The sequence below is a fragment of the Paroedura picta genome, chromosome 2, assembly GCF_049243985.1.
Source record: "Paroedura picta isolate Pp20150507F chromosome 2, Ppicta_v3.0, whole genome shotgun sequence".
NCBI classification, from domain to species: domain Eukaryota; kingdom Metazoa; phylum Chordata; class Lepidosauria; order Squamata; family Gekkonidae; genus Paroedura; species Paroedura picta.
Window position 1 is genome coordinate 127,556,159 of NC_135370.1, and position 117,292 is coordinate 127,673,450.

A 117,292-nucleotide genomic window follows, 5' to 3' on the forward strand; every position below is an offset into this window, starting at 1 on the left:
GCACAAGTGCAGTGTACTTCTACACCACAAAATAGGAAGTTTTAAAGACGATTTCAAGCACATTTGGAGAATCATGCTTATGGATCAACATTTGCGGCCAGATTGATAAGGGAAGCATTTCCTATGCCAACAATAACTCCACGATGCAACTGCCTGTAGAAAGTGTACAAGACATATTTAAACACCTTCAGAGTGTTTATATTTTTATTGAGCATGAGTTTCCGAACTGTTATTGTGCCACGTGAACAGGATTGTCCTTACCTGCATTTGCTGTTTAAAGTTTTTTCTTATAAGTCCCATTGCTTCCAATGGCATGGATAAAGTGCACCATACGGGCCAAACACTATAAGGAATTTCATAAAATAAACTCTTCTTAAATACAGACGCAGAGTATAAGAGACCACAGATCCCAGCATGCAGTGTTGCAGCCTGATCCAAAGTGAATACCATCCACATTATGAGGTGTGTAAAGACAAAGGGAAGGGCTATTTTATAATTTTAGGGAGAGGGAAGAGAAGTGGCCCTTGACTGCCTGGGCATTACAGCACCCATTGGTATAAAATATGCCAATTTTGCTCTTACATGTTGCACACTTTTGTTGTGGCTATTGTTCAGGCAAGGAGACAATATTTTCGGTGTCGGGATGGTGAAAAAAGATTTTTAAATATGTATAACAAAGACATGTCAAAAAAGGTCTATGAAGTAGCTGCCAGAGTTTGTGTACTCCTCAGAAATAATAAATAAGGATTTCTTTTCTTAAATAACAAAATTTTAACCATGGGCACCAGAGATATAACCCTACTTATCCTGAAATGTCATTTTTTAACCAGGCTGGCCTGCAATTCTGCTTCAAAGGCCATCTTGTCAAAAGTGCGCATGTTCATCTCTTCCCGTACCTTTTCCCGGACATGGAACGATGCTCGAGCAACCGACCTGGCATTCTCCAATACATTCTTTTTCTCCTTAAAGATCTGTTCACTCCGTTCTAGTTTCTTTTCAATCGACAGAAGTATCTCCTTGCGCCGGATATCTTCACACTGCTCCACCTTCTTCTTGTTGACTTTCTGTATCTTCTCCTTTTCCAACCGGCTTTGGACCACTTTGCGGGCTTTCTGCTGGACAACCTCTTCAGCTACCTGAGCTGCGTGCTGGAGCTTCCGCTCTGTAGCTTTGGCCAAGGCCTTCAAGTGTTCTTTCTGCTCCTTCTCCCGCCTCTCTGCTGCCAGTTTGGCCCTCTGGATCTGAAGCTCTTCCCGCCTTGCCTTCTCCCTTATCTCTTGATTCCTCTTCTCAAGGAGCTGCTCATAGTTCCCTTGAGCCCTGTTCAGGCTCCCTTCCAAAGAAGCCCTTAGCATAGCCTTCTCTTCGGCCTCTTGCTTGGCCAGCTCCTTGAAGATAGCTTCGTGTTTCCGCTTCTCCGCCTGGTTGAGCAGTTTCTTTTCCTTCTGTATCAGCTGTTCCTTCTTGAGCTTCTTCTGGGCAGCCATGGACAGCTTCTCCTCCAGCATCTGGACCTCTCGTTCCAGGGCCTCTTTCTTGCTCTCTTCCTGAGTCTTCAGGTTGCGCTCTTGGTGATGTTTCTTTTGCTTGTCCTCTAGGGCAGACTTCTCCAGCTTCTCTCTCTTCAGTTTCTCCTGCTTGTCCACCTGCTGCTGCCACTTCTCTTCCTCTAACAAGGTCTGCTTTTGCTTCAACAGGGCAGTCCCTTCTTGTTCCAGGCTCAGCTTGCAGCGACGTTTCTCCAGCCTGGACTCCCACATCTTCTTGCACTGCATCAAGGCCCTCTGCTTCTCCTTCTCCTCCTGCTCCCTCCGCTGCTCTGCCTGCCTCCTCTGGATGTCCCACTGGAGGTGGGCACTGTACCGCTGCTCACTCAAGATGCTCTCTTCCTGGCGCTTGGCGATCATCAGGGCCGCGATCTTCCGATCCCTCTCGGACAGCTCCTTGAGGCCTTTCTTCTTCACCTCCTTGACTATCTTTTCCACTTTCTTGGTGGTCTGTGGAGAATGGCTCAGGTCACCCAAGCTGAAACTTCTGCCCACCAGGGAGTTCATGGTGGTAGCCACTGACCTAGTCCTGGGGACTCCTGCCTTGGGCCATTTCTCCTTCAGGCTGTCCCCACTGTAGGAGGAGGAGGAGGCCCCAGAGTCGGAGGAGGTCTTGGCGGAGAAGCCCTCTCGCCTCTTTTGCAAGGAGTCCAGCGAGTGGCTCTTCTTGGTCCTCCTGCCGGGGGGAGGGGGCTGGCCGCTTTTGAAGGCCATCCTGGAGGCGGGGGAGGGCGATAGGCTGGCGCCCAGGAGCGGCGTGAAGAGCCGGCGCTTCTCCTCGCGGATAATCCTTTCCCTTTCCTCCCGGCACTGCTGCAGCTTCCTCTGCCGGTCCATCTCGTAGACTTCGTAGAGGCCGGCGGCCACCCGCATGGAGCGGCCCGGGGCCTCCTTCACCAGCTCGCTGAGGGCGCGGGGCAGCAGCTCCACCGGCTTGACGGCGCTCCGGGCGCAGGCCTCCAGCGAGCGGGGGCTGGTGAGCACATAGCGGCTGCCCTCGGCCTCCGGGCACTCGAAGTTGTACAGGTCCAGGTGCAGCATCGGCGACTCTTCGCGGGCCGCGCCCGCCTCCCCTGGCCCGCCCGGAGGCCCCGGCGCCGGCAGGGGAGTGGGCGGCTGGCACACGGCGGCGCCTGCCGAGGAGGTGGCCGCGCCCGCCGGCGCCCCGCCTGCACCTGCCGCGCCCGCCGCCTCCGCGCATCTCTCCTCGCCGGCCTCCGCCACCGGATCCACCATGCCTGGCTGCCCGCAGAATCTGCAATTGAAGAACATCCCCGACAGCACGCAGGGATCAGCCCCGCGGAGAAGACGGCAGTCGCCCACCCCCCGCCCCCCGGCGCTTCTCGCCCCGGACCCGGGAAAGGTAGGTGGGGCGGGCGTGCAGACAGCCCTCCCCAGCTCCCTGGGCGGCTGCCCGGTCCCACTCCGCGGGCGACGCCGCACGTAACCTCCCCTCCGCCTCGGCGACTTTGGTTGGTCGGGTCGATGTTCAAGCCCTCCCCCTCCCCCCAAAATCTAAGCCCAGAAGGGTGGGACGACGGAGATAGCCCCTCCCCTCCCCCGGTTGTCTAGCAACGCCGAAGTTCCCGCGCGGGAAGGTAAGGGCGGGGAGCTGCGGGGGTCTGTCTGGGGGTCTCCCCCCAGAGCGCGGGCGAGGCGGAGGCCACCCTCCCATCCATTGCTCTCCCGGCTGCCGCTGGGATGCGGACCCCGCCGCTCGCCCGCCGGACTCTGCCGAGGGCCGTCCCTGCCTGCGCCCCCGACCCTCTTCCGTACTGAACCGGTTGGGGCCCCGCTGCTAGCGCCTGGCCTCCTGCCCGCCCGCCCGCCACACGCTCAGCCGGCCCCGCTACCGGGCAGGGCGGGGGAGGGGGCGCCACTCACCGCTTTTGCTCTGGCGCCTGGGCTGGCTTGGGCTCCGGGCGGCGGCCGTCCCGCTCACCCCACGGGCGTCCAGCTCCGGGCTCTCCGGGGCAGGCTCAGGTGACCCGGCGGCGGCGGCGTCCTGGCCATGGCTCCAGGCGCATCCTGCGCAGGCCCTTCGCCTACGGGCCGGAGGCCCTCATCGGGAGGTGGCGGCGGCGGCTCGAGCATTGCGGAGCGCCCCGGCTGCAGCGGGAGAGCCGCTGCCCATCTCTGCACCCAGCAGCAGCAGCAGCAGCGACCTCAGCCTCGTCTCTCGCCTCCTTTCGGAGCTCCTCCCGCTACTCTGATGAGCGGCTGGCTTTCCGGGGGGGGGTGTGGGGGGGAGTTGGCGGCCACCCGGGATCCTCCACCGCTGCCCAGACCCGACGGGCGCAGGGGGGGAAGGAGCGCAGGGCAGAGGAAGGCAGGCGGGGCCTCTAGACTACAGAAAGCAAAGCATTGGTCCCTGGCAGCGCTAGACTGTAACTGGGAGCGAGCCCCTCTTTTTTTTTTTTTTGCAGTGGGTTCCCCTCCCCTCTTCTGAATATGCCTGTCACCCTCAGCCCATGCACGGTGTAGAAATTTCAATGGCATTACAATCAACCGGATGCACTGCTTAATAATACTTGGCATTTAACTGACATGTGAAATATTCAACGTCTGTACCCTATCAGAGTAATGTTTACAACAACCTAGCAAGGTTGATCAGTGTTGTTATCTCTGTATTTCAGACCCTACTGACATCAATGGCATCAGACCACTCAGCATAGATTGCATTGTGTGTTGCCTGGTGGGGTGTGATTTTCAACAGGGAAATCCCACTGATCAGGATTAGCAAGTAAATAAGGCCTCACAACATTCTGTTGCTTTCACAAAAATCCCCATTCCCCACCACCAAGGAATGGGTTTTTTCCTCATGCTGTCCCAGAGAACTGCAGTGTATCCTGATTTATCCTCCTTTATTGTCCTCTTATGGTGGACAACAGGCTTTTCACATTTACATGATTCATATCATGTAATGTTGTATGTCATAGAATATGATATTAACAATATTTCATGTGATCACATGACTCTCAAAAGAATGTATTTATTGAACGTGTGTCTTTCTAAAATGCTAAACATGGGATCGAATCACAAACACAATTGTAAACTGTTTATAATAAGATAGTAAAAAAAACCAATGATCTAAAACCAACTAAATACACAGAAAATCTGAGGTGCTGGCGGAGACCCCAAAGACAACCAGCAAAAATACTGTTCAAATAAAAGTGGAAGGTCAGCTGCTTGGCACACAGAAAATCCCAGGTTCACTCCCCATCTTCTCCAGTTAAAGGATCTGGCAGTAGGAGATGTGAAAACAGAGATGGTTTAACATAGGAGCACACATGGCATGTGCCACAGACCGTACAGTTCCAGGGGCCTCGTGGTGCTCCCCAGCTAGAGGGCCTTCATATCTGCAGGCCACAGGAATGAAAAAAAGAAGCAGTGGGTTGCTTCCAAAGTTCCAACTGTCCTTGGGAAGGATGCCCCGCTACTACAGCACAAATAACAGCACCAGTTGTGCTCTGCCAAGCCTCCATGGATCCAGAAAATGGCTCCGGTGCTATGGGGCCCACAAAATACTAATCACAAAACATGAGATTTGAATGGAAATATTAGAAGTTTTCAACTCAGATCCAGGATATACCATTCATTTGTACGTGTAGTATTGTGCAGTGTCTATGGATTTCAGTGGGGCTTATGCATGATAGCTTTCAAGGGAATTGTGGCCCCTGTCTTTAATGAGGTCAGCATGGCTTCTTTTGGTTGGTATGCATGTGTGTGCCTGACAGATGTTTCATTTTCATTCCATAGATATCTGGGAATACTGCCAGCCCTGGAGATTGCCGGAGGAAAATCTTCTGAACTCTAATGTTTGGTATAAGCCCCTGCGCCAGATGCTGAAGAGTTAATCCATATAAATGCACAAGTCACTGGGCTGTAGTTTAAATGCAATGTCCTTAAAATTAGCATGCACTGAGTTTTGTACTGATGTTAATTGGATATTTCCTCATGCCTGCAGTTTAAATTGCTACATGTGGCATAGTGGGTGGAATAACACCACCAAAACGTATCATCCATAACCCAGAGCTTATAGGTTCTGCAGCTCGCTGAGAGCAATGTCTGTATTTACCATCAGCCAGAAGAGCCACATGACCATGGCACGCCCTGCCACCTCACCAAACACATGCATACAATCCTGTAAGCTGTAACTATTAATATTAAATGTATAACGACAATGCTTGAAATCCCCAGATTATTTCTCTGAGCATCCTGGTTTGTCTCTTCCCACCACTGCTGAACCCTTGTGTGTCTGGAGTGAGCAGAAGGGATCTCTCACCACAAGAAACAACAGCTTGGGTTGGGAAACACCTGGAGACTTTGGGGGTGGAGCCGGGAGGGGTGGGATTTAGGGCAGGGAGGGACCTCAGTGGAGTATAGTGCTATGGAGTCCACCCTCCAAAGCTGCCATTTTCTCCAGGGGAACTGGAGATAAGCTGTCAAATCAGGGGATCCCCAGGTCCCTCCTGGAGGCTGCCATCCTTAGCTCAGGTAAGAGAGTGAGATTGCCAAGACAACCAGAAGAGGAGAAGAGGAGCATGTTTTATATACTATACTTCACTTTTCACTGCCTGAAGGAGTCCCTAAAACAGTGTAGAAGAGTTTGTGTTATACCCTGCTTTTTACTACCCAAAGAGGTTTACAATCACCTTCCCTTCCTCTGCCCACAAGAGATGCCCTGTGAGGTAGGTGAGGCTGAGAGAGCCCTGATATCACTGCTTGGTCAAGAACAGCTTTATCAGGGCTGTGATGAGCCCAAGGTCACCCAGCTGGCTGCATGTGGGAGAGCGGGAATCAAACCCAGATTAGAGTCTGCCACTGTTTAATTACTGCATCTAGCTGGCTCACAAGCAGCCTGCACAGAAAAAGAAGTAACATCAGCCCCCTCCACTTTCAGCAGCTTTCTTTCAGGGAGCTACTGAGGTGCTGGGTTAAGAGTGCAGGTGCAGTGGAGATGGTTGGGGGTTATTGGAGAGGACAGGCCTTTTACTTCAATTGCTCTCTTGAGCCCTACACCTCACAATTTACCTGCCCTCCAGTCCTAGCAACAGCAGCTGTTTCAAAGTTACACTGGCCATACAGTGACTTTGCTTACTTTCAAGAAACATGGGGCATGTGCCACATTGGCGAACAGCATCCAGAAGAGCCACAGGTGGCATGCAAAAGATCCACCTATGGCTCATGAGCCACCCTGAATATCCCTACTATAACCCAAAGAAAAACTGATACCTACCACATACATTTTAAATTGTGTGTGTTAATAACAAGGCAGAGGCAATTAACAGGAAAAGCCTCAAAAATTTCTGAAGTGGAAGCCTTTATTGAGTCAGCATGGTGTAGTGTTAAAGAGTCATGGCCTCTAATCTGGAGAAGTGGGTTTGATTTCCTACTCCTCTTTCACATGCAGCCAGCTGGGTGGCATCAGGGTTTTGGCCATTGTGTGACTTGCAGTGTTGGACTGGATGGGCCATTGGTCTGATCCAATATGGCTTCTCTTAAATGTTCTAAAAGCCTGAGTAAAATATGTGTTTTAGCTTGAGTTGCTTCTCCATTGACCAACAGCACCTCAGCCCTGTCTGGAGCATCACTATTCTGGCCCCCAACCATTCTGTTACCTTCTCCAGGCACCTCATTAGGACTTTCTCAGACCCATCTGGCTTAGCTGTTAAGGAGAAATAGAGCTGGGCGGCATCTGCTATTTGGTGCCATCTCAGTGGCTTCATATAGATGTCAAATACCAAAGGGCAGGGGTAGTCAACCTGTGGTCCTCTAGATGACCATGGACTATAATTCCCATGAGCCCCTGCCAGCATTTGCTGGAAAGGGATCATAGGAATTGTAGTCCATGAACATCTGGAGGACCACAGGTTGACTACCCCTGCCATAGGGGATAAGATAGCAATCTGTAGGGCCCAATTGCCTAGATGACAAAGGGCTGAGTCCCACAGCACCACCTTCTGGAATTAGTTGGTCAAGTAGCATCAGAACCTACTGCTAGCCCCATCAGCCTCTCTGGAAGGAAATCATAATCAACAGTGTCAAAAGCTGCTGAGACTTCCACAGGGATACTCTCTTCTTTTGCTCTCCTGGTCAGGGCAATCAAGGCCATTTCCATCTCAAAACCAAACCTGAATTCAATTGAAATGAGTTTAGACAATGTCTTCTCCAAGACTGCCTGAAAAGCCTATTAGATATGGTCAAGATTCGGGGGGGGGGGGGAATTATTGCAAGAGAATTTGCTGAAGTTATCTTTATATATACACATAATAACCAGAGAGATAGGCACTCAACTGGAATAACCACCTTAAGGTTTCCCCACTCAAAAAGGAGGGGAAGACTTGAAAGTTTCTCTCTGCTGGCTGTAAAATGTCTCAGCTGAGCTTTCATTTTCCCTTCCTGCTCCATTTATAGAGCTTGGGTGGCATGAGCCAAAGGACTCTTGGCCTTTAGCCTGTGGCCTTGGAATAACCAGCTGCATGGCCATCTCAAAACACAGCTGAATATTTTGTTTGATTACTTATATTGCATCTGTGTCCTCATCAGGAAGAAAAGCGGGTTATGAACAAACAAATATCCTTGATCTGACTGGTTAAGGATGATCAGAGCCCTTCATATCCTGAACTGAGGAACCAACATTATTTTTCATTTAGATGTAGCAAATGCTAGAAACTCCAGTTCCACTCTAAGCTGACTTTTCAGTTCAGAGAGGAAGGAAATTAGATGCAGTGCATGGAGATGACAGGTGTTAAATGAATTTAGCAAGTCTAGCAAGATTCTACTATTATCACCTGTTATTTCTGTTGTGAAAACTCACAATACTTAACTTGGATGCATTTGACCTTTGCACAGAAATACTATAAAAGAGTAGCCCTGTATAGATGATCTACTGACTGACCATGCAGGAGGGAGAATAGGCACATTACCCGTTCTGGGTAATGGCTAAGTTGTCCGCACTGTGTAAACACATGGAAGAGGATGTGTCGGCTCAGACACACCATCCCTGTAATCAGCAAGGCTGCTTGCTAAATGATCATAGAATCATAGAGTTGGAAGGGGCCATACAGGCCATCTAGTCCAACCCCCTGCTCAACGCAGGATTAGCCCTAAGCATCCTAAAGCATCCAAGAAAAGTGTGTATCCAACCTTTGCTTGAAGACTGCCAGTGATGCTGATCACCAAAAGCATAGGCACTTCCTTCATGTGTCCACACTGTGCAGGATACTCAGGGATTGTGTGGGGGCAGGGCCCATATCTTTGTGTCCATTCTTGCTCCCCATGGGGTCAGTCAAGGCCTTGTCAGTCAGGACATTACATTGCCTTTTGGCTCCACTGTGGATATTTTTTGTTTGTGTTGCAGTATGTGCATCTTCCAACACACTTCAGGTGCTTCAAATAGCTTATAGTTCACAAAAGCTTATGCCATAATACATTTTTAGTCTTTAAAATGATGCAAAACATTTATTTATATATTTACACCATACTCTCCTCCCTAATGGGGGTCCAAATTGTTCTCATCCATTTTAGCTTCACAACAACCCTGTGAGGTAGATTAGGCTGAGTGTGTGTGAATGGCCTGAGCTTACCCAGTGAGTTTTCGTGGTAGTGTGAGGGTGTCTGAGATCCCAGTGTAATGATCTTATAATAGGGCTATCCTAAATACACAGAAATAAATCCAACTGAATTCAGTGGACTTACTCCCTAGTAAGTGTAATTAGGGTTAAGTTTTGATAGTCATAGCAGTTGTTTCCTAAATGCAGAGGAATCCTAAGAACTGGTCTGAAAACTGCCCTGTCCCTTTAACAGAGGCCTAAGAGAATGTTAGAGCCTCTTGTGGCGCAGAGTGGTAAGGCAGCCGTCTGAAAGCTTTGCCCATAAGGCTGGGAGTTCAATCCCAGCAGCCGGCTCAAGGTTGACTCAGCCTTCCATCCTTCCGAGGTCGGTAAAATGAGTACCCAGCTTGCTGCTGGGGGGTAAACGGTCATGACTGGGGAAGGCACTGGCAAACCACCCCGTATTGAGTCTGCCAAGAAAACGCTAGAGGGCGTCACCCCAAGGGTCAGACATGACTCGGTGCTTGCACAGGGGATACCTTTACCTTTAAGAGAATGTTATTTCACAGTATTGTCATTTACCTCCATGTCATGAAAAGCTCCAACTGCCATGAAGTCCTATGAAGTTCAGTGGAACTTATTTTCAGTAAATATAGTTAGAATTACAGCCTTAGAATCAAACTAACCATTGTCTGCCACATATTTCCTCTGATAAAATGCACCTTACATTGTGCATATAACGGACATATATTTTCAGTCACATCTGCGCTTTTCCTCATGACTGCCCCGATATTTATCACCATGAGATGATGGATTTATCACCATGGTATGGGGCTGTGGCTCAGTGGTAGAACATCTGCTTTGCATGCAGAACGTTGTAAATTCAGGCCCTGGCATCTCCATTCAAATGATCAAATAACAGATGAAGTTTGTGGAGAATTGTTGCTGGTTAGAATAGACCAGCGGGCTGATACTATTTAAGGTGCTTCATGTGTTTCTGATGCTATCCTAGCTGGTTAAAGGGGGGGGGGGGGAAAGGACTGCAGCCAGTAATGGGTCACCAGAACAGAACAGAGAGCTTCCCCACACATTGGGCATTATTGTGTGAAGACTGCTGTATGGCAAAGTGCGAGAAATAATCGTGACTCACTAGTACTGCACACCTCTCAAGCTGTCTCGAATGTTTCTGGGTGCTTTTGGAGCACCTTATACTCCTCACTTGCAGCCAGAAACACCAGAAGAGAGAACAAGGTGCTTTGGCCTGCCTACCACTGTCACCAACCAATCCCCTCCCGGCATGGCTGATTGCCATATAAACTTCTGGCAACTGCCATTAAAAAAAAAATAGACTTATTCATTTAAATGCCTATCCACATGTTCATAGAGGCACAAACAACCACAGCCCACATGCATGTCTGCCTATTTGTTGCTCCAGGCAGTTCTACATTTTAAAAAAGAACTTCCTGTCCCGGGAAGAGGGAAGAGGGAGGTGGGTGCAAGAGCAGGACATTGGAGGCAGATGTAGCACTTCTTCGCCTCCATACATTTCTTGTGCTGGTGGCCTGCTGTTTGTCCACTGGGGATAGCACTTTTTAGGTTGGTGAATCCACTTTTTGAGATCTACCAACTCATGCTTAAAAATGGCAGATGTAGTGAGCAGTTTGCTGGCCAGACACGGGAGGTTGGCAACATCATGCAGAGCGGCTGGAATATAGCGTCTTCAGATAGTAAGCATGACGCTAAACTTATGGTGTGTGGAAAAGCCCAGAAAATATGCCAGGTGAGAGTTCATTGACATTATTGTACCAAATCCCTGCATGTGTTGAGGGAATCAGAACATTTGTCTGCTGCTGGGATGGCAAAATGCTTTTGACAACTGGAAACCTCAGCTGGTTCAGAATATGGCAGCAACTAGATTAGTAACAGAAGAATGTTGATTTGATCCTGTTTTTTCTAGCTTTAGAACTGCTCTGTCAACTTTGAGCACAATTTAAAGTGCCAGTTTTGACCTTGAAAGCTCTAAATGACTCATCATGACCAGTGTGCCTGAAGTACTGTCTCCTCTCGAATTACCCTGGCTATTGTTTGAGATCAGCAAGCATGACAAACCCTTCTCTGGATTCTCCCCAGGTGAGTGAGGACTGGACAAAGGCCTTTTTAGTACTGGCATTCTCTTTGAGGAATGCCCTTCAGAAACAGTTGTGAGATGCCTCATGATTTCCATTTTGTTACTTTCCCCCATAGGCTTTAATGGAGTGATCTAAGTCTCTGCAGGAGCACCTGACCTTTAATTGCTTGCTGTATTGTTTATTCTGGTTTTGTAATTGTTTCAACGTGTTATATTTTTCTTTACAATTGTAAAAATAATTTTATTGGAGGCTACTTTGGGGATGCATTAAAATGGGAAAGCAGCCTATGAGTTTTTAAATAACAAAGACTTTGTTGACCACTTAGTAGCGAAGGAAAAGATACTGTAGAACTCCCCTACCACACACACACACACACACACATTTAGCTACCATGAATGCTGAAAAAGAAGAAAGTGGGGAGAGGGGAATAATTGCTTCCCCCCAAAAAAAAATATGTCTGAGCACTTTAGATGTTTTGCCTGTTTTCGTATTTCTCATCCATGTTTGCATATGTTCTGACTAGTTATAAATGAACAATGTATGCTGCACAACTATTATTTGTCTGGAAGCTAATGGTCCAGGTCATTTAGCAGCAAGTCTGGGTTAGGGAGCAAGAAGTCTTAGAGATCTGGAGAACAAAACAGAAGGAGGACAAATGGAAAAGTAACATCCAGACTGTTCAAGGATTGTGAAATGCAGAGAAAGTTTTAAAGAGAATGGGATATAGGAGTTGAAACCACAGATATTTAAAGGAACAGGACATTCTCTCTGCCCATGTCCAGTTGACATCTTTGCTCATGGGCTAACGGAACAGCTCTACTTCACAGACCCTCTGAGGCCCCTGCTTAGGATGAGATGTTCCTCATGTTCTCAGGAAATGCATAATGCAGCATGGGTGCAGCTACAGAGAAAACACAAAGTCTGAGCAGGGATGTGGTTTCCCCACTTAGATCAGTAAGAGCTAAATCCCTGGTCTGATGCCTGGAGTTACTTTGTGAGCACATTTTATCAGCTGATACCTGATGTCAAGTCCGGGCACAGGTTTTACCTGTGAGCCCCAATGGAAATGTTTGAGAAAATGTGTACAGGCAAGGCTCCAAGACGACCTTCCATTGTACTAATAATCAGTTAAAACACTTCTTGTCACTAGAGGGCACCAACTAACCAGATAACTTCATACTTACTTGCATTAATAAAAAGTATTGACTAATTCCCAACAATTGGCATCAGATTTAAAAGAATGATAAACCTACACAAAATATGTTCTTCCAGATACAACTTGGCCTACACTGGTCTCTCTCTAAGCATGGCTTTCTCAACCAGGCTTTTGCGAAACGCTGGAAGGGTTTCATGAATAGATGGGAGTTGATTTTTAATATATTTTTAAAATTTATTAAGCATTTGTCAGGTGATATGACCATATATGGTCATGCTGACCTGCCCTCCTCTTCCCAAAATGACCTGGAAGGGGTGGGTCTGCAGCTGGCTATGTACACAGCTATGCTTCCCAACTATACTCTGCATGATCGAGCCACTTCTGGGGTTTCTCAAAGCCTGAAGAATGTTTTTGGGGTTTCTTAACTGTAAAAAGCTGAGAAAGGCTGCTCTAAGCTAAGTTTTCAAGAATCAGCTGAGAGGCAAGTACCAAATCTGGATTTTGTCACCACACAGAATTATTCCTCCAATTCTATATGAAGTGGCCCTCTTTGCTCATGAGCCAGAAGAAGGATGTTTGCTTTGACAAGAGCCCCTGCAAGCCTGACTAGAAGGGTATTCAATCAGCAATGTGCGTTGCCCTATGCTTGTGGACTTAGGTTACCCACCCACCCACCCCTTCCTTTCGGGGGGGGGGGTTGCCTTCTAAAATGTTTGTTAGCCATTGTTTCAGATTTACTAGAAGCAAAAGGAGGTTGCTTTTTTTCCTCACTCTGTCCTGTGCCTAAGTCTCAGAACCATCTGTTCGCTCTCCACTACTTGTAACTTGCCAACCTCAGGGAAAACAGATCAGAGTGGTAAATCAAGCATATTCATAAGTACAGGGATGGCAGAGCCTGCTTAGCATGGAGTGTCCAGGATCCCTGTGAGACTGAATGTGGTTAGTGTCCAGGAGGTATGCCTTGCCTGCATCTTCTTTCCCTGGGCATAGTGGTGGGTCACTAGGAAGCACAATATGGACTCCTGGCATTTGGGTCCCGCTGGCCAAGCAACTACACTCTAACAGATTCTAACATCTCAAAAGAAGTGGCCCCTGGCCTCTGTCCCCTTCAGGGCACAATGTGCCAGTGCTTTGTTTGAGCGATGCTATAGTTTTGTCAATAAAGTTGTGCAGCCTCATTACAGCACAGTCACGTGTTGTGTGTGCCTTCTTGGGTGCAAGGACAAATTGCGGGGACAATCCTTATTGCCCTCAAAGTGAGTTGAACTGTGGGCTGATAGTGTGACACAGTGACTGACCCAAATCTTGATGCCACTGCAAATCTCACTCTGAATCTTAAAGCTATCAAAACAAGGCATTCTCAGAACACATTCCTTCAGCAAATATGCCCCCGAACCAGTTCATGTGACCATTTGGCTCATGATGACTGCACATTTGGGATCCTTTCTCATAGGCAAAGGAGCAGGGGCAACTGATGCCGTGGACAACACTAATTTTTTGCCTGTACCAGCATGAAAACCTAGGTTTGTAGTGGCACATAAAAAGTTAATCCTTCTGCATGTATGACTGAAAGGAAAAGTAGCACAAGACTCCACTTATATATGCATATAACTGTAAGCAGTGTAAAGTGAGACTTTCCCCATGCCTCTTTAAAACTTGGCAAGTAATGTAGACTTCTGTGTGTACATTTATGGGAATGAGCTATTGCAGTCTGTAGTCTCTGAATTGCTGGCATATGCAAGATCTGTAGTATCCAAGATTCAAAAACATATGAAGAATATTTGACTAGGATATTGGAGGAAATATGTATTTCACATAGTTCTGGAATTTTTCAAATAATCTTCTCCCGTGTCCTGATTGGCTCCTTTGAAGACTTCTGGCTCCTTTAAGCATACTTCCTCCCTGCTTGCTTTACACAGTTAGTTAAGACAGAACAACAGTTAGACAGTTAAGACTCTCCTCTCTTTCTATACAATTATTTCTCTTCCAAATGAAACTATTTTATTTTTAAAGCAGTTTGGTGCTCTGCTCACTGTATATTTAAACTCTGATAAAATGGATTACATTATAAACCATCATTTATGTACCAGAGCTTTTCATCCTGTCCTCAAGCTCTTAATATTATGCATTATTTATAGTCACATACAATTTCATTTATACCCCACTATTGATCCCAATAGAGATTCAAAGCAGTTTGTTGACCTAGAATCATGGAATCATAGAACCATAGAATTGGAAGGGGCCCTACAGGCCATCTAGTCCAACCCCCTGCTCAATGCAGGATCATCCTAAAGCATCCAGGATAAGTATCTGCTAAACACCTCTGACTGTGAAAGTTCTCCCTCCTGATAAGATGTAGGTATATACTTCAGGCTGAAAAGATGTGCCTAGCACTGATTGATATATATGGAAACATATTTGTTGCTGCCGAGTTCAAAAAAAATTATGCATCAAAAAAGTGAGGACTTCTCTTCAATTTGTGCCATGCACAGAGCAAGGAGTACTCTGATCCTTCTCGATAGCTAGCTATTCTCTGAATATCTGCAATTTTATTATTTGTAGACGACAAAAAGGAGAAGTCCTCCTAGCATCTACCTAGATCAAAGCTTCCCAGCCAGGGACTTCCTAGGACTCCATTTTCCAAATCTAGTGCTCCTACCAAAACAGACTTTCTTTTTGACATTTATTTTTCGATTTGTATCCCAGCCCTTCCAGCATGCCGGCTCAGGGCTGCTTCCAACATTATCACATAAAAAATACAATACATAAAAACATATACCACATTATAATCATGCCAACTGGGTAGGCAAAACCCTTCAGAGCAGGGTGTCTGTACAGAGGGAGCCCAGCTGGTGTTTAACCTTGTGAGGATACCATCTGTAGGTGCATTGTTCTTTTTGCAGCTAGGGGGCAGGCAAAAATTTTGCATGCTGTGACAATTTGCAACGCAGTTGTTAAAGGTGTAGGAAAGTGACCACCTAAGAAAGCAAGCTCAGGAAAATAATGTGTTCAAGAGCCTATGCTCCTGAGAATTTTAGGACCTTTTCCTAAAAGTGCCAGTCTGAGATTTAAGCAAGTCAAATGTCTATGTGAATTTCTATCTGCCAAGATAAAAATAGATGGTCTGTTGACACAGTGGGCGTGCTGTGGTTTAGGAGCCCTTTTGCACAGACTACACCCATGAAGATTGCTTCCTGGATCAGGTTAAGCAGTACAGCAGAAATATGCACCAGTGTTTTCATCTGGCTCTACTAAACAGAACACTGACTTCCCTTGATTCAGATTTTCAGCTTTTCTTCTTGTTGGGGGTTTCAGTTTATTTTACCAGTGGCTGCATGCCCGAGAAGAAAATGTAAGAGAGGTGAGTTATGTGCAAGCAAAATTTTAAAAGTCCCAGAACTTCTCTGAACTGAGGATTCGAGTTTTGCCCTAAGGAAAGGCCCTGGGCATTAAAAAGATTGATTTGAATTGGTCACACCTCTAATTGAAAAGTCATTGTGTAACTCAGTGGTTCTCAACCTTGGGGTCCTGACACCAAGTGGGATCGCCCTTCTTCGAGGTCGCCAGGTTAGTGGCTGCAGCAGCAGGTGGTGGTGGCGGTAGCAGGTGGTGGCGGGCAGCGGCAGCTGTAGCAGGCAGCGGCAGGCAACGGGCAGCAGGGGCTGGTGGCCCCAGGTGGCAGTGGCCAGCAGCAGCAGAGCCATGGCAATGGCCGCCTCCACGCTGCCTCCAGATTGTTCTGCGGCTGCGCGGCCATCCCACACGCCTGCACACACATGCCCCCACGGACCTGCACACGCCACCCCCACGTGTGCACAAGCCGCCCCTGCCGCAGTTGGGGTTGTGGCCATAAGGAGGTTGAGAACTGCTGATGTGACTTCACCAGGAGACAGAAAAAATTTCCCTTGGTAAAATTTTCAAGGACCACGGATCCCAAATTGTGTCTTGACTTTCTTAAAGGTCCCCAATGCTGAATTGGGAAATTTCTGGAGACTAGGGGGCAGTGTCTAGGGCAGGCTTTCTCAGCCAGGGTTTCATGAATTTCTGGGCTCCCCAAATGGGTGGGAGTCAATTAAATTTATATATATATATATATTGAAAATGGTTAAAACAGTTATCAAGTATAACTATATATGGCCATGTTGACCTGCTCCGACCCCTCCCAAAATGGCAATGATGGACCTGGAGGGGGTGGGAAGGGGAGGGGCTGCAGGTCAGTATGTACTCAGCTGTGCTTCCCAACCATATTCTGCCCCATTGCCCCGTTTCTCAGTCTGAAGTACATTTCAGGGGTTTCTCAATGGTAAAAAATTGAGAAAGGGTGATCTAGGGAGTGTGTGTGATCAGGGCTGCCATCAGCGAACCTTGAGACCCTCTGCTGTTGACCCCTATTCATGCTCCTCCCCTGCCACCTCTGTACTCATGCTGCCTCCCGTCTACAGTCATTAAGGAAGGGCCTCTGAGTGCTGCACAGTGGTGGCACTCCTAGAGGCAATGGCAGCAGCGCTCTCAGCTGCCTACAGTGGTCAGTGTTGCCAGTATGGGTCTGCAGGGGGGAAGGGCAACTGAGCACAGGTGACAGATGGGCTTGCAAATGGGAGAAGGGCACATGGATGGGGGGGGGGTCGCACAGACGTATGGGTGGAAAAGAAGGTATGAGGAAGCCCTGGGCACTGGCTGTCCAGGGCCTCCCGAAATCTGGAACCAGCCCTGGGGGTTTCAGAGTCCACACTCCAAAGTTGCTATTTCCTCCAAGATAATTAATCCCTATAGCAGTGGTCCCCAACCTTTTTATCACCGGGGACCACTCAACGCTGGGGACCACTCACCGGGGACCACTCAACGCCTTTTACTGAGGCCCGGTGGGTGGGGGGGGTAGTTTACTCCTCTACTCTCAACCACTGCCCTAGCACTCTCTGATCACTATGGTAATGTTTAAACATCCCTTCAAAATAAGATACAGACACGCCACAACAATGAACATAAGGAACATTTTATTTTCATGGAAATTTTAACTCATGACAATGACAAATCAATGGGAACCCTGAGCTTGTTTTTCTGCAACGAGATAGTCCCATTTGGGAGTGATGGGAGACAATGGCACCCGAAGTGTGTTGTAAAGGACCGGGGGGGGGGGGAGAAGGCGTCCTTCTGGGCCCACCTCCAATTAGTCGAAGGACCACATGTGGTCTGCGGCCCACAGGTTGGGAATCGCTACCCTATAGTTTAGAGATCATCGGTAATTCCAGGATTGCTTTAGGAGCCACCTGAAAGGTACCAACTCTTCTTGTACATTCTAATGTGTGGTTGTAAACTGGCTCATATATCGACAGCCAAGGTCACACCTAGATTTTGTTTCCTCAGGATCTAGACAGAATATAGGGTTTCCCCATTTCCAGATTGGGAAATTCCTGGATATTTGTGAATGGTGCCTGGGGAGGGCTAGGGGAAGAGAAGGGACCGCAGTGAGATAGAATGCAAAGAAACACCGCCCCCCTCCCCAGCTGCTATTTGTAGTCAAAAGATCATTAATCATCATCATATTTATTTTTATAGCCCGCCTTTCCTGGTTGGCTCTGGGTGGGTAACAACATAATAAAGGTAAAGGTAAAGGTATCCCCTGTGCAAGTACTGGATCATGTCTGACCCTTGGGGTGACACCCTCTAGCGTTTTCATGGCAGACTCAATATGGAGTGGTTTGCCAGTGCCTTCCCCAGTCATTACCATTTACCCCTCAGCAAGCTGGGTACTCATTTCACTGACCTCGGAAGGATGGAAGGCTGAGTCAACCTTGAGCCAGCTGCTGGGATTGAACTCCCAGCCTCATGGGCAAAGCTTTCAGACTGCATGTCTGCTGCCTTACGACTCTGAGCCACAAGAGGCTCTCAACAACATAATAAACACACAATAATAAAATCGTTTAAAAACTGCCTTTTTAAAACCTCTCTGGGAGTGGTTATGTTAAGAGAGTCAGAGTGGGATTTTGGGGGGTCAGGGAGACCAGCGTTTACTTGATGTTAGAGAAACTGGCCTCAGCAACAGGCCTGACTTGCTGGGCTTCTGGAACTGTGTGTAATTCTTGGTGACTGCCAGACCACTCTTGGCCGTTGGCAACCAAAAAGAATTTGGTAGAGGAACTAAATCTATCCAGTAGGTATAGTTAGGAGGGGTGGAGGGAGCCAGTGTGTGGCATTTAGCAGCCAAAGAAGAGGCTGGTTCCTGAGGCACTTGATAAGACTTTTCTGAGTTTTTATCCCTTTTACAATGGCCTTATCTTTCAAGCTGCAGGCTATAGCCTGGTGGCTGTGTTGTCCCATTTGTTAGAACCAAATTCTTTTGAAAGACTCCTGCACAGTCCTTGGTGGATTTGAGAAGTGGGACTGAACTCATCACAACGTCTTGGGAGGAAGAACCAGTTGTTTAATTGAACTCCCAGGGACTATCTGCTGCTGTTCCCTGTCCACTGCTACATGAATCTGTTAGCTGCATCAGCTTTCTTCCATGCTTCTGTATGGTAGAAAGAGGCAGTGAAAGAAAGTTTTGTTTAATTTGCCTTACAAGTTCTGTTCCTGAATGAGCCACACAGAAAGAAGTCAAACCATCATAAGATTTAACATTAGCGGAACAAGTGAAACCCCACAAACTACCTGCCTTTAAGAGGCATGTTACATAGGTTTGCATGGTGGTGTTTGAATGTTGCCAAGTGCTGCTGCCAATTGCTCAGAAGAGAACTGGTCTGGCCAGGTTGCTTTGCTTTAGGAGTAACCGCTGGAAAAGACAAGAACAGGGCTGCAACAGGTAGCTCTACTTATTTCTAGTATTTGTCTTCTGGTCTTTAAAAATCAGCAAAAACCTCAGAAAAATACTGGAGCCAGCTTTGTGTAATGTCTAAGAGTGGCCCAGTATAATCTGGAGAATCTAGTTTGATCCCCTACTTCTCCTCCATGTGAAGCCTGCTGGGTGACTTTGGAATGGTCACATTTCTCTCAGAGCTCTCAGCTTCACCTACCTCACAGGGTGTCCATCTGTTGTGGGGAAAGGAAGGGTAGGCAATTGTAAGATGCTTTGAGACACCTATGGTTAGTAAAAAGTGGGGTACAAAAAAACCCAGCTCTTTGTATCTGCCTGACATGATGCTGGATGCTACATTACCCACTGGCTCAACTCCTGGGCCAAAGAGAGCCTTACGGGGGGGGGGCTTAGTTCTGAAGAGAGATGTGCAAGGGTTTAGGTTTGCATGGGAACCCTCCCTTTCATAAGAGACTAGGACCTTTTCTGCACGAGGAATCTGCCCATGGACAGCCCCTGGTTGCTGGCGGGTTTTAGAGTCCCTTCCACATGATGTCGCCTACATCCCTAGGCTGTCCAGGGGCTTGCTCTATTTGCTTAAGACTTTAGGGACAGTTCTCTGTTCATATTTTTTAAAAATTATATAATCGGACTTTCCATGTATCTTAAAAATGGCATGGTAAAGGTGGGAGTGTTACTAAATGGGGTTAAGGGGCAAGTTTCAAATAGCATCTGCATTTTTTCCAAGGTCATAGTTCCTTTCTGTTCATCAGAAAATCTGTCCAGCATCTATGTAGCTTGAAGACAAACCACACATTTTTTAAATGTTGCTGAAGTTGCACCTTTAACATAGGCTTTCTGGGATGTTATTTGCCTCCATACCATGGTCGCCTGATGGTCTATGCACATTATACACCTATTAAAAGGATAGGATATTTTTTTTTATCAGTTCTCATTCTCCCAGTCATTCTTGGATCTGCAGACTGGCAGCAGCCCCCCCACCCCCTGCCCATGCAGCTTATAGAGTATTTTTAAAGCTGTGAATTTGGGCTCAGTAGGTCTGAGTTGAAAGCTTCCTTTCCGCTTAACATCCCAGTCCCAGACGACTACTGCCATTACTTGGCAACGTGCAAGAGCAGGCTTAGGATTTGTGTGACTACTACAGGAGGTCCTTTTAATACCCAAATATTTCCCTACAGACTTAAGAGTCTCCATCAGCAGTAGAAGTTTTCTACTGTTTTTCACCTTATTTGGACTCCAAGCCAACCCTTAGGTTTTACAATGACATAAAATTGTTTTTATTATGCAAGAAATCTGAAATCAGAGAAAATCCCACATGGCTATCCCAATGTCTCTAGATTATCCTTTACCAACATGTCTTTGTGCGTATTTTCTATCTCAGGCTTTCTCAACCAGGGTTTCTTGACAGCCCTGGGGTTTCTTGACAGCCCTGGTAGGATTTCATGAATGGGTGTGGCCAGTGATGGGCTTGGAGAGTGTAGGAATGAGAGGGGCTAGGGTAGGTGTGTACGCAGCTATGCTTCCCAATTGTATTCTGTATGATTACACCACTTCTGGGGTTTCTCGAAGCCTGAAGAATGTATCAGGGTGTTTTCAATGGTAAAAATGTTGAGAATAGCTGGACTAGGTGATAATACAGCTGTTTCCTGCTTCTGGGTGAGAGTTGTTTATACAGGGAGTGTTATAAAAGGTAATGTTTTGTTCACAATAACAGTCATATTCTGGGATCTGATACACATGAGCTCTGTGTACATTCCACTGCAGTCTTGATTATCTTGTTATCATTTTTCCTCTTCTGTCAGCCTGGGAGACAGACAAAAAACCCCAACCCCTTCTGCCACTAACCCAAGCTAAATATATAAGGTTCTTTCCACAAATAGCCATTTTTAAATAACAAGCAATAATTCACCGGCTTTTGCATTATTTATACGTGCCTGATGTTCTTTACTCATTTAACAGCAAGGCACTCACAGAAGTTCTTCTATCCAGAATGGGCATCTGTCTCTGGAGAAAGGAGAGGGCAAAAGGAACATCATGCTTGGCAGGAGTTGTTGTGGCTGCCTCATGGAGATATTGGAAGCAGCAGCTGGAAATGAATGGGGGGGGGGGGGGAGACTAGCCTCAGAAAGAAGTGGGGGCCCAAGGAAAAAAAACAGAAAAATTGGGGGTGGGGTGTTTCCCCATAGCTATTTTCAGTTTTTCTAATACAAAATTTTGGGAAGCACTGGGGGTTGGGGGAATTAGAAATGTTCTCTTCTAGAGTGAGAAAAACTGTCTTACGAGGCAATTAACTCATTCCAAAAATTCTGCATGAATATGTCTGAGGACTTCATCAATTCTTCCAATGGAAAAAATAGAAAATTTGGGGGAGCAACGTGGGAAAAACAGCTACTATAGGCAGCTCACAGTGTCATAAAGTTTAGTTTAATATCCAAAAATGCTGACAGTCCTACTTATTGTGCCCCTGTGAAAAAGTTTCTGCCACATTGTTTTCTTTGTCCTCAGTCCACCTTGGTTTTACCTCCCCAGCTGAATAGTGTTCTGTCATTTATGTTAGTCAAAACCAATCTTTTGAGAAGGAAGACACCTTTTACCTTTAAAATTTTAATTCCCTACATTAATTATAGTATTATGATTATCAGTTGATTGAAAGAATACATCAAGACCAAATGATCAAAATGACAATGCTTAACGTACACATGGATTTGCAGACCTCTTGCAATAAACCTCCAGCCCTCATGGGGTGTCTGGCCTCCAGATTGGGAACCACTGAATTGTACTATTTAGGAGAGACAAAAAGCCCACCCAACACCTACTAGACCATGTGCAATTATTTTCAGGACCACAGTGATCAACTTGGTGTAGTGGTTAAGCGCAATGGTATCTAAGCTTTTGATAAGGTTCCCCATGATGTTCTGATGGATAAATTGAAGGAATGCAATCTGGATTTTCAGATAGTTAGGTGGATAGGAAATTGGTTACAGAACCGCACTCAAAGAGTTGTTGTCAATGGTGTTTCATCAGACTGGAGGGAGGTGAGTAGTGGGGTATCTCAGGGCTCGGTGCTTGGCCCGGTACTTTTTAACATATTTATTAATGATCTAGATGAGGGGGTGGAGGGACTACTCATCAAGTTTGCAGATGACACCAAATTGGAAGGACTGGCAAATACTCCAGTAGATAGAGACAGAGTTCAGCGAGATCTAAACACAATGGAAAAATGGGCAAAAGAGAACAAGATGCAATTTAATAAAGATAAGTGTAAAGTTCTGCATCTGGGTCAGAAAAATGAAAAGCATGCCTACTGGATGGGGGATATACTTCTAGGTAACACTGTGTGTGAACGAGACCTTGGGGTACTTGTGGATTGTAAACTAAACATAAGCAGGCAGTGTGATGCAGCGGTAAAAAAGGCGAATGCCATTTTGGGCTGTATCAACAGGGGCATCAACCCAAAATCACAAGATGTCATAGTCCCATTGTATACGGCACTGGTCAGATCACACCTGGAGTACTGTGTACAGTTCCGGAGGCCTCACTTCAAGAAGGACGTAGATAAAATTGAAAGGGTACAAAGGAGAGCGACGAAGATGATCTGGGGCCAAGGGACCAAACCCTATGAAGATAGGTTGAGGGACTTGGGAATGTTCAGCCTGGAGAAAAGGAGGTTGAGAGGGGACATGATAGCCCTCTTTGAAAGGTTGTCATTTGGAGGAGGGCAGGATGCTGTTCCCATTGGCTGCAGAGGAGAGGACACGCAGTAATGGGTTTAAACTTCAAGTACAATGATATAGGCTTGATATCAGGAAAAAAATTTTCAGTCAGAGTAGTTCAGCAGTGGAATAGGCTGCCTAAGGAGGTGGTGAGCTCCCCCTCACTGGCAGTCTTCAAGCAAAGGTTGGATACACACTTTTCTTGGATGCTTTGGGCAGATCCTGCGTAGAGCAGGGGGTTGGACTAGATGGCCTGAATGGCCCCTTCCAACTCTATGATTCTATGATTCTATGATTCTAATTAGAGAACCTGGTTTGATTTTCCAGTCCTCCACATGCAGCCAGCTGGGTGACTTTGGGCCAGTTCTCTCAGAGCTCATAGCCCCACCTACCTTACAAGGTGTCTGTTGTGAGAAGGGGATAGGTGATTGAGACTCCTTTGGCTACTAAAAAGTGGGATACAAAACCCCCAGCTCTTCTTCAATCCTTTTTTGTTGAATGCTGATTTGGTATCAGGAGTAGACACCTTTGAGCCTCAGAAGGGCCCTCTCCTGTCTGATCCCATATGTAGCACAGGTACAACTGCTGCTAGCAGCAATGGTGCCAATTAGGCCATTACCTGCCATTACCTGCCCACTCACAGGACATTTAGAGCTGGGGGGGGGGATGGAATGGAATCCATCAGCAGAATTCTTGTTGAACCCTCCTGAAACTCTGAAACTGGCCCTGACTGAATGTATATAAGAAAAAACTTCTCAATCTTGCCTCCACCTCAAATCCCGAGAGGTGCTATAGTGTCTTATGTTGGCCTGCCAGGTAAATAGGCTGCTCCCTCACACCAATGCTGAGATCAATCTCCAATTGCCTAGTCCTATGAAGAAGAAGACTTGGTTCTTATTTGCTGTTTTTCTCTACCTGAAGGAGTCTCAAAGTGGCTTACAGTCGCCTTCCCTTTCCCCTCCCCACAACAGACATCCTGTGAAGTAGGGGAGGCTGAGAGAGCCCTGATATTACTGCTCAGTCAGAGCAGATTTACCAGTACTGTGGTGAGCCCAAGGTCACCCAGCTGGCTGCATGTGGGGGAACACAGATTCAAACCCAGCTCGCCATATTAGAAGTCCGTATTCCTAACCACTACACCAAGCTGGCTCTATGAACTGCTACTGCTGCAAATCAGATCATATTCTTTTTTGAATAAAACCAAGATGAGAACCGGGGAACTTGGTGGATGACAATGTTAGTAGATTAATCACAAAGGTCTGATGTGCATGAGATCATTGTACAGCATACCATACATTTTAAACCCACAATGCAAGAGGAAGAGTTGTTCATGGCTTTTGAGGGTATATTTGGCAAGTGATGTTATATGTGTACTTTGTACCGTCTAGGATTTGTTTCTCCTTGCTGTAATTTCCATCTTTCCAACACTATTTTTGTGCTGTTATTCTTGGCAAAATGGTTATGCAGTTGAGGGAAGAAATCAAATTATGAAGGATTTGGCCACGGGGGGGGGGGGGACCAGGAATTTCACACTTTGCACATTCAGCTAAGCTTTTCCAATGAAGAGTTCTCTCGACTTTCCCACTAACCAAATGACATTGAAGTGATTCAGATGTATTGTCATAGGCTACAGGACACATAAGGATTTCTTGCAACTGTTTTTGGTTAAGTGTTTTTGTTGTTCTTAATTGTTGAAGGAAGTTTAAACATGTTCTTCACTGGATTTGTTGACCAAAAAGGATTTTTAAGAAATAAGGAATGCACTAAAATCATAAACTTGCTTGAGAGTTTGATTAAGTTTTTCTCTTCACCACATACTGCTTCTTAACTTATTGTCAGTTAAGTTAACTTATTGTCAGTGTCAAGCAGATTACTAAAATATAGAAAAAAATAAATCTTATTTGAACATTTGCATAAAATTTCACAGCTAAAATAGTGATAGGTCTGCTATTATCTAATAGAAGAGACAATATCTCCATATGATCTATATTTTGAAGCGAAGGAATAATTAAAAGATTTCTAGGCTCAGAAAGAAGACTGCATTAAAAGGTCAGGGAATCGATACTACCTGTACCACAACATACTCTATCAGCAAATGGCATCTTAAGATATCTGCCTTATAAACCTCCAGATGGTAGGGCATTAAGACATGCCAACATAAAGGCATGCCTATAGTGAGGAACAATCAAATATGAGCAGTAATCAGGGAGCTCTCCAGGTGGAAGAATACAAACAAACAGAATAGAACAAACATGTTGTGCCCAACAGACTGTACAGTTATAATTGTACTTAAATAGATGTTCCTTGATCATTTTTATGGCTTCCTGTCTGAGAACTGACTAAAGGGAATCTAAGGGAAAAGTGAGGAAATGTAGTCATTGCTTACAAAGTTTATCCCACTGGGAAACATAAGAGTCCTTGCAGGTTAAGTCAAGGACCGTTTATGCACTGGAGGTTTCATGCCGGGCTGCAGGCTGGAGTTTTAGTTATAGCAGGTTGCCCCATTTCTTCCTGCATCCACATGGGGGACCATTTGGCCTGGTGTGCCTCATCCGTCCCCGATTTGTGCTCCTGCATAGGAGCTAGGGCAGTGAAGTTCCCAGTGCATAAACAGTCAAGGTGGCTCTCTTGAAGCAGGCCTGAGCTTTATGAGATGGTTGTCCCAATATAACTCAAAGTCTACCCCCACTACTCAATTTGGATTTCAGACATGAACCATAACAATTTAAGAAGAATTTAAGTGAAGGACTGCCCTAATTTGTCAGTTCAGATATCAGCCTGATAAAAACTTTGTGTGACCACCTTGGTATTAAACAGTTTGATGGTGGCTGGGGTATACTGAGCCCCAGATGAATAAAAGAAACAATATTTGATGCTGCTTGTAGTCAGTCTTTTAACGTGAGCAGCTTGCACTAATCAAGACCCCTAAGCATTTAACCATGAGTTTTCCACTTGTGGTGTACATGACATTTCCCCCTCAAAAACAACAATCTTGGGTTTTTGATAGTTAACTATCAAGCATTCTTCCAGACAACAAGGGACAAAATTTACCAATGCAGAATGGAGCAAGGGAATTTATGATACTCCTCCATTCCACACTGGTTACACCTCATTTGGAATATTGTGTCCAGTTCTGGGTACAGCAGTTCAAGAAGAATATTGGCAAGTTAGAACGTGATCAGAGAAGGGCCGCTAGGATGGTTGGAATCCATACAGTGGCCAATATATCCTTCCATCATGAGCTATGATGTCACAGGGAGGGGCGGTATATAAAGTAAATGAATGAATAAATATAATTAATAAATATTAGCTCTGAAAAGTTCCAGGGGAATTAAATTGACACTGAGGGCCTTCCCATTTTTCCCATTTGCGCCTTCTGATTGGCCCCTCATTCAGACCGGTCCCACCCACACTCCCCTTAGCCAATTATGAAGGAGGAACAACGATGTTATGACTGAAATCTGGCAACGTACCCAAAACACTCATAGGAAATGCTCTGAAACGACTAAATTCTGAAACATGCAAATCAAGGCAATGGTTCATCTAGTCCAACACTCTTGTGTCACACAGTGACCGAAGCCAAAGTGCCACCAGGAGGTCCATCAGTGGGGCAATCAAGATGGGTAGCCATGTGAGTCTGACTGTGGCAATAGACAAAAGCAAGAGTCCAGTAGCACCTTAAGAGCCAGTTTGGTGTAGTGGTTAGGAGTGCGGACTTCTAATCTGGCATGCCAGGTTCGATTCTGCGCTCCCCCACATGCAACCAGCTGGGTGACCTTGGGCTCGCCACGGCACTGATAAAACTGTTCTGACTGAGCAGTAATATAAGAGCTCTCTCAGCCTCACCCACCCCACAGGGTGTCTGTTGTGGGGAGAGGAATGGAAAGGCGACTGTAAGCCGCTTTGAGCCTCCTTTGGGTAGGGAAAAGCGGCATATAAGAACCAACTCTTCTTCTTCTTAAAGTTAAAGGTATCCCCTGTGCAAGCACCAGGTCATGTCTGACCCTTGGGGTGACACCCTCTAGCATTTTCATGGCAGACTCAATATGGGGTGGTTTGCCAGTGCCTTCCCCAGTCATTACTGTTTACCCCCCGGCCATCTGGGTACTCATTTTACCGACCTCGGAAGGATGGAAGGCTGAGTCAACCTTGAGACGGCTGCTGGGATTGAACTCCCAGCCTCATGGGCAGAAAGCTTCAGACAGCATTTCTGCTGCCTTACCACCCTGCGCCACAAGAGGCTCTAGTAGCAACTTAAAGAGTAACAAAATCTATAGCAGGGTGTGAGCTTTTGTGAGTCATTACTAAGTCAGCTATAGTTTGGGACTCACATGAGTGAACACAAAACATTTGCTTAAATTGAAATATTAGAATTATACACATTTTAGGTGATAATTTTTTATTTATTTCATTTATTTCTTATATTTGTATGCCACTAGTCTTGGTACAACCACCAGGCGATGGCTGAAAAACTCCTAAGATTACAACTGATCTCCAGGTGAGAATTCCATTCACCTGGAGAAAATGGCCTTTTTGGAAGGTGGACATGATACCCCATTGAAGTCCCTCCCTTCCCCAAGCCCCGCCCTCAAATGCTCTGGTATTGCTCAACCTGGACCTAGCAACCCCGGTGATGATGCTACCAGACCATTTAAACGTGACCCAATTTAGGGCCTCAGCCTGTAACTCACTCCTAGGAAAGAGGCAATTCTGAGAGTGTGAATGCAGAAAGTTGCCATATGCTGTATCCCACCATTGTTTCCTCAAGGTCCGTATTGTGCACTCTGACCGGTCGTTGCTCTCCAGGGTCGCAGAGCGAGGCCTTTCAACGCACCTACTTACCGCCTGCTCCCTTTAGCTGGTGGCGCCAGGGATTGCCCCCGGACCTCTTGTATAGCCCAGGTAATGCTCTTCCACTTTGGGCGTGGGTGCCCCATCCCTGCAGAAGAGCCTCCCTTCACCCCAGAGTGTGCCTCGGATGGTTCCAAAGGCAGAGCAAGGTAGTTGTGCGCGTGCTTGGGTCTAAAGCGCCCGTTCCGTACAGGATTGTGGGCGAACAGCTCAGGCCCACGCGGCGCCTGCCCCACAGCGGGGTTATTTCTGCCGCGGCTCCCTCAGCAGACAAGGGCGGATGGGGGGGGGGGGTGCGGCCCACGCCCACGTGCAGGCAAGGCACTGGCCTAGTGCAGGCCGGCCGGCCGGCTGTTCGACCGCCGCGGCTCCTCCCGCCCCCTCGCCGGCTTCCCCCGCCCTGCGACTGCCGCAGCTCCGCGTTGGCTGTCCCTTTAAACGCTCTCCTGGAGCCGCCCCCTTGCCCCTCCTCCTCGCCAGGCCCGGCGCGTGAGGCGAGCGGGCGCTCGGGCGCAGGCGGAGCAACCTCAGAGCGGCTGTTGCTTCTGGGGGAGGCGGCGGAGTTGGAGGAAGCAGAAGAGCAGCAGCGGGAGGACGGGGCGGGGGCTGCCCGGCGCGCTTCCTCCTCCGGCCGCCGCGACTTCTGCGCCTTGGGCTTTGTGCGGCCGCGGATGTTGCCTTCGCCGAAGCCTGCGACAAGAGCAGTCGGCTCCCCTCCCCCGCCGCTCTCAGCGCCAGACAGCCAAGGGCACGCGGGCCTTGCAGCAGCCCAGCCGCGCAGTGCCTTGGAGTGAGCGGCGGAAGAGAGGGGAGCCGCCCGCCTTGCCCTGCCCTGGACCCCGTCGGGAGGTTGCCGGGTAAGGAGGGGGCGAGCGGGGCGGGGGCGGCGGCTGGCGCGGGGAGGGCTGCAGGCGGGTGCACTTCTCTCTCTCCCCCCCCCCGCCCCCGGTTAGCTCTTTGTTAGCGGAGAGGAGCCGAGAGGAAGGGGACTGCGGGCGGGGTGAGGGACCCCGGCGGGCCTGTCATTGTTGCCCGCCTCTTCCCTCCCTGAGCACGGACACCTGCTCCGGGTGTGCCTGGCCTGAGCGCGGCTCCTTAGACTAGAGAAGGTCTCAAAGGGAAGAGCGGCTGGGGGAGAAGGGGCGGGGTGGGTGAGCCGTGTCTGTGGTTTGGGGGAGGGGTTATCGGGATGGGACTCCACTCCGAGAAGCCGGAGGAAATCCCCTTCGCTTGGGAAATTGGCAAACTTGTCCGGGCAAAGCTGCTGCCTAAACCAGACTCGAGCACTTCCTGGAGGATGGGCTAGTCGGAGCCCAGCGTCTCCGATGCGGGCTTATGTGGGACAGGACGGGGCTGTGGCTGCACCTGTGACCGCGGCTGAAGAGAACAGGGCTGCTCGACTGGGCAACTTGGCCCAACGCGGCCCTTGTTTACGCCCCGTGAAGTCCTCCCGCAGGGCAATTGAGTGGGTGACGGAAAGACTCGGGTAAGTTCTGGTGATGTGCGGTTCCTTTGTGTCTCTGACTGTAGAGCCTGCTTCGGTAACGTGTTAGAAACAATGGAGTTCCTTGGAACTGCAACTGCTTTCTTTTTCTAAGGGATATCTGCGCTTAATCTGTTGTAGCAAAACAAAATAGAAACCTAGTGGGGCTTCAGAGTCTAACCGTATTTATTCTGGTATGTTTTGTTCCTTTCAAAAAAGCTTCTTGAAATTCTTAGTCACTAAAACATGATGTTCTTTGTAAACTGGGGCCAAAAAATATGGCTTCAGCAATGAAGTACTAAATTTAGTCTGTATGCGTATCTTGGTTTTAAAGTGGCCTGTAAAGAATAGGAGAGAGGGGATGACTGAAAACAGTAAAAAGTTTATTAACTGGTTCAGAGGGTGGGAGTGCATTACTGCCATGTAACAGTCTCCTGTAGTGTAAAACTTTAGGTAAGGATTGTGGTGTACTAATCCTGTTTGATCCCACTTGCCTGTGTACTATAATCAAGTTAATTTATAAAGTAGAAAGTCACCACAGCCTCCCATTGAGGGAACTCTTCTCTTCTGCATTGACAATTTCTCTTTGAGAATTTATATGCAAGAATAATAGAGAATCTTTGACACTATTTCTTTGACTGTTTTGTTTGGTAAACAGGAGCATGCCTTTCCTTATGATGCTGTCTTGCATATTAATAAGATGATGCTGTAGTTGCATACAAGGTATGATAATCTTTCCTGTTCAACTTCTTGATTCACTAAAACTTGATTGATGCGGGCTTCATTAATGTAAATTGCTAAAACGTAAAGGTATCCCCTGTGTAAGCACCGGGTCATGTCTGACCCTTGGGGTGACGCCCTCTAGCGTTTTCATGGCAGACTCAATACGGGGTGATTTGCCAGTGCCTTCCCCAATCATTACCGTTTACCCCCCAGCAAGCTGGGTACTCATTTTACCAACCTCAGAAGGATGGAAAGCTGAGTCAACCTTGAGCCGGCTGCTGGGATCGAACTCCCAGCCTCACGGACAGAGCTTTCAGACTGCATTTCTGCTGCCTTACCCCTCTGCGCCACAAGAGGCTCTGTAAATTGCTACTATATGCTAATTTCAAAATTCATAATCTCAGGTTCTCAATCCTGGTGTATGGATGTCGACTTTAAGCATCTCTTGTCATTATGATACATCTACCACTGTCTCCCTCTGTTTGTGTGTGTGTGTGTGTGTGTGTAGATCCACCAATATTCAAATAGAGAATGTCGCTTTAGCTATGACTCTTCAGGCTTTTTGGTAAATAAAATTTGTGGTTTTGAGCAGTGATATGCTGGTCTATATAAGGCTTGCAAGAAGAACCTTAAGTAGTATATTAAAGCTTCAGTCTTCAAAGTGCTGAGAGAACACCTTCATCTCTGAGAAAGAGGGATTAGAGATTTTAATAAGATCCAAATTAATAAGGTCCAAAGTTAAAAATAAATGTTAAGAGCTATAAATATTATGCAGGCAGGATCCAATGTTAGTATGCATGTACCTGTGAAATAGAAGTGACATGAGCTGCATACTTCTCAAAATGTCTTAACCTTGAAGTCCATAGAAACATGAATATATTTGCAGATTAGGAATGATGCAAGCCAGGATAAGGCTAAGAAAAATATGCATAGTCTATAGCTGTAGTTTGCTGTTTCCTCCATTTCTGTGCTAATGTAAAAAACTTTCAGTTAAACTCTATGTAAAATTCAAGAGATGTTAGCACTTTTAAAAGTTAAAAATTATTCTTTCCTTCATGAATGGAACAGTATTTTGTAAATTGATGGCAACATTGAGGCCTGGAGGAATTTTTGAGCTCTATGGTAGCTATTAGTCTTTTACAGTCTCAGCTTTCACATATACATTTCTGCCTCTCCTGATTGCTGACTAGTTACAAGTAAGGTCAGTTGTGTCTCATGAAAGGCCCAATGGTGAGAAAAAGGTGTATGTGTGCGTGGGAACAGCTCGCTGATACATGTATGAACATGCACATTAACATGAATAGCATTTTTGTTTAGATTACTTATATGCTGCCTTTCCAGGCAGCTCAACAGATAAAGTATAGTTATGAAACTAGTCCCTGACAACAAACGAAAGCCTAGAGTTGGCTTCCAACTCCATGATTTCTGTGATTCTATAAGTGAGTCTCTATAGGATTACAATGTAGCATAGTAAATCAGTTAAACTGTTCTTGATTGAGAAAACTAATGTACTTGATTATGCCTGATTACCTTCTATAATGACCGTATAAGACTTGTGCTACTTAATCAGGACTAGAGATGGAAACAAACCTGGATAATGGAAGTTTGTTGGATTTGTGGGTGGATTTCCACCATGGCAACAGCACAGAGCAGTGGATCCATGCTTCTCATGTTGAAATATGAGGCAAAGATCAATATGTGGAGATGTGTTTTGGGTGACACAACACAAAAGTTCTGAGGATCCATGAGGATACCATGGATCAAATCTTAGGACCATGGCACCACAGAGATGTGCATTTGAAGATTTCTAAATTATCTTATGGGGAGTTTTGGGTGACTGGATACAAAACCCCCGAGGATCTGTGAGGAATTACCACACAATTAGTGAATTACCACACAATCTGTGATTTTTGTGGTGTATACTGTGGCTATCAATCGAAGAATTCTTATGAGTTTGGGGTGGATGCCGTGGATGCAGGATTTTTGCGGTGCTGCCTATAGTCTAAGACATGGTCTACAGAATTAAAGTGGTTTTATTTCATTTCAGTGTAAAAATCATATGCATTCAATGAGGATCAATTTGAAGCCATTTTTTACCCACACCCTTCCAAAAGCACTTTGTACAAAAAGAATCATAGAATCATAGAGTTGGAAGGGGGCATACAGGCCATCTAGTCCAACCCCCTGCTCAACGTAGGATCAAAAGAAAATTAGGAGAAAATGTTTCCAGGAAATCCTCTTTCCCCCCCACCCCCAAAGACAAAAACTAAAAGATATGTGCCTGCACTCAGCGAGGCTCCGATTGACAGGCAATCTGTGTGTATGTGTGTGGATGGTGAACGCCAACCAGAAATGAGCAGCTGAAGACCCACCGGTAACACTGAAGGGGCACCTTCTCTCTAAGCTCCCAACCTGTCCCACAAAATTCTCTCCCTCCAAATAGCTACGTGTGTCTCCTTTTCACCCTCTTCCACGGAGAGAGCTCTCATGGGTAAGGCATTCTCATTGAAACCAAAGGGAGCACTACTCTTGGCTTACAAGGATGTCAATCAAACTAAGTGGGCAACCATTTGGAGTTGCCACAAAAACCAAAAGACAGCCCTCCCAAGCTTTGTCTTTGCCGGAAGAGAGGTTTTCACGTGTTTTACATGCTCAACGTGCGTGTGCCGCGGGAGGAAACTCTGCCCCTAAAAAAGCCTGCGAATGCACACAAGGGTCTTCCGCCAACACATTGCTCCATTTCTCCATTAGGTAAAAATCATTCTCACTAGAGGATGTTTATGTATCTGGGAACTTAACAGTCTAGTTATAGGAACTCAAATGTAGGAACTCAAGAGCATCTGATGAAGCTGACGGGCAGTAGGCTCAAAATAAAATACTCTTTTACACAGCAAGATAAATGTAGCATTTGCTGCCAGGGTCTGTAGTGATGGCAGCAGGAATAATCAGTTTTAAAAGGGGATTAGATCAATTCATGGCTACTAGCCAAAGAAAACTTCCACAGTGAGAGACACTAGTCCTCTGATTCCCAGTCAGGAGGCAACATCAGGGAAAGCCCTTGGTCTCTACGTGCTGTGGTTGGCTGTGCAGAGGAACTGGGTGGTCACTGCATGAGACAGGATGTGGGGCCAGATGGACCACTGGTCTGATCCAGCAGGGCTTTCTTATGCTCGTATCTATCTCAAGGAGTTGTGAGGATGAGCACAGACTTGGCAGAATCCTTAGCTCTGTTCATTTGCAATATTACTGTTAATAAGATGTAACTTGAAATACCTGCCCAATCTTTAATATTTTTCTTTTACTCTTTTCTGCTCTGTTAAGTAGTAAAAATTGTACTATATTGTATTATAAAAGTCAGGCATAAACTTTAATAGCAATCAGGGACTTCAGTTTTGAGGCAATTACATAAAGAGATGTAGGCTGTGGGTCCCAGCCTCAATATATGTGCAGCGTTCTGTAATTTTCACATCACTTAAAACTTGTCCTCTCCTTCCTGCATTAAATTGACATGAATGCATTGCAGTTGCTACAGTTGCCATCTTGAAAGTTATGTAATATGTTAAAAATGTCTTATCCTTATCCATTGTTCCTCTTAATATTTGTGAATTAGCCTGGGGGGTGGAACGTGTCTGGGGTGTCCGAGTTGGAATAGGGCCAATCAGCTGGCCGCACCCTGATTGACCCTGCCCCTACAGCTCCCGCCCTCCTTCCCTGGACACTAGCCACTTTGCTCTCAGATGCCTGAGAGAGAAAGAGACACAGAGAGCCCTGCCAAATCGCAATGATCCCTGATTACCTGCTATGGCTCCTGTTTCAAGGGGAAGAGAGAGAGTTTACCTCCTATGGCTCCTGCTGAGAGAGAGAGCTGCCCCTGTTGGTCTTAGTGACCATTGCATTCCTGGTTGCAATGGGCTTTCTTGCTAAAACATTTGGGCAAAACTAACTTTCTAAAGACATAGTCACTGGCAATCTGAGTAAGCTTTTTTTTAATTGGAATACCCAAAGGGGATTGTGGCACACTTGATATACCAAAGTTATTACTGCTGTGCTGCCCAGTTTTTAGTTAGGTTCTAGTACTTAGGAATTTGGATTTTCTTTGAACTTAGACTACATCTTTGGCTGATGCCAGTATTAACTATAATGCTTTGTGGCTAATGGGGGTCTGAACTCTGGTCTCCCCAATCTTAGACCAACCCTATAACAACTACATAACTCCCATATTGGATACTTAATATGAATCTTCAAATGCATCTCAGAATCCACAGAACATCCCCAGTGAACACTGGCTTCTCAGATACTCTGACTTGAAATTATTTGCTTGGTTGAGGTAGTTGAGCATTTGTTTGTTTGTGGTGGGGTCCAAGACAACAAAATTACCTCCCTTCCTGTATTTGGTTAATCAGCTTTATTTCTCTTCCCCCCCCCCCCACTCATGTGCAGGGATGCACAAGGTCAAGAAAGTGGATATTCCCATCAATTCCATTTCTTTTTGTCTAATGCTGCAAGTCTCAGGATACCAAAATCAGATTAACATGCAGCATTTAAGCCACAGACCCCTTTGCCCCCTGCCACTCAATACCATGGCCAAAGACAGAAGTATCCCAGTATCTTACATTTCTTCTTCTCTAAAGCTGCAAAGCTCTGGATACTAAAACTACCTTAACTTCTAGTACACTGTATGTTTCAGTGATCAACAGGTTGAGGTTGGGAGCTTTAGGCAGAACATCCAAATATCCCAAGACAAAAATCAGACAAGGCAGTGGAGGGGCAGCCTCCGTGTGAATGGAGAGGATGAGACTGCATATTTTAGACCTAAGCAGCCTAATTATGCTGCCTGGCAGTTGGGGGGGGAGGGGGGTACAGGGGACCGTCCCTCTGGGAAATCCTGGGGGGGGGCTTGAGTTCCACTGCCCCCCCCCAGAGTTGATGCCCCAGGGGAGGGGCAGGTACCCTAGATTTCTGCTGTCCTAAGAATAGCTACTGAAAGTTTAGATTGATTCAGATGGGTTGGTCTTAAAGATGCCACTGGACTCAAACTTTGTTATACTGGAAATTTAGTTCTTCAGAAAGTGAAGTTGTATTGACAATCAGTAACTTTGTTGGTTACAGCATGTAGGAGTGAAAACAGAAAACTGTTAGCATACTTATTCTGTGGTAAAGTTTACAAACAGGATTTTAAAAAATATCGAACAGCAATGAAAAGCCTGGGATCAGTAATCCTAAACATAGCAAACTTAGCAAAAGGTAGGACATTCCATAATTGACAGTAATATTACCTTGCGTAAACTGATCATTGCAAAACTGAAAAGGTGAGGAGAGGAGAAGGTTATAAAAGGAGATGCAGATATTGAGCTCTTTGTTGCAGCAGAAGGAATCAGCTTGCCTTATGCTCTTGAAAAACTGCCCTTGAGAAATAAGCATTCTTGCTTGAAACCCACCCACCTGCCAATAAATCCTCTTCAAGTGCCTGATGTGGAATGTAGCAGTATTCCTGGCAACTACTTTCTTCTACATCTTTTATAATATAATACGGAAAGATCATTCTTTGCCAATAGTATACAAGGGAATTTTTATAAATATCTGAGAATGAGAATACATATTGCTAGCCTTGTTTCTTGTCGGATTAATGGATTGAACACAATTATCACACTAGGAATCTTAATTAGATAGTGCAAATCTTTAAAAAGTATTTAAGCTAGCAAGTGTTTCTTAAAAAGCCTCAACATGGCCTGGACCTCAAGTTCTGAATTATATTCTCTAAAATAAATTGATATAAAATACTGGGAAGTGTACCAGGGGCCCAGGAGCTGAAATGTGATTACAAACCACTTGAAACAAAAGCTGTGTCATGTGATACAATAAAACATTAAGGTCTTGAGGGAGTTTGTTTTTACTAAATAATAGTCACTTTATCACTCTGTGATGCAAAATGGGAAGGTGGCACCTGTTGAGGTGACATGTAATTTCCCTCACATTGGATGGGCTGTATTTTGTTCTTTAGGAGGTACATATGTTTTTATTATTTTTATAACTGAGATAATGTCTATTAATTACTAATGGACAGTTTTATTTCTCCAATGTGTTTGTGAACTAAAACTGGACTCAAAAGGACTGATTGGCTGTTTTAGCAAAGAATTATCATGTGACGTAATTTGGATACTATGACAGTTTAATAATTTGCCACTAATTTTATATCTGTATTCTCATGATCCTTGTTCCATGCACATGCCTTGAATAAATCTTTGTTGGTCTTAAAGGTGCTATTGGGATTCAATTTTTGATATGTTTCCCCAGTTAGTGTAAACCGCTGTGAGACTAGTTGAGAACTGCGGTTCTCATTCCTAATACTTTATTTTATTTATCATTTATGTGTGATTACCATTTATTGAATCATCAGAGATGTCACTAGCAATAAGTAGCCCAATTCCCTGTGCTATGCAGGACACTCACAGCCCTATCACTCATCCACTGTAACCTGCCACCCCCTTAAGCCTTCATAGAATCTGCCTTTGAGGCTTTAACAATTGGCAGAATTCATCTGTTTCATTTGAAACTTGTCAAAGGAGCTGAGATTGGCAGTTTAGATTCACAACAGCTCTGATTTACAGCTTGTAAATTTCATGACTGGATGGGAATTCTGAACATGAGTTCCTGTTATCCAGCTCTGTACTGTAGGTAATGCATTACAGTGTTTCTTGAATAAAATTCCTAATGAAACCCTAAAGGAATACTACTTAATACTGAAAGTTGTACTGGAGCTGATTGGAGATAGCAGTGAATAATTATAGACAGAACACAAGCTAAACATAAATATCTCAAATTCTGGTGCCTCTTGTCTAGCATATCACAGCAAGTAACCTTTCAAGAATCTGTGTAAACAACAAATTAAAACAAATGTAACTGTCCTTCATGACTATAATGGTCTGCAGTTAGGCAGTTAGAATCATCTGTTTTTAATTTTTTTTAAACTTTATTTATATCCCACCATTCACTGAATGGTGACCCAGAATAGTTTACTTCATTCTCATCTCCATTTCATCCTTACACTAACCTTGTGAGGTAGGTTAGGCTGAAAGTAATGTAACTGGCTCAAGGTTACCCAGCAAGCTTCCATGACACGAGTGAGGAATGAACCTGGATTTCCTAGATCTGAGTCCCAACACTTTAACCACTACAGCACACTGGTTATTTAGTGTTAAGTAATTATGTCATATTCAAGATACACCTTTAAAAAGTGGAAGTAATAGAATAGATTAATAAATTCCTTTGCTATATATAGCTTAAGCCAATACCGCTAGAAAAAGCAGAGAGGACAGAAGGTTGCACTGTGTATACAGCAGTCCCCAAATACAGTCCTGTGAGTGACCACTTCAGTGTGGCTTCTATGACAAGAAAGTTGAGATATTGTGGTGTGAAAATTCTGACATTTATCCCAGAGAGGATATCCTCCACATTATGCAACATCCTTAGGTACTCCTTTATCTTTGCTTTCTGGGGAAAAAATCCTAAAATACAGGCTTCCATGTGCTAACTTAATGGCCCTTTTTAATACAGAGAAACACTAGCTTGTCTTAATCACTTTTCAACCTAGAGAAGGGCATGTTTTCTTCTGTTCTGGTTCTGAGAAATGTCACTGGCAGGAAACATTTCGATTGCTGCCCCTTGACTTTAACCCTATGACAAAGCAACAGGACCAGGAAGTTAAATCAGACCCTGGTAAGTAAAGTTCACAATAATAAAAGAGTGATCCAAATGAATAAGCCAAAAAAGGGGTGGCAAAGGAAGCAGGGAAAGGTGGCCAGGAGAAGGGAAGGAGGAAATAGTGTGGTGAAGGGCTCCCACAAATCATTGCAGGTTTCCCACTTTGTAAATAGGCTTGACTGATGTCGCATAACTGGGCACAGCACATCCAGAATCAACACTGGGTACAGCACTGCAGCTGGCACTATGCAGTTTGACTACAGTCTTTTGGAGAAAGGCTGCCAGGGGGAAGGATTGAGGGAAAGCTGAATACAAGGCAGGCAAATAAAGCAAGGTCAGCAGGAGAGTGGAAAGTAGAGAAGAAATCAAGAAAAGGGGAGAGGTTTTAGGGACTTTTAGAGAAGGCAAAGAGGAAACAGCAGGGAAATTAAATGCTTTTTCAAGTCCTTACTGAATCCGTTTTCATAATACAAATCACTGAGGACGGAGGTCGCAAATTATAATGTGGAAAAAAGTTCTCTTTTTTTGGTTTTCTAGTTGGGCACCTTAAAAGTATTGCTCTTTAGTGCCTAGCTAAGCATTAATCATAAAACATGTCCTGACACTGGAAAAAGCAAAAGCAGCTGTGTAAGAAGTAAGTTTATAGTGTAGAAAAATGTAACCTCTTTTTCTGCATGCTGTTTCTCTGTTCCATATCTCAACAATCTTATTCTCCAGTTTCAGATACATGTTAGATATGAGCAGCTAGAGGAAGTTTCTAAAGGGGAGTTTGAGGTTTTCCTTCACTGTTGCTAATTCTGATAATTGCACTTTTTACAATTTACACTTCTATATAACAGTGGTCCCCAACCTGCGGGCCGCGGCCCGGTGCCAGGCCACGAAGGCCATGGCGCTGGGCCGTGGCTCCCTCTCCCCACCCCTCGCCCCGCAGTAAAAAACTTCCCAGGCCATAAGCTTGCGGCCCGGGAAGCTTCTTACTGCGGGAGGGCGGGGAGAGGGAATCAGGGCCGCGCTGCGCACTGTGCATGTGCGGCCGAAATCGTGCATGTGTGGCACTTTTGCGCATGCGCGAAAGTGCCGCACATGCGCGATTTTGGCTGCGCATATGCGATGTGCTGGCGCGCCCCATGCTTGCGCAATGCGCGGGCGGGGCAGTTGCCCTGCCGGTCCCTAGCCTCAGAAAGGTTGGGGACCACTGCTATGTAAGTTGTATATGCATGTAGTGTATTCTGGAACACGAAAGGCAACTGCCCCTTTTCTTCTTTTTTACTATGTGTATACTGAGGAGAGCATTGTTAATTGGGTTCCCATCTTTGTACACATAATTGAGTTTGGGAAGACAAGTTTGCCATTTTCACATTATGAGGAATACTGTGGTATACATTCCTACCCCTCTCATAATGTTTAGTGTGATCCTTGCATGTAGGTTAATAATAGATACCATTGCCAATGTCAGATTGGCAGTTTCAGTGTCATAAATGTTTTTCAGATAATTATCCCTGGGAGTTGTATAAGAGTGCCTGTTTTTATGATTTTTTTAATGGGGTAGAAAATACAAAAACCACAATAATCCAGAACAAAAATTAAGTTATGCATTCACCTGATTGACTATGCAGGTCAGATTTGAAGTTAAAATTCTTTTCTCCCTCTCTCATGGTAGTGATATTGTAATCACTAAAGTGATATGGGATGATTAAATGATACTACAAAAAGTAACAGTGAAACTGATGTGGTTTCTACAGTGAGTTCTAGGGAAAAGCTGAATTCTGTTAAAACTGATAAGTGGACAACCACACCCGAGGCGCACACTGTTCTTCAGCTATGTTAAAATTGGCATGTCTATAGCTTTTAGTGCCTGTATTTATTTCCTTAAATATTGGGGAAAATATCATTGCAACAAAATAAAGGTTTGAGAATAACACTGAAATCAGTCTTGATTTTTCTCCTGATCAGGCAGGCATTCACATGAGGTCCTAAATCAGGAAATGCTCTGAAAGATACCAGAAAACTTTCTAGGACAGTTTTCTGGAGATTTCACATCCCTGGTGCTCTGAGAATATTATGAATGTAAGGTATATGCCTCCATTGGAAGCAGAGATAGTACTGTCATTCATTGGTATAGTCTGGTAAAGTGACCAATGGTAAAGAAGTAAACAGATGACAATTTCACACAGTGGGAAGGCAAAGAATATCAGAACAATTTTGTCTGTAGTTCATTGTTGCTAATGTACCTATTGCCTGTCACTAGGTTCTAAGAAGTTGGCTTCAAGTGATTTGAAAGTGGAAGAGCAGGTGATTGTTGGAATTTACATATGGTCATCAACATATACCTAGACTTATTTAGATCTTAGTCTTAGAACAAAATCTTCATCTTTTTATCCTTTAGCTAGCGATTGTGGAACAGGTTGTCCTCTCAGCCAATACGCTGCTGTAGAGCTGCTGGATTTTTTGCCTTGTTTATGTGTTTCCACTCTTGGCGATTGGTGGCAGTGGCAGTAGTTTTGGCTATGTGGACAGTCAGTCTCTGGTTTCTAAGGTCTTCCTCAATCTGCTTAATCCATGTTTTCTTTGGTGCCAGTCATTGGATCTTCCATTCAGTTGGTCATTCCGGCCAGAGGAGTACATGAGACAGTCTGCTGGTGTTCATTCTGCAAACATGGCCAAACCATTGCAGTCTGCGCTTTTGGATTTGTTCTTTAATTTGCGGCTGGTTGACACATTTTGTCCAAATTGTCTTGTTTCGATTATGATCACATAGACACCCAGAATCTGCTGCAGGCATTGCATTTGGAAGGTTTTGAGTATGTCCATGTTTCTGATCCATATAGGAGGATTGGCAGGATTAGTGTCTGGAAGAGATGAACTTTGGTCTTGAGAGAGATGTTTGTCTTCTTCCAGAGGCATCATTTGAGTGTGGCAAATGCTTGGCCAATCCTACTGTGGGCTTCAGTGGTAGATTAAACTTCCTTTTTCTTGGACCATTGATTGGGACAAAATAATTATGTACACTGGAATTTGCTTTTGGGTTCCTGAAACAACACAAGAGGATAAAAAAATTTAATGAACCACAACAGTAGAAGGCTGATGGCATGAAATTTAGCATAACTCTCAATGTTTAAGAATATAATACATTTTGAGAGCAAAGAAAGTGATACCTGAGCCATAGATTTGTGTTGAGATTATTCAGATTTTTGTATTTGCATTTTCTTCTTCATTATAGAACAAACTGTTAAAGCTTTTATATTATATTATTATTATTATATGATTCTATTTAACATTTCTAGGTGAATCTATGTCTTTAAAGGGTTTCCTGTGGGGGTTCTGACAGCAAAGCTATTTTATGGTGTGAATTCAGGAGCAGTACTAAAAAGAGCCTGCTAACTCACTTTATTTTCATTTCAGCTGACACCTGACTAGCTCTTGTTTATTAGCCTGTTACTAATAATGGGGAGGAGCAGGACATTTCCATTGATTAAATGGTAGGCTACATGCTGCAGCCCATCCCTTCAAGTCATCAACTCCAGGCAATCATTAAATATCAGGAAATGACCTGTCTTGGCATAGCCATTGTTCCAAAAACATGCTAGGTGTAGGGATAAATTATCTCTTCAGTTGTCAACTGATATATGCAGGTTGCTGGTGCTACTGAATTAATGCCCTAGAATCCAGGCATTCTCCTTGGTACTTCTATATCTATGAGGTATGCTAAAATAGGTAATGGGAAGCCTGAAGGCTGCAGGAGAAAACTTTCTTTTAAAAAGGCAAGGAGGAAGGAGAACTCTGTACATGTCATTTTGTGATGTGTAACTTGGGTGAATTTGTCTGTGCTTATTTACCAATAGAACATACTTTAAAGCAGTGGTCCCCAACCCCCGGTCGGGGGACTGGTACCGGTCCGTGGATCAATCAGTACCGGGCCGCAGCTCCTCCTTGTCCTCCTCTTTGGCTGCTGCCTTGGGGGCTGCTCTGCTCCTCTGCCACCGGCTCACCTTTGGTGTTCTCCGGTGGCCGCCATGGCTGGGGCTCCCCCTCGGCGTGGCAATGCTCAGCTGCTGATGGCAGCACCCCCCAGCAGGCGGCGGGAAGTAAGGGGCACCGGCAGGAAAGCAAGCGGAGCAGGGGCTCAGGCGGAGGCTGCAATGTCCCTCGGCAAAAGACTACCCCCCCCCCGGGCCTCAGTAAAATTGTCAAGCGTTGACAGGTCCCCAGTGAGAAAAAGGTTGGGGACCACTGCTTTAAAGGGACATTATTGGCAAACTTAGTAAAAGACAAGATTGATTGATATACTGCCTCTCTTGGACATACCATCTCGGGGCAGTTCACACAATTCAAATCAATGCAGACAGCTATGTGTTAACTGCGTGATGCTGAAATAAATATTTAAAGGATTCATTATTAACTGGAGTATGCTTAAAACGGAGATAGTAAAGAGTGCTTCTGTTACTTATGTAAGAACGCTAGCCGATGGTCTTCAGAATGTAGGTGATACGGGATAAATGCCATTCTGACCAAATGCTGAAATGGTGACAGCATTAGCAAGTTTAGTAAGGCTGAGCCCATCTGCATTCTGTGCTAAACATTCCATCTGTCTTGGCTGGAGTATGGTTTTTTTTGGGGGGGTGGGGGAATGGAATTTCTAGTGAGCACGTGAAACTGCCATATACTGAATCAGACCCTTAGTCCATTGAAGTCAGCATTGTTTAAGCAGCTCTGCAAGGCCTCAGGCAGAGGTCTTTTGTTTACATCTCCTGCTGCCAGGAATTGAACCTAGGATTTTCTGCATGCCAAGCAGATGCTCTGCCACTGAGCCTCAGCCCCTCCCAATGAGCTGGACACAAATTAAGTCTGAAGACTTCATCTTTGAATCATTGGCACTCTTACGGAATAATGAAGCGTTTTAAAATTAACAGGAGGCACCATAAACTTTTTTAGCACCTCAGATTCCCCCTCCCCTCAAAATTTACCTTTTCTGTTCTCTTCCATATCCTTTCAAAGGACAAAGCTTGGTGGAGAACAGAGCAATCTGATTTCCTGGATCTAGGCAGGATAAAGGACCTCTAAGAGTTATATAGTTCAGCTTGCATCATGGTGAAGTAAGCAGAAGGCTGTAGGGGGCCTGATGGGAACTGTTATCTGCCAGTGTTGGCAGTGAGGTGATTTCCTCAAGCACATGGAGCATGTTTCTATTGAGATAGTTAGAGCTGAGCTTCTATAAATTGCCCACAGGAAGCAGATAAGTCATACATTCCTGCTTTCTCCTGTGTGGCACTGGCCATTGAGCTCATGCAACAGTCTCATTGGCTGATTCTGTATCCTAGAAGGTGGGGCCCGGGCATTCTTTTTCTGACTTGTGTCTAGCCTGTGTATGCAAGCTGCAAAGCTGTTACAGGATGTAGAAGCAAAAAACAGGGAGCTCAACAGAAAGGCTGTGTGTAATCTGTGGTGTATGTGAACCTTCAGAAGGAACCGGAGCTGCTGTGGACTATTGAATATAAGATGCAGTTGTCTTTCAGACTGCAAATTTGTTTTTACATTTCTTTTACAACTGTCAGGGGTCTCAAAAATTGCCCCCATACTTAGACCCAAATTAGATGAGGCATTGGCAATCCATGATCAGATCTCATAGAGAAATAACTGGGAATATGGTGATGTTGGGGGAAGGGGAAAGGTTGCCTTTTCGCTGCCAGCTGCTTAATGAGACAGATGTGAGCACAGACCTCACTGTGTTGTCTTGTCGACTCTTGTTCTTTTCAAGGATGTCTTGTCTGTATTTCTTCCTAGTTGTCCTAGTGCCAAATACACTGCTTAATCTGCTAAAAATTCCAAATATATAGGAATTGTGTATATACCTTTCTCTGGTTTATACAGCCTGTCTCCCTTCCACTCCGGATTTGAATTTTCTGAACTGAATATTTGCAGATTCCTAGGAGCTCATTAGTATTTTCAGTTTTGTCATGTGTAGTTTATTGCCATTAGGTTATAACTAAGGTGGCTTGTCCTTGGGGAGCTAAAATGCTACTGAGGTATGAGGTATGAGCTGCCTGGCTTAGAAGAAGAGTTAGTTTTTATACCCTTTTATACACTTTTCACTACCCAAAGGAGTCTGAAAGTGGCTTATAATTGCCTTGCCTTCCTGTCCTCACAACAGATACCTTGTAAGGCGGTGTTGAGAGAGCTCTGAGAGAAACTGCTCTGTGAGAACAGCTCTAACACTGTGACTAGCCCAAGGTCATCCAGCTGGCTGAATGTGGAGGAGTGGGGGAATCAAACCTGGCTCTCCAGATTAGAAGCTGTCATTGCACCAAGCTGGCTCCATCTCCTGTCATGGTAATATATGGTACAGTGGCCACTGACTTGATGCAACTCTGTATATTTCACTATCTTGATGGAACCTTGATCTCCATACTAAAAGTTTTTTTTCTGTAGGGAGATGTTTACTCTGATTTGTACTCAGTATAGCCTATTGAAGTTCAAGGGCAGCCTTTTGTCCTTACCCATTCATTCACCCCACCTCTATTTCTGAGTAAATTAAATAGTCTAAAGTTGGGGACAATGGACCAAACATTGTGACTCAACACCACAGCTTTCAGAAAGTTCTCAGATGAGAAGGAGATACTTCTTCAATTTGGTGCCGAATATATAGCTTGCCATTTTAGTTGAGGATTTATTTAGTTTGGAAACCAACTGGACTAGGGGCGAATCTATGTATAGGCATATTTGCTGCCTGCCTGCCACCTAGTTGCTGATTCTAGGGAGCCCATGACAAGCAAGCCGAGACAGGGTCCTAGAGAACAAGCTAGTACTGTGAATAGCTTTATTTTTTATAATTTAATTTATATCCCGCCACTCCCATGACCCATGGTGGGTCACTCCCATGGTGGGTAACAATAAATACAACCCCACAATAATATCTACATCTCTGCCCTAAGAGTGAATTGTGCTGTAAAACAGACACCAGACAAAGGTTACTGATGGAGGAGTGAGTGGCAGCTGTGCAGTGCAGGAGTGTTGCTGAGGAGCTTCCAAGCTTCACTTTCTCCCTTTCACTTCTGCTGCAAAACAGGAAGTACTGAGCAGGGGTAGTCAACCTGTGGTCCTCCAGATGTCCATGGACTACAATTCCCATGAACATCTGGAGGACCGCAGGTTGACTACCCCTGGTATAGAGAATCTAGCAGTCCAGCCCACCTCCTGTAGTTATTTGTGTGCTGGACAACTAGGCAGATCGGCTACTTTGTCACTGTGCTGAGAGTTTGTGGAGTCAGTGGCTATGCCTGGTTCTTTCTGTACCCAGAGTCTGAGAAAGGACAGTAGCTCAACCATGAGGCAAAGATTCAAAGACCGAAGTTTGCTGTGTGCCCTGTATTCAGCTGTGTAGAAGAATGACTAGGAGTTGTATGGAAAAAAACCTCTTTTGAAATGTAATCACAAGCCTAGCTCTCAAATTATTAATTTTGACACACTGTTTAATGTTAGCCTACTTGGTGCAGTTATCAATTCCATGTCTGCAACTTCTACATTTTTCTATGGTCTGTTCCATGCTAAATAATTTGTGTTTAAGCTGTCCTTTCTAAGCATTGTGGCCCTAAATCAGGGGTTCCCAGAGAGCTCTCCAGGGGTTATGTGGCCTTTCCCTGAAGTTGGGATGGCTGATGACATCACTGGAGCCTTCTTCCCCTGTTGCTGTATAAGCTTGGTCTCTTCCTCCACAGTAGAAACAGTAAATTATTGATTGATTGGGTGGCTCCTGCATCTTCTGTGTCCACTTCTCTAAAGGGGCAGGTCACCACTTCCAGGGCTCCTCAAAGCCTGAAAAATATTTCAGGGGTTCCTCCATGGTCAAAAGGTTGAAAAAGGCTGCCCTATATATTTATAACTAGAAATTAAGCCCGCTGTCCTTCAAATACAGCGGGCGCTAGCTGTGTGAGTTTGCGTGTTGGGGCGGCTGTAGGGGTCGGGATGGGCGCGGGCAGAGTGGAGGCTGGGCTTGGGGTTGTGGGTGGGTTCCGCGGGGTCATGTGAGCGCCTACCGTCGAGTCTGAGCAGGGACGGGGTTCGCTGGCTCCGGCGTGGTTGTCAGCAGTCGGGGCGGCTTGAAGCGTCTGGGGGCGGTCCTGGTGAGAGAGGATGGTGGCGACAGAGCTTGAGGGACGGGAGGAGGCCTGTGCCGTAGTCGGCGCCTGGCTGGTGTGTCAGTGGGGCGGGGCAGGGGGCCGGGCTTGGTGGGCAGGAAGCACGCGCGCGCGGGGCTCCGCGCATGTGTGTTCCAGTGTAAGTAAGAGGCTTCGGGCGTGCGGGTCACTCGGGCGGCGGGCGGACGTGGCGGACACGGGCCATGGAGGAGAGGGGTGAGTGTGGTGGGGGGGCGGGCCGAAGGAAGGTGGGTGGGGCATGTTGGCGAGGTGTGGGAATGGGTGGGGGAGGGTGTCTGGACTGGGGTCGAGGGTGGGAGTGTGTTCGCTGTAGAGTCCTGGGCGTCGTGCAGCCTTAGCATGGGGGTGGGTCGAGGTCTGGTGGTTGTTGACAGCGCGTCCGGATGGCTCCCGGCAGGTGGGGTACGGCGGTTGTGGCGGGCCGAGTGGGAAACGCGTCGTGTGGAGGACGGCTTTAGGGGGGAGGCTCGTGCAGGTCCCCCGGCCATCATTGGCGAGTCTCCGCGTTGGGTGGTGCAGTTGAGGCGCGAGGTCGCAGCCCTGGTCCTTTGGCGGCGAGGCTCTGCGCAGGGAAGGAAGATGCTCCGGCGGCAGGAAAGGAGCAGGGCCGCCACGTCTTCGACGCGGCAGCCCTGCTCCTTTCCGGGCGGGGAAGCATGTGGGCGGCCAGTCTTGGGCGGGCCTACGCGCGCCTCCCAATTGGCCACTTGGCCCTCGAGTGGCAGCACGGCTCCTGATTGGACCCCTCCGAGTTTTTATCCCGGACAGGTCCCGCCCTAACTCCTCCCCAGCAGCCCTTACCCCTTTACTTAATCCACTCCGCAGGAGCGGATTAAAGACGGTGTCTTGTTTTGTCATAAATGAGCAGATATTATTTTCCTGAATTAAGATATTTTGTTTGAAACTACTGAAATCTTCAGGTTATCTCTTCTGACTTGTAAGATGCTGCTCCACATTTGCTGCAGCCATCTGATATTCCTCTATAGTAAATGTTTGTGTTACCTTGCTACTAGTGTGGCATGCAACCATAGTTAAAACAGAATTGAACAGTAAAAACATTGACAGAAAATTATGTGTATAGTAATCACAAATAAGCGCTACTCAGGCATCTTTATATCTGGTGTGCAAAAGATAAGTACCTGATGGCCGAAGTTCCATCGTTCAGGTGCCACCAGAGAAAATCTCCTGTTCCAGAAACTATTCACTCATACCACTTCTGAACAAATCTCATGTGTAGCATATCTGGCTGGACAATTCAGTGCTTTTCAGCATCCTGCATATAATAAATGCAATATGAAGTTATCCCACATGTTTGTCTTTTTGTCTCCCTCACCTCTTTACAGATAATTCTATCACAGGTACTGCTCATTATCTTAAGATATGCATAGAAATAGATGGGCCTCTTGCTCATTGATCCTCTCAGTATTTGATTACAATGCAGAAGTCACTTGAGGCTGTGTTGAATTTATTTGCATTGAACTTCCTTGACAAGTAGTGATCCTTCGAGATTTTCTCCCTCCCCCCAATCCAAGGGAGAAAATCTAGATACTTTTGGGAACAGAGTGCAGTTCTTGCTTGCTGGTTTCATTGTCAGCTCATGTGAAAAGAGCACATCACAGTGTTACGTTCTAGATCACAATTCCCAAGTGTTGGTCTGGTGTGTCAAATCTGCCTTCTCAAAAGGACCATTTTTTCCATGGTGGTGCTTGGTTCATATCTACCAATTGAAATTCTTGGCCATTGGACAAAAATGACTGTAAGAAATGAAGGGCTCTTTGTCTTTCAGAACATAAAACTTAGTGTTAGTGACAATTTTAAAGAACCATGCAGATGTCTGGTTAAGTTTACAACATTAGTGCATTGCTCTTTGGCCTTGAGCATTCATTTATTCCTGCAGTGACTCATGGCAGACTGAGAATGACATTATTGTCTTGCTTTGTGATATTTCCTTCTATATTTTTGAATGCAGTGTTCAAGATATTTAACAGGATAATCATGGATTGTTACTACCAGAAACATCAGATGTAGAAATAGACTGCTTTTTGGATAATATTCTAGCTGTAGGTAGAAATGTGAAAGGTCAAGAACATTGCCACTCTGATTAATTTAAAAGAAGTCCTAAGATATGTCCCATTGTATAGATTTAGGATTGTTCTCATAGTCTCTCCTAGAAGGTATTGAAAAGTATTCTGTAAGATTCAAGTGGATAACTGTATTGGTGTGAAGCAGCAAAACAAATTTTGAGTCCAATGTCACCTTTTAAAATGTATGAGCTTTCATGTGCATACTCGCTTCTTGGACATTGTATCTGAAGAAGTGTGCATGTATACGGAAGCTCATACCTTCAATAAAACTTTGTTGGTCTTAAAGGTGCCCTGGGCTCTAAATTTGTTCCAGTGTTCTGCAAGGTTTTTTGAAAGATATGAAATGGTTGCTTAGCTGTTGCTGTCTTAGCATAACCATGAAACACTCCTACTTTTGACCACTGCTCTTGCCCTGAAACAGCTACTGATGTTTTTCTGACTGAATTATGACTTTTCATCAAGTTCAGTATCCAAGTTCATATTCAGTAAAATCACTGTTAACTTTGTCAGTTGTTTTATTGAATTTTCTAGACTTGTGCCTTTAGAACTAACCATATCTTTTCTGACATAGTATACGGCAGGGGTAGTCAACCTGTGGTCCTCCAGATGTTCATGGATTACAATTCCCATGAGCCCCTGCCAGCAAAACGCTGGCAGGGGCTCATGGGAATTGCAGTCCATGGACATCTGGAGGACCACAAGTTGACTACCTCTGGTATACGGTATTCGTGAAATGTTTCTTAAGTTTAAAGGCCACATGATTTGTAATAGGACATTTCAGAAATGCAAAGACCCATAAACGGAAGGAATCTTGTGGATTCATAGTGTCATAGTGTCTGCTACAGCAGAAAATGTATATTTTCTTTTCTTTCTTTCTTTCTTTCTTTCTTTCTTTCTTTCTTTCTTTCTTTCTTTCTTTCTTTCTTTCTTTCTTTCTTTCTTTCTTTCTTTCTTTCTTTCTTTCTTTCTGAAGCTGTGGTAAGGCACCAAGCATATTCACACAGGAATGCGATATTGATGTATTTCTATAAAGCAAGCAAATTTAGTTTTACAAGTCAGAATACCATGTCTGTAGTAGGCAATTCATAATAACATGGACCAGTTATTCAGATATCCCTGAGGGACCTTCTCGTAGATAAGCTGTAAAATACACAAAAGTTCCATTGAGGACAACTAATGGTTCCACTTAGGATCAGTTCAGAATCCTTTGGATGCCCACATTTGCTAGAGATTTGTGCTTCTAAGTCTTGCTTGACCCTCTTCCTTTCCTTGGTGAGTATGCTGCTACAGCAGGTGATAACTTGTGCTTTCCCTGTCCTCCCCCAGATTCTACAGTAAGCAACAGAAAAGTTAGTTTCGGGGGTGCTTAGTCTGTAGTATGAGCCTCTTGTGGCGCAGAGTGGTAAGGCAGCTGTCTGAAAGCTTTGCCCATGAGGCTGGGAGTTCAATCCCAGCAGCCGGCTCAAGGTTGACTCAGCCTTCCATCCTTCCGAGGTCGGTCAAATGAGTACCCAGCTTGCTGGGGGGTAAACGGTAATGACTGGGGAAGGCACTGGCAAACCACCCCGTATTGAGTCTGCCATGAAAACGCTGGAGGGCGTCACCCCAAGGGTCAGACATGACTCGGTGCTTGCACAGGGGATACCTTTACCTTTAGTCTGTAGTAGAGCAAAGAGTCCAGTAGCGCTTTAGAAACCAACAGGTTTTTGGGGGTAATAGCTTTGTCATGCTAGCTTTGACCCTCAAACGCCCATACCCTGGAAACCTTTTTGGTCATTGGGGTACTGGACTCTGATCTTGCTGAGCAGCTGAGTATTTTCAAGGTCTTTGTCACCTTGTGTGCCAAGAGAATGAGCAGAGCTGTCAAAGGACAAGGGAACAAAAGCTGGAAGGACAGAATTAACTTAACTGACCAAATGTAATTAACAAGTGGTGACCTGCAAGTTCAGGATGCAAGGGAAATCAAAGCACATCCCCCTGCTAATTCTCACTTCCTCTTCTCATGCCACTTTTCTCTTCTCATTCTGTTGTTGCTGCCGCCTTCTGCTGCCTCCCCATATCCATTCTGCTGCCATTTCTTTTATCCATTTTAGAGTTCTGAGTTGTATGGGGTTGCTAAGAAGCCCCGTAATGGCAGCCTTGATCTTGCAGGATTCTGACTGGCATTTTTTAAGTTGCAATGTGTTACCGGGTTGGGGACTAAATCCCCTTAATTTGTTAGTCTGTGTTACTTCCCTCACTCCCCAGTTTTGTAGAAGTATGCCCCCTTTCTCTGTCTGCTCATGTTACGTGGATTTTTGTTTTTGTTCTGTGGTCAGGTTTGGAATTAAATATATGATAAGTTCACTAAGCTCTCATTCTTGTCATAAATTCGAGCAATATAGGTTGACATTTCTTCCATGTATACCAATCAGAAAGAGATTAATGTGTCAAATTGGTGGTGTAGACCTCAGGAGTGCTTTTAAATTCCGCAGTTCCTCTGTAAAGGTGCCTTGAGATGGACTTGACTTCTCAAGAGAATTACCAGCTTTTCAGAGTGAGTCTTATCTGTCCAGGATACACGCAGGATACAATCACTGACTTCTTGTTTACCAACTTTGTACATATTACTGTGTTGGACATCTAATGATGATGATGATTTCCTGCCCACTTTAATGAAAACACGTTTGACCTTTGGGTTGCAGCCATGCCAGAAGAGGCCATATGATTTAGAATGTTACATGCAAATTGGTCAGGTTCTATTGTGTGCCGTGTGACAGCATAATATGTAGATACTACATGTTCTCACGTCACCTGTCATTCAAGAATTTTGGATATTTTGTGTTGCCTTTTGGAAAACGAATACAGCACCTATTAACTGTAGTCCCATGTAGTCAAAATGTTAGATGAATGGTATAATTTTTGCCATGTTTATACTTATGATCATTTTGTTTAAAGTGGTCCAGTGCAAGCATATTTTTGGAAGTAGATTTCTGATCTGCCACTGTTGGAAGTTGTATGTTTAAAAAGCAGTGTTTTCCATCAAGAACATTTCTTGTGGTGAAATACAGAGGTTATTGCTTCATGAAGTTGCCTGCCAGGAGAGCCGTAGGGTGAATTCAAAAGGGTACAGGGTGCAGAAGACAAATCGTGAGTAGGGATCTGAGATTTTAGAGTAAGTATTAGATCACTTGGGATGGCTCACGGAGACTGCTGTGTTTGTAATCAGAAAGACATGTACAGATACAACAATAAGTTGAAGAATATAAAAGAATATAATTGCATGATGAAATGCAAGCTGTTGACAGATGTTAAAGGGAACACACTTGTGGCTTTTCCATATTCCTAAAACTTTCTAAAAAGTGCATTTTTTCTTGTCCTTGCTACTTTTAAAGTCCTGTTATCATTTACATTCCCCTTTGTGCATGCTGTCCACTGTTGGTTGGTTGTGTTAAGATACTGAGAATGTGATCAGAGGGAAAGATTTTCAGGTCTGATCTGTACTCCTAGTTTTGGCAGTCCGGGTGTGTATCATGTGAGCAAGTTTGCCTGTGGGGCTTCCTCTGATAGGGCCACTCCTCCATCTCTTTGGCAAGGCATGTTGGAAAGAAGGCGTGATCTCTGTATCTGAATAGTTGGCTACACATCTTTGGAAACTTTGAATCTTACACAGAAGCTTTTTTTTTTTTGTATGAGGAAGGGTTCTTTTACAGTAGGGAGAATTCAAACATTTGATCCTCCTTCCTCTTCCAGTCTTCAGGAGCATATTCAGGAAACACAAACACATAGGATTTGACTGTGCAGTAACTTTGATTTTGTGGTCTTCTGAATTTTTAGGCAGTCCTTTTGGGACTTGGGAAAAGGCATGTTTCTATCTTGGGAGCACTGATTAATCCCCTTCAACAAGAAGTAGGAAGACATGGCTTGAACCTAAAGGGATAGCTTGAGTATATTTCGCTTCTTTATAGACCCTGGACTATTTATAATTTGGCTTCAGTTTTAATAGGATGCTGGGAAATGCAAAGATGGTACAAACCCTATGAATGTTCTCTTAATTTTATTCTGTACTAAGCTAAGGTATAAATAAAGCCCTCAAATGGCCAACCTGCTGTTGAAACTGCAATATACGTCAGTTTGTCTCTGCTGGATTGAACTTTTTTATTCATGTTAAGCTTGTTTTGCATTCTGAGTGTGTCTATCTCATTTGGTTAAGAGCCCAGGGTGAGGGCTGCCAATATGAACAGGCTGGTGATTCCTCAGCTGAGAGATGTAAATTTGGTCTCAACCAGGGCCAGGGCCTTTTCAGTCCTGGCTCCTCCCTGGTGGAATAAGCTCCTGCAAGATCTGTGGACCCTGCAAGAGCTTTCACAGTTCTGAAGGGCCTACAAAATGGAGCTCTTCCGCCAGGCATTTGGTTGGGGTCAGTGAGTGACAGGACATTATGAGGATCCTCCCCGTAGAAATTTCCTTGTGCAACTGGAAAGAGATCACAATAAAATCAGAGTCCAGTAGCACCTTTAAGACCAACAAAGATTTATTCAGGGCGTGAGCTTTTGAGGGCAAGCATTCTGTTATTTGAACAGCAAACATTGTCAGCTACAGTGAATAAGATTTTAATGTTCTGTTATTGTTTCCAATGTTTACTGTTACCTGGAATTGTTATAAACCATCCCAAGATAGTCGCCCAAGAGTGGTGTTTAAAAATTGAATAAATTAATACTGAGTTTTATCATGTAAATAGCAGCAGATTATAAGTTAGTATAACATTGCAGAGCATTGAGAAAATTGAAAATAACTTGCACAGGGCTCAAATAAACTTTACAATTATATGTTTACTGCAGGTCTATGTGAGATCATGTTTTGAGACTACTTGGTAGCTCATCCAGCTAAGTATAGAAAACTTGAGCTGTCTGATTTCAGGGGTGCTCCAGCATTCTGGATTTAGTAGCCTGCAAAATGGTGCAGTCTTGCTTTGAACTCAGATAATTCAACTTTGCTCTGTACCTCTTGGATTTTTCTATAGGGACCAGTGTCTGACTTGAGAGAGGGAAATTGCTTTGTGAGCATTTGTTTTCTCCAGCTTTTTTTGAATATCTACATGACATCTATTGTGTGCTTGTGCTGCTGATGCAGCTGCTTGCGTTTCAATGCTGCAGCACTGAGAAGTGAGGTTTTTTAAAAGCCCTTTTGCAAAAAACCCTTCTTGCTAGACTTGCAAATTTATGTGTCCTTGGCATAGTTTAAGGGCCCCAAAGGAGTGGCTAAACTGCAAAGCTGCCCTTAGCACTATTTATCAACCAAACAGGTTAAGAGCATGTAAAGAGGCCAAGCACACTCAGTATAATTGCAGCAAACCTTACAGTTGCCTGTCATAGGTGGACAGAAGTGTGTGTGTGTGTGTGGGGGGGATCTCATCATTTTGCCTCCTAGTGAAAAACAGGGTTAACTGATCCCTCACAACACTTCCTCAGTCAGATGTATGCTGTTTGTGTCTTTGTTTTGGCAAAAGAAAAAAGTTAAGATGTTACCCAAATTAGGTAATGTTTTCTGTATCTGCTAGGTTTCCCTAGTTTGCTATTAAAATCACTAAAGGAATAAGCAACATGAAAACAGAATTGCTCTTTGGTTGTGTCTAGACGATAAATCCTACGCTTGTCTACTAAGCAGGAAAGAAAGGAAGAAAAATTGTTTTAAAGACTTGGTGTGTGCGTGTTTTAAAGGAGCCATGCAGTTTAGTCCTAAACACAGCTATATACTTCTAAGCCCATTGATTTGGAGGAGCTTAGAAGTGTGTAACTGCTTAGGCTTGCACATTGTTCTGAGCAGAATTCAGTAGTTATTGTGCCATCTTCCAGATGTCATGATATCATCTCTTAGTCCCTTCTGAGGAAAAAGGAATTCTAGTTCTAAAGAAATTACGTAGTTGCATTTGTTCTAAATATTAATTAAGCTGATCTTTCTGATATAGGCCATATGGTATTTCTAGTGAAACCAGCAGATGTTTATCTCGTGTCACATCGTTCCTTTCTCATGGCCTGATCTTCTTTTGTTCCCACATTCTGTCTGCTGAGGACTCAGTCAGTAACGTAGGCAGTATTTGCTGACTGTGTAAAGTTATTGATGTGATTTTATAATACAAAAATTGACAGGAGCTGTTTAGAATATTAGAAGGAAAGGCCTTTCTAAAGTTTGGTAACTGGATCCCTGTTTCTTGGTCATCACCCCGATGGAATTCCCTCTCCTTTGTGCGCTGGCTGCTGATACCAAAACCAAATGGATTTTCTGATAGACTGCTAAATTTCCAAGGTGCTTCTTGCTTTTCTGGTGAGTGAGACTCCAGCTTCTACACTGATTTGCACTGTATTTGTATATGTGTGTGAGAGACACAGACACACAGGCAATAGGAATAACTTACTTGAGTATTTTTCACTTTGCCATTCTCATTGTCTTGGTATATACTGATAAGTTGCTGTTGGAACTTAGAAACAAGCCCTAGTTCTTTTGCATAACTATGAGATGTATACCATATAACCCACCTTGAATCTCAGTGAGAAAGGTGTACTATATACAGCTATCTAAATAAAAGTGGGATATTGGCATCTCAGTTACTTGCTTCACAAAAGGATGGATTCAAGTGGGTAGCCATGTTGGTCTGAAGTAGCACAACAAAACCAGAGTCCAGTAGCACCTTTAAGACCAACAAAGATTTATTCAAGGCGTGAGCTTTCGAGTGCAAGCACTCTTCCTCAGACTATGAACTGCCATCATGATAGTGGGAACATAAGCTAAGTAAACTGTGTCACAACATCCGAATTCAGCCATATGATAATTTTTAAGAACTATGAAAACACCTCCCCCCAGGCAATCAGATTGTTTCTATTGTGTTAATTTCAGACTTTCCTGTGCAATTTTTCCCCCAGAGTTAAGTTTGTAGTTTCCTGGCAATAATCACTTAAGTATAGGATCCCAGGGATAAAACAGAATGATAGCAAAGGTTGAAGAGCTGCTGAAAATAATTTGGTACAACTGTGAGGGGGAGGTGAGAAAACCGCTCTCTGCAGATGGAAATCCTTTCTCTGCAGAAATCCTTGTGGGGTTCAAGTGTATATATAGCTAGCTTGATTGGTACGTGCACTCAATTACACTCCAAATAGAAAATCCAAACTACCTGTTCCTTCGTGGAAATATATTTGGGAATGTGCTGCAAATGGAAAATACTGTGGTTACCAACTTAGTGCTGCATTATAAAATGTTCGCAGAAGAACAGTCTAAGTTATGTATTGTACTGTGAATTTGCTCTTATTTTCTTTTGTTTCAATAATGATCGTTTGAGTCATGCTGTTGATTCCCCCCCCCCAACCCAGAACTGTAAATTCTGAGTTGCAGTCGCGCTCTGGAGTATGAGGCAGAGGTGGCCCCCTGTCGTCCCCCCTCCCGTTTCTATTGTATAGTGTGTTTCTATTGTGTTAATTGCGGACTTCGCAATTTTCCTGTGCAAATCAAGGAACTGGGAATCATGAAGATACTGCTCCATGCAGTGGATGTTCAGTGCAACCTTAGAGTGTCCCTCCATGCCTGTTACTGAGTAGGTTTAGAAAGAACTCTGCACTGGACAGATGAAGGCTGAGGGCCTTAGAAAATGCTTCCCACACAACTCAGCTGCATTTTAATAGCTGCTTGCAGCTGCTGCCTCCTAGGGAGGCTGGGGCTTTCTCTGTGGCCCGGTGTATTGTTGTTGTGTAAAACCTCTGTAACCTTGATTTAAAATTTTACAGAATGGAGAATGAAAGTCCCATAGAGTACTGTTTAATTCTTGCTGGTAATGTGACCTTAAAAGGAGAGGTGAAGTCAAATTAAACAGCTCAAGCTAATAAAGTGGGTTTTTTTTAAGTGTAACCACTACTGCATGCCCTTGTATAATTATAGCTGTAATTGTGTTTCATAAAACACTCTTCCATGGAAGCCCTGAAAAACCAGCTGGTAATATGATCAGTAGGAAAATTGCCTGGGGCAGCAAGTGATGAATACCTTGTAGAACGTGTTACAAAAAAGTTTAATGATGGAAGAAGTGGGGCAAAAAAACCCCAACGAAGGTAGTAGATATTCCTCTGAGGGGCTCGGTGGAGATCTAGATGTTCCCTGACTGTCTATTTGGCCCTCTGTTGCAATGGATGTCATTGTGAATGGAGCTTGTGCTTGGTCTAGGATAGGAAATGTTTCTGCTCTAGTATTTGCACTTGTTAAAGTCTGAGTCTCTGAACATCAAATTAGTATAAATTGAGTAAAATCCTGTGCACTTTTCAGGTGAGCATCATCTCTTAAAGTTCAGCTTCTTGTGTCAGGGACTCATTGTATCTGCCCTTTTGAACAAATAAATGTAAAGTGCACAGGATTTTCTGACTCTGTTGGAGGCCCTTCTCTCCTGTTTTGCCTGATATGGTGTGAAAGAGATCTCAGCTGCTAAGGGATGCCAGAGAAAATGCCAAGGATAAGTTCAGCCACTAAACAAATTATGAATAATGCACACATGAAGTTTTCCCTCTTTTTAAAATAGTATGTTAGAGTGCCAGTGTGCTAAAATGTGCACAGATTAAATGGCTTCTGTGTGTAAAAGCTGGGGTGGCAGTAGAAGTGCCTGAATCTGGCAGGTCTGGGTATTCCCAGTTCTGTAGTTCCTGTTTGAAACTGGTGATGAAACTTCTGTGGAAATAGATTCTATAGACTCTGGATGCCACTGCCCTGCCCCACGTAAGGCTACTTTTTTGAAAAGATAAGTCACTGTCCTTTGTGATAATTTAAAATTTTAGTTTGCTGGTTAAACTTTCTCCCAAGTGGCATGAAATGTTTAGGATTGTTAGCTTATATGAAATAAGACAAAGTTTAGCCAGCTGTCAAAAATGAAAGGTGATATTCTTGTCTTATTACAGATGATTTGAAACTTCGTATTTCATCAGAGCCTGCCCCTTCCCTCAGAAATACCCAGGGGAAACAAAATTACCACTAAAAAGTGAATATTCAAAGCATAGTGAGTTTACAGTGTTGCAGTCAGTATCACTTGCTTTGTGTTTCTAGCGTTTAAAATCTCTGAATAGTTGAGAATATGTAACTAGGGATTCACAATTTGTCAGATAAGGAAAGGGTCAGTTGTCTGAGGCAAGGGGTGTTTCTTGCAATGGCCAAATTTGTCCTTAGGGCTGGTATACTGAAATGATAGCATTGTTCTTCTTGGTCCTCCATGCACCCTATAACAATGTAGCAATATTGGATGTTGCAAAATCTGTCAAGATGCACACAAGGAATCCATTCTCTGCCCCTCCCCTAATTTGCATTTGGAAAAGAGGGGCAGCTCCCCCACTTGCTTCTGTTTTCCAGTTACGTCAAAGGAAAGGCTAGCTGGGGGACTGTTCCAAGGGTTCACCCCTCCCTCAGTTATTTTTGTGGTTTTTATTGCGTATTTAGAAGAAATGTTTCCATCATGAGCTAAACTCTTCTATTTGAGCAACCTTACTTGGCTTAATCCTAGCATTCTTGTTAACTTCAAGCTTTCAAAAATGCTAAAATCTGTCTGAGTATCCCTTATGCTTTGGTCGTTCCATGTAATACCTCACAACGTTGTATGTAAACCGCCCTCAGCCGAATGGGAGGATGGTTTAAAAATCTAACAAACAAACAAATAAATAGTGTGGGGCTGTTTGAACAGCTGTGCTTGAATAGATGGCAGAGTATTACTGTTCTACCACACTTATATTTTGCAAGTTTTAGCCACTGACTTTCTCCCCCCCCCCCGCACCCCCGTGAAAGATATTCCTTCTGCTCCTGTACTTCTGCACCTAAGGCAAACTAGTGGCATGTGGCCAGAATTTTTTTGACCTAATGCCAAGAGACCATGTGGATTGGCTCAAGAGAAGTCAGCTGAGGTTATATCCAGCTAAGACAGAGTTCCTCTGGTTGACATGCCTGCTAGGTGAGATGGTGCAACTTCTGGGTCTTGGCAGCAACAATCAGGAGGCTGGGGGTGGTTTTGGATGCCCCACTATCTATGGAGCCCCAGATCACCCACGCCAAGCATTTTACCATCTTCACCAGGCATGACAACTTGCACTCTACCTGTTAGCATCCAACTTAGCCACTGTGATCCATTCATTGGTCATCTCCAGGCAGGACTACTGTAACTTGCTCTATACAAGGCTGTCCTTGAAGTTGCTCCAAAAACTTAAGACAGTTCCAAGATATGGCAGTGTGGGTTATCATGACCCAGTGGGAGAGCACATATTCAGCATATCCTCTCCCATCTTCACTGGCTCCAGGTTGGAGACGAGATTGGGTTCAAAACTTTGGTTTTGACCTTTAACGTCCTAAGTTATCTGGGACCATAACTCCAGGACTACCTCTCCCATTACAATCCTCAAAGAACATGTAGAGTGAACAAAATCTGTCCAGGATCCCTGACCTCAATTGGCTTTGGCCCATGACCTTTTCAGCCCTTGTCCCAGCCTGGCAGAATGGTCTGCCTCTGGTGAATTGCGGGATCTTCAACAGTTCCACAGAGCTATTCCTCCAGGCCTGTGGTTGAGGACCTAGGGCAGTGGTCCCCAACCTTTTTATCACCAGGGACCACTCAACGCTTGACAATTTTACTGAGGCCCACTGCCCTAACGCTTTCTGACTCTGGTCGCTAAGGTAATGTTTAAACATCCCTTCAAAATAAGATACAGACACGCCACAACAATAAACATAAGGAACATTTTATTTTTTTGGAAATTTTAACTCATGACAATGACAAATCAATGGGAACCCTGAGCTTGTTTCTCTGCAACGAGATAGTCCCATGTGCGCCTGCCGGATTGTGGATGAAGTAAAGGGCCAGGGGGGGGGAGAAGGCGTCCTTCGCGGCCCACCTCCAGTTAGTTGATGGACCACCTGTGGTCTGTGGCCCACAGGTTGGGGATCGCTAACCTAGGGTAACATCACAATTTCATCTGGCCTCCCTGCCCAAATCAACCCAATTAATCCTCTACTGAGGAATGCCCTTCTCATATACTGTTCTCATCCTCCTTTTCTGGATAAGTCATGGCATTAAAGATTCTATACTTAAAAATGTGTAAACATTTAAATAGCATGTTTTTTGCATATTGTTACCCGCCCTGAGCTTTTGGAGAAGGATGGTCTAGAAATATTTCATTATTTATAATTAAATTTATATATGATTATAAATAATTGGCTTGCCACTTTGGGTGTGAAAAAAATCCTGATTTTTAAAGATTCCAGTGTCCTGAAGTTCTTGACACATAAGTGTTACACAGGAGAATAGTCCTTGGGTTTGAAAAATCCTGGAACTGTGGTACTTTTTAATGATCTTGTGAGGTTTTAAAAAATTGATGGCATTTTATGTTCTTCATATTTAAACATTTTGATTTGGTCTCCTCCATACATGCAGTTAGGTTTTTGAGGCTGCTACAATTGCTACTCGTATTTGATTTCCAGTAGCACTTCATGCTGAGAAATTCTGTAGCCAATGCACTGAGAGAAAATTTCAGAATGAGAGTCAAGTTGATTGTAGGAGGCTATGAATCAGAAGGAGAACCTGGCAAGGTGTCTTTAAAGAAGGAATGTTGCTAGAGGAGCTGCTTACTTCAAGCTCTTCATGCTTATTTCCAGTAAGCATTTGCCTTTCTATCAATGGAAGCAGAATACTGGACCAGAATACTAGCAGAATACTATTGTCTGACTTACAAGGTTGTTCTTATGTTCATAGAAGTTCAGGTGAGTAAAGGAAGGTGTGGAAATGTGTGCCACTTTATCTACAAAGGAAAAACATTGGCGTTCAGGTAAATAAAACACGTGGAATAGAAGTTCTGCTTCAGGAACCAACTTTTTAAAGTAGTATGCTGTTTAAAAGAGTAACTTTTTTGTCATGAGATCTTAATCCTGCCAGCAAGCCAAAGTTGGACAATTGTAGTTCATATAGTTATAGGTACTTTCAACCATAACTTCAGAAATTGATCTTTTAAATTGAGCACTGCAGGTAAAACAACAGACATTACTATCCTGCCTGTCTCCAAAAAAAGGGGACACCATACTTTGTCCTGAGCTTATAGTAACATTTTTGTCCAATCACCTGGAAGGATTCTTGTCAAAGTGGCCAGGCAGTTGGTGATTAACATATTTGAATTACTTGGTTTCATAAATGCACAAGCATGATTGAGTTATACTTATTTAACTGATTCTATCATTTATCTAGAAATTTGACACATTTCCTCCCTACGAAGGGGCGGGGAGAGAAGAACAAAAAGAGAATCACATATACAGCTTTGCACAAACAGGAATCACCTATTATGAAATACCCTTTAATTAATTCACTTTGCTTGCCTGTTTCAGCTGAGAACTTGAATGGCTGGAAATATCTGTTAGATCAATCAAGTAAACCATTGATTTTCCTTTAGCGGAAGTGTTCTGCTCAAGCAAAGGCTTTCTTTTGCTTTGGCCATGTTATGTGGAGTAGCAGCAAATGGGGCAGCAAATGCAGATGAAGCTGCAGCCTGTATGGATAGATCAAAGTCTTCTTAAAAAGAATATGTATGTTTAAAAAACACATATAAATTACTTGGCTTGATAATTGTCAAGTTGAATACAATGGCAGTTTGATACAATGAAAAGTTAAAGACAGCTGCTTAAGGTGCACCTCCATCAAATTATTGGTGCTCTGTGACCTAAATCCTCGATGTGGAAACACATCTACTGGTGTGCTTCCTGAAATGGGAATGACTACAGATGTGATGTCTGTTTGTCCTGCCCCTGCCAGTGACAGAGAGGCAGGAGAAAGAGGGAGCAGTACATGTGAACGCGGGCAGGCGGCTGTGGTGATGGTGGAGGACTGAGCAGGCCTCAGCCTCATGCCTGGCCAACTGCTGTATCCCCACTCCAGATGGTGGGCCAGCTGTGGAAGATGAGTAGTGGAAGAGGTGGCTGGCCAGGGCTGAGCCTGAGCCCTGCTTGCTGCCATCCACCTTTCATGGCTGGCCCTGCCCTCAGGAGAGTGAGGCTGGCAGTGGAAGATGGGTGGTGGAGGTGATACTGCAAGCAGGGCTCCGAGCCGGGCCTCACCAGCTGCCATCGCGCCCATTCCTCCGGGGGCTGTAGGCCCCAATCTTCTTCTCCCTCCTTCATGTCAGGATGAAGGAGGTGGCCATGGGGCGGCAGCACCAGAGGAAGTAGGCCTCAGCACTGGCTCTGACCAGCTGCCATGGCGCCCATTATGCGTTTCCACATAATGAGCAAAAATCCAATTCTCATGGGTTTTTTAGGGCCTTACTCACTGAGGCTCAATGGGGTGTAAGTCAAATACAATCAACAGGATGCGAGGAAGGCTGCCTTATGTGTTGCAAGAAGAGACTCATCACTGTACCTCTGTGGGGTTTGAAGAGCATTTGAATGTTAGATAGTGAAAGGCTGTCAGTTTTACTTTCCTGTGGGAAGTTTTTTATCATGTGTCTCAAATGGTAGAAATGCCAACACTGGGTTGTGTGTGTTCTGTAGCTTTTGTAGTAGTCCTCTCTCTTTGTCAGATAACGATTACTTAAGATTATTTGTTTGTGTTGCCCATGTGAAGCATCTCTTGCCCAATAGGGTATGAGAACTAAGGACTTTAGAAAAAGAGGGTTTTGAGAAGAGATTTAAAGGAAGATGAAGGGTAGGTTTTTTACTCCCCACTTTTCTTTACTTTAAGGAGTTTCAAAGTGGCTTCCAATTGCCTTTTCCTTCCTCCCCTGACAACAGTCACTGTGTGAGCCAGTTTGGTGTAGTGGTTAGGAGTGCGGACTTCTAATCTGGCAAGCCAGGTTCGATTCTGCGCTCCCCCACATGCAACCAGCTGGGTGACCTTGGGCTCACCATGGCACTGATAAAACTGTTCTGACTGGGCAGTGATATCAGGGCTCTCTCAGACTCACCCACCCCACAGGGTGTCTGTTGTGGGGGGAGGAATGGGAAGGCTACTGTAAGCCGCTTTGAGCCTCCTTCGGGTAGGGAAAAGCGGCATATAAGAACCAACTCTTCTTCTTCTTCTGTGAGACTGACAGTTGCCTCTGAGAGAACTGTGACTAGCTCAAGGTCACCCAGCAAGCTCATGTGTAGAATTGGGGAATGAAACCTGGTTCTCCAGATTAGAGTCCACCACTCTTAACTCTATACCATACTGGCTGGAGGGGAGTTGCTAGTATGCTAGTATGGTTGAAAATTGTTTACAAAAAGCACCTTGTTCATGCTGTTTGGCAAAGGTTGCATATTGAAAGGGAGATGTGTAAGCAAAGGAAATGTTTGCATTAATACCACTGATTTCCTATCTCCAGGTGTAAGTTGCAGAGAGCAGTCAAGTGTCAAAATGTTCAGCCACAGCTGCATAAGCTGAGTTGTAACAGTTTAAAGGCAAATTCTGCCTGGTCTGATTTCAAAGACTAGGGTGGAACTACTGTTTCATCTTAATGGGCTCTGTTTAATTGCCTTAGACCTATAGGGCTGGCACTCCCGTTTTCCCTTGTTCACTCCCGTCTCATCTCAGACACTTAAAACTTTTGATAATTCCTAGCAAGCTGCAACTGCATGCCCTGTAATTACCACTCTTTCAGTCCTGCAGTTCTTTCCAGTAGTTCCCATATTCTAAATTGAACACTAGAGTCATTTGCACATGTCCAAAAGATTCCATGCATGTTGGAAGTAAGAGCAATTCTCCCAAAGGTTCCTCCTTTAGTAAGGTTCATTTGACATGGGTAAGTGTATGTGTGTGAGGTTTTTTGTCATTTTTTTGTATCTGAAAGGAACATAAGCCATAAAGGGGGGGAGCAGAAAAAAGCAGCAGGCGTCCAAGTTCAAAAGGTTAAAATCCATCTCTAATGAGGCCTTCAATCTGCATCTGAATGGAGCACTCAGCAGTTTTATGCTAGGTTACCCAGCCCTCACCTGCTTAAAAAGAACACATTATGTAAATTTTATAAAGGAAAAGTCCCTGTACAATTTTGCTAGGAAATTGAATTGTGGTGCTGGCAGATGGAAGATTTCAAAATGAATACAGTGGTACTTTGGACCAAGCAGCAGCAAGCAAGCTTGAAACAAAGCAAGAGTGAGTTTTGCTACAGTGAAGAGGAATGGAAGGAAGTTAACCCCGGTACTGGCTTGCAACAAAGAGTGATAACATCTTTCTCTCAACAAGGAATGATAACCTCTAAGAGGTGAACTGCATCTTATCTGCACCTGGAATTCCATTCTGAGCACACAGCTCCCAGGTGCACATAGGCTCAATTCAAATGATGCACAAGCAGAAGAGGCTTAAGCCTCCCCCTCCCTTTCTGCTTTTCCAACCTGAAATGGCCCCGGGGAAACTTCCATGTACTGTTGACAATATGTTCCCTAACAGCACAGATAGCTGTTCTTGGGGCCATAGCAGGCTGGGAAAAGAGTGAAGGCTGAAACGTCTTCTCGCATAATGCGGCCCCATTTCAATTAGTTTCTGAGCCCAGAAATTGTTTACAGAACATGCCCGTACAAAGACCATGTGGGAAACATATGGAATTTCCAATGTGTAAATTGGTGTTAATGGGCAAACTTGTCATTGGTGTACATTACACTTTTTAAAAAGATGATATTAAGTAGCTTGTCCTAATTTTAAGGTCTAAAAAAATGGATTATTGATGTTTTTTCCAAAGTTGAGGTTAGCAGGCCCATAAAAACCACTCTTACCCCTTAGTAGACTAATGATGAAGGCGTTACCAACAGAGTAGAATATTTATTTACTCTTTTTTGCAATATTTTTAATGTAATTATTTTTCATCCTACCCTTTGTCCAAAGAGCCTCTTGTGGCGCAGAGTGGTAAGGCAGCCGTCTGAAAGCTTTGCCCATGAGGTTGGGAGTTCAATCCCAGCAGCCGGCTCAAGGTTGACTCAGCCTTCCATCCTTCCGAGGTCGGTAAAATGAGTACCCAGCTTGCTGGGGGGTAAACGGTCATGACTGGGGAAGGCACTGGCAAACCACCCCGTATTGAGTCTGCCATGAAAACGCTGGAGGGCGTCACCCCAAGGGTCAGACATGACTCGGTGCTTGCACAGGGGATACCTTTACCTTTACCTTTTACCCTTTGTCCGAGGAACTCATGGTGGTTTACATATCCCTTTTATTCTCACAAGCCCCCTCTTATCCTCATTTACCTTATGAGGAAAATTAGACTGAAAACCAATTGTTGTTGTTAGGTGCGAAGTCGTGTCCGACCCCATGGACAATGATGCTCCAGGCCTTCCTGTCCTCTACCATTCCCCGGAGCCCATTTAAGTTTGCACCTACTGCTTCAGTGACTCCATCCAGCCACCTCATTCTCTGTCGTCCCCTTCTTCTTTTGCCCTCAATCGCTCCCAGCATTAGGCTCTTCTCCAGGGAGTCCTTCCTTCTCATGAGGTGGTGTCTCAGTGAATTTCTTGGCTGAGTGCGTGATCTGAACCCAGGTCATTGCAGACCTAGTCATACTCGAACCACTAGATCACACTAACTCCCTGTGTGCATTCAGGTAATTCGGTTTCATTGGGGCTGATCTGCAAGCCCTTTAAAAAATACACGAGTATCTTGTGAATGTGTTGGTATCCTGTGATAGTTTGTCATCTCTTAAAGCAGGGGTAGTCCAACTGCGGCCCTCCAGATGTCCATGGACTACAATTCCCATGAGCCCCTGACAGCATTTGCTGGCAGGGGTTCATGGGAATTGTAGTCTATGGACATCTGGAGGGCCGCAGTTTGACTACCCCTGTCCTAAAGAGTCAAAGTAGACTTAATACCATTTTCAATTTCTGTTGGAAATAGTGAGACATGTGCTTAATCATCTTGGGTGCCATTGATTTACATTGACTAGCTAAGTATTTGCTTTATTTTTCTTTCCTGATAGAAATCAGTGGTTCTGAAATGCTTTATTGTTCTGTTCCATTGTGCCCCTGATTGGAGTTTCCCCTTATTCAAGGATTCACTTCTAGTTAATTATGAAGTCTTCACAGCAGCATGCATATAAAACAGACTTGTCTGGCAAGCAAAATGTGATCAGAGTGACTTCTGGCAGGGAAGTGCAAAAGCCATGAACACTGCTGTACTTTGCTAAGAAAAACGCAAGTTCATACAGTTTAAGATTTAAACAGATGGAACGTGAAAATTACTGCTGAAATGTGTTCACTTTCCAATTGTGCATCTACTACAGCTATTTGGCCCTTGCCAAGAAACAGAAATGCATCGAGCAACAGAAAAGCCTTTGATAAAGGAGCTAGAATCATAGAATCATAGAATCATAGAGTTGGAAGGGGCCATACAGGCCATCTAGTCCAACCCCCTGCTCAACGCAGGATTAGCCCTAAGCATCCTAAAGCTACTGCAAGTAGATGCATAGCCCCATGTATACAGAATATTTGAGGCAAGGCTTTCATGCAGTTGTCTACTTTCACTGGCCAATAGGCTGGAAAAGGTCTGTTTTTATCCCATTATTAAAGAAAAGGTGATGCTCACATCTGCTCAAACTGTCGGAGTGCAGCCCTGATCTCCCACACAAGTAAAATCTTTTTGAAGATCATCCAGAACCATTTCAAATCAACCATTGATACTCAGCTACCAGATGTCCAGGATGCTTTTCGACACGGCACTCGAGACCACATTGAAAATTTGCTCTGGATTCTTGAAAAAAAAACATGACTATCAAAAGGCCATCTATCTATGCTTTTATTGATTATTCTAAAGTGTTTGTGTTGATCACAAGAAGCTATGGGATGCCTTACATGAATTGGGAGTGTCGTCCCACTTAACCCACCTCATCAGTTCATTGTATTCCAACCAGGAGGCTGCAGTATGAACAATATATAGAGACACTGATTCGTTCAAGGTCAGACAAGGAGTGAGACAAGGGTGTATCTTATGCCCCTTTCTTTTTAACCTTTATGCAGAGGTAATTATGAAGAAGCTTAATCTGGAAGAATCTAAGATCGGAGTCAGAATTGGAGGTTGTAACATCAATAATCTCCGCTATGTAGATGATACAACACTCCTTGCTGAATCAGAGTGTGATCTGAAGACACTGGTAAAGAGACTTAAAAGAAGAAAGTGAAAAGATGGGACTATACCTAAATATCAAAAAGATCAAGATCATGACAACTACTGGCAGTAGCACCGAAGTCACAATTGACAATGAGAACATTGAATGTATTGATGATTTCATCTTTCTTGGCTCTATGATCAATCAAAGTGGTGGATGCAGTCATTAAATCAAACGGCGAATAACACTGGGCCGGAACGCAATGTTAGGCATGAACCGAATATGGAAGAGTAAGGATATCTGCCTTAATACAAAGTGCAGGTTAGTCAATGCCGTTGTCTTCTCCATAACAACCTATGGATGTGAAAGCTGGACCCTGAAGAAGGAAGACAGGAGGGGAGTATAGATGCTTTTGAATTATGGTATTGGAGACGAATGCTGCGAATACCATGGACAGCCAAAGTTACCAACAAGATAGTTTTAAAGGTAAAGGTAAAGGTATCCCCTGTGCAAGCACTGGGTCATGTCTGACCCTTGGGGTGACGCCCTCCAGCGTTTTCATGGCAGACTCAATACGGGGTGGTTTGCCAGTGCCTTCCCCAGTCATTACCGTTTACCCCCCAGCAAGCAAGCTGGGTACTCATTTCACCAACCTCTGAAGGATGGAAGGCTGAGTCAACCTTGAGCCGGCTGCTGGGATTGAACTCCCAGCCTCATGGGCAGAGCTTTCAGACGGCTGCCTTACCACTCTGCGCCACAAGAGGCTCTTATTTTGGACACATCATGTGATCAAATTCACTAGAAAAATCATTAATGCTCGGCATGGTCAGTGGCAAAAGCAAACGTGGTTGCCAAAGGACCCACTGGCTCGACATGATCAAAGCCGATACAGGGATGACCATGAACCAACTAAAAGAAGCAGTCAGAGACAGGGGCGCATGGTGAAGACTTTCCTAAAGAATCACTGAGGGTCAGACACTACTGAACCGGATAACATCATCACTTTCACTGAACTTCTTGAGGAACTCTGATAAGTTTCCTGGGAATTGAAGGATTTTGTAGAACAGTTTACATGCACACAGAAAATTATTGGTTGATCTGTAGCACCATACTACATAGTTTTTGCTTGCATAGACTTAAATTTTCTTGGCTCTGGCAAGAAGGAATCTTTTGTACACGTGAGGAACCCACAGGTATGCTTTAATGTAAACACTGTAACAGTAGGACCTTAGTCTGCCTGTGCTGGTAGGTCTGTTTTTATTCAGGATGCTTTGCTGTTCCAAGTAGTTCCTGCTACATGACACTATACATGGCACATTATGTTACAAATACCCATCTAAAACATTCCGAAGTGTAAAATGAAGTTCATCCCTTTGCTATTGCATTTTTTTTTTAAGCCTGGCGACAAATGAGAGAACACACACATTTGGTTGACAGGATTGTCTGCCTTGACGTGTGTCCTTAAAGCACCAGAACCTGCCTACTTCATGCTGTGCCTTTCTTGTGTCCTTGAATTGCTTGGGGAGGTGCTCTTTGGCTTGGAATCTGGGAGTTCGGCCCATGTGAGCTGCAGAGATTGGCAAATGATTAGTCAGTGATTAAAGGCAGCTTTTTTCTTTTTCCTTGGCCTGTGAAAGATGTTTACAGTGTGGGTTAGTGTTTCACAGCCAGGCCAATACAGTTCTTAGAGAAGCTTCTGGAACAAGTGGATGAAAAACGCCAATGAAAACCATTGGATTTCCATTTTAGAGCAGGAATTGACGAAGACAATACTTTCTGGGAAGTAACTGGGAAAGTAACTGGGAAAGTACTGCCAGTTGATGCAACAGGTTGCTTGGTTCCACTTAACTACTAATAAGGTATGCATTGGACAAAAAGCTGTGCTGTGTCTGCTGATCAACACAATAGCCACCTCCCTTGTTCATTCAGATATATATTGAATTCTGAAAGTGTGTCTATTTTAAAGGAGTTGTACTTGGAACAGAGTTGCAAGTTAAACTGCTAAGTGCTAAGAGCAGAAAGAAGATATCCCTGAAAGAAAGTTCTTAAGTCTCTTCTAATGGTTGGCAAATACTTTGTTTTCTATATGCATTTTGACTGAAACACAGCTGACACCAGGAAATGTGTTTACTGATTAGAAGCTGGTGGTTGGGGGCAATTAAGAGGCCTTTGTAACTCTGGGCTGTGATGCTCCTTGTGTGGCTGTAGCTGATGCATGGTCATCTCTTTGAAGCCCTTTGCCAGAGGGCATGTTTTGCCTTTAACCTAGATTCAGAACATACCTAACACACTACTAGTTGAAACCAATAGTCTACAGGAAGGAGTGAGGTCACATCCCTGAATTTTAAGTAGCTATGCTCTTTTGTAATTCACAGGGATAACGTTTTAATGTAGCAGCTTTTTTAAAAATCTTGTTTCCTCTCATAGGAAGCAGTTTCTTTGTATGTATACAGACTTCTTCATTTAGTGGACTTATAATCTCTTTCACTTACTGTGGCTTATGACAGATTTTGATTTGTCCTAGCTGTCTCATCTATTCTATCACTTCTGTGCAAGTCAAAAAAGAAATCAAAGTGACCAGAAGTAGCTGTCAAACAAAACTAGTTCTGGTTTACCTCAAGTCTCTTGAATGAAATCTACAGATGAGGCAGCCTATCTAGCATTTTTCTTTAAAAACAAAGATAACACAAATTGATGTGTTATGATTTATATGCAGTGTACCTGAAAATTAGTTCAAGCATGAACACAGTCCTTCCATCCTCTTAGTATGAGCTTTGCGACTCTTTCACAAAATCTCTCCCAACTTGTTCAGTCCCCCCACTCAGTTCTTATGGGAGGTAAGGTCAAATATCTCAGTTCCCTTCCCTTCCTAGTCTTCAACAATACCTAACCCTTTTTTCCTCTTGTTGCAGGTAACGAATTCCATCCAACCAAAACATTGGAAGGTGGAAAGGATTAGACTTTTGGTGACTAAAAGATGTGCCATGGAATGGTAGGAACAAAGAGTACCACGACTTCACTGCTTGCCTTGTTCAGTCATGGGTTGTTTTTTCCATTGGTCATCTTCAGTACTCCTGGAGCGGAAGGACTGGTCTCAAGTAAGTAAAGCTCTCTACATAGTTAACTAAGGACCAAATAAAATTGTTTTCACAGATAGATTCCATTTGAGTAGCTTTGTTATGTACATTTTTACAGAAAGAACTATTAAACCTGCATTCATTTTTAGGCCTTATAATCAATCTGCCTTGGCAATAACAAATGTTCATATAGTGTGCATCTATATACAAAAATTTGAACACTGAGGAATGTCTGGGAGGCCAGAACACATTTGATCCTGTTTTGATGTGATTCAAGGTTATCAAGGCTTTTAACTTAGAAATACTGAAATGTATCAGGTTATATAGATTCAGGACTTCTTAGGTCAAATATGCGCCACTTCAAGGGGGGATTGTGCCAATATTTTTAAAGTTTCATTGCACTTTTTAAGAAATACATATAATTTGTCTAATTTATTTCTCAAAATATTTTTTTCTTTCACCCATCGTTTGGGTACTCAGCTTCACAGAAAGGTTCTTCATCCCCAAAGAATACATATTTAAAAAATTGCTTGGTAGCTTTAAAGGCTCTTGCTGTTGTCATAACAAGTTGAGTCAAAAGAATTAAAGGTTTCTAGCTTTGTGATGCATTCTTATAAATAAAATGATGAGTTCTCCTGGGCAGGAATAATAATATTTTTGGTTAGGTAATTCATATCATACATCATACAAAGTATATAATTTTGTGAGTGTGATAACATTCATGAAGAAAATAAAGGGAGGATAGTGAGTGTATTCACTTTTAGTAACTTCTCACCAAATATGACAGCTTCAGTGTCTTGGATTTGTAAGAGTTGGTTCCTGGGTCTGTTATTTGGAGATACTAGTGTGACCAAGAAACAGAACCCAGAATACTGCCATATTAACCCTTGGTGGCTCCTATTAAGCTTTTTGTGGCAAAGTAGATTTGTGGCAGGATATGAGTTTGGCCATATTCTCCAGTTTTTTATGCCAAAAGTATTTTCTACCATGTGCTGCTATTTATTTGGGGAGATACAAAATACTATTTCTAGCGGCATCGCTTTGGTGAGTCTGTGACAAGGCACAGTGTAACCCTGCAGCATTCTGGCTTTCCCATCTCCAGTTGCTTGTGGAGGGTCTGAAAGTTTTCAGGTCATCCATCGGCAGGAGTTGTGGGAGGTGTTGCAATTTGCATGCAGTGTAATTCTTTTACTACATTCTTTCTGTGGGATTGGTCAGATGAATAAATTCCTTTATCTAGTAAAAATAATATAATAGTTGAAGAGTAGGGGAAAAGCTACACAATACTAGCCCAGCCTTGTTTTGCAGTAATCTCATTATCCTTATTGATAAATGTCATTATCCCTATTGATAGAGATACAAACCAATCTCATTATCCCTGTTGATAAATAACTGAAGCACCTCATCCCTGAAACATTCAAGGTCTTAGTTTTAACCTTCAAAGCCCTCAATGTTCTGGAACTTGTATGTCTGCAGGACTGCCTCTCCCATTATGACCCCCAAGAACACTAAAGACAAGTGATCAAAAACGTCAAAAAGGTAGCTAGCCAGGCTTTTTCCCATTTTCGCCAGGCTCAGCTACTAGTGCCCTACCTGTCCCCGGAACACCTGGCCACAGTGATCCATACGATGGTCACCTCCAGAATAGATTTCTGTAACTCGCTCTTTGCGGGCCTGACCTTGGGCTTGATCCAGAAGTTATAGCTGGTACAGAATGCGGCTGCTAGGGTCCTCACTGGAACACCATGGAGGGCCCATATCCAGCCTGTGCTGAGGCAGCTGCACTGGTTGCCAGTTGCTGCCCAGATCCGGTTCAAGGTCCTATGTGGTCTGGGCCCCACATACTTGAGGAACCGCCTTTCGCCCTATGCCCCCCGCAGAGCTTTATGGTCTGCAGGTGCTAACCTATTGGTCATACCCGGCCCCAGGGAAGTGCGCTTGGCCTCGACCAGGGCCAGGGCCTTTTCTGTCCTGGCCCCTACCTGGTAGAATGAGCTCCCGGAAGACCTATGAGCCCTGCAGGAACTTCTGCCGTTTCGCAAGGCCTGTAAGACAGAACTCTTCCACCAGGCCTATGGTTGAGGCCTGTGCGCTAGGTAGATCTAACCCTCCCTTTTGGACAACTCTGTAGGCGGCTTACAGTTGCTTCCCCATGTCCCCCCCCCCAGGGGGGGATAATAGGGATTTTTATAACTTTGTCGTCGCATTATGTCTTGAACTGCGGCTAATGGGGTTTTTAGCTTTTAGCTTTAAGGGTGTTTTATTGGGGAATTTTATGTGTATACTGTATATTATATTGTATTTTGACCACCACGAGCCTCTGGGGAGTGGCAGGATATAAATCGAATAAATAATAATAGGATCTTTGGCCCCAAAGAAATTGACTTCAACCAGGGCCCAGAACCTTTTCGATCCTTTCTCATTCCTGTTGAAATACTCTGCTTGGGGAGATCAGGGTGCTGTGGGACCTTCTGCAGGGCCTGTAAGACAGAGCTGTTCTGATGGGCCTATGGTTGAAGGCTAAGTACATAATAATTTCAGCTGGCCTTTCCTACCTATATTCATCGTCAACACTGCTAGGAATTGACATGTATATACTGCTTCCCCCTTTCCCTTCCTGGGCACAGACCGTATAGTATGGGGTAAACAGCCTTGTATCTTTATATCTTTGTATTTTTACAAAATGTATTTTAATATATTTTAATTGTAAATTATAATTAGGATTCTATATTTTAAATGGTATAGTATTTGGATTGCATGTTTTTATTTATTTCCTAGATTTTTATACTGCCCTCCCCTACGGCCCAGGTTACCTGCTGTAAGCCACCCTGAGCCTTTGGGGGTGGGGCAGGTTTTAAAATGCAATAATAAAATTAATAAATGGATTTGAGAGCCAAGTAAGTACTTTATTCTGGCCGCTTTCTTGTTTCTTCTAGCTTTCTGAATTAAAAAGTACTCAAACTATAGGAGAAATGAGTATAGGAGCACAAGGCCTTCATTCACAAAATTTCTTGTCTGTTGCTAGATATTAGAATGGAATACAGATCAGCTTTAGTAAACAGTGTCATGTATGATGTGTCTGACACTTATTTCGGGAAATGCCATAATAAACAATGAGTTGTTCAGAAGATCATACTATGGTGCCTGAAACATTCATGGAGCTTCCTGCCAGATGTTTGGCTGGATTATATACACTTGAAATAGTATTTAGAATTTTGGAGATTGTAGTGAGTCATGATTGGCACAAACTGGCTTTGTTAAAGATGACACCACAGCAGGTGTGTTAATGACCATAGTAGAAGCTTGCTTAGCAAAGACGTAAAATTATATCCAGCATCTACTTTATCCGTACTTAACTTTCTGAAAGTGCCCTTTTCTCTCTGGGTTGCATAAAGCCTCAGCCAGCTTTCTCCTGCTGTCACCCAAAAAATGTAAAAATGTGGAATTAGGAGTATATTTATTCAGTTCAAGGGAGCACTTGTAACTCTGTCCTGAATGACATGTTAAAAGTAGAGGGCTTTTCAAGGTTCTTTTATCATCACAGAAGATGATTTGGCATGTAGAAAGCTGTGCAGAAGAGAACACTGGGATATATTTCACACAGCATTGCTTGGGCTTAGAATCATAGATTTGGAAGGGGTCATGAAGACCATCTAGTCCAAACCCCAGCTCAATGCAGGATCAGAATAAAGCATCCTTGATAAATATCTCTGAGCCAATGTGGAGATTGGAGGTCTAGCATTAAAACGCCTATAGTCTTCCATCCAAGATTGGGGACAGAGGGCGGCATTAGAGAGAATATTCCAGCAGAGTCCTAATATATGGAGTCCCGCATATGGAGGATCAGTAGACACAAGAAGAATGCCTCCTGTAGTCGCTTAGTTAAGTGGCTCACAACCCACTGTGAGCCAGGTTCCATTGAGAACTTATAGACTGATGTTTTGCAAATGGTGCTGAAGAAAGTAATGAAACAGGCTGTGTTTGTGCTGGAATCTTGTTCAGTGTGTCTTCCTAGCTTTGGAAGCTGTGATGGACTGGCTCAAATTAAATCTGAAATTAAATCCAGCAAAACACAGATCCTCCGGCTGGGCCAGTATATATGATGCACCTCTCAGCACTACATGGGGTCTGTTTAACATCTACAACCACCAACAACAGTCTGGGTGTTATTTTGGAGACCCCCCTACCTATGGATGCCCAGATTACATACGTCACCCACCAGGCTGTCTACCATCTTCACTGGGCACAACAATTTGCACTATTGCCGCCATGATCCATGCAATGGTCATCTCCAGACGAGACTTCTATAACTTGCTCTTTACACAAGGCTGCCCTTGAAGCTGATCTGGAAGCTCCACCTGGTCCAAAACACAGCAGCCTGAGTCTTTACTGAGACTAAATGCAGAGTCCATATCACACCAGTGCTCTCCCAACTGCACTGCTCCATATCAGAGACCAGATCAGGTTCAAGGTTTTGGTGCTAACCTTTAACCACTAAATGGTCTGGAACTTCTGTACTTATGGGATCGCCTCTTCCACTGTACTCCCCAAAGAGTACTCAAATCCAGCAATCAGTTACTGTTCAGGATTCCCAGCCAAAAAGATGTAAAACCGGCCTCTATCAGAGCCAGAGTCTTTTCAATCCTGGCTCAAACCCGGTGGAACACACTCCCTGATGAGATCATAGCCCTCTGGGACCTTAAACAGTTCTGGAGGGCCTGCAAGACAGAAGTTCCACCAGCCCTCCCTACCCACAAAACAGCAATTCACCATCCACAAAAACATTAAATCGCCCAACAGAATTGGGCTCTCAACAGGGTTAAGAAGGTGGTTTAAGAATATAATTTAATACGGTGTGATATATTTTAATTTAAAATGCTCCACAACTGTTTAGCAATGTAAAATTAATTGTATACATCCTGTTGTTACTTCCCCTGAGCCAACCAGGAAGGGCGGGCTATAAAAATAAACTAATTATTACCATATTATTTTGTGATTGTTGTCTGTGGCAGTCGTCCTCAGAAGTCCTGCCTCTCCAGGCCTCTGAACCCCTGTGGTTATAGCCTCGGGCAAATCCAGGTCATTGTCAACTATCAGAATCCATGGAACTCCACTGGATGGGATGTGTATGTGTGGAAAAGCCTAGTTTTAAAAGGGACTTTCCTCAGACAGGGATTTGCATCTCTGGATAAGAGCCTCACTTCAGCCAAGATTTTTATCTGCCATTTAGGTAGGTTATGAGTATGTTTAGGGAGGAAAAAGTTATTTTTAGGTGATAAATAAACATCCTGATAAAAGCCAGAAGCACCATATCTACCTAAGCAGTTCCTGAGAACCAGAGATTGTGATGTAAAAGAAGAATACCTACACCTTTGAAAGAATCTGTTTTGGTAACTATCCAGGTCCAATAAACCTCCTAACCTGAGGTAAACAGTCCGGGGAAAGGGCGAGAAAAAATTGGTCTCAGTGCTTGTTATAAATTGGCCCATTTACAAAGTATGAAACACCTTCTGAAGAAGACATCTCTGGGACATGCAGTTTACACACTGTCAGCATTTTACCATAAACTTGTCACCTGTTCTTTGTGAATGCAAATGATTGATTAGAGCAGGGGGTTCTTGATGGAATCCTGGAATGTGTAGAAGTTTGTTAATTTTTAACATTTAACATTTATCTGATTATATGACCATATATAGTCATGTTGACCTTCTCTTCCCCCCCCCTCTGAAAATGACCAGTGATGGGCCTGGAAGGGGTGGGGTTCCAAATGGGTGTGTACACAGCTATGCTTCCCAACCTTATTCCGCATGATCATTTCTCAAAGCCTGAATAATAACAGTTGAGAGGCTGGATCAGAGAGGTTAAATAGGCAAGTATGAAGGAGGAACCATTTATGATTTATTTATATACCACCCTCCCTGAAGACTCAGGGTGGTTTACATGAAACAAGAAACAAGGTAACTCCATTTGTAGTAATAACAAAGTGATAACAACAGTAACATTAAAGAATGGTGGAAACTGCTTTAGAAAGTATCTTAGCTACCGCAGAGGACCTTGAGGGGATTAAAAACAACAGAACCCTAAATATAATAAAGCCTAGAGTCTACGTTCAGAGCTTCCATCTTACTCAACTTGCTCTTGTAACCACCACCTGGTGGAGTTCGCTGAAGAGACAGGTATGGCAACTGTGCTAGCATTGCCAGCTAAACCCAAATTTACAGTTGTAGAGATATAGCGTGACTGACATTCTCACTTGCTTTTAGTCTCCTCAGCAGGATTTGCATGATGTCTTCCTTTAACCTTTAACTCCACCCCAGTCATTGCAGAACAGTCTACCTGGTTCTAAGTGCCAATTATTTGTTGTTGATGCGAAATGTGAGTTGATTTCAAATTGAACTTAATAATCAAGGACGAAAACAGGCTATAAGACAACTGATTGAAATCCAGTTTCCTATTCTAAAGGGCATGTATTTCTCAAACAAGCTTAATAGACAGTTGTAATGACTGAAAACATGTTGGTGTGTAATTAAATTGACTTCATGAAATCTCAAAACTCTAGCCTTCAAACTGGATTTGCTTAGAAGCACATTTCAGTTTAGTGTGCATTTAACTGAAGGCTTAAGGCCACAATCCTATTTACACTTCATCAGTTAGTTCCATTGAACAACATAGGATTTCTTCCTGTGTATATCTGTATGACATTGTGGCTGCAAAAGTACAGAATTTCCCATAAGCAGAGAGTGATAGTTACTGGACAAACGTGTATCTGCATAAGATGGGACGCAAATGTTCATATATTATCTGTAGAATCCTAACTGAGCACTCTATGGGTTTTAGAGGGCATGCACTAGGATACAAGGTCACCTATATGCCAGGGTGATCCTAGTACTTTATCGGATGGTATTAATTCTATTTATATTTTTATTTCTAGACCGTCCCTCTCTATCAATAGGCTCAGGGCAGCTTCCAACAAGTTCTCAATTCACATGTAAATTCAAATTCTGCTAAAACATGTAAACATAACAATGGGCTTTAAACAAACAAATTAAACAGTATAACCTCATGCTCCCTCACTAGGCCCCAGGGCAGATGTAGCAAGTTTCACCCCAGCTTAGGTGTCAGAGAAAGGGAGGGGTGACAGAGGGCCCATGCAGGTGACAGTCATTGCTTAGCCTTGCCTTCAACCATAAGCCTGGTGGGAGAGGGCCGTTTTGCAATCCCTTTGGAACTCTGGCAATTCCAAAATGGCCCGCATCTCTTCTAGATCCTGTGATGACTTGTTAATTCATGGGTCCAAAAAGGCAACTCCAGTAATAAGTACAACATCTATTTTGTCACGTATTTTAAAGTTTTCCCTTTAGCTCTCTTTTGCATTGGAAAACATTCTGTAAATATCTGTTCAGACCTGGCAGAAGAGGTTGTGTAGAGTGCATGTTTGTATTAAATGTATATTTTACTCTAAACTAGGTTATCTGTAAAAATAAGCACTTAATTGTAATTGAACATGGAAATAAAGAACTATTTATGCTCTTAAAATTACATTGAATATCATGGCTAACTAAGAAATTTGCTGTAGCTTGCCTTGTCTATACATTCATAGAAACATGAGTAGTCTTTCTGAAACAGACTTTTGAGACTAATAAACATAGACGTAACCTTCCAGAAACAGATTTTTAAAGTTAATAAACAATCATGAAGGCAGTAGCGTCCTCCCTCCCAGTTCCCCACTATCTGTTCTTTAAAGATATTCCCTCTGATCACAGAGGCTCTATCTAGCCATTATGGCTACTTTACATTCACAGTTCAGTCTTCCATAAACTACCACATTAGTCAGAAATTAATATCTCCTTCATGATTTGTAACCTTTGTGGATGATTCTGCAATTATGGACGGAACCCACAGTCCCTCTCTCTAAGCATTAAGATGGGTAAGGGGTAGTGAAATAGAACAACAATATGTTGTTCTGAATTCTGTTTACCGTATTTGCCGGCGTATAAGACGACTGGGCATATAAGACGACCCCCCAACATTTCCACTCAAAATATAGAGTTTGTTACATTACATTCCAGTACTATGGGCCACTATGGGCAGCTATGTCTATCCCAACTGAAGTGCACCCGGCATATAGGACGACCCCCCCACTTGGAGGCATGTTTTTCAGGAGGAAAAAGTAGTCTTATACGCCAGCAAATACTGTAATTCAGTCTGGGACTTTATATTGATGACTTAAGTGACAAACTAATCCAACAAAATTAAGGTGCTTTGATGTCTGAGACTGAAGCAAATATAAAAATTGCTTATGAAATTATTTCATTAAAATGGGGAACTTTGTTAACCTGTCTGCCAGCTAGCATTATTCCACCATTAACAACATTATTTTGGAAAACTTGTGATCACTTCTCTAGCCAGCTGCTACTTAGATTAGGGTGGACGGGAGGGGAGGGCTGGGTGGGAGTAGTACTAGGGAAGGGCGGGCTAGGGTGGGTTAGTGCAGCTAAGCGGGGGGGAAGAAGTATGCAGGAGGTTAGTGGTTTGTTCTCTCTGGGGTGCGGGAACATGGAGAGAGAGGTCCAAATAAGGGGGGGGGCTCGCACTGGGGTCGGGATTCCAACGATCACAGGCCAGGGGGCGCTATGGCTGGGGGAGGAGGTTGGACAAAAGAAGAGGTGGAAGCACTGGTGTCCCATATAGGACCCGGCCGTGGAGACACGGCCGGCGCCCTGGGTCCCATCCCCAGGAATGTGAGGGTGGAGGCTAGGGTAAAGGGTCCAACATTGGTCTTGTGCAACGCAAGGTCGATTAAGAACAAGGCCTCGACTCTGCAACACTTCATCGCGGAGTCGAAGGCGGACCTTGCTTGCGTGACCGAGACCTGGGTGAGGGAAGGCGAGTCAGCGGCCCTGAAAGAACTAGCCCCACCAGGATACTCGGTCCTTCACCAATCTCGGACCCACAAGAGGGGAGGGGGGGTGGCAATTGTGGTCCGGGAGGTCCTCACCTGCAGGGCTCTCCCAGCGCCGGAAATCAGTGGAGTGCAGTGTGTCGGTATTGGATGGGACTCGGTCGAGAGCGTGGCTATCTGGTTGGTATACCGTCAGCCCAACGCGCCGCCAGATGTCCTGCCCCGCCTGCTGGAGGCGGCGGCCGCCTGGGCGTTGCAGTACCCCAGGCTTCTGATCCTGGGCGACTTCAACGTCCATGCGGACGCGCCCCCTTCAGTCCATGGTGGAGACCTGGTGTCATCCATGGCGACACTAGGGCTTTCGCAATTTGTTGCCGGGCCTACCCATCACGCCGGCCACACACTCGACTTGATTTTCGGTGCTGGGATAGAGGTGGATCTGGATACAGCTTTAGCTGTGCCGTGGTCAGACCACTATGCCCTGCGGGCCCGGCTCAGGATACCACCACCCCCCCAGTTGGGCGGCGGGCGCATTCTAGCCCGCCCGCGGAGACTTATGGATCCAACTGGATTCCGGAATGCTCTGCGGGACCCGATGCCTCCTGGCGACTCACTAGCGGCTTTGGTGGCAGACTGGCAGTCCCGCCTGACAGCTGCTATAGATGAGATCGCCCCTAAACGTCCTCTCTGCCCTCGACTCAAACGGCCTCCCTGGTACACCGGGGAGCTATGGGAGAAGAAAAGGGAAGTGAGACGACTGGAGCGAGTGTGGCGGAAGACTCGCGACGAAGCTACGAGAACATCTTATCGCACGCTTATGAGGGCGTATGAGATGGCGGTGAAAGTGGCAAAACGTGAATTTTTTGCCACGGAAATCGCGTCCGCAAGCTCTCGCCCGGCCCAATTATTTAGGGTAGTTAGATCCCTTACCGCCCTTGAGGGGCGCCAAAATAATAGCAAATTGGAACTCGGCCGTGAGGCATTTGCGAGCTATTTTGCGGACAAAATCTCGTCTCTCCGCCGCGATCTTCCCGCCACATTTAATACAGTAAATTAACTGGAGACCTGTTGGCCGCCTTTGGAGATGCCGTTTGATGGCTTCAGACGGCTCTCTTTATCCGAAGTGGACAAGTTGCTAGGTTCAGTTAGGGCGACCACTTGCCCCCTTGACCCCTGTCCATCATGGCTCCTCAAAGGAGGCGGCCAGAAGATAGGAGGCCAGCTCAGGGACATTATCAACCTCTCCCTGGAGTCCGGGGAGTTCCCTGAGCAGCTGAAGGGGGCAGTGGTTCACCCTCTCCTGAAGAAATCTACGCTGGATCCGCGGGACCCTGCCAGCTATCGCCCAGTGTCGCACTTGGCGTTCCTGGGCAAGATGGTTGAAAGGGCCGTGGCAGATCAGCTCCTGGCATTCTTGGAAGAAACTTCGGCATTCGATCCATATCAGTCTGGCTTTCGACCTGGCCACGGGGTGGAGACGGTGCTTGTCGCCCTGTTGGATGACCTCCGTCGCCAGATGGATAAGGGCGGGTCGGCAGTGCTGGTTCTTCTGGACCTGTTGGCCGCTTTTGACATCGTGGACCACGAGCTGTTGGTCCACCGCCTTGCCGGCACGGGGATACGGAGCACAGCATTACGCTGGATACGCTCCTTTCTCCAGGACCGGACCCAGAGGGTTGCAGTGGGAGATGAGTTCTCGCGTTCCTATAGACTCCCTTGTGGGGTCCCTCAGGGTGCGGTCCTCTCCCCCACATTATTCAACATCTTTATGCGCCCTCTGGCCCAGCTGGTACGGAGTTTTGGACTGGGTTGCCACCAGTACGCTGATGACACCCAGCTCTATCTCCTCATGGACGGCCGCCCGGACTCCCCCCCGGAACCATTCGCCAGATGTTTGGAAGCAGTGACAGAATGGTTCGAGCAGAGTCGCCTGAAACTCAACCCCTCCAAGATGGAGGTCCTGTGGCTGGGACGTAGGGGGCAGGACCAGGAAGCGCGCTTACCCACCCTGGCAGGGACGCAACTCACCATCACGTCCCAGGCCAGGAACTTGGGTGTGGCCATTGATGCCTCCCTGACTTTGGAGGCGCAGGTCAAAAAAGTAGCGGGCCAGGCGTTTTTCCACCTTCGCCAGGCCCGACTATTAGCGCCCTATCTGTCCCCCGAACACTTAGCCACAGTGATCCATGCAACGGTCACCTCCAGAATAGATTTCTGTAACTCGCTCTACGCGGGCCTTCCCTTGTCCTTGATCCGGAAACTTCAGCTAGTGCAAAACGCAGCTGCTAGGGTCCTTACTGGCACATCTTGGAGGGCCCACATCCAGCCAGTGCTGAGGCAGCTGCACTGGTTGCCAATTGCTGCCCGGATCCGGTTCAAGGTTCTGGTTCTAACCTTTAAGGCTTTATGCGAGTTGGGACCCACATACCTGAGGGACCGCCTATCGCCCTATGCCCCTCGCAGGGCCTTGTGCTCTGCGGGTGAAAACCTGTTGGTCATTCCCGGCCCTAGGGAAGCACGCCTGGCCTCGACCAGGGCCAGGGCCTTTTCGGTCCTGGCCCCGACCTGGTGGAATGAGCTCCCGGGAGAGCTGCGGGCCCTGCGGGATCTTTCAACATTCCGCAGGGCCTGCAAGACGGAGCTCTTCCGCCAGGTTTATGGTTGAGGCCGGGGCTGATAATAGATCTATGCCTCCCCCGGGGACTCGGGTTCTGGACCCGAAGCAAAACATCATCAGGACCTCCTCTCCACCCGCTAGTAGTGGGAGGGAGGGGGGGGGAGTTGAGCTGCCATTCTTGCCATGCCGGCAATATTGGCAATGTTATTATTGTTTTATGGGGTTTTAATGGGGAATTGCGATATTGTTACCCGCCACGAGCCGCAAGGGAGTGGCGGGCTATAAATATAATAATAATAATAATAATAATAATAAAACATTATCACTTCATTCCAAGACCGTTTGTCATTGTAAGACTTGCTGCAATGTATTCCAAAGAAAGGGATTGCTCTGCCTGCTTAATTTTGCTGAGGTTGAATTTGTATTCTGGAGAGAACCTAGTGGGAGCTGCAGATAACTTTCCTTGAGAGATCTGCACTTGATGGTAATTTCTACCCTGATTTAGGCAAGCATTTTGAAACTCAGCCTAAATGTAGAGTACAAAGATTTCAGGGTTTTTTGTTTTTTTTAAACCAAAACAAATATATAGTTAGCTGAATTTCTTTGTCTGCCTATCCTTTACAATCCAAGGATGAATAGATGCTGTTGCTGCCTTGGAAGGGATGGAAGTGTGTTAATTATATGGAGAAGGGAAGGAAAAATGACTTGTAGGACAAAATTCACTTTCTTTGCAGTAATACCTATGTAGGGAGGGTTTTTTTCAGGAAGCTATCCTCATACAGGATGATTTAAAGGGCAAGCAGTTGGAAGTGTTTGGAAAACTACTCCATGAATGGAGAGATCAACTTGCATTGTGTGGCAGATAGGTCCTAAAATAGAGAGGAACTTGGCTCAAAGTTTAGAAGTGCAAATATTGTCCAGTTCTCTCTCAGTTCCCATGGTCTGTTATGTCCCATGGTCTGTTATGTCTTGGCAGTGATACCTGGCACATAATACATCTGTGTAAAACAGTACCATGTCCAGCCTTTTATTAGATTTTGAAAGCTTGAGAGACTTGCAATAGGCAAAAGAGGAGATGGTTTGTTTGACCGTGGTTAGTAGAACGTGGACTTCTTTCAATGTTGTCAAGTGGTTAGTGTCAGGCTGCTATGTAAGTTTTCTGGGTGACCTTGAGCCAATCACATTTTCATCATCACTTACCTCACAGGGTGGTTGGTTGTGAGAATAAAACAGCAGAAGAGAGAACACTGTCATTAGCCAGTCCACTGAGTGGGGAAGCCTGTATCATAAGGTTGTCACAGTGCCACAGATTCTCAACTCCGTGGAATGACTGTCTAATGGGAATGCAGTGACTTGTTTAAAGAACTGAGGCCATTCAGATCTTATTCTTTCTGAATCCTATACTATAATGTGGCAAATGGATGACTGCTTGTGCTCAGAATGTACACATAATTTGTGCTGGAAGGCAAGTATCGACATATTCCACTGTCTGCTGTTTCGTGTAGTGCTGGATCTACTGAGGAGACTTTGAGGGGAAAAATTTAAGGTATTTCTTGTTGGAGGCATATTCCCTTGTGTGATTACTGTCTTTTACCTTCTCATTGGATCATATTTGTTGCTCAGGGCTATATTATAGCTCTACACAGTTGGTCTTTATAATTTGACTTGTTTTCGTATTCATGCTACGCTGCATGGTACCCAGTACTTTTGAAGCATGGGAACCAGTAAAGTACCATATGCAAATTACTGGTGACACAGACCACAAAGTTCTGCTTCTGTTTCTGCATAGAATTAGACACATGTATAACAAAGGGAAGTACCACATAACATAAGTGAAGGAACCACCCTAGTTTAAAAAATGAAATAATATAAGGCAATGCTCACTGCACTGGTAACTTGTGATAAATACTTTCCTTGAGTCTTTGGATTACTCATTTTGCTTTTGGCAAGATCTTGTACAACACTCATCTCCAAGTCCAGCCAGGAAGTACCAGTGGAATAGAAACCATTTTTGAACATTGAACTATTCATCCACTGTGCACAGTTGCTTGATCAGCAGTTTACAGTGCCAATTAAGGTGTTTTTTTCATCTGTTCAAATGTTTATAAATGTTCGCTTAGTTTCCACTTGACTGAAGGCTTTATGTGTGGTCTTTTTTGGCTTCTTGAAGATTTCCTGAAATACTTCTAATGCTTAGGTAGGAAAACGGTAACAACAACATTTGATGGTGTCAACCCTCCTATAAGTTAACAGGACTCATTGGTTAATGTTAGTATTGTCTTTCAAGGTCCTGGAGTGGCAGGTGCCCAGTGGCAGCTTTTGGGGTTGTCTGCTTATGCAGCAAAACATATAAGCACCTCTGAACGAAACAGCTGTGATAGCATCCTGTTTTGAAGATGCTCTAGGGCAGCAAGCCTCGACTCTACAAATATACAGTAGAAGAACTGCAATGTGTGAGGAAAGGACAGTGCATTATTCTCGTTTTGAGAGTAGACCTTTGTACGGGCATCTCATGCAAATATTGCCTTTGCCACAGACATGCTGTATATCTTGTAAGCAAGCTGTTACTCTCTTTCAACCTGCCCCCCCCTCTTTAACTTGAGGATCACAGTACTGAACTGTATCCAGAACTCTCTAAGCACTGAAAACCACTGCTGTTATACAGCAGACCATTGGGCAGCTTGTATTGTTTACAGTAGAAGGCCCTCCTCACTTCTCTGCCCTGCCTGTGGCCAAACCAGACTTATCTGGACTACAGCTGCAGAGCCTGTCAAGCATATGACCCAGTGGAGACACTGTGTAGGAGAGGGAAAGAGTTTCCAAAAAACTCTAATTAAACCATCTGTGTAAGGGCACAGCCAGAACTTCTGTCACCCAGGCTCTACCCCTTGTCTTCTTGTTCTGTGCTTGCAAATGCATTAACATTTCAATAGGATAATTACCATAACCCCCAGATTCTGAGAGGGAAACCATCTACCTCTTAATTGAAAAGCTGCTTTGTGCCTATTGTGTTGATCGACATGCACAGCAGATATGAAAGCAAGAGCTGAAAGGAAAAAAGAGAAATAGCTTGCAAAGGAATTGCCACAAACCTAAAATGTTAAGCATCTAAAACTGAAATATCTACTTTGAAGTGCATGAGAAGCTATTACCGGAAATCACTGGCCAGGTGGAAAAAATAGTCAAGAGGTGTGTTAGTATACTAAGGCAGCAAATGCTGGCAGCTCCTCATGGGAATTGTAGTCCATGGACATCTGGAGGACCACAGGTTTTTGTTCTTAATAAATGAAATAAGGGCTACTTTTAAAATTTCATTCCTTGTTTTTGCTATGGTACTTAAAATCACTGCTTCCTTCTTAAACTATCTTCTACTTAATGCTTGTAAAGTTTGGCCTGATGGAAACAGGCTAATGTGCAACTTTCATGAAGCATGGTGGTAGAAAGTGTCATCAGATCACAGCTGATTTATGAAAACACAGTAGGATTTCTAGAACAGACATTCAGAGGTGGATTACCATTGCCTGCCTCTGTGTCACAACTAGGGATGGACATGAACCAGAACATTCTGGTTCGGTTTAGGGAGTTCCTGACCCAAACACCTGAACCCCATATAACATTACTCCCTTGAAAGGAACAGGTCCAATTTGGGCTTGCTTGCGTAGAAGCACGTGGAATTAAAAGGGGGGTCTGAAGAGGATTTGCAGCCCTTTTGGCCTGAAACCTGAGAGGCCATAGGCCCCACTGTCAGGTTGAAAGGGCTGCAGACCTTTTCAGCATACTGAATCGCTTGTCCTCCCCTTTCCCAAGGAAGGGAAATGATCCAGTGTGCTGAAATTGCTTGCAGCCCTTTTGGCCTGACCACCGAGAGCCCTGTGGATCCCGCTGTCAGGCACAAAGGGGGGGGGGGTGATCTGGCATTCTGAAATCACTTGCAGATCTTTTGGCCTGACAGGGAGGCCCACACACCACCATACAAACCCCCGAACTGGACAAAAATCTGTGAAATATTCTGGGGAGGCACTTCCCCTGCAACTTGGTTCAGGAGGCACAAACTGGGGCATTTGTGTGAGAAAACTTTGTCCATGCCTTGGTTTGTACCCCTGTGAAAGGGTTATTCGACCCCCAAAGGGGTCCCTGACCCCCAGGTTGAGAACCACTGTTCTAAATGCTCAAGCAGAAGTGGACACTAATGTATCTGTTAAGTAGAAATAGTTGGAAAGTCAAGGGGCACCCAACAGTGGTGTCTTGCAGGTCCATGGCAGGCAGCAAATATTACTACATTATTACTACATTTAGGGGGCTGGGGGGGGGACATGTCCAGATACATACTGTGTTTAGATGCTATAGTAAAAACTGTTAACCTACATATTTCTTGTCTATATAATTTCTAAAACTACTTTTGGATATTTAATAAGTTTCAGAACATGGTTTGGCTAGTGTTCTAGAAATAAATACAGCATTTTCCTTGTGAAATAACTGGGAAGCATTGGTTGAGCTTTTGAAAGCCTGTTAGCAGATGTTCTTTGAGGAAAATATTTCAGGTTTTACTTCTCTGAATGTATTGTTTGCTTCTCATAAGTATTGTGTTTACAGGTCTGCAGCACAGTTAGGTCATATATATATAATTATATCGTCTCTCTGCCTAAACCCCCCAAAGAGCTCTACGCTCTGCCACCACCAACTGGCTGGTGATCCCTGGCTACAAAGAAGCATGCTGGACCTCAACCAGGGCCAGAGCCTTCTCTGTCCTGGCCCCCACGTGGTGGAATGAGCTCCCTGGAGAGATCAGGGCCCACAATTCCGAAGGGCCTGTACAAGGGAGCTCCTCCACCAGGCATTTGGATGAGGCCGGCTGACTCAACAGTTGTTGGTCCCCCAGATACCCTCCTCCATGACCTGAGTCATGCTGATCTCTCACGAGTTCATGTTAAAAGTTGAGAATTGTGAATCTGTTATAGTGTTTAGTTATAATTTTGGAACTACTGCTATGTTACTATCACTATATTTCAATGTATACCCATGATGTTTTATATAAACCGACTGAGAGGGTGGTATAGAAATTAAACAATATGATTTGTCCTCTGCCTAAAAACACATCTTGAACCTTTTTAATCTTTTAAATGCAAGTGTTGACTTTATAGAATAGCATAGCTATAAAAGTAGATCCTGACCTGTTTCTCAGCTCTTCCTAAGATGATTTATATTTAATGGTTACCAGAATCATGCACCAATAATAATCTATGAAATGCTGAATGAAGATGAGGAAGGGGCTTGTTGCAGCAGTGATGTGGTTTCTGACATAATGAAACCGTTCTAGGAGTAGGACTGAAAACTGTTCAACTAATGACTTTTAATTGCAGAGTTTTATAGCTTGTTATAAAATACTGTTTTAAAAGAAAACCATCCAGGGTTTCTAATTGTGGCAGTGCTGGCAAGCTTCTCCGTGGTTGGCTGGTCATGGCAGAGTGTTAATAAGCATACAGTATTTCTAGTGTTGCAGCATGTTAATTAAGATAATTCATCTCTGTGCTGCTTGTGAGTCACCAGCTGGTGATTGTTTTGGTGCAAGACTGTAATTAGACTTTGTTCCCCTTTTTGGTGTCTTTTATTAAAATGCTGTTGAAAAGACTGAAATGACTAGGCATATAATATATTACAACATATAAGTGCTTGTGTCTAATTACATAAATGTGCAGCTGTGATTACATAGATAAATTCTTTTTCTTAAATGTGATCTCATTTAACCACTTTAGCATATAAAAATAGTCATGTCTTCAAAATGCATCCTTGACAGGGAAACAGTAATTTCCCAATCATGCTTTAATGTGAAGAAAAACCCTGGGTGGAATAAAAATTACTTGTTTCAATCGAGCTTTCAATTGAGTAAAATATAGGCTGAAGTTCAAAATAAAATTATGTATTTTAAAATAAAATGACACTTCAAAAAAGAGGAGGGGGAATAAGGAGTAGAATATAGACTAAAATAGTCTTCCAGTTAAACTTCTATATTTTGTATATATGTTTTGTGAATAACCACATCAACAAATTTAGTCATTCCTGTTACAGGCAGTCTTCTGCCTGTCTTCTCTGTGCTTAATGTAACAAGCCTTTGCGAAGTCATCTGCAAAACAGTTTGAGTCTTTCCAACACCAGCTACTATGACAAGTTCAGGCAGAAACTTTTTCTGCAGGTTTGCCCTTCTGGGATTTTAGAAGCCATCTGTTAGCACAGTAGAGATATCTGACCTTGTAAAGAAAAGAAATGTGATGATTTCACGCAAATATGGGGGCAGGAAATTAAGAACCAAGGAAATGCCTATGTTTGAAATCTGGCTGTTGAGCTTGAACTTCTACACTGAACTTGAGTCCCAGGTAACACCATTGAATCTGCCACTAATATTTAACAGATGCCAGCTCTCTCCCAAAGTATTCTGAACCAAGTATTCTGACTCACCATCCCCAAATTTACCTAGACTCTCACATGTATAAGGTGATGGTGGGTATTGGGGCAGGGAGACAATAATAGTGTTAAAGACTGAATTTCTTTCAAGACGACTTGGTGTATAGCAGGCTTGGAAGCTTGTGGTTGCATTTCAAGAAGAATGGGAGATCTGGCGCACAGTCCCTAGTTAAAGTATCTGTAGTTCTTTGCAAGCATAAGTGTGCCTAGAAGCCAACTGTAGTGGTCTCAAAAGTAGTTTTCTTAAGAAGCCATCAATGCCACGTGGTATGGAAGACTAGTCTGCTAAATCATATCCATGCCAAGAATACCTTGCCAGGACCAGTTCAGAATGATTGTTTCTTTGACTGCCTTGCACCTCTGCCCTATTGTGATGTGCCTAACACATTAAAGAGTTCACACCCTGGATTTAATTTTTTGCCTTGAACCATTGAGGAAAGGCCTGGTCTTGAGTTAGAGATTCAGTCAGCAGCATGGACCACTACTTAAAGCCAAGGTGAATGTGGCTCTAACAGTTGCCATAAGAGAGGAACTAGTTAAATAATCAATCTACAGAGGCTCATGAATCCTACTGGATTCCAAAACACTCTGAGTGAGTCTCTGGGATCCTAAATTTACCCAATCATCTGCTGTAAGGCTGGAATGTCTGCAAGCCATTTTAGAGATCTGCTTTGCTTCCCTCAGTTTGTAATATGGTAGCAAAATGGAGGGGTTAAATGGCTGCCATCAAGCTGTTAGGTTTAAATGGCTGGTAGCCATTTCAGCAGTCCACCTCATTTCCCCTCACTTGGATGGGGGAGGGGAATGAAATGGACAGCTGATTGCCCAAATAAAAATCAGGCAAATTCAACATTATTGGGGTTGGCTGTGCCAGTAGACAAAACATACCAGAGGATCTGTTTTTGGCTTAGAAGATACTGAAAAATACTAGTAAGGCATTTTTTCAGTTCAGGTGAAGTGAATGCACATCCTTACTCTGGACATTTTTCATTCTGGCTTCAGGCTGAACTATGGAACAGAGATGGCTCTGGTAGCTTTAATTGTGACAACCTTTGAGTGTAGACCAGCCTTTCTCAGCCTTTTGACCATGGATTCACATCTGAAAGGTTTTTCTGGCTTTGGGGTATACTGGGAGTTATGTCAGTTGGCCACACCTTCCTGTCATGCCCCCCCCCCCCAGTGCCATCACTCAAATATTTATTTTATTTCAATTTATAGACCACCTTCTCTGGATAGAACCATTGCTTCATTAGCAAGTTTTCTGTCACAGATGAGGCACAACAAAATTGGACACCTGGGTTCACCAGTCCATGTGAAACCCATTGACAAGTAGCTTTTATTGTAAAAAGTGGGCTTTTTGGAGTCACAGAAGGCCCCTCTCCCCACCACTTGAAACTCCTTAGGGACTTTCTGTGGCCTAATGCCTGGCTGCAGTAGGCAACAGGCCACAGAAGGTCCCTCGCCCTGCCACCCAACATCCAGAGTTTGTGGAATCCCCCTCTATTACCTCTGTATTAAAACAAAACAAAACAAAAACAAAAACTCCATAAGATGCCCCTTACTCCAAGGAAGAGTTCACCTCACTCGACTTCAGCTGCCAACAACAACACAGGTCAACCAAGTGGTAGGAGTCTTGGCCATCAAAGGTTTGAATGTCCAGGGCACCTCCCCTCCCCCCCCCCCCGCCCCCAGCCCATCATTGGCCACTTTGGGTGGAGGCAGGTTTACCTGCCCATATAAGGAGGGTTTTTAAAAAATAACTATAATAAAATCCCAACATGCTGAGGTGCACTTTCTGTGCACACCAATGTTCTGCAGCATACCAGTTGAGTATCCCCCATATTGAGTAAGGACATGCCTTTCTATTGCTGTTTTTGGACTTTCCTCCAGTAGATCATGCCATCTTGTTGAGGTGTTTTAAAGCCAAAGTTGGTATTGGGGTGCCCAATGAAATGGTTAAAATGATTCCTCGTGGATCGGACTGAAAGGGCTTCTGTTGGAAACCAGTTGTCATTTCTGTGGAGCTTATCTTCTGGCATTTCACAGGGCACCGTTCTGTTCCCTGTGCTTTTCAGTGTAAAGCCATTAGGACAAATCATTTGTAGCTTTGGGGTTTGAATGTCATCAATATGTAGTTTTATATATCCTTATCCAAATCCCCTGGTCATGTGGTAGAGGTCCTGAATAGCTGCCTGGCTGCTGTGCTAAATTGGCTTGGAATAAGCAAATGAAACGAAACCCTAAATATAAAGAGGCAATGCTGACTGGCAAGGTGGATATTTTGAAGAATGTTTTGTTCCCCACTTTTGATGGAGTTCATCTTACCCTTGCTGATTTGGTTAGGAGCTTTGAGATCACACTGGACCCAAATGTCCTTTCCCATTGCTCCTGCAGTCTTGGAGCAACTATCGGAGGAGATGCAGCTACCATGGTATCTGTAGGCAGGTCTTTGCTGGGTGTTCTGTGGCAAGTATAAAACTGATTCCAGGAGACCAGGATGTGTCGCTCTATTACCAAACCATACTGAATCCATTCCCCCTACCCGCAATTATAAGGAGTTTACACACTGCTATGTTGTATGTTACTAACTGGTGGAAATCAGTGTTTCTCTGTGCCACTTTGTCAGAGATTTTTAATAGACTTTGTGTCTTACCATGTCATGGGGTGGGATTTGGTTTGTTTTCTGCTGGATTTCAGGCTCACTTTGTACTCACTGCTGGCCTCATACCTTCTTTATAGCTTGTCCACAGCCGCCGGAGCCAGAGAATGGAGGTTATATATGCCATCCAACACCCTGCAAAGATCCACTGACATCTGGCAGCGTCATAGAGTATCTCTGTGAAGAAGGTTTCATGCTGAAAGGAGACTACAAATATCTGACCTGCAAGGATGGAAAATGGGACCCAGTCATGGAGGTGACCTGTAGGCTCAGCCAAGGTTAGTTAAGCATTATTCTACATGAATTTTCAGTGTTCTTGTCCAAGCTTTTCAAATAAAAATTTCTAAATAGCTCTATGGCAAAACATGAATCGATCTGAGGATGTGTTTACTGATATGTAGATTTTTTAAAAAATCATCTTCTGTTGTGAGCATTATTCAGAGAATGCAAAGAAATGTATTTTGATGAGAATTTTGCTAGCAATCTCAATAAACCCACATGGTATCCTGAGGACTAAATTACTGTAAAAGCCTTTTTAAATTGGTGGGGGAAATTACTGGTGTGCGATTGGTGTTAAGAGGTAATTAACGTGTTGGGGCAAATTTTGATGTTGCTGGATTGCCTTCTGCTGCAGGACAATGCATTCTCTGCTTTGCCTGTCTTGAAACAGCTCTCATGTAGTACTCTTGGCTGTCTTTCCAAAAGGAAGTGGACAGTTATGCCATGTGAGATTTTGCTGTGCTGTATAGGAATTCCTTTCCCATGAAAGAAAGCCAAGAAGTCTGCAGGAAAATGTTTGTCTTGTTGCTTTAATTGACCATGAGGTTTGGGCCAGCGGGTGAATAAAAGTTCATGGAAAAAGAGCAAACATTTCCTGCAAGATGAATATTGTGCGGAAACTAATTGCACATTTAAAAGGAGTGTTGGGGTGGGGAGCAGTGCATTTTTTAAAAAGTAAAATGCATCCAGCATATTTGAATTGCAGCTCTAAAACTTGGACTCTATTGTCTTTCTCAAAATTTTTCACCAGTGTGCTTCATAAGGCAGCAACTCAGTCACTGTGTGTGCATGGTCATGTTGGCTCAATATGGGGGAAATGGCCAGATTATATCAGTGAAATGGTGTTGTAGTGAGTGTCACTGGTCTAATAAACCTACTCTTGCTCCAAGTCTATTTTAATGCATTTCAGTCTGGCCACTTTTGTGTGGTATGAATTGAGGTCAAGCTTGCCATGTGAAAGTCGGAGCATGACTGTAATTCTACTTGCTTGCTCAGTTGGCAGCCTTTTGTGTGGGGCTGGTGGCAAATAGATGCTACCTGAGATGAAACCACTTTAAAAATCTTTTGCTTTGGCTTTACAGATAAAGATTCTCCTCCAAGTATAGGAGTGCCCACTCTATCCATAGTGGCTTCCACAGCAAGCTCAGTGGCCCTCATCCTCCTCCTAGTTGTGCTATTCGTTTTGTTGCAGCCAAAGCTAAAGTCTTTTCATCACAGCAGGTGAGTTTGTGGGGATGACCTTCAACTGGAAGGCAGATGCTTGTGCTTGTAGTCGCTTCTAGGAGATCCAGCATATTTCTCTTGCTTACTCTGATATTTCTTACATATTTCTCTTGCTTACGTCAGGGGTAGTCCAACTGCGGCCCTCCAGATGTCCGTGGACCACAATTCCCATGAGCCCCTGCCAGCGAACGCTGGCAGGGGCTCATGGGAATTGTCGTCCACGGACATCTGGAGGGCTGCAGTTGGACTTACCCCTGCTTTACGTTCTCACTTTCTTTTCCAGCTGCCTTTCCTTCCCCTTCCAATCCTATTTTTCACTTTTAGGCAACTTTTTTCCTAGATATGTTTTTGGAAGATACATCCATCTACTTTCTTGACCATGGATACTGTTAACACTGTGCCATATCCTATAAGCCACATTTTTGGCTGGCAGTGACTTAATAAGCCTCCCTTCTTTGTTGTGTGAAGAGGCTGCAAAATCAAGGGCTATAACATGTATTTGGCTTTAGGATCCTCAAGTTACACAGTTCCCTCGTTCAGACAGCATTCTTGCCATATCAGGGGGAAGATTCAACCTTGGTAGTCCTTGATAAAGTGTTTATCACATGTATTATTTTACTTCTATACTATGATGTGGATTTAGCTGTAGGGATTTGTGTATCTTAATTAACATTAGTAAAACAGCAGTTGACACTACAGAAGCTTCTATTTCTTTAGACCAGGTGCTAGAGTGTGAATAATGTCTGTAGGAACGTGTAAGGAAAGGCATGACTCTAGAGAAAGGAATAATTTTTGCCATCTTTAATAATCCATATTTTTAACAAACAGCAAGCATCTCAGATACATGATAAGGAGCATGCTCAGGATGTGTGTCAAGAGCAACTTGTTTCTTGAGGAGGTAAAGCTAGAGCTGCATGCACATGATGCAGTACAGAAATCCATTGTGAAGGGCCAGAATAATCTGTGGTGCTTTTTAAAAAAATGCAGGCAGTGAGGTTAACCGACACTGCTCTGCTTCCTCTTGGAGCAATACTGTCACATCTGCACTTCTGCCTTTTACACTCTTCAGTCTTGCATATAAAGAGAGATCTGAAACTTATGTTCTGACTACGTAGTCCTCTAGTGTCTTTTCTCCTTTTTAAAAAAAAATTATTACTAAAAAAGGAGTTGGTATTTGTGCAGGCCTCTTCCCACCTCCCCCCCCCCCCAGCTTCCTGGCTTGTTCCAGTAATTCTGATAGTTACCATAAGCTATGAATTGCAGAGTCATTGAAGCTGATGTTCCTGCTTCATTTGAACATGTAAAACAACATTCAGTTCTCAACTCTGTTTATCCTTGCTGAGGGGTGTGTTTTTTTTCCATTCGAAGAAGTGCGTGGGATGGGAGGAAGCCCAGACAAATGTCTGGAAATGCTGAGAATTCTGTCTTCTACTTTGGTCCTTTGAAGACTGTAGGCTGTGCTTCGTCACCATTTCACCTCTCAGTTTGCTCTTAGACCCTGTGTATATAACAATACTGTTACTGGTGTTCAGTCCTGGGTTTTTAGTTGAGAAACGGAGTGGATTGTACCTTAGACTAGAACCAGGGGAACTATGTCTTATGGTTAGATTCAAATGGGTAGCCGTGTTGGTCTGAAGTAGCACAATAGAATCAGTCCCGTAGCACCTTTAAGACCAGCAAAGATTTATTCAGGGCATGAGCTTTCGAGTGCAAGCACTCTTCGTCAGACTAAGAACTCCTTACATGTCCCACTATAAGGCCCATTCCCTCAGCCCCAGTTCCATACCTGCAATACAGTCTGGTATAAATTGCCCACTTTACCGTGGGATTGCAAACATATGAAGGTATTTGAAATCAAAACAAGAAAATGGATTTTAATATTTCTGATATTTTCAAATTGCCTTTATTTCTAATGTGTGTGTTTTGAGTGTAATTACACAGACTAGCACAGTTCAGTGGATTAAAGGTACATTACAGTAATGTTTGAGCTGAGACATTATAGAATTTTTGTATCTGTACTCAAATGCTAGTGGCTTATTTTGGCCATCATTCTGAGTCTGTAGACTGATGAAATGAGTTTTTTTCACAGAAATTAAACATCTCTAGATTAGAAGATTCATTTCAGCACTCCTGTGTGAATGGAATTAGGTTGTTTCAGTTGAATGCCCCTTTTTGCTGCAGCCCCTCCACTCCACCACACCCCCACCCACCCACACAACACCTCTCAAATCCCTGACCTTTAGCAGCAGCTTTTCAGGGAGCTAAGGGGGAGGAGAGAAAATTAAATTTGGAAGATTGTACCTAGCCCAAAGTCAGTGTATGGTTAAAGTGTATTGTGCTAGTAGTCTGGTAATAGCTTATGTTCATCCTCCAGTTCACCAGCACATACAAGAATTAAATGCCTTCCTTACACAACACATACATACAGCATCTGTTTATTGTTTTCCTTAAGAGCATTCTGTAGGATCTGAACACTATAATTTCATTTTTACCTCTTGGTCCACCACTGCTAACAGAAGAGCCAGTGGAATTTGTTTTCAGTTCCACAATCAGTATTCAGTATCAGTGCACAGTCCTTGGACATATGCATTCTGCCCTTCAATCATATTTCATATACCTCAGCACTGAGTAAATACCAAAGTAGTATACAACAAAAAAAAGTGGGGTTTGTTTGAATATATTGGATCCAGAAAATATTAGTATTCTTGATATTCCTAAAAGTCAACATTTTTTTGGGGGGGGGGAGGGCCATTATTCCATATGGGGGAATGGCTAGAGTAGTTCTCTTCAGCCAGTTCACTTTGGGTGATTTTGGGATCTTTGGGATCTTTTCAAAGGTACAGAAACCAAAATTGCCTTTGAAGAAGAAGAAGAAGAAGAAGAGTTGGTTCTTATATGCCGCTTTTCCCTACCCGAAGGAGGCTCAAAGCGGCTTACAGTTGCCTTCCCATTCCTCTCCCCACAACAGACACCCTGTGGGGTGGGTGAGGCTGAGAGAGCCCTGATATCACTGCCCGGTCAGAACAGTTTTATCAGTGCCGTGGTGAGCCCAAGGTCACCCAGCTGGTTGCATGTGGGGGAGCGCAGAATCGAACCCGGCATGCCAGATTAGAAGTCCGCACTCCTAACCACTACACCAAACTGGCTCTCTTTGAGTTGATGGTCCCTGTCTCTTAAATAACACCTAAGTTTCTAGTTGATTGGGTCAAGAGATTTGATTTTATGGGTCTTGAACAGGATGCCCCCAGCCATTCTCCATTATTTCATGGGGGGGGGGCAGATTTCTGCAAGCTACTTCCAGGGCAAAAAGCCATGCCTGCATGTACTAATCACTGAGATAAAGTCCAGCAGAACCATTGCAGAACTAAGTAGCCCCAGCAGAATCACAATCCAATGTGCCAAGCCAAACAGAACCAAAATCAAACCATATTATCTGTATAAACTGAAAAGCATTTTTGCAGGCCAAGGACAACCAGTTGCAGTGGACAGAATGCCCAGAACCAGTGCCACTGTGGTAGTGCAAGCTTAACAAGACTGATGTGAAAGTACAGAATCACAGCAAATCTAAGGAAGGGGTGTGGATTTTGCAAGCACTGTACAAAACCCCAAAGAAGGGAACACAAAAGACGGCTGCAAAGAAGAAAACCTCTTGAAACCGACAAGGTTTATCTGAAATTGACAAAACAGCCAGGAAGCTGAAACAAAGGGAAGAGGGAAGAAAAGAAAAGGGAATGAAATAGTCCCTGGGTGCCTGCAGGTGCTGGCTCCCGATCTTCCAGATAATTCCCCAATATTTCTGGGATTTTTGAGACTATTGTTTCAGATTTGTGAAAAGAAATCCTGGATATATTTGGGATACCAAATGTATCTGAAAAGCTCAGGTAAATCTGAATGCACATCCCTATACTGAAGATCATATATTGGGGAAGGACCTCCAGAGGAACGAAACTAGCATCTTTTATCGTTTAGAAACTGAAGATTGTAGGGTTCCTGTATCTGTAGGGGTCTGACAGCCTTAAGTTAATATATAATAAATTTATTAGATTCTTTTCAAATTAATCCAACAATAGGAAGCAGTGTGGTTTTGTTATACTTTTAGTTAAGGAACATCTATTTTGGTAATGCAAGCAATCAAGCTTTGTTCAGTATTTCCCCATATTTTGCTTATTGTCCTTACGGTAGTATTTTGACACATATAAGGTTTGATCCCATCCAACTTTAGTGTGGGCAGGAATGGGATTTTTGCCAATTTCCACCACCTACTACAGACCCCCTATCTCTCTAGGAGCAGCTGGGGGGGGGGGATTTTGTGCTACAGCCAGACGAGAGTGCTGAGAAAATTGTTCTCTACTGATGAAATGCTTCCATCAGCAACATCTATGCTACCCTGTATGTAGTTTGTTGTTCCAGTAACTGTGATGTTGATTGCATATGGCAGTGGAGCATAATTGGGAAACACAGACAGCCAGTGAATGGAGAATGAAAACATTGGGGGGGGGGGGGCTGCATGTATTCATATATGTGTGCCTCTTCCTAACTTCTGTGCTGAAGTAAGACCAGCCACTTACCAGGTTAACACAGATTTAGGACAATAAAACTGACCAAATATATGCCACCATTTGTACAGGAGGCTGCTTAGAACAAATATTTCCAGTTAATGGAAGCAAGCAGAGCCATAGAGGGAACAAGAGTGCTGATGGGCTGCCACATCATACGCTAATTCAACATGCACCCTAAGCTGTGGGCAGGAGCTTGAGCTAAGACTGTATCCCAATAAACTTGGGAAATGGAGACTTTAAATGCAGCTTTCCCCTTCACTCAAGTACTTGCTCAAGTGCTAATGAAACCTCTCCCTACATGGGCTCTGCAGAACACCAGTCAGACAGCAAGAGCCAAAAGTTACTGATTATGCTGTGCTTCCTAGCCTCACTTTGGTATCTAGAGGGGAGAAAAAATGGCATCCAGTGATGGCTGCAAACAGGATTTCATTGGAAGAAGCAAAATAGGTCAGCCCCTTTTTGTGTTTGGATTGAAAATTTCAACGCATTCCTGCACTTAGACACAGATAATTTTTCATCTCTTACTTCTCTACCCTGAGAGCCCGATGCTTGAGATAGACATCTAATGCCTAAAGCTTTCTTTGCAACATGGGTGACTATTGAGCTGGTCTCAACTTTTGACTTAATTATGACATGGTGGTCTATCCACACTGAGCCTTCAGAGAATTATCTGAGTGCGTTCTGTGACAATCAGCTTCAGTTTCTGTGCAGTTCTTGCTCTGTGATGCAGCAACAAGAAGAATGAGAACTGAATAGGATTTTCAGCAAACCTTAGTGCTGCAAGAGTTAACAGTTGCACAGCACTGCACAGCAAATTTAACTGTATCTGTGTAATTGTTACCAGCTGAATTAAAGGTGTCTCCAGCTGTGGAATGAGCAGGGAGTGGAGAAGTTTGCATATCTGAAGAAACGTTAACTCTTAACTCTGCCAGCATGGCCTTCTGCAAATGCTAAACATAATATTTCTTTCAAATCTGAATGCAGGCGTGATCAAGGTGTTTCTGGTGACCAGGTTTCCATCATGGTAGATGGCGTCCAGGTGGCTTTGCCTTCCTATGAAGAAGCTGTTTATGGCAGTGCTGGGAATTGCATCCCTCCGTCAGATTCACGGGTTCAGATTGTCCTGTCAGAGGGAGCTGGACAGAGTGGAACAAGGGAGATGCAGCAGCCGCCACCAGGCCAAGTGGATCGCAGCTGCTTTCCTGGAGAGGATGAGGTCCCTGGACAGTCTGGGCTGTGTGAAGCAGGCAGTTCTCAGCATCCAGAGGCTGTTCTAGTGCATCAAGCCACCACCTCCTCCTGGGTGGCTGGTATGTCTACCAGTAGATCTGGGCACAAAGATGCTCCAGACTCAGAAAGCAGCGATGGACAAAGCCTTCTATCCCTCACTTCCTCAGAGGACTACACAGATGGTAAGCAAGTAAACATTCATATAAGAACTTATGCAAGCTGGAATAAGAATATAAAACTCATAATTATTTTAGAGTGCCATCAATCTATATCAGCCATTTTATTCTTACTCCCTTTCCTAATCATCTGTAACATAGTTTGCCTTTTTTACTGCTGCAGCAAACTGATTTGACAAGTCCATTAAGCTACCCACTTACAACCCCACAATCTTTTTTCCTCTCCGTATAAGCATGTTCAGACCCTATTAGCCTATACTTGAACTTGGTTTTTTTTTTTACCAACATTGAACTTTATTTGCCACATTGTCACCCACTCACCCAGTTTGTGGAGGTCCTCTTGGAGCTCTTTGCAGTCAGCCTTGGCTTTCACCATCCCGAGTAATTTTGTGTCACCTGCACAGTTGGCCACTACAGTACTCACCCCTAGTTCCAGGTCATTTATGAATAGTACCAGCCCCAATACTGATCTTTGTGGATCCCTACTGTTTGCTTCCCCCCAGTGAGAGAAGAGTCTTCTTCTTTTCTCCAACAATGTAGCCTCCCAGAGTAGGTTGTAGAATGGGTAACCTGTGTGTAGAATCTCCGGTGGAAAATATGCATGGTTGTAAACAGCCAACAAAGTTATAGTCGTGTCAACAAATTACAACATTTCTCATTTTTCTCTAATGACTGCAGAGGACTCTTGTTTGCCCCTTCCTTTCTAAAACTGTTGCCTTTTTTCAGGAAGTTCAGACTGTGCTTTTCCTTAACAATCTCACAATCTTCCTGTGTAGAATGTTGTAGAGGAAGGAGAACCCGTTTTGTATTTTTTTCCAGCCTGGAGAAAGCAGGTTACAGCTTCATGATGAGAGCTAGAAACTGGTTTCTGGGCCAAGATGAATGAACAAGCTGTAGTCAATTCCGTGCTCTTCAGTGGGCTTACTTCCAAATAAGAATAGATGGGATTGAAGCCTAGTCAATGCCAGTTTTTACTAAGTTTGTTTTGTTCAGTGTGATTTACTTTCAAGTAATACTAGTCTTTTAAATGCCATGTGGCACTCTTAGTGGATTCTGCTGCAGTCAAACTAAGCCCTGTGCTGCTTGGTGCAGTATTTTTCTCTTCATGTCTCATTCCACTAAAATCAAAGGGAAGACTTCCATATAAGGCACCATCCGAGATTTCTTCTTGGGACATAAAATGCCACCACTGTGGCGACCGGAAGCACTGCAGCTCCTAGTGTAAGACTGCGGAGGCAGGGGGGGGGGGCTCCTTCTACAAGTTAGTCCTATGAAAATCAATGGGGTGCTTTGGTTGGATTAGAAGGGGGGTAATGGGGGAGGTCCAGGCCACAGGGTATGTCTTCACAAGCCATATGTGTGACGTATTTTGGGTGCCTCAAGCTTTAGTCTCTTGTCCATCTGTGAAGACTCTTCAAGACTCTGTTATGGGAAGTATTACAGAAAAACGGATGGTGATTTGAAGTATGGATCTTGTTAAATAAGCATGGGATAGCTGGCCTTACAGACAATCCAAATATACTTTGAGACAGTGCTATGATGTGTTTGTGAATCTGAAGACAAAGGAAAACAGTTTAACTTGTATTTTTTCTTCTTCTTCTTCTTCCTTAACAGATATTCCATTGTTGAAAGAAGCCTGAAGTCTATTGCATTTATCTAGCTTTTTCTCTCTCCATTTCTCCTTGCCTACTTGGGATGGTGAGCACGCAGTGCTGGCTTCCCCCACTCTCCCACGCTGTGCTCCGAAAATCTCCAAGCAAACACTCCTTAGCTGAAGATCCAAAGGATGCCACCAGGATGCCTCCTTGATGCACCGGTGGGGTGGGCAGGGTCCCACCCCTGTTCCACCCACCGCAAAGGAGGGACGGGGCTCAGTGACTTGAGCACCTGATGCCTCTCCCTGTTCTCAGCCAGATGTTTGTTTGGTCTCTGGAGAGCTGCTATTTACTTGTGCCTTGCTACTCTTCACACTGGCTTGTTGCAGCTTCTCACAGGCCTTACTAGCTTCTGGACTTCTGCTCAGAAAAAGCAGAGGCCCAAAATTGCTTGCTGTGTTGGGTGCAGATAGTGTCCTTCCATTTATCTTACAAAAGGCAAGATGGAACTCCTGCAGATGGGCTGAGAGGGAAGGGAGCCCAGAGGGAGTCACATGCCCATATTCTAGTCCTGGAGGTCTTTCAGAGTTGTGTACCCACCATATAATATAGTTGTGCATTAACATCTTAGGCATCCTGGACTTGGTTAAAAGGCAATCACAACTGGCCAGCTTAAGAAGGGGGGAGCCCCTTACTGACAACCTAGGCTGCTACTTCTTCATTTCCCAATGAGAAGAGACTAGAGCATCCTTGGTAGAATGAAAATACCTGTACCTCTGCAAGTTTATTTTTCTCTTTTTAAAGTGCTTTGTACATCCATGACAAAATCTGGGGCTGTCTCAGTGTACAGAACCCGGAGCAATTTATCCCACATAAAACATTGGAGCACCTGCGTGTGCAAGCCCATGTGGAGAATAAAACGAGTGCTCTTCTCTTAGAAGAACCACCCCCTCAGCAATACTGTGGCAGAACCCTAGCTAATCCAAAGCCTTCCATCTTCCCACTTGTCCCATGAGTGCACCATGCTGCTATGTCAGTTACATCCACTGCTCTATCTGCACCTTTTGTTTCAGCCCACCATAATAGGATAGTAACTTTGCCATCCTTATTTCTGTTGTTGCTTTTCATTTATGTGAAGGCAATGCCAGGGAGTTCGGATTTTTGGATTTTTGTGTCTCTCTCCATATTCTATCAGAAAGCAAGTCAACAGGGGGAAAAAGATTTAGTGTACTTGTAACTGGTGTGCCTGAATGCCTTGAATAAAAATTAGCTATAGTCTGCCTTAATAATTTGGAATGGAACGAGCCATGCTGCTGCCTTGTCTAATGGAAGACCCACCTCACTTCCCTTTTTGCATTGCCTGCTGATTCCACTTCCCTCTGCAGGGAACATGTTTGCTGACCATCTTCTCTTTTGACACAAGCAAGTTGTGCTTTTCTTCATCTGGCCTCTGTGCAGATTCTCAGACTTGCTGAATGAACTTTTAGGACATCTGTAACCCTATTTAGCTTCTTGTGGCACAGTGGAGGTCCTAAAGGGCATGGGGCAGTATCTAAAATACATGGCGATGGAATGTAACTTCATTCCAGTTGATGTACCACTCTTCATTTGCATTCCTCATTCAGATGGGATAGTTTATAAATTGTTGTGGTTGTATTGCCCTCCTTGAAATGATATTTTGAAAGGTGGCTGTAGTACAGATTTTCTACTATTAGCACAATCTGCCTTGTGTTCCATGTTGCACATTATTAGGAATTCCTAGACAGTTTCAACATTAGCCAAATATGTGAAGCCATTCACTTTCACTTGAATCCTAATTCTGGAATGGATATATCAGCTGAACTGCTTGAAGAGTAGTTGGTGAGCATGTCAGACTAGGAGCTGGGATTGACTGGGTTTGAATATCTGCTCTACCATGGAAGCTCACTATGGGACCATCACAACCTCTCAGTCTAAGGTGGAAGAGGGGAGAATGGCGGGAGGAGCCACTTTGGGCCCCAATTGGGAAAAGGCAGGACATAATTTTTTTTTAAGAAATTTAAAAAATAGTTGAGAGCTTGCACGTTTCTTAGCCACTTGCCTTTGGAAAAAATAAAACTGGATGTTTGAGGAATGGAAATATAGACCTAATCCTCTTCTGGCTAAGAATGTGAGATTTTTTCTTCTGTTTGTCTTGTATTCTTAAGTTAATTTATAGACGGCAAAGATGGCATCAGCTTCAGGGTATAATGCTCAGGTTTTCCATTCTTAATGCTTTGGGGCAGAAGTAAGTGGAGTGTTTCATTAGCGGTGTGATAACTTTTTGAAGCCTATGAGAACTGCTGGATTTGATGGACCACTGGCTGTATGGCTGTTATGTGCCTAATAATTCATATAACCTCTTCCAGCCTTGTGTACAGAAACCAGGTTCCACAAGCATCCTGTTTCTGTGATTTTAAAAAAGGTGGTCTTTGGGTTCTGCAGGCTGACCTTGACCCTTAAATGCTAGAATGATACCTCTAAATGTCTCCCATATCATGTTGACCTTTCAGTTAATCTAAAATGATGGTTGAGCATATGAAGTTGTCTTTATGCTCAGTCAGGCCATTGGTGCATCTAGCCCAGTTCTGTCAACTTTAACCAGAAGAGATCTTTCCTAGCCCTGCATCTTGAACTCCTTTCTCCCCTTCCCTTTTAGACCAGACATGCCAGATATTGCGCCTGGTATCTTCTGCATGCAAAGGATGTCCACTACCATAAAGATGTAAACCCTCTGTTAATCAGCACAACTAGAAGAAAAAACATGGCTGCTGTACAACACCTCTCCCTTAATGCTCCCTTTCCATGAATTGACTATTCATTTACTATATGGTGACTTATCAGAGTATGCAAGAAACAACTTACTCAACTGGTTGCATATATTGCGCTGCCAGAGGGTGAGAATCTATCCTCCTTGTGCCAGAGAAATCTATAAAAGCAGAAGAATAAGAGTCCCCTATTTCCTTAGTCAGCTATCAATTGGCTTGCTTACCTGAGTGTATAAACAATGGTAAGTTACCACTTGGCAAATAGTTATTGGAATGTTCCACATTTATCGGTTTTGTATACAACACCAGTATTGTAATAGTGTCTTCTGGAACAGGTAATGATGAAACTGGGGCACTACATAAGAGAATCCATGAAGCATGAAGATCCAAAACTTTACACTTGAGAGTCCATGCCAGTCAGAAGAAGCAAGATTTTCCATATTCCCCCTTTAGGGTCCGGTCCTCAGCTTTGAAGCTAACATGCATGTAAATTGTTAGGACAAGGGATATGGAGAAGAGGACTCTCTGAGGACCTTTTTTCTTTTTTAGATTGCACATTTCTTTTAATATTATGGTGAAATGTCTCTTCAATGATATGGGGAAATGGATGGATAACTGGAATATGCTAGATCTCTGAATGCAGGCTGCACCCATTAAACTCCTGACTAGGATCCCTTCCCACAATGCATATTTAACAGTGCTCTCAAGACTTCCTGTACATCATTTCTGGACAGGAAATGTTGATGCATGGTATAAAACCCAAGAGATGAATACAGCTGCTTGTATCCCTTTAAAAGCTCCATCTTTTCCATTTGGTGTGAGTAATGTCTCTCAAATGGATGCTGGATAGCACAATAAGTAAACTTTTCTTGACACCAGTGACTAACGTGTCACTTTGTTTTGCAATATTTCCCATAGTATTTAAAACTATTTTGGTATGTGGGGAGGGCATTCCCAAAGCCAAAGATGCTCATAGTAATTGCATGTGCACAATTCATGTTGGCATTGCACAGTATCTAATTGGGAGTGTGTCCACAATAAAGGCTAATGGTTATCATTGCTGGTCCTTGCTGCTCAGTGTCAGGTGGAATTGACAGATCTTGGGAGCAGAAAGTTGACTGCACATTGAGGGTTTGTTAGAGTTTTCATTGTCTTTCAGAGATGACATGCACCCACAGAGAGCACTCACATTGTTCAGAGGTACTAAATCTGGCAGAGTCTGGACTATCTTGCTTTTTTCCCTCCCCTGGAGCTGTGTGTAGTGATGCCATAAAGTGTAAAGGGCTGTGATGTGTCTATAGGCATGCAGTGAATACCTGCCAAGATGCTGCAAACCACAGCAAGCTCCTCAGCACTTATATTCTGCATGTGCCAAGTTGGAGACATGGTGTCTTCCCTTCACATGCATTACTGCAAACATGATGCCTTGTCAAAGCATGCATTAGCTTTCATTCTCCTACTGCTTTTGTGGTAGCACTGCATACATACCCTTAAGGGGCCCTGCATATATTAGAGTTCTTGGGTATTTTTGTATGAATCCTGTTTTAACCCAATTTGATTTGTATTACCTCTGGACTTCTTTTAGTGCTTCATTCCTCCTTGTCTGGGTTTGCTTTGTTCTTTGATTTTGAACATGGCCACTAAAATTTCAGTGCTTGCTCCAGGGAGATGTGTATGGAATAAATAGGCTTTTCTGTGTTTTATATAGCTATATCTTGAGAGCCTGCTGTTGACTTCTTTCCTTTGGATGAGCTAATGAGAAGGGTGGCTTTTGTTCTGCTGGAAATGTCATGGCTTGCTTTTTCCACCCTTTTGCTTCAGTTCATGCAGTCCAGACTTGGAACATCCCATTGAAATATGTGCACGCACACGCAATTACACAGTGGGCAGGCTGCTGGTAGCTAGGGATACACATGCAAGGGGAAAACCTGGTTGCCTACAGTGCTCTTTACTTGTTTGTTATTTGAGTTGCACCACTTTGGAATTATTTGCAGAATGGTACTCTCATAGATGTGGGATTTAAAAAATACATAATGCTGTGCAGGATGTCAATCAGTTTTATTTTGCTTTATTTTATACATATATATATATATTTTCTGGTATCCTGTACATTGCAGTGGGTGTGAAGATAGTATTTTAATATTTGTATAAAGTTTAATTTAATTTCAATTGTTCTATGTATATAACTGCATTTCTAAATTAAAAAAAATCTTTTGAAGTGAATTGCCTGGGTTTTTAAAATATCTGTTAGAATTCAACCCTTGTTCCATCCTGAAAGTTCACAGTTGAATAATGGCATTATCCAGAGATTTTGGAGCAGGTGGTCAATCAGCCTAGTCTACAGGAATTGGCATCACTGGCTCCTGTGGAGATTTTAAGGGATGAGGAAGACTGATCACTCCTGGTTTGCTTCTGGGCTTTCTGTTGGAGTATCAAGGGCCTGGTTTCTTTCTAGACTAAAAAAATAATAATAATAACATTTCTCTCCCTTCTGTAACATAAGGCTTCAGAAGATGAATTGAATTATGACCTTCACAGTGTGGGAAAATTTTATGCAATTTATTTTGGGGAGCCAACCCAAGAGGCTTACAAAATAATATTATAGAACACAAGCATTTAAAAAAACATACTAGAGGATTAAAAAAATTAACAGACTAAAACTAAGACAAGAGCTGTGGACCTTACAGGAACAGCCTCAATTCTGAAGGGCCTGCAGAACAGCTCTTCTGGCGAGGCAGCCGGTTGAGGCCCGTGAGGTGACAGAACACCACCCAAAGGGCCCTCCTCCATAATTCTCTCCCGCCCTGGACTGAGAAGGGAGCTGCTTAATCTACAACCTGGCAGCTACAGTGACCTCATTTATTTTCATTGGCTCTAATATTAAATGGTTTTACTGATTGCTGTATATTATATTTTGTTGTATACTGTCACCAGCAGGGGTGAGAGGGGTGGCGATAGAAGTTTAATAAATAAAAATAAATAAGTTTAATCATTTTCAGATCAAAAGCATGCTATAAAATGATCTTAAAACAATAATCTAAGTAAAATCTGGGTAAACAAAAATGTTTTTGCCTGATGCTGAGTATGGTGGATGGCAGGCAAGCTTCATTGGACAGGGCATTCCAGAGAAGAGGTGCCACCACTGAAAAAGCAGTTTCTGGTTTCCAACCACATCAGTTCTGAAAGCGGGCACACACAGAGCAGGGTTTCCGAAGAGGGTCTTAATTGGTGGGCTGGACAATATGGGTAGAGGTAGTTCTTCACATACCATTAGGGCTTTAAAGGTAAGAACTAGCACTTTGAATTGTGCCTGGAAAGAAATAGGCAACCAGTGCAAATCTTTTAACACCAGAGGGATAAACTATTTGTATCCGGCCCCAACTGGTTTTGAACAAATTAAGAGGATTGCATTAAAATTCAGATCTGGTTTAGGAAATACAATTTTGCCAGTAGAATAAAGACATGGCTTTAGCCTTGGTCCAAATCATGCATATAATATGCCCTATCTGTTCTCAGAGCACCTAGCCACAGTGAGCCATGCAGTGGTCACCTCCAGGCTTGACTTCTGTAAGTCGCTCTATGCAGGCCTTCCCTTGTCCTTGATCTGGAAACTGCAGCCGGTACAGAATGCAGCTACTAGGTCCTCACAGGGAGCATCTTGGAGGGCCCATATCCAGCAAGTGCTGAGGCATGTGCATTGGTTGCCAGAAAAGTTAAAGAAGGAATAATGAGGGGAAAATGAGATGCCTCCTGCCAGGGCCGGTTTATCCACGTAACACATGTAGCATGTGCTATGGGTCCTGCACTGTGCCTCCCCCCCCCCCCACCGAACAGAGCCAAAGCCTCTCCCCCTTCCCCCCTCTTTAAGGGCACTTGGAGTGACACCCCTTTCCTCTGCCCCTAGTCTGGCTGCTCCCGCGGCAGTTGTACTGGAATGTAGTAGGGGTGGATTCAGATGCCAAATTGCTCTGGAAGGGTCCTGTCACCCACACCACTCAGTCCCACCACACAACTGGGCCGGGCTTTAGTAGGAGAGAAGTTATCCGAGAGAGAAAGCTGAAAATGGGAGCAGGAAAACGGTAGATGGGAAAGAGTGAGAAAAGCTGCCAGAGAAGGGAAAGTGGAAATAGTGGACAAGGAGAGACAAGGAAAAAAGAATGCAAAGCTTTGCTGGTCTCTAATTCTGAATGACAGAATGATCTCAGTTCGAATCCAAGGCAAACCTTTCAACATCATAGTAATCCAGGTCTATGCCCCAACCACTGCTGCTGAAGAGGATGAAGTTGACCAGTTCTATGAAGCCCTACAACACCTTCTAGAAGCAACGCCAAAAAAATGATGTGCTTATCATCATGGGGGATTGGAATGCTAAAGTAGGAAGCCAAAAGATAACCGCGGGATAACAGGCAAGTTTGGCCTTGGAGTACAAAATTAAGCAGGGCAGGATTTCGAAGAAGCAGAGGAACTAGAGGGCAAATTGCCAACATACGCTGGATCATGGAGAAAGCTAGGGAGTTCCAGAAGAACATCTACTTCTGCTTCATTGACTATGCTAAAGCCTTTGATTGTGTGGAGCACAACAAATTGTGGCAAATTCTTGAAGAGATGGGAATACCAGAGCATCTTGAGAAACTTATATGCAGGTCAAGAAGCAACAGTGAGAACTGAACATGGAATCACTGACTGGTTCAAAATTAAGAAAGGAGTTTGGCAAGACTGCATACTGTCACCTTGCCTATTTAACTTGTATGCAGAGCACATCATGAGAAAGGCGGGATTAGAGGAGTCACAAATTGGGATCAAGATTGCAGGGAGAAATATCAACAATATTTCAGACTAGCTTCAAAGCCCATTTATAAAAATGGGGTTTGAAAGGGGAGAAGGGGGAAGGGTAAGGCAGTGGTCCCCGCGCCGGGCCGCGGCTCCCTCTCCCCGCCCCCCCCCCGCAGTAAAAAACTTCCCAGGCCGCAAGCTTGCGGCCCGGGAAGCTTCTTACTGCGGGAGGGCAGGCAGAGGGAATCAGGGCCGGGCCGCGCCCGTGCAGGCCGCGCCCGCGCGGCCCGATCCGCGGGTGTGGCCCGATCCGCAGGCGTGGCCCGCGGGCGCGGCCCGATCCGCGGGCGCGGCTCGCGCGGGCGCAGGCCGATGCCCTGCCGATCCCCAGCCTAATAAAGGTTGGGGACCACTGGGGTAAGGGACACGCTGCCACCCGCCCACCCCGTGTCCCAGAGGCTCCTCTGAAACGCGGCCCCGCGCTCCTCCCCCCGAAGCTGAGACAGAACTGCAGGCCCACTCACCGGATTCACGCTGTTCCTGTCTGTGAAGGGGCCGGGCGTGGGCAAGGAGGCCGGGCAGCACGGAGGAGAGGCGGCACCGGAGAACCGGCTGCTGGCCAGCCCCCTCGCCGAGGCTTTTTTCCGTCTGCTGGCTGGCTCGGGGAACGGCGCAGCTGCTGCTGTTGGGGCTCGGGCGGGCGGCTGCAGGAAGGCAGCTTGGACTCCGGCTGTCCCGCAGCTGCTGGCTGGGTTCGCGGACGCCGCTTCTTGAAGGAAGGTCGAGGTCCAGCTGTCCCGCAGCTGCTGGCTGGCTTGGGGGACGCGGCTGCTGCCGGCCAGCACGGAGGAAACGCGGCCTCGTAGACGCGGCTGCTGGGCAGGCCCTCCCCCAAGGCTTTGGCGCTGTTTTTCGTCGGCCGCGTTCGCCGGTGCTGCTGGGGCTTGAGGGTCCGGGCGCAGGAAGGCAGGGCGGACTCCATTGGCGGCGGCTTGACGCGGACGTTTTCCTGCTGGTTTTCTGCGGGCGTTGGCTGCCTTGGGGGCCGCCGCCGGCGCTGCCGCTGGGGCTCGGGGGCGCGGCTGCGGAAAGGCAGCTCGGACTCCGTTGGTGATAGCCTGAGCCGTCGGGAGGCGCTTTGCGCCTCCCGCCGCGTTAGGCCACCGGCAACGGAGCACCCGCCAGCCGCGCTACGCGCGGCTGGCGGGTGCTCCGTTGCCAGTGGCCTAACGCGGCGGGAGGCGCAAAGCGCCTCCCGACGGCTCAGGCCGCTAGCAAGGAGCAACTGCGAGCCGCGCTGTGCGCGGCTCGCAGTTGCTGGAGCTGGGAATCTGAGGGACCAATCGGCAGGCGCTGCGCGCCTGCCGATTGGTCCCTCTGAGTGTCTGTCCAGAGGAAGGGTCGAATCCGGACCCTTCCTCATCACGGACACATCCTGCCCTAGAACCCCTTAGCCTTTTATTTAGTCCGTGGCTCCCGCGGCGCCACGGGCGGTTTAAAGATATGCAGATGATACCACTCTAATGGCAGAAAGTGAAGAGGAACTAAAGAGCCTTTTGATGTGGGTGAAGGAGGAGAGTGCAAAAGTTGGCTTGAAACATCAAGAAAACAAAGATCATGGCATCTGGCCCTCTCAATTCCTGGCATATAGATGGGGAAGAAATGGAGATACTGACAGATTTTATTTTCCTGGGCTCCAAGATCACTGCAGATGGGAACTGCAGGAAAGAAATTAAAAGACGCTTGCTCCTGGGGAGGAAAGCTATGGCAAATCTAGACAGCATCCTAAAAAGCAGAGACATCACCCTGCCAACAAAAGTGCGTTTAGTCAAGGCTATGGTATTCCCAGTTGCAATGTATGGCTGTGAAAGTTGGACCATAAAGAAGGCCGAGCGTCAAAGAATTGAGGCTTTTGAACTCTGGTGCTGGAGAAGACTCTTGCGAGTCCCTTGGACTGCAAGGCGAACAAACCGGTCAATCCTAGAGGAGATCAGCCCTGACTGCTCCTTAGAAGGCCAGATCCTGAAGATGAAACTAAAATACTTTGGCCACCTCATGAGAAGGAAGGACTTCCTGGAGAAGAGCCTAATGCTGGGAGCGATCGAGGGACAAATAAGAAGGGGACGACAGAGAATGAGGTGGCTGGATGGAGTAACTGAAGCAGTAGGTACAAACTTAAATGGACTCCGGGGAATGGTAGAGGACAGGAAGGCCTGGAGGATCATTGTCCATGGGGTCCTGATGGATCGGACATGACTTCACACCTAACAACAACAACAATTCTGATTAGGGCCTTGAATGCAGATTGAAAAATCTGTAGGAGATGGACATATTTTATTTATTTAGAAGATTTAGATGCTATTTTCCAGATACCTGTTTAAGATGGCTTATGGCTAAGATTATGAAAGCAATTAAAATACAACCATGTAGCAGAAAATGCTACTAAATCAAGCCAGTGCATAACAGCAGCATTAAGTATACTTTGAGCAGCCTAAATTATAAGTGCAGGAGGACAGGTCTAGCAGTGGCAACTAGTCATGTGGTGTGCATTTTCTTCAGAAAATGCATTTTCTTCAGAATTCACAGAATCAGCATTTCTGTCAGATGGCTATCTAGCCTCTGTTTAAAATCTTTCAAAGGAGGAGAACCCACCACCTCCCGAGGAAGCCTGTTCCAGTGAGAAACCGCTCTGTCAGGAAATTCATCCAGATGTTTCACCAAAAATTCTTTTCAATTAATTTCATTCCACTGGATCTAGTCCAACTCTCAGGGGCAACAGAAAAGAACTCTTCTCCATCCTTTGTGTGACAGACTTTCAAGTACTTGAAGATGTCTATCATATCACCTCTTAGTTCTCCAGGCTAAACAGACCAAGCTCTCTCAACCTTTCCTCATACGTCTTGGTCTCCAAACCCCTCTTCTTCTGAACACGTTCAAGTTTGTCTAAATTCTTCTTCAGTTGTAGTGCCTAAAACTGAACATAGTACTCTAAGTAAGGTCCAGTCAGAGCAGAGTAAAGCGGTACCATCCCCTACCGTGATCTGGACACGATACTCCTTTTGATACAGCCCAAAATTCCATTTGCCTTTTTAGCCATCAAGTCACACTGCTGACTCATGTTCAGTGTATGGTCTGCCAGATCTTCCCATCCTATAATGATGCATTTTATTTTCCTACCTAAATGAAGAACTTTACATGTATTACTATTAAAATTTATTCTATTCATTTTAGCCTAGTTTTCCAGCAAGCCAGATTATTCTGCTGATTAAAGGGAACCTTCACAATCAGAGGCAGTAAACTTCTGCAGACCACCACTAGGAGGCAACATTGAGGAAGACCTTGGCCTCTCTGCCCTGTTGTTGGAAATCCAGGGGGATATACTTCTAAAATTTCTGTTTCTAGAATAATTACTCTCCAAACTTGCCATGGCTTTTCTCCAAGTAATTCTAGGAAATGTAGCTTTGCACCTACATACAGCATTATACATGACTATGTTTTCCACGTAACATTAGCTGCCACTTTATGCATTCATGTTCGTACCTGCAAACCTATTTTATTAATACTATATATCGAGTGGCATTGGCAGGATGCCTCCATGCTTGAGAGGATATGGATGGAGCATAATGTCAGGGTCTCAGTAAATTACTCTGGGCATTCCACAATTAAAGATACATCGACCGATTAATCCCCAATTTTTCCTTCACTGTTTTCCCTTGGAATTAAACCAAAGCAAATAGTAACCTTATTTGCCAAGCTGGTTATTCCTGTTTGGTCCCTGAGTCTGTTAAACATCTTCATTATACTGTATACTATTTCTCACCCTCTCTATATGTATGGACTGGTAAAAGCAGCATGAGAGTCAGCAAGCCCGTTTTTTGCAGTCGGGGGGGGGGGGGGAGGCAGGGCAAAATGGGATCATGTCATGGAAGGCACTGCTGGGAGGGGGCTGTCCAAGATCCTGGTGCTCCCTGTGCACTGAGAGAGGACATCACTGTGTGTGTGTTGGGCCACTTAATTCCCATTTCATTGTATCTCAGGATGTGTGCATGTACAGGAAAATGTATACCTTGAACTAAACTTTGCTGTTCTTAAAGGTGCCACTGAACTCAAACTTTGTTCTGCTGCTTTAGACCCACATGGCTACACAACCTGAATCTTTCCTCATACCATAGTGATCGGTGGGTAGGTCTGTTGCAGTGAAGACACAAGGGAATCTCATGGTGCCTTCAAAAGCAAATGGTTCTGATGGCATAAAGCCCCTGCAGTGACAAACCTTCTGAGGCTGACCCCTAAGACCTCTCACGAGGGAGTAGTCACTGCCAGCTCTATCCCTTTCTTCTTTCTGATGCTGCAGCTCTTTCATAATAATGAGCCAAACGAAAGGAAGCGAACTGGAAAGGGGGGGGGGGATGAGTACAGGGCTTGTGAGCTTTTCCTGTGTAGGCGAGTTTCATGTAAGTAGTGTGGGTGGTTTCAGGGAAACTCGATTATTTTATTGCCCTTTGTTTTGTGCAAGGTCAGTGTTTCTTGCAGTACTTGCAGCTGGAAGGGTTTTTGTTGTTGCTGTCGTTATCCAGTTTTGTCTGCCACATCATGTCACAGAGATGGTTTGTCAATCTGTTTCATGCCTGGAACAGGAAGGTGGGGAACTTTAATGACCGGGTTGGTTGGGGGAGAACAGCGAAGCTGACTGTATAGCAAACAGGGAACCAGAAACTGTAAATAAGGCTCTGGAATAGGGATGTCTGCCTTCTGGTGGGACCCCAGATCCCCTGGAATGACAGCTTATCTCCAGGCAACAGATTCATTCTCAGGAGAAAATTCCTGCTTTGGAGGGTGGATTCCATAGCATTATACTCCACTGAAGTCCCTCCCTTCTCCAAACCCTGACCTCTGCAGGCTCCACCCCCAAAGTCTCCAGGTTTTTCCCAACTCAGAGCTGCCAACCTTACAGTGAAATTTGAGTGGAGCATTCTGGTTTCAGAGGCTGTCAAAGGCACAGATTCATTACTCTAACCCTGCTCAGGGAAAGACACAAATATAAAAGGCAGTACTCTCCCTCTGGGGAGAATATAATGACCAACAGTTGGCTGGTTATTATAAGAATAAGCCATGGAAATCCTTGGACCTTTATCTCTATCCTCTTCAATTAATCACTTCCACTTTTTCAGGAAACTGTGTCTGTCCTTTTGTCTGAACTGCATACTGTGGGATATCCACTTTCCCTTTGGAGGAAATAGAACAAACCATAGTTTATGGTTACCCTTTAGGGGAGCTAGCCTTCAGGTGGGACCTGGGGATCTCCCAGAAGAACAGCTCATCACCAGACGACAGAGATCAATTGCCCTTGAGAAAACGGATGCCTTGGAGTGGTGATCCCCAACCACCGGACCATGGCCCAGTGCTGGGCCGCACCTCCCTCTCCCCACCCCCCCATGCAGTGAGAAACTTCCCAGGCCGCAAGCGGGAGGGGGGGGGAGTGGGAAGCACGACCGCCAGCACAAACGGGCATGCGCAGCAGGTCAGCACATGCATGTTTGCGCCATGCGCGGCAGCCGGATCAGCCTTCCCCCCACCGGTCCGCAGCCTAATAAAGGTTGTGGACCACTGCTTTGGAGGACATTGTACCCCACTGAGGATCCTGTCATTCCAGGGCCCATCACCAAAACACCAGGAATTTCCTAACCTGGAGCAGGCAACCCTATTCCCCCCATCACCCACGAGTGGCCAGGGTATACCGGGCAAATATTTATACCAAAACCACTATCGGCTATGGTTTGCAAAGAAAGGGGATGTGATTAATCTCCTGGCTCCAAATGAAGGGGGAAGAAAAGGGAGAGCATGAGTTTTGCGTGTGTGAATTGTTTCGTGCCAATCAATGTGCAGTATGCTTTAGGATGCTTAGGGCTGATCCTGCGTTGAGCAGGGGGTAGGACTAGATGGCCTGTATGGCCCCTTCCAACTCTATGATTCTATGATTAATCTATGATTCTATGTGCAATCCTGGGCTTTGATGAGCACATTTTCTGAATGATTGGAGGTGTCCTTGGAGCACATTTTGGCTCTTTTGTGCCCATGGTAAAGTGGTTAGGAGCGTGGATTTATAATCTGGAGAGTTGGGTTTGATTCCCCACTCCTCCACATGCAGCCAGCTGGCTGACCTTGGGCTTGCCACAGCACTGATATAGCTGTTTTGACCAAGCAGTAATATCAGGGGTTTCTCAGCCTTTCCCACCTCACGAGGTATCTGTTGTGAGGAGAGGAAAGGGGAGGCGAATGTAAGCCTTCTTCAGGTAGAGAAAAATGGCATTTAAGAACCATTTCTTCTTCTTCTTAATACACCTGCAAGTGAAAGGTCTCAAAAAAGGCAAAATACCCATTAGGAAAGCTTCCAACTAGGGATCAATATTGTCCATTTTATTTCCAGAAATAAGACAGAAGATGTGACGTGATGAAATTAAGAGTAGCCTTTAATGCTCCCTGAATCTACTGATATTTGGGTTGTAAGTGGCTATGGGCAGGGAAAGTCCCTTTTCCCTCTTGCTTTTTGCTTGGCCAAATTTGTCATTACAATTAATTTGGGATAACAAACTAGAGAAAAATAGCTCTGATATTTAGGCATCATTGGCTAATCTTTTATGTTTGTGATGGTTAACTTCCTAAATGAACAGAGAAAAGCAAGTTTATTCTATTTTACCTTGTTTTTTGTACAGCCACAGGAAGCGAAACTCTTGTTTCCAAGTTTTCCCCCTGCCCTGCAACAGGCCTCTAAATGATTTTGATGGAACTGCTAATTGCATTTGTCTGACTCAGGTTTGAAGGAACGCAAGTTAAGGATAAATTTAAACATCAATCCAGAGCAGTGCGTTTCCACTTCTTGAAGTGGAACCCAATTCTAAATGCATTGTAGTTTTCAGAACCCACTTGCAAAATAACTGTTCCCTCCCCAAAATCCCCTCACATCAATTAACACTGAATAAGTTTGCACACTGTTTTTCACTATTTGAATTTCTAATTATTCTACACCTTCTACAGACAGGCAGGTTGAAATTTGCTATGAATTTCCCAGAGTCAGTTCTTATACTTCTTTCTCCTATCCTGGCCTTACAACTGAGAGTGTTGTGACCCTCTTTGGGGACTTGGCTTCCAGCCTGAGAACAACTCAGTTAGAGGGGAGACTGTAGACTTATCAGTGCCTAACAGTCAGCTCTGTGACTGAAATCCTGCCATTAATTTCCTGAGTGACAGATTGCATGAAAAGTCAGCTACCACATGTGGCATAGCCATGTCTTCCTGCTCTAGTCAATGTGCTTTGGCACAGGGACCCACAGGGCTCTCTAATGACTGTGGCTTGTTCTGCTGTACTTGTTAGCGGTACTTAAAAGTGCAAACTGAGTGCCCCCCCCCCCAAGCAAATGATGGAACCTCATGATGTCCGTCTCCCAAAGTCCTGTGCCTGCAAGTCATCTCCCCACCTTGCCACTGAGGCCAGAGCTGTCAGCAGCTGTGCAATGAAAAGAACGAATATGACACTGCAAAAACTGAATGCAAGTATGAGAAGGGCTGGATGGTGCATGCAGCATCAAAGCAAGCAGCAGACTGTGGGTTATATAAGGCCAAGATTCTGAGGAAGATGTGTTGCCAAGGAATATGATTCTATGATTCTACAACGATATAGGCTAGATATCAGGAAAAAGTTTTTCACAGTCAGAGTAGTTCAGCAGTGGAATAGGCTGCCTAAGGAGGTGGTGAGCTCCCCCTCACTGGCAGTCTTCAAGCAAAGGTTGGATACACACTTTTCTTGGATGCTTTAGGATGCTTAGGGCTGATCCTGCATTGAGCAGGGGGTTGGACTAGATGGCCTGTATGGCCCCTTCCAACTCTATGATTCTATGATTCTATGATTGTCATATTTATTATGTCTACAAATACTAAATTTTTCATTGAGATTTCATTTGACCTTCGTTAGTTTGACCAACACAATGCAGATATGTGTGGAGGAGAGATAATATTTGGGCATCTATATTACAAGAAGAGTTAGTTTTTATACTCCACTTTCCACTACCTTATAATCACCTTCCCTTCCTCTCCCCATCACAGACACACTATGAGGTAGGTGGGGCTCTGACAGGACTGCTCTATGAGAACAACACTATAAGGACTGTGATTATCCCAACTATCTGCATGTGGAGGAGCACAGAATCAAATCTGGCTCACCAAAAGTCATTGTTCTTAACCACTACACCAAGCTGGCTAAATTGGGTTAAAGAACTGTACCTAAATTGGGTTAAGAAACACTAATTCCTCTTTATCAGAGAACTTCTAACTGCTCATAGAACCACAGTTCCCAGAATTCTTTGACAAATTGGCAATCACATTTCAACTTTTAATTTTTGATGTGAAAATATCTTAAGCCATACACATAGCTAGGCTGTGCAATGGAAGTCATTATGGAAGCGTGGGGGAGTTAGAGTGACAGCGCACCAGAACCACCTCGGATCCCATAGGCAGCTGCCATCTTTGTGCCCTTGTCAGAGGAGAGAGACGCCACAAAGCCTCTGAGATCAAGTGGCGGCTGCCATCTTTGGCATCTTATTCTTAGGCACCTTGTCAGGCAACAAAGAGGCAAGAAGCCTCTAACAGCAGGAAATGCCTGTCTTCAGTGCCTCCTCAGGGACAAAAGCTGGCCATTTCAGGTGAGGCAAGCTTCTGCTCCCTCTCTCCATCCCGCAGTGACCATGGGCCACCTGTCACCCACATGCCACAATCTTGGTGGAACTTTCTCTCATCGATCCAAGAACTCCCCACTGCCTTCCCATGGCATGAAGGAGCATGGTTGGATGTGGGGGAAGCGACTGGGCTCTGTCAGAGGCCTCTGGCAGGGATGGCTGTGGAGCTCTCTGCCACATGAGCATCAACCACCCCTCATTGGCCTCTGACTTCTGCTTGCTGTTTTATTTATGTTTTATTGGCCAGTAAGTTCAAAGCACTATATAACATTTAACCCTCTGCTGCATTTTGCCCTCTCCTGTACACTTTTTAGTTCTCACAGCTTTTGAAGTTTTAAGGGGGGGGGGGAGGTGCTTTAGAAGCCAGGCATGATCAATGTTGCAACTTCAGGATGGAGCCTGGGGAGGACAGGGAACTTGATGGAGTACAGTGCATGCTCTTAAACATCATTTTATCCAGGGAAACTGATCCCTGTAAACTAGGACATATTTGAGGCTGGTCAGCCATGGGCAGTGCCTGTGATCTCAAGCCAGAAGGGTGTCAAAGAGGGAGGGGGTTGGTCTCTTGTTGAGGTGGTTTGAATTCAACCATTGGGCTTTCCAGTCCTTCCCCTGACCCCAAACACAGTCCCTTTTTTTGTCTTGAAAACCCCACCCAGGGGTCACCATGAATCAGTTGAGACATGACGGCATTTTCGGTGGCCACCACTTCAAGGACAGTTCTTAGGATGGCACTCGATGTGCTAAACTTCCACTGTGAATTTGAGCAGCCTTCTCTTGCATGTTCTGTGAAAACCTGGTTATACAAGCCTTAATGGGTTGCTTTTCAGCATGGCCAGTTGGATTTCTGATTCCTGCCCTTGCAAAAAGAGCAGTAGATGAGTAGCAACACCAGAACTCCTTTATAATGTTGTATGATTCCTGTTTCTTTTCTTGCTTGGTTAGTCGTAACATATCAACAGCTCAGCTCAAAAGCTCTGTCCTGACCGGTGATGTGATGCTCCTGTCCCCCTCTCCTCAGATTTTCCCTATGGCTGCTGCGTAAGATGTCTTCACATAGATTTTACATGACAATCTGATTCTTGCAGTTTTTTTATATGACCCTGAGGTCTCTATGTGCACACGGCCTGTTCCTACTGTAATAGGGTGCAAACTAATGTTAAAATATCTTATTTTTGCAGCCAAATGTTTCACAGTGGGCATTTTGAACCTCTAACCTCTTGTACATCCTTATCCCAGTTTTATGGCTCCAGTGAAAAATCTGGTGTGTGTTTATTTTCAGATCTTTCTGAAAATTTTCCATTTAAACAAAAAATATTGTTCGTCCTTGCCAAGCTCTGCATAGTGCCTGAAAACAATGACCACTTCCTCCAGTAGAGAAATTGCTTGAACCATCTTGCTGTTATGAGCCTGTTTGCTACAGCAGCAGTTTTGTGCCAAGATCTTGAGGAATTTGGGCTTAGGTATCCATATTGCTGCCTTTCCTAAACTGCCCAAGGAACAGCCTGTGCTAAATATCCCTTCTCTTTGCCACATTTCTTTTCAGGAACCTGGAGACGTGAGAGAGTTTCAGATAGAACTGGTCACCCGGGCAGCTTCATATTCATGGGTTGGCAGATGAGATCTGCCTGTTGCTTAGGAACCAATCTTAATGAGCAAAGCTGATAAGGACACAGCTGTCAAAAGGACTGCTTCAACACCATCCCTACCAGCAACTAGATGTGGCCTAATAGCTCCCTGTCCCCCCCAGAAGCCCTTTTAAAGGTACAGGTCTGAATTTTAAAATTATGAGGCACAACGCAAAGCAGTCTCTCTACATGCATACGCAAAGCACATGCAACATTTTGAATAGAACAGGCATAACTTCTCTCAGTTCCCCAGTCCTGCAGCAGACCCTGAATTTGCCCATTATGTGGGCTTCCCATTTGCCCAATCCCATTCTCCTGCCCTTCAGAAACTAGGGGAGGGGGAATGGCTTCTATGCCAGAGCTCTAGGGACTTCCCTTAATCTTTCTTCTTCTAGCTACAGAGACTAGGGAAAGCTCGTAGAGTATCACATCCTCCCCAGACACCAACTGATTGTACTCGGCAATGTTGGGCTTCTGACCCTCATGCCATTCTTGAGGGTCCCCCATCACTCAAGAGCAACATTTCAGGGAAACTAGTGGGCTGTAGAGGGAGGAGGAGAAGTAATGTCATTTTGTTCTGCTGAAGAAAGTGTTTTGCAGGTAGGGTTTGAAAACACCAAGACAATTGAGGGAGCAGCCTGGGAGAGTGGGGTTTAGAAAGAGGAT

General features: G+C 44.6%; 2 protein-coding genes across 4 annotated transcripts in view; one reads left to right on the forward strand and one right to left on the reverse strand.

The window, feature by feature from the left end:
* The window catches only part of CCDC177 (coiled-coil domain containing 177), a 5,526-nt gene extending 1,675 nt beyond the window's left edge, over positions 1 to 3,851 (reverse strand). Inside the window, exons 1-2 of the mRNA XM_077322602.1 lie at positions 3,432 to 3,851; positions 1 to 2,802 (exon numbers count right to left, since the gene is read on the reverse strand). The exon at positions 1 to 2,802 is cut by the window's left edge and continues 1,675 nt beyond it. Coding sequence (XP_077178717.1) covers positions 816 to 2,783 — 1,968 coding nt within the window. The 5' untranslated portion in view covers positions 2,784 to 2,802; positions 3,432 to 3,851 and the 3' untranslated portion in view covers positions 1 to 815. The remainder of the gene's footprint in view (positions 2,803 to 3,431) is intronic.
* A 24,435-nt stretch (positions 3,852 to 28,286) lies between these two features.
* On the forward strand, positions 28,287 to 103,719 carry SUSD6 (sushi domain containing 6). 3 transcript variants are annotated; one of them, XM_077322603.1, is made up of 6 exons: positions 28,287 to 28,620; positions 68,846 to 69,031; positions 89,728 to 89,925; positions 91,009 to 91,147; positions 96,694 to 97,121; positions 98,730 to 103,719. In XM_077322603.1, the coding sequence occupies exons 2-6, from the start codon at positions 68,911 to 68,913 to the stop codon at positions 98,753 to 98,755; spliced, it is 912 nt and encodes a 303-aa protein (XP_077178718.1). In that variant the 5' UTR covers positions 28,287 to 28,620; positions 68,846 to 68,910; the 3' UTR covers positions 98,756 to 103,719. The 3 variants fall into 3 exon arrangements, with proteins under 3 accessions (XP_077178718.1, XP_077178719.1, XP_077178720.1); XM_077322604.1 differs by lacking the exon at positions 28,287 to 28,620 and adding an exon at positions 28,981 to 29,249; XM_077322605.1 differs by lacking the exon at positions 28,287 to 28,620 and adding an exon at positions 53,985 to 54,210.
* The last annotated feature ends 13,573 nt before the right edge of the window (positions 103,720 to 117,292 follow it).

Coding starts and splice junctions, on each gene's coding strand:
- SUSD6 (XM_077322603.1), top strand. CDS start 68,911: ATGTGCCATGGAATGGTAGGAACAAAGAGTACCACGACTTCACTGCTT. Junction 69,032..89,727: donor AGCGGAAGGACTGGTCTCAA/GTAAGTAAAGCT, acceptor CCTTCTTTATAG/CTTGTCCACAGCCGCCGGAG. Junction 89,926..91,008: donor GACCTGTAGGCTCAGCCAAG/GTTAGTTAAGCA, acceptor TTGGCTTTACAG/ATAAAGATTCTCCTCCAAGT.